The sequence below is a fragment of the Cricetulus griseus genome, chromosome 2, assembly GCF_003668045.3.
Source record: "Cricetulus griseus strain 17A/GY chromosome 2, alternate assembly CriGri-PICRH-1.0, whole genome shotgun sequence".
NCBI classification, from domain to species: domain Eukaryota; kingdom Metazoa; phylum Chordata; class Mammalia; order Rodentia; family Cricetidae; genus Cricetulus; species Cricetulus griseus.
This window is the reverse complement of record NC_048595.1, coordinates 65,145,876-65,290,054: the sequence shown is the minus strand read 5'-3', so window position 1 is coordinate 65,290,054 and position 144,179 is coordinate 65,145,876. Positions and strand designations below refer to the sequence as shown.

The window sequence follows — 144,179 nt, the reverse complement described above, 5'->3', positions numbered from 1 at the left end:
GGGCTCCGCGTCGACCTAGCTTGGGGCCGCCGAGCGTTTCCAGGCCCCCCGCGGCCTCCCGCTCCCACCCTGTGCCCTGTACTTTCCCCCTCAACTTTCTCCGGTCCTCGAGCTCCTGACCACGGTGCCCTCCCCCAGAGGACCTGAAAGAAGCAGTGACTTTTTCCTTCCCCAAGTGGAAGTTGCCCACATCAAGCATTTCACAACGACACATCAAGAAAAGTAGGCAGGTTCAAGTCAACCATGAAATGGTCACTTTTTAACCCCGTCCTGTCCTCATTAGGGAAATGCTCAAACACAGTCCGTTTTCAAAAAGCGCTCTTAATGAGGCGAGCTTGCCAAGTCTACCAGCTGCAGCCCCTGTAAACCAAGAGCCTGGTGAAGAAAGGCGCAGGGGGTGGGGAGGCCAGGAGGCGGGGAGGGCCGCGGGTCTGGGAGGACAGGTAAAGTCGGGGAAACTGTGAGAACACGGGCGAGTTAACCCTTTCGGGCACGCGCCGCGGGGAGCGGCCTCCCTGCCCCCGCTAGGCAAATCCTCTTGTTAGCGTTCTGACAACGTTAATTTCCTTTGTACCGGTCATTTCTTCTTTTTGAAAAGCTGGGATAAAGTTGACAGTCTTTATAGATGAAAGGAGGTGACAGTCGGGGTTAATCCAAATAAATACTCACTCCTCTCTCATAAATTTTAGGCAACCTCATCTTAACTTTTAAAAGAAGGAGGGAGGAAAGGAAGGGAAAAAAAAAAAAAGGAACAATCCCAAAGCATCACTTTGTACTGAGCTGCATCCCTTTTCTCACCCTCACCAGATTCTGCGGGAGGGGGCGGGGACGCTCCACTGATAATACCAGCTTTAACTACTGGAGTTTTCCTTTGAACAAATATTCAATTTAACTGGAGTTAATTTACCATAAAAGACATTCCCCTTGGCACAAATGCACTCATGTCCTTGAACACACCTCTTTGAATGCCTGGACTCTTACAGAAGCCATTATTTCGGGGTCTCTTTAAAAATCCAGTGCCCATCTCTCTGCTTCCCTCCCTTCCTCCCTCCCTCCCTCCTCACTACACCACCCCCAGCGAAATCCTGGCACCCAGAGAGCACTCTTTTCAGCCAGAGCCCAGAACCAGCCGTTGTCCCCTGGCAAAAGAGGCCCAGTGCTGGGCCCTGGGCAAGTGTCTCCAGACATCCCTACCTTTCTTTATTAGTCTTCTTTCCCAACAGAAGCTATTTCCTTTTGCCACTAAAACTACGTTGCATCCAAAAGTTTCTCACAAGCTTAGAAAAGAAAAATGAAAAACTGACACCATTATACAGAAGAATTCACAAAAGCTGCAGAACACCAGGGCAGAGAAGCAGCAGCGTCAGACACAGGTAAGAACCCAAGAGCCCAAGATTCCAGACCTCCCAGACCCACTCCTGAGAGGCTCATCACTTTTCAGGTGTCCCCTGTCTGTGTTTGTACAGTGCTGATGGCCGGGGTACATGCTGATGGCCATAGGGGATGCTTTGTAGTTTGGGGTTTTGATTTGTTTCCAAGAAAAGAAAAACGGAAGAAGCAGTAACAGTGAGGTGAGGAAAACCAGAGTGAAGAATGAACAATAGATATCCGGGAAAGAAAGGGCTCAGGGATCCTGGGTATGGAAGGCTTTGACTTTCAGACCAGAAGTCAGTCAGGAGGGCTGACACCTGGGCCCCAAGCTCTGCTGCCTGCCCAATGCTCAGGTCACTGTAGGCCTTCCCAGGGAGAATCCTAGGATACTGCTCTTGGGAAATCTGGGTTCCTGGGGCCTCTGCTTTCTCTGGTTCCTCTCACCACTTTGAGAAACACCAATCTTTTCAAATTCAAGGAGGAGGATAAAAAGGATGGATTGTAAAGTATATATGTTTTATAAAAGTAGGTCTCAAGTTTTTCTGAAAGTTTCTAATTTTGTCAAAATGGGCCAAACACCCAGACTGGTCCTTGCCTCCTCTAAACTGTTCTCCATTTCTTGCACTGGGGCTATGACAGGCCACCTACACTAAATTCAAAACCTGCCCTCTCAGCTATAGGAGTATCTGTTGCCATATTCCCAATGATCTCCTTTTTGAACTATTCTCTGCTGCCACATTAGGGAAAGGTGTCTTTTCTAACAGAGAAGTTTATTTTTCTAAAAGAAAAGTCAGGACTTGTAGTGGCTGGGTTCTCAAAAACCCAACTGTATATTACAAAATACACATTGCCACCCAGTTTGAGTCTTTCTCTGACCTCCAGAGAGGCGTTTGACATCTCAAGTGTCTCCTGGTGCTGATTTTTTGGTTTTGTTTTCTTTACTCTTTCTTCTCTTAAAGAAGGTGCAGAGACAGATTGCAAAGCCTGGGTGATTTCATGTTAGGTTTCTCTGAGCTTAGCAAAGCTGTCACTTTCAATGCACACCACTACTTATATTTTTGAGCTCTTGCATGTGATTTGAGGGGAGGTTCAACAGTCTCATACACCCTAGCTGCATGGCCAGTATCAGTGTTTAAAAACTAAATACAAAAGAGACATGTGACCTTCTGACCTCAGGAAGCAAGCTTGCAGAACTGCAGGTGTCCACTGTGTCATACCCAGGGACCTTTCTTTCCTCCCAATGTAGCCTGGAAAACATAGATTTATATCCACCAGCAACACCACCAAAACCCTCCCCCCAAAAATGCATATATAAACAGCCAGCAAGTGCTAAGACTGCCTGTGCGTGATGGGAACTGCAGAATCATGCCCAGCTCTCTGAGCCCTTAAACTACTACTGTCAAATTAGGGGAGCAATTTTCCCCCACTGGAGAATTCACAACTGGTTAGTTTCCCCACCTACTGCCAGGCCTCTGCTTTTCAACTGAAATGAATAAATAACCTTGGACTTTTCTTCCCTCCTCTGGGAGCTGTTTGGTCTCCCCTGAGGACAAAACTAAATGAGAAAAAATGACGCTGTTAATAATGCCGTTGCTGAAATGCCTGTACGTAACTATTAAAAAGAAATCCCACTAAGCACTTCTGCCTCAGGAGCATAGTTCCAGGTTGCAACTCTGAATGTGAACAAGGACCAGTCCAAAGGCCTCCAGGAAGGTTCACTAGTTACCATTTCTCTACAGAGATGAATCCAGTTCAACAAGAGATTCCCAACTTTGAGAACATTTGCTCCCAGGCTACAGAGTCAGCAGCTGGCCTGCAACTTTTGTCTGATTTATTTTGAACTTTTCAAATTTCTGTCACAGTGGCCTGGCTTTGTGCACAGCATTACAGAGGTTACATACACAGTGGTGTCTTATCTGCTGATGCTGCAGCCTTGGCCTTTTCAAAATACATTGTCTTTACATTGTTTTATCTGGATGAGTAGATTTGCAGCTCATCTACAAATGCTGTGACTGGTGAGGACCGACATTCAGAAAGGACTGTCTAAGACACCCAAGTAGTCTTTACACACTCCTATGTGTTAGAGGTGGCCACAGGCTGTCTTAAACCTCTGAGGTCCTTTCTCTAGCTCTTCTTTGAAAAGCTGCTACTCAGATTCAAAGTCAAAAATAATGCACAATAAGGGGACTTTTTTTCCCATTTAAGTCTCAAATGAAATGCAAGAAGTAAAAAGAGAACACAAACAAATGGGCCTAAACAAAATATGTATTCAGAAAAATGTATGTCTGAATATATCTGAACCATTTAAAGACCACAACAAGCTAGTAAATTTCAAAGCAGTGAATACTGTTGAATTATGTGATGCCACAGGAGTCCAAAAACAAAGTTACAGATGTGCATGACATCACATCCACTCGAAATTATGTTGCTGTGCCGTCTGACTATATTAAAACTAAATGGATGCCTATGTCGTCTACAGAATAAAAGGAATTTATTCTGGACATCAAACAATGAATCTGTCACCATTTATTGTATGAAACACTCAGCTAATCAATTTCCTGTTAAAATAGCTTTCAACAATACTCGGCTTTAAAATTCATCAGGGCCAGTAAAAACCTTTGCCCAGTGCACAAGAATGCAGTCCTGACCACGGACGATAATTACCATTCTAATACTTTTATTGCCCAAGCGCTTTTCCTGTGCTCCCCATCACTAGGCAGGAATCTGCAGTATATTGTATCAGTGAGTTGGAGTGCTTGACCTTTGACCAGATATGATTTAATAGGGACTTTTCAGCGCTGGAGCTCTCTCCATCCCTCATACCATTAAATAAAAACATTAAACCTCAAATGTAAAAACTGGAAACCACAACGTTTTGCGTTTCACAACCCTTTGCAGTTTTTTACTTAAGCTGCTCAAAGGTCAGCTCCTTAGCCTCCCAACACCCTTCCCAGTACAGTAAATGCACTGGGAAGTCGCTCCTTCTGATTGTGATTAAATCTCCAGCCCCTCCTCACATGCACACATGCACCCTGCTTATTTACACGTGCATTCTTTCTAACCGCAAAAGCATGCGTGTATGACTTTCTGGACTTATTCCACTTTAGGGCTGATTTAAATGTCTGTTCAAATATGGGTTCAAAAGTTAACGCCCCCCCACACACTCCCGTTGGAAGTTATAGTTACAAAGGAGGGTGCTATAAGACCCGTTCAAAGAAAGTCAGTTAATCTTGTGTATTTTGGCGCCTTTTCCCTGCCAGCTACTGTACTTGAGGCAGTAAGGAAAACCTGGAGATCTTGTCTGTCCTGTCTCAAGTTCAATGGCAGTTCTTCCAACCAGGAGGGGAAGATGGCCATGTTCACAGCCCTAATAATAATTCAGATCACGCCACCTCGGCATCTTGTGTCAAAGTCGAAACTGGCTTCCCCGCCCCCTTCAACCTGAAAGCTGCCAAGTCCTCACACACTCTGCATTCAACCACAACTTAATGGATGGGATACTGTGCATTAAAATGTGTCCCAGACTCGCTGTCGAAGAGGACAAGGGAGAAGGCAGACCCACAGACAAGCACACACAGATTTAAGCAGAGGGGGATCTTAGGCTAGGGCAGAAAACAGTGGGGTGGGAAAAAGACGCGCTAAACGGAGCAGGAAGAGATCCATCATAATCCTTTTTTTAAGAGTTGGGGGTTCTGGAGGGAGAAGGGATAACGATTCCTTGCCGAAACAGGGTGTGGACGAGTGAACTAAACTTTAGAATGACACCAATTTTAGAATCTCTTCCACAGCAACGGGAGCTAAGCAAAGCTTTTTGCATTTAAAAACGTACTTTAAGACTATGGAACAAAGTGATATCTTGTGACGAGTGCTTAAAAACAAAGAGAATGGGATAGGTGGGCAACTAAGTACTATTTGTTGTTTTTTATTTGTTTATTTTTGTTTTCCCATATCACAGAGGGAGGCAGAACATAGAGCCAAAATAGGGAGGAAAAAATTCCAGATCCTGCACTGTTTGGATTTAGTGTAATTCACTGAATTCCGCCATACTTATGTTAAAGTTGCCGCGGACACTTACAAAATACTTGCATTAGTTCTAAAAATTCGACACCATCATTCAATCTTTAAAGCATTAGAAAAGGATTAAAACAGTAGCTTTTACACAGGGACAGGAAATAAATTATGTGCATGGGGTTAGGGAGAAGGTTGCAAAGGACGAACACGAAACGCAAACAAGACGGGTCATTTGAAAGCCACATACCATCGCACTGCACTAAACAAAACAGATCTTGAGTCTGTCCAGAACCTTGGGCCGCTGACTTCACGTTTCCCAGAAATTTGTGATTATTTTTGTGTCTCTTTTGTGCTTAGGGTTTTTGGGGGTTTGGGGGGGAGTAGTGTTTTTGTTTGTTTTAAAGCAATCCTGGAGTAGTCTGATATATATATATGTTTTCTTCACTGCCACACTTCCTGGCCCAAGAAGAAAAGCAGGTCGAGGTAAAGTCTGGAAACAGGCTGCCCTCTGCTTAGAAACCCAGCTCCCGCTGCTCGCCCTGGCGGAAGACTCTTGGCCAACTCCCATGCCGTGTGCAGAGTGAGCGTGTGTGTGCGCGCGCGTGTGTAAGTGTATGTGTGTGTGTTTGTGTGTGTGCGCGCGTGCCTGCGTGCCTACGTGCGTGCTCCAGGGCGCACGGTCTCGCGCGGGCCTCGCCGCTCTGGGATTGGCCTGGTCGCGCCGTCCTGGCCTCCCGTCCCGCAGTCCCGCCCCGCCCCGCCCCGCCGGCCCGGGCGCGGGAAGCCGCTGTTCGCTTCCGCCTGGCGGCGGGAAGGCGCGCGGAGAGGAGGAGCCGCGAGTGGGCGGGGCCTTGCCGTGGAGGAGTGGCACCGCTGGGTGGTGGAGCGGCGGGTGCTACCAAGCTCTGCGCTACTGGCTGGGCTTCCTTGCGGGTTCCCCCCACCCCACGTGGCCGGCGCTGCGACCCCGGCCTCCCTGGCTTCGGTGCAGAGGAGGCCAAGAAGCCCCTTTCTCCTTAGCTTTCATGCGCTCGGACTTGGGTGTTTGTAGCTTAGACGGTGCGAGAAATTGGCAGAGATGGGTAGTAGTAGGTGGGAGAGAAAGCAGAGAACTCTTGACTCCTGGACTCCAAAGGGGATTGGATAGTGCATTAACGTTCACAAATAAACCTGTTTTAATGAGTAGCTTTGGAAGTTAAATATATGGGGCAAGGGGAATGCCTGGATTTAAAGTAATCCAATTATTTTCATCTTAAGTATACTTTTGTACTTGCGTGGTCAACACTTAAGGATCAATCAAAGTTGGTATAAAATTGTGCTTGAAAATGTAAGGTTTTAACGATATAAATATAACATTAACCATAAATGCACTTAGTTACTAACCCACATGTGTTTGGAGATTTTGTTACAGGGATCCTAATTATATAATTGCTCAACAGGCAACAATAGCTTCAAATAGCCTCTAAAAACCCTGTTCAATTATATGATTACCAGTGAGACCAAAATCACCCCCAATGAGTTGTTCTTATCTCTACTAAACATGAACATGTCAGTATTTCAATCCCAATTATGTTTACCCTCAAAGTTCTGACGGCCTTAAACAATACCTTTAAGGTTCGCAGTCCCTAGAAATATACACTGTAAATAAAGAAGACATTTGGCCTGATTACAAAAACGCTCCCTTCCCATACACACATAAACATATACGGATGGTGTGTAACTGTCCGTGCATGATATACATACCAATTTTCAGTGCTAAGATTATTAATCCCCCCCCAAAAAAAGACTGGCTATCCAATTAAATTTTAGAAAATGCACCATTTTTTAAAATGGGCTGTTAGCTGCAGATTTAACAGTTCTCAATGCCCCCCCCCAACACCAACAGAATAGCATGTCTATACAGCTTTTAGGAAGGGAGAAGAGGCATTAGCCAAGAGGGTAGAATTCACATGTGTCATCACCACCATATTCAGCTCTAGCTTCTGAGGAAAATTTTTCCTTGCAAGGTCTGTCTTGCTCCATGTTAAGTGATTTTAACAACTTGCCAGTGTGGCTACAATTCATTGAACACAAGCAGCCAATTCAAGTGAGTTACAAACAAATTGCTTTGCATTCTATGATTTACTGGTGGTGGTTTTGTGGTCAAATGTATCTGTGAAGCATTCCAGACCAAACAGACAATGTGAGAAATGCAATGAGCTAAACACAAAAGTATATAAAGCAGAAGAGGGAGTGTTTGCCACAGGCAGTGCTCTCCCAGGTGTGTCACAGGTCACATCTCCTGTGACCTTTTGAAATCCACAGTGACCTCCCACCCTTGTCAACATCTATCCCATGCAAAGAAGAGATGACATTGTAGAAAGAATCTAATTTTGTTTAGGAAATGTCTTAAGCCAAAGAAAAAGGAAAAACTGAGGGGAAAAAATGAAGGGGGAGAAAAGAATGTTCCCTACTCTTATTATGACACAGAAAGCTACAAGCTCGTGTCACCTGTCAGTAGAATTCTTCCTAAGCATATTCTTTAGTGATAAAATGTACCCTTGCATGTCACCTTCAGGCTTTTGTAGATTATCTTTTTCTGTCGGCATGTCATTCCTTTCTTTCAACATGTGACGGTTATAAGACTACTTGTTCCTATGCTGATCACTCTTCTGCCTGTCAAATATGCGCACAGCATCATTAGATGATACTCCGAATTTGCAAAATAAGGAGATAAATTTCCAAGTGTGTCGTACAGAAATCTCTTAAAGATTTGCATTCACCTCAAAGTATTGTCGATCCTTCCATTGGCAAGTGATTATCATCTTTTGATCTATGTTGCCGATTTTCTGAGGTTTCTATTTGGAAATGTAAATAACTATAGAAATGTGAATTAGGAATGTTTTAATGTAGGTGTTTCTAAATGATCTTGGTTGACAACCTTTCCAAGAATATAATTAAGATTTAATATCTTCTTATATTCTCTCTTTTTTTAAAGAAATTCTAATTACTAATTTAAAAAATAATCACTGTCCAATGGCCAATGCTGTTTGATCATTTCAGAACTAGGGACTGTCTCGATAAAATTGCAGACAATTCATTCCATAGTACTTACTCGGAGCTTCTAGCAAGTTCTCACTTTAGATTTTTCTGGTTCTTCCTGAAGTCAATTAATTGGTAATGCAGTTTCTGTATATTTTCTTCAAACTAAGAAGTTTTTAATATGCTAGCAACATCTGTGTGTTTATCCCTGAGAATAATTGCTAATTATTTCCCAAAGCCATGTATTATTACAATGCTTGATGTCATAATTGAAGTAATTCCTCTGCCCCATCTAAACCAGTAATTTTCAGTCATTGCTCCAAAGGTGTTTTTGGTCTTCTCTACTTCCTGAAAATACAGGAAACACATTTTTATTGCTTTATATTAGTAAAGGGAATGCTAATTTATTAGGTTATGTTTAGTCTTTTGTTTCTCCAGAAACTGTTTTGAGTTTAATGCATATAATAAAGTTAGTGGAATATTAAATACTCAATGCTAAATCAAACATACATCATTCTACAAATAACTGGATAGTTATTTGGAACTTATATAAAATCTTAGAAATATACAATGTATTTCTTACTGCCTGCAGGCAAAAGTTTTGTTTCTTTGTTATTTAAAAGTATTTAGAGAGACTTAAATCTGGACATTTACAAAGTGCCAGATTTGAGCATTTTGTTTGAGTTAATATATAGGAGCTGTCTGCCTAGGTCTTATCAAGGAAAAGAGAATGTATACCACATGTATATAATATGTAGTACCCTGTGAGAGCAAAAACCAAGCATTAGTCACAGTTTCTGGTAACTTTTTATTTTTCATTGTTTATAGCAACCTTTAACTATATAACCTGTTATGTCTCTATTATAGACACTGGTTATAAAAACAATTTTTCACACAAGAAGTAGCTGCTCCTCATTCAGAATTGTATCTGCAGAGAACTCCAAGAGACTTCTTGCCATGAAGTTGAAACTGCAAACTGCCCTGAACACACAGAGTCATTTTGTAGCCACAGAGAGTGTGGGTACAAAAATAAATATCCACATGCAGTGTTCTTTCTTCCACTAACTGCACGTTGCACCTGTGCACACAGAGATCTGATGACATCTGCTAACACAATAAATCTCAAGTGGTTTGTGGTGTCATCAAAAACCTGAGATGGTGGTATGGCTCACAGCCTTACTTACCAACCCCAGGCTATGGCCTTGTTAAATTTCACAGGCTAAACAGAGACTAACTAGGACTCATTCCACATACTTCAAGAGCAGGTTAAGGCAGTTAAAAAAAAAAAGCCTATAAATTATGACTCAATATGTGAAAAATCTGCTTTCAGATTCAACAGTGGTAAATCAATGTCCTCTGGCTTCAAAGAAATGTATGGCAATTGTTAAGATTCTCTATTTAAAGTATCAATCATTTCTTAGCCTACTTGTGTTTTTAAGATTTCCTTCAAAAAATGAAGCATGTGCAATTAAATCTTCCTATCTTGCTTACACATTATTGTAACTAGAACTTTAACCATGAAAATGCCTATAAAAATAGGGAATAGATTTGAATTGGTTTCACTGTAATGATGATCAAAATGAGATTGTTTTATGCCATATGTAAGGTTGCTGAAACAACTAAATTACTAAGGTATTTTAGGCTTTTTTTTTTCTTTCTTTTTTTTTTTTTTTTTTTTTTTTTTTTTTTTGCCATTTCCAAAAAGTCAGAGTTGTCTGGCAATCCAAATACTAATAAGACAAGAGGATACAAGGAAACTCTAGACATTCTCTTATCCTTCAGCACCAGCCTGTCAAAGGACCATCCTGTTTTGTTTTGTCTTTTTGTTTTGTTTTTGTTTTTGTGTTTGTACAGTGGGCCACTTGAAGTAAAGTCAGCATCAAATTCCTTGAGTCCAAATACTTCAGTCAGTTATGCCCACTGTCACGGATTCCTAGTGTCATTTCTAGGGCATGTTGGTGTCATTTCAAATTGCCTATTGCTTAATAAGATCAATAGTCATACTTTGTGTCTTTATTATACAGCTCAGAAAGTGTAAGTGCAGACAGGGAGTAAGCAGAGGAAGAATGGAGTCCTTCTGCAGGCATGACCTGCTGTACTAATGTGGCCCAGTTCTTGCTAAGCACTGCTGTAAGTGCAGGGACAGGCTTTGGAGGGCCTCTGCATTTATGATACAAAGGGCTTTGTGTGAATATTCTCTTCCAAATTTGCTTAGCAAAGAGTCAAGTTCACATGGGGTCTTCTGAAAACCTCCACATGGACTCGTGAAAGAATAACCAGGGTTTTCTGCTCATTTACACCAGGCCGCTGGTGTGGGTTTGTAGAACGAAAACATTCTTAATAGAAACCAAAGACAATTTTAATTAAGGACAATAAGTCAGCTGCTCTTCCCTCCCCCAACCCTGCTCCCTGACCACTGAAACAAAACCAAATCCCCTTTCTAATATATTCAGAAGCCAAACCAATGACATTGGGAAATTTTTGATACCACTAGACTACATGTTGGGGAAAAATTATTTGTTTGTTTTGAGGTATTTTTAGGGGGAGTTGCTTGTTTTTTCAGACAACAGGAAGAGAAGGAACAGGGACAGGAACAGTATGAAGTGGGAAACTTCAGTACACAGTCTATCCAAGTGTGTGATTAATGGTGACTGCTTCTTCCAACTATCAGTTCAATGATGATCCAAGAGCCAAGCGATACAGAGTGGGGAAGCAATACAAGCTTCAAAAACACCTTCAATCCTTGTCTTTTTCTCCTTCAGTCTTTCTAGTCCCACCCTGCATTGCCCTTCATATTTCTTTTACTATTGGGTTAAAAATAGTATTATAAAACAAGAATAGAGGCACTTTGCATGAATAATCAACAAATAAAAAAAGGTATCTGATTATAATCATATAACATAAAAACTGTTTCATTTGAGCATGTCTCCAACAGGTGCTTTTATGTATAGCATTTGTCTATTTACAAACCTAATGTGGACAGAATTTTGTAACTTTTCCATTCAGCCTCTGTTTGCATTGTTGAGAATTGTGTATGCTTTGAGAAGAACAACACACAGAAGCTAGAAGGTGATTGTGAGACTTACAGATAAGAGTAAGAAACAAAACTGGCACCCCCTGGGGGTTGTTATTGTTAGAAATTAATTATTAGAGTTTAAAATAAAGCCTGGAGATTTTATATAAAAATATAAACATACTGATACCCTTGAAAGAGTGATAGTGAATATCTGTCTGGGCCAGTACTGCCCAGAACCAAGAGGCTGCAGCAGAGTGTCCACTGACTGTGTGTGATGGGCTTTGGTCTCCTTAGACCCCATCAATCTTGGTTCAGTTACAGTGTTTCACTTTCCTTCCCTAGATGACAATCCAAAAGCTACCTGGCTAGCTTATGATTGCTAAGCTGGTTAATAACAGTACTGGCATCACAGAAGAGAGCTGCTGACCCTGAACAACTGCTCGTATTGTCAGTACATAATTCAGAGAATGCGGGCACGTGGGCCCAAAGTACCAACGTGCACAGCCTCACCAGAACCATTATGGCCACAAGCCCTATCACAGACAAAATGTCTGAGGGTGTCGCCACCTCTCCAGCTCCTGATCATAATTAATGGTAAATGTTCATAGACATATGACCCCATGGCCCATGGGCTTGTACACAGTGGGGCCTTTCCTTTCTCTTATTAAAACTGAAGAGCAGGAGGTAAGTGAGGCTAGTCAATGGGAATGGCACTACATCTCTAAGTGGTACAGGAAACAGCTAATGGAAAAATTAAATACTTTATAACAATCTTGTCACAGAGATGTCTTATAGATAATCCCCATCCCAGAAAATATAAAAAGTCCATCCCTCTAAAGAAGGATTTTCTGAGCTCTAAGCCAGGACACATGGTACAACCACCAACTTTTTTTTTTTTTAATGGACTTAAGATTTGAAGAATTTTACATAGTTTTTTTTTTTAATCAGTTAGCAATAGTTCAGTAAATGGATAAAAATAAGCTTTGGTAACAATCACTGCCACCTTGTAGCTACCATTAAAACATGCCTGAGAGTCCACATTTGCTTGTGGAGTTATACTTCAGAAGGAGACCCACTTTCTGGGTATTAGTCCACAATGTCCTCCAGTGGACCTGAAGATACACAGCCAACATTGGGAGCCAACTATAAATAATTGAGAAGCTCATACATTATGTATGCCCTGGGGCTATGGTTACCTTCTTGGGGGGTGCAGGGCAGTTCCATGTCCCACCAAGCTCCAGGCTTGCTGGCAGAGCAGTCTCAATGGCCTATGCTGTGCAGTCTGGACACTGTACCAGAACCAGATCAGATCCTCTGCACCCTTTCTCTAAGGTCTGAATAGGCAGGCTTATTGGGGAGCATTTTAAAATAACATCTAAAACTGATCTTTTCCTCCAGTGTGGTCCCTTTAGGCCAACAGCAGCACCTTTATTAAGTAAGGCCTCCCTAAAGCAATAGTTTTCCCAAACTTGGTTTGAAAGGAGTGTTGTGCCCAGCGATAGAATGTATCATTTTCTCAGGTGTCACCCCACCTCTGCTCTGTGTTGGGTATGTTACATCGATTATCTCAGCTCTTTCAGAAGTGAGGAGCCTGAGGCTTGGCAAAATTAGCTAGCCCACAGACGGTCACTTCCTATCAGTCAGGTCTGATGAAATGAAAGAACCTCCATGACGGGGCTGCCTACAAGACTGGTACCACTAGAGGCAGGTAGCCCAGATCAGAGGTGCCTTCAGAAGCTATGCACAGGCCTTAGAGAGAATTTATCACTCTTCTTTTGAAATTATCTTTAGGACCCAGGCACATTCTTTAAAATATTATCAGTGGGTTAGATCTTCCTTCTTTGAATGTGGATTTGGGTTTTGGATATAGACATGATTCATTCATTACTTTGTGGTGTTTAAGGAACTTATCCAGATAGGTAAACCAGTTTGGCTCTAAAATAAACATAATACAATATAGAAAGATTATTATTCCATTCTCCAGTATGTTCTGAAGTGAAAGTAAAGGTTTCCCAAGATAGACTCAAAGGCCCTGGTATTTGGGGTTCAGATCCTGTCTTAGTCACCAAAGGTCTGTGACTCTGGGTATGGTATGTCACAGTTTTTAGCCATGTTCTCTGGTCCTCAGACAGAACATAACAAAAGAATGTTTTCCTTAGTGTGGTGGTTTGGGAATCAAGTTTTTTTTTTTTTTTTCATTCGTCAAAATGCTTAAGATCTTTTCAGAAGACAATTTTATATTTTATTATTGCAATAAATATCCCACAGACCCATCTGCCCTCATCCTTCCACAGTGGGAGAGGTGATAAGCAAGAGTTGATAAGATCTGTAACAATGACCAGACTGTAGACTGTAAGATAGGAGACTGGAAGTCCACAGGGTCTAGCAAAGAGCTTCCATCTGCAAGAGTAGTAAGAGAGGGCTCACTAGTGCCTATTGTACACAAGCATGGGTTTGAAGGAGAACTCTGTAGTCAGAAGTCAGACTCTGTTTCACATCACCCCCAAGTCATCTTTGGGAAGGAAAAACAGTTTAACAGCATTTGAGTGGGTGCCCCTTGTAAACCCTCTCAGGTTTTGTGCTCAGGAAAAAAATGTGGCACTGCCAACAAGAACAGTCTCCAAAAGCTTAGGTTAGTAATGACAGAAAATGGCGGGGCCAAAGATAAGAACTGTGCCTATCTCAGAAGTACTGACACAAAACTGGTGATCAATTGAAAAGGAAGTTCCTTAGGGGACAAAGGACTACCATTATGTCTGGGAGACACTCTATGGACAAAAATCCTGATACCCTTGCCTAGAGTGAAGAGGCCTGGAGTGGGGAGGACTGGGATGGGGGAATTGAAGATGTAGTTAAGAGAGATATGAAATATGTGTGCCTTTGTTCTGGGAGTGTTGACTTCCCAGATTGTTTAGTTGTGTCAGGAACATGACCTTAGAGTTCTGGAAACCTGGAAGAAAGGCGTTTAGCAAAAGGGAGATGGGGCAGTAGCAGTTCACAAGACAGAGAGAGTGGATCAAAGGTCATAAGGAGGAAAGGGCGAAGCAGGCTTCCAGGAGAGCTTGAGCAGGGTTTAGAAGGACCCGCCCTTCAGGCTACAGGCTCTCTAAGACTGCTCCTTCTCACTGTGCTACTGCCTAAGCCTTCTGCATTATCCTTGTGGAATCTGCCTCACAGGCCCAGTGCTGTCTCCATTGTGTGTATGAGAAAACTGGGATAAAGAAAGAGTAATTTCCTCATGTTCCCATCTTCCATTCCCTCCTCAGCTAGGGAGCCTGACTTGAGCTGACCTAGGCCCTCTGCATGTGGGCAACAGTTATATAGCCTGGTCTGTTTGTGGGGACCCCTAGCAGTGGGACCAGGTCCTGTCCCTGGCACATGAGCTGGCTCTTTGGAACCCATTCCCTATGGTGTGATGCCATGCTCAGCCTAGATGCAGGGGGAAGGGCTTGGTCCTGCCTCAGCTTGATGTGCCAGGCTTTGTTGACTCCCCATGGGAGGCCTTAAACTTTCTGAGGAGTGGATGGGGGAAGGGAGTAGAAAGGAGATAGGAGGAGGGAGGGAACTGGAGGAGAGGAAGGAGGGGAAACAGTGATTGGTATGTAAATTTTTAATTTTTAATAAGTGAGAAAGAGTAAATTTCTCAAGAGTTGAACCTAGACTATATAGTCCTAGAATCTTGGCTCTTTTTACAATGCAACTTTTCCTCATTGCCACAAATCCTGATCCATCTACCCACCCACCACCCATCAGAGCAGCTTTGTCAGGCTTTAAAATCTCCCCATCCATTAGGACCCACAAATACCTAACTGGGAAGTAGGGTTGTGAGCAGCATTGGTTTAACCTGACCAAATCAATGGCTTACACACACACACACACACACACACACACACACACACACACACACACACGGGGGGGGGGGCGGCGGGGATCTACAGGGAGGGGTCCAAGAACTAGGCCTATAGCAGGCCTCCTATTCCAGCTGTCCAGGAGGCTGAGAACTGCAAACCCAAGGCCTGCCTGTATTGCAGAATGAGCTCAAAGCCAACATGAACAACATAGGTCCTATTTCAAAATAAAGGTTCAAGGTGGTCTGAGGGTATAACTCAGGACTAGATTACTTGCCTAGTCTGTAGCAAGGAAGAGCTGTCATCTGTGTTTGTTAACATGCACACTGTGTGTCATGAGAGTGCCTGGTAACATGCACAGTGTGTGTCCTGAGAGTTAGTGTTAAGGAGCACAGCATGTGTTGTGAGAGGGTTGCTCAGAGGCTTTATCCTGCTATCCTTACCCATGCTAAGAAAGAGAACACTGAGAAAGTGGCACACCTCTGTGACCCCAGCACTGAGGAGGCTGGGCTAGGAGGACTGAGTTAGAAGCCAGCCTGGGCTACATAAGCAGACCCCATTAGGAAGCAAGAGAGGAAGAGGAAGGGAAAAAGAGCAGATTGCTGGTGATCCAGAAACCACTTCCTGCTGTCTGACAATTGCTCCACTCAACATTCTCCCCAAAGATAACTACTCTCCTCATTTCTAATAATACAAACTTATATCGCCTGCTTTCAAGCTTACATATAAGGAGACGCGTGCAATGGCTCCCTTTTATGTCTGAATTATTGCATTCAGCATTTTCTGTGAGACTCCCTCCTGCTGTTGCTGATAACAGCGCCCCCCCCCAACTCTGTATGTGAAATTCTATTGTATGTGTATACACAATTTGTTCTACACTTGACAGCCTCTGGATCATTTCCAATTTGGGGAAATATCAATAACAATGATGTGAACCTTGTCCTGCATGTTTTCTAGTGTACGAGCATGTGTTCTCTTAGGGCACAAACCTATGTACAGAATTTTTGGAGTTGGCCTGTAAGCTTGCCTAGATAATGCTGAAGAGATTTGCAAAACGCCTGGACTCACTTTCACTCCCAGCAGCAGCCTGAGTTCCAGCTGCTTCATGTCTTCACCAAAACGTTTGTTTTAACTGATACACAGTAAGATAGCAGCGTATAGTGAATTTTCATTTTTCAAATGACTAAAAGAGGTTACGTTCATATTTTTTCTGTTTCTTGGCCATTTGGAATTTCTCTTTATTAATATCTACTCAAATATTTTGCCATGTTTAGTTGGCTCTTCTGTCCTTTTCTTATTGACTTGTAGCTGTTCTTTGCATATTGTAGATAAAAAGTCCTTTACTAGTTGAATCTCTCATAGGTTTGTTTCTCTTCCCTCTCCAAGATGTGGAATTTTACTCTTTTAATGTCATCTTTTGTGTTTTCTTAGAAAAAGTATATTGAAATGAGTAAGGGCCACAGAATAAGCTGCATACATTAAAATGGTATAGCTTGACAAGTTTTCACTCATACATACACTGTACCTTTTTGTCATTCCTCCCACTGAGCCTCTGTCCCTGCAATGTCTGTTTGTTTGTTTGTTTTTAATCAAAATAGTTTGATGTTTTTAGATAAATGAATCACACAGCATAATCTTGACTTTTTGCTTGTTTATTGTATCTTTTTCTTGCTATTGTGCCTTTTATTGAACAAAGTAATTTTGATATTCAACGTTATTTCGCACATGCATAATTCTATTCTATGGCTTTGCACTTTATAATACAAAATATTATCTGGTGAATGGTCACCAAATTATGCCCCCTTTCTGAATATCATAAAAGGGCAATCCAGGTCTCCATGTGGGCACATGCACTCAGTTCTCTTGCAAATACCTGGTCATAGGAATGGTCTCTTTTTATCTGAAATGACATGATGTTTTCTAGTAGTCTGTGGCTGTGCTGTTACAATTCCACCAACAGTGGCTTCAAGTTCTAGTTTCTCTACAAGTTCACCAACACTATGTGCAAATCGCCCCATCCCTCCCTGCTCCTTTTTTTTTTTTTTTTTTTTTTTCTTTTTGGATAGCTATTCCAGTAGGTATGCAATGTGACCCATTATCTGCTTGGCATCTGTTTCCCTAAAGGCTAACAGTGTGGACATGGTGTTGTGCATGTATTTGTCTCTTTAGCATCCCAGCTAAGGCATCTGTCTGTGGTTTTTTTGTGTTCTTATTGTTGAATTTTAGAGTTTTCTATATTATGCCTGCAAAGCCTTTGCCACATGACTGATTTGCAATATTTTCTGAGTCTATGATTTTTGTTTTCAGTCTTTTAAGATTGCCTTTTGTAGAGCAGATTTTTAAAATTTTTGATGAAGTCAAAATTATGGATTGTGCTTTTGGTTTCTATCTAAGGCGATTTGCCTAATCTAACACAAGGAATTTTCTCCATAAATTTTCTTTTAGGATTTTTATAATTTGATCTTTTACATTGAAATCTAGATTCCATTTTGAGTCAAAGTTTGTGTTTAGTGCAAGATATGAATTGAAATTTATAATTTTTCATATGGCTACCCAGTTTTTCAGCACCATTCATGGAAAAGATTTTTCTCCACCCACAGTATTTATATATTTGTCAAAATTCAGCTGCCTGTATAAACATGGGCTCAGTTTTTGTATTCTTCTGAACCACTGACCTTTTTGTTCACACTAGTGCAAAACACAAACTTGGCTATTAGAGAGCATTGATAGAAGTGTCAAGAACTAGTTAATATTAGTTCTCCAAACTTACTCTTTTTAAAGCTTTTTTAAAAACCTTCCCACATATATTTCTCCCCCTCCCCCCCTCCCCAAAGAGATGCAAGTGAAGATAACAGATAACTTTGGGGAGTTGGTTCCCCCTGTCCACTTATGTGGGTTCTAGCTTTAGACCTCAGCATGTCAGTCCAATGGTAAGTGCTCTTACCTGCTGAGCCAGCCATCTTGCCCTAAATTTACTCTGTATAATTTGGTCTCCCAGTGAACTCTTCTGATACGTTTTGTTGTTGTTTGTTTTTGACAAACTTTTCTCTGAAAATCTGAAATTCACTTGGCCAGACACTCTAAAACTAGGATCCAGAAAGAACACTTGTGCATTTTAGTTCCCCTGGCCCTGAGGACTGCACAGTCTTTGTTAATCAATGGTTTGAAATACTGATGCCCAAAGGGAATGTGAATGTGAGCAGTATTAGCCAAATAGTCATCAACTATTGTTGTAAACTGACAACTGCTGAGAGTCTGACCTTTTGGGGAAAAAGACTGACTGTACTTGTGGGGGTCAGAGAAACTCAGGTGTGAAGGAAAGGAGCTGCTTAGTCATAGCAGCAATGGAAACCTTGTACTCGGGGTGTGGCAGGTATCATTATTCTTTATTAACTAAGATGCTTCTAATTTTACTTCCAGGGCAAAGACCAACAAATCTGACAGTGAAGGGCCAGTATTTTAGGCAGTGCCACCTTCAGGAGCATGTGCAATATCCTTGGGTAGACCCCTGTTTGAGTCTATGTTGTTTGGATGTAGAAAGTCCTGCTTAGATGGTTCCATGTAGCTTGACTGAGCAGGCATGATTGGCTAGACTGTTAGGTGAATGTGTCAACTCTTCTGCTCTCATTATATGGAAACTCTTAAGAGTTTTTAGCTGCCGGGTGTTAGTGGTACACACCTTTAATCCCATCACTCAGGAGGTAGAGGCAGGCAGATCTCTGTGAGTTCAAGGCCAGACTGGTCTACAGAGAGAGTTCCAGGACAGGCTCCAAAACAATACAGAGAAATCCTGTCTCAAAAGAGTTTTTAGCTTTTGTGGTTTTTGTTTTGTGTGTGTGTGTGTGTGTGTGTGTGTGTGTGTGTGTGTGTGTCTTTGATTGCTTGTTTGCGTTTGTTTTGTGTGAAGTAAGGGGTCCTGAGTTTTCATGTTAAAATACACATAGTGTAGACTTTGCAGGCCATAATTTCTGAGGCAAGTCCACAACTCTGCCAACACTATACAAAGGAAGCCAGGGACAGTGTGGCTATGACTCAATACAGTTTTATTTCTGAACATGGAAAACTGAATTTTATATAATGTTAGTATATCATATAATATTATTAACTTTTTTTTTGTTTTGTTCCCAAACATTTAACACTAAATAAAATTTAAAAAGCTTTTTGACTCTCAAACCCACTAGCCAGTAGGTTCTGTTAAGACTGTAAATGAAAATTATCTTTCTCTACCCCAGGGGTATCAAGTGCAGCAGGTAACATGTGCAAGAAGAAGTTATAGCAGAATTTTTCATAAATGTTCCATAGGAGAAAACCAAAATTCCCTCAATGGTACAATGGATAAATATGGTAGAGTTTACTTACACACAACATATGGTTGGAAGAAGAGAGCCATGAAAGAAATCAGGCAGCATGATTTTATTCATCTACAGTTCAAAATGAGATAGAAACGTTGAAACCACAAACAAAAGAGAAAAGCCAGGAAGTGACCAGAAGAGGATCCCTTTGTGCAGGCCTCCAGGAGAAGGAGGTAACAATGAGAGCCTTCCTGCCCTGGCAATGCTGTTTCTTTAATGACATCGGTGCTTTCTCTGAATTGATTCTTTTGAATTATACATTTTATGTTCATGCTCAGAAATGCTTATCTCTTTTAAATGTCAACTTCCAGTCTCTAAACTTATGTTGGCATATGCAGCTTCGTTGGAGTAGCAATGTCCTAAGACTCCGCTGAAGTGACTGTGGAGACCTTTGCCATCCAGCTGGCCCTGGGCTTTGCATTTCTTAAGGAAGGTCTTAGCTTTTCTACATTCAACTGTTTTTCTTTTCATGTTACTTTTGTTTCAGACACTGGAACTCTCTGCCAAATTCCCTCAAGGTCAAATTCACATTATTTTAGGTTTCATTGTGCTGAAGCCTTTCTTGTTTGGAAAGCCTATTTTTCCTAATTTCAAAATGTAATTATAAATAATTCAATCACATTGGGCTGGGTGAAGGATGTCTATGTTGGCCACTTTCCCTTTGTCCTTTGCTCTCCAGGGTCCTTTCTCTTCTTTACACTTTTACCTTCTGGCTCTCTATGTGTGGTTGTGTGTTGCTGTTTTTTAGGTAGGGGTGAGATGAGAGAAAAGGAAACATAAATTTGTGATTAAAATGGACATGAGTAAAAGAATGAAACAACTGGCAATGGCCTAACCTCTCTGGCTTTTCTGAACCCATTAAGAGATGTGGGAGTAACTGGGAGGAAGAATTACTGAGAATTAGACACACAAGGACAATATGTGGCACATCCAAGCCCAGCACCCATGTAGCTGTGGGAAACACAAGCAAATATGAATTTCCCTTTCCGTTTCCTTCCTTCCTCTCCATCCTCCTCCTCTCTCCCTCCCTCCCTCCTTTCTTCTTTCTTTCCTTCTTTCTGAGTTTCTGCAGCAGTTTTCTCTCTGTCCTCATGATTACATCTAGCCTTTGAGCCATTGCCTCAAGAGAGAACAAGATAGTAAGCCAGTGGGAGAAGGGAAACATGGTTGGTGGAAGGATTCTGTCTTCGAGACGAGGAACTTCTCATTTCCTCATTAGCATGGGTTTGTTTACATCTAGAACCCCAAGATTACAAGTCTACTTCACAAACTACAGTTGTGCAGACTGTTTAGGACTAAGACTCCCTTCAATTTGAATCCTGTCTTGCATGTAAACACGTTTACAGTGTTTACATGGGTTTCTGTTTTGTTTGTTTGTTTGTTTGTTTGTCTGTTTGGGAGTTTGTTAAGTCAGGTTCTTCCATAGCTCCAGAGGCTTGTCTTAGACTCACCATGCAGCCAAGGCTGGCCTTGAGCTCCTGGTCCTCCTGCCTCCATCTCCTGGGCCCTGACATTAAAGGCATGTGCTACCACACCCAGCTTCAAATGTTGGATGCTGCCACTGCTATTGTTCTTGTGGTTATTACTGGTTTTTCAGGACTGTGCCAGCACGTGCAACAGAAGTTCTAAAACTATTAACTGCCTCATTTGCCAAATTCACACCAAGTTACAAATGGTAGAGATGGTTGTTTCTTCTGGCGTTTCCCAGTGTCCCTTGTCATTTCCCCCTCTAAACATTTCACTCTGCTTTTTCCAGAATAAACATCATTATAATTGCTTCTTGTTCACATCTCTGATATCCCCATGGCTCTTGCCACTCTCACTGGTAGATGCAACACCTCTGAATTTACTACCATCTGCAAATATCATTAGCTATTGTTTATTCCCTCTCCCACACTATTAATGAAGATGTTAATTAAGACCAGAACGAACACTGACCCCAGCAGCAATCCACTAGACACTTATCCAACTGGATAAACTTCTGTTAGTCATTACCCACTGCTCGTAGACATTACAACCCCTGCATTCTCTTCATCTGCTCCTTTGCAAGAGACTGAGAGAGAGAATTAAGGGAGCCCAGTATTATTTAAAAATCACCACTCTGATGCTTAGGGCCTGGAAAAGGGGTTCAGTGGAGCATCTGAAGAGTGGCTGTCAGGAATATTCATGAGTAAGTGAGCCAGCCTCCAAAACTATTTGGGAATTGTCTAGCTAAGCTTCAGGGTTCCTGAGACATTAGCAAATCAAGGTAAGGCCAGAGCACAGCAGGGCAGATTACAGAATTCTCACAGCAGTCATTTCTTTTTACATCAGAAAAAAAGAAAAAAATCGGAGGCCCAAGAGGTCAAGTGATTTGTCCGAGGTCACAAGCTGAGTTAGGGATGGTACCAGCTTTCAGACCTATGCCCAGCACAGAGGTTGTGTTCCTACCATGCAGGTTCGAATTCACCTCTAAGTCTCATATGTGAACAACACAGAACCTACCAGCTTCATGATCTATCTCCAGAGAACCATGTTCCATGGTAGGAGTGAATTCATCATGTACTTCATAAAGGAGGGGCCATTGTGCATTATAATATACTGGTTTCCTGGCCTATAAATCTGTGTATCTAACCCTCACAAAGTATGAGAGGCACTCAGGAAGGGGAAAAATACTGATGCCCACACCACATTCCTAGAAATTCTGATTTAATTGCATTGAAGGGAAGCCCTGGCATTGTTATTGTTTTATTTTGCTTCTAAGATTTATTTATTTATTTATTTATTTATTTATTTATTTTTATTTTGTATGCATTAGTGTTTTGCCTGCTTGTATGTATATGCACCATGTGTGAGCAGTGCTCCTGGAGATCAGAGGAGGATGTCAGGGTCCCTGGAACCAGAGTTACAAATAGTGAGTCATCATGGAGGTGCTGGGAACTGAACTCTGGACTTCTACAAGTCTTCTTAACAATGAGCCTTCTCTCCAGCTCCAGGCACTGGTGTTTTGTTTTTGTTTTGTTTTTTAAAAGCTCCCCAGTGATTCTTTTGTAGTCAGGATTGAGAGACACTAGAGGGGGAAAGTTTTCTACAGACTCCTCAATGGAGAAGTTTCTGGCCTACAGGAAAGGTCAGCCAAAAGCCTCTCTAACAGACACGAGAAACAGCCACTGTCCTGGGCAGGAACTGCTCCTGAAACCTGGGGGTAGCCTTTTTTTTTTTTTTTTTTTTTTTTTTTTTTTTTGCAAGCTTGCCTTTAACTCTGTAAGCAGTAGTGCCAGTTTTAAAATAGTGCTTCCTCTCAGGTTATCTAGGAGAGAGTTCCTGGCTGTGTGTCAGTGCTAGACTACTAGAAGCAATGTCAAGCAAGGAGCAGAGGGCTCATCAGTGTTGGGGGCAGGGTCTTACTAATTTAACCTACTGGACCCATTGAAGTAATAAATGCCTTCTTTCCACCATAGGGCAGTAAAACCATATAGTAAATGAAGCCTATTGGTTAACGAGAAAATAAGAAAACATAATCTCAGGCTTCTTCTTAGACAGGAGCACAAAAGAATTCAATTCTAGGTTTTGGAAGGCTTCAAAAGCTTTTAGCATCCCAAAGTCACACCTGTGGTCTTTTCCATTTCAGGCAAGCATCTCTAAAGGACTAAGTGACCATTCACATCTGTCAGAGCTGGGGAGCTAAACGCACATGTTTGGTCATGCAGGTTGTTCACAGCTTAGGGACACTAGGAACATGACAGCTGAAGTCTTCACAGGGAAGTACTTCCAGGAGGAATGGACAACTGTATTTGTAGTTTACGAAAGATGACACATGGGCATCAGAATGCCCAAACAGGGAGAAACACAAGCAAGTTCTCACATCCACACCCTAAGAAATAGAGATTATAAGGACAGAGAAGCAAGAGCATGGGATAATGAGGGATTGTCCACCTCGCCAACATCTCTGTCATCTTGTGCCTCCTCATGGCTGCTGAGGCTGAGATAAAACAGGAAACCCGCACAGGAAGCCAGGAAGTGTGGACATGGAGGATCAGCAGAGCACACAATAAGGCCATGGAAAAAGGAAGTCGGAGGTGGGATCTTGTTCAATGGATCCTTCCCCCAGCCTCCAAGTCAGAGACTCCACTGTGACTCCCAAGCCTGAGGAGCACTCCTTGCCACAGCCAGCCAGAAGGCCTCTGCCAGTGAGTGCTTCCAGATGCACTGATGTGTGGCCCAGAACAGCTCCAGAAACATTGCTGGCTAGAAAGTGACTTCCCGGGAGGGGGAGGAATCAGTCATTTTGACACAAGGTCAAAATACCAAGAAAACAGTATTCCCAATTGGGACTGTTCTGGGCCAGCACAAGAGTTCATTAGAACACACCCCTTTCTGTTGCTCTCTTCTTAGGGTTTCTGGCCAAAGGGCTCTGTTTAGCATGGCTGCCAAGAACAGTCATCTAGATCTATGTAGAAGCCTGCACATATTGGTCAGGTGCTGCACAAGAGTCTCCCCTCTTAACTTTGGAAAAGAACAAACTTAGAGGGGAGACTAGATAATACAGCCTAATGACTCCAGCTGAGAACAAATGACTTCAGGTGGCACTTGGGCACAGAAGGAGTAGACTGCTGTATGGCCTAAAGGGTCCAGACAATGAGTCAGACAGCAGTGAAGTTCCCCTTAGGACATGAAATTTGGTAGACTTCCCCTTTGATTGTACAGCTTGGGGAGGAAGCCAGTAAATGGAGAAAAGAGAAAGGAAGAAATAGAGGGAAAGAGGAAAGGAAGAAAGACTCATTCATGGTGCTGAAGCATATGCAAGGCCTGTGCCTGGCTTCTTCATGTATGAAAAGCTGCTATTCTTTAGAAAATCAGCCCAGGGGAGGGAGGGACAGCAGCCTTCCTACAGTTGCCTAACCAAGAAGTGGCCAGCTCCTTTCAAATTCCTCTCTTCTCTTCTGACAAGTAGCTACCCCCAAATAAACACATATATGTACACAAATGTATATGCATAGACATGTATCCTTTTTAAGCAATGGTTTTAGGTGCCAGGCCTTACGCAGGCTATGTGAATGCTCTGTTACTGAGCTAGAACCCCAGCCCTATGTATGTTCTTGATAACATCAATGTTTCTTCATACTGTCCTCATCGCCAAGCAACCAAACAGCAAGAGCCAATTTGCTGCTTCTGTTTTTAATACTCATCTAGGGCTCAATGACTTTCTCCCTTCAGGATTGCTCCATATATGTTTTTGTCTGTGAATTAATTACTGAAGAGATGAAGAAAAGTGGGGGGTGAGGCCAGGAAAACAATTTGTCCTGGTTTTGTGGCCTGAGCATACAGTGCAGTTGTAGCATGGGGGTAAGATGAACACTTTCCTGGCTGTGTGGCCTCTCAGCTCTGCCTCTAACTGTCACATCCTGGTTCTCCACAAGGAGACTAGTATTCATTAGAACTTGTTCTTTTCTAGTCCTTGGAGAAGTATTCTTTTACAGTCACTATTCTGAACTACTCTCTAAAAGAAACCAAAGACTTTGCTGCCATTGCCAGGGAACCCCCTACCTCCCATGAGGGGTTGAGGGAGACAGGCCTGTGACTAAATCAACAGGAACTCTCCCCATGGGTGTGGGTGCCTGGGCTCACCCCTACTGCCCATTGAAAAGGGGATTGAGGCCTGGGCCAGGCCTTCCTGAGCAGACACAGATGCCTCAGGAGGGATGCTGGCACAAAAGGGGTTATTTGAAAGAAAGGGTGAAAGGGGCCAAGGCTATTGGCTGGGAGCTGGTTCCATGCCACAGCCTCTGCTGACTGCAGTTTCCCCGTGTCCACTCTTTCCTTTCTCCATCTCTCCCTTTCCAAAGCTTTCTATTCACTCTACAAAGAAAAGCAATCCCCAGGCAAAGTTGTTTACAGTATTTTATGAAAGTTTGAAGGGGAGGGGAACAGAAAAAGAAAAGGGTTGGGTTTGGGGGCAAAGGGGAGGGTGCCTGCTGCAGAGGAGAGGGGAAGAGAGAGGGAGTGAGAGAAAGAGAAGGCAGGCATGCATGAGAGTCCCAAGCAGTGCCAAGCAGCGAAGAAAGGCTGCTTGGGGATGGGGAGGGAGTATGCCAGAGCCTTACAGAAAGCAGCAAAGAGCCGAGCAGGAGGAACCCGAGAAATTGAAGTGCAAATGGACTTTGGGTCCTCCTGGCAAAGACTACTGCAAAGAAAACACAAAAGGAATGCCCCGCAGAAGGCACAGGTTCGGAGGAGCTGGCCAGTTAAAAGAGAGCTGCTGAGATGGTCTAAGAAATACACAGATAATAAATAAAGGCCAGGGGTGTTAAAATTCTGCGGGGGGGGGGGGAGAGCACAAAGGTGTCTGAGGCAGAATGAAATAAGGAAAAAAAAAAAAAAAACAGGACACACACACAGAGCTAGACCCCAAGAGAGACACAGAGTCACACAGAGAAAGACAGAAAGGGCTTTGGGAGGGGGGTGAAGGAGTGGGAGGGGGTGAGAGAGAGACTGTCTCTAGCCGAATGGGGAGACTTGGCAGGTGGACAGGAGCAGCCGGCTAGGCCATAACTGCACTTGCTGTGTCTAGTCTATTGTTGTCTCAGTGGGGACAGGGGGAGTTGTTTGTTTATTTTGTTGTTTGGCCTCTTTGTCTCTTTTGTTCCAAGCAGTTAGTTTGCTTCTTTCCCAGACACTGGACTGATAGAAAATCTTTATGGATTTTTCTTAAAGGGGCAGGATCGGCAAGTACACCCGTATTACCCGTTTCTCAGTCCCAACTCATTCCTACCCAGATAACTATCTTAGCTTCCTTTCCTTTCCTTTTTTTTTTTTTAAATTCTATTTTCTAATGGAGAGTCGGTGCTTATGCTGTTTTGTACCCAATTAACAGGAATAAATTGGTCAATTTCTTAGTATCCTCTAAGCTTCCTCCTCTATAATTGCCAAGACTTAAGGGGAAAGGAAGGGAAGACAAAAATAGGAGAGCCCTATATCATAACATGAAAACGATGAGCACCACTTGCTTCCTTTCCCTCTGAATCCAGGCCTGGCGGTTAGAAGCACAAACGTGAAGCCCTCAGTGAGCAGAAGAGGGGCTTTGAAGGGAGAGGTAGATGGGTTCCTCCTCAGCTTAGCCCATTCTTTCCAGGCTCCCAGATGTTAAGCAGACCTCTGAGGGTTCTGAAGTCTGTCCTGAGTCCCTCTACAGCTGCACTAACCGTCAACACACAGGCAGAGGTGCCCCTGTCAAAAGGCAAAGGTGCTAAACTTAATGGAGGGCTACCTTTAATAGAGACATGGAAGAGACAGACATCCTTCCTGTCTGACTTTCTCCTAGGAAGAACTCCAGCCTCCTGTCCTGCCTGGCAATAACTTAAATAGGTTCAGGTGTAAAAGAGACAGCTTCCAAGAGCGATTAAAACCCCCAAAAAGCTTCCCAGTCTGTGCCCCTCCCCATTCCTGTTCCCTCCATTTTTCATTCTACTCTAGTTCTTCCCTGAGGAGCCCAGCCACCTTTTTTCCCTAAGTGCTATCTATCTTAACATCTAAGGCAGATGTTACTTACCTGCCTTAGCATCTCCCCTCCCCTGCCCCCGAGAAATCTAAAGCTCTGGAGACTCCTAAGCTCTAGCAGGCTACACAGGTGGAGATAGGGAAGGGACTGGACTGGTGTTCCTTTGTGAGTGAGGTGTCTTACTTCTGTGACCAGAGTGCAGGTTCTGCCCCAGAAGTGCTGACTTCTGCCATGGTGGGTGGGTTGGTGCAGGCAACCCAGAATGGCTCTGCCGGGGTTAGGTGTTCCCCTCAACCCCATGTCCGAAGAGTTAGGGACTTGAAAGACAATTCTGTGGGAACTTCAAAGTTGAGGGTAGCACAGGCACCTCAGATTTTTTTCCTTCTCTTGCCTTCCCCAGGAAAGGCTCATTTCAAAGTCAGAGCAGGAGTGACCTGTTTTGCTTTGAGGGTTCAGAAACCTACTTTTATTTCAGTAACCCTCAAGGAAGCTTTCTCTATCTGGGTTTTTGCTGCAACTCTGGCCAGCCCTTCAAAACCTGGCTTGGGCTGGCTTGGTGATGGAGGTCTCCTGGGCTTGTGGAGAGGGTGCACGCTTGGTGCTTGGTTCCAGCTTTGAGTAAGTTTTGTGTGAAGTGAATAGTAGGGAACTCAGCGGGAGACCCTGAGCTCCTGGCTCAGTGCTTGACAGAGTAGTAGAAAGAGCCCCTGAAAATGGAGGTGGGAATAAGATTGCCTGCTGCTTCTGCCTGTGAATGTACTTTAGGAGCTCGCTTGCGATGTGGAGAATCCAGGCTAAGTGGGGGTCCGGATGAAGTCCCCTTTCATGCCTGCCTGGCTCTCTGTGGTGGTGGTTAGAAAAGCTCAAAATCAGGATCTCATTCTGTTTCCCACAGGCTTCCAAGAACCCCATGAGATCTAATTTCTCTGGAACTTTCTTATGGGCTTCGTGGCTTGGAAGCTGAAGCCTCGGGCCAGTAAATTTGGACCCCCAAATCTCAAACTCCACTAATCTTAGACAAAAATAACAGATTAAGCCGCAAACCAAGCAAGTTGAGATCCTGTCTATGTTAGAAGTCTCCTATTTAGGTTCAGCCCACTGATTTGGGCAACCCCAAGGAAGTGAACTTGCTCACCTCCAGTGTGTCAAGAGCTCAGGGCAGTAACAGAACAGGGTGTCCTCTAAAGTGCTACCTACTCCCATCTCCTAAATAGCCAACCTATCTGTCTTGTGCACAGCTATGGGGTGTGTGAAAGAGACAGAAGGGCACCCCAGGACAACCAAACTAGATAGACCCTGGGAAGTAGGGAGCCCCTGGGTCTCCACAGAGGGACAACCCACCCTGCTCAAAGGGTCCATCATCTGAGTCCTCACGGGAAAACTGGAAAGCACTGCTACAGACTTGGGCAGGGTGGACCCTTAAACAAAATTAAAGCAAGGCAAAATAAATTTGAAACCCAGACTGCAAGTCCAAGAGTCCCCCCGAAAGCAAGATGGGGGAAGCGAGGGCAGAAGGGCAGAAAGGCAGAGGCCCTCACAGAAGGGGGTGCTGCTAAAAGAACTCCATGGCCAGGCCAGTCGGTGTCCTTGAGGGCTTCTGCTCTGCCATCTCCCTCAAGGTTTGGATTGGGGAAAGGTGAGGGTGGGTGGTGGGCAGACAGGAGAATAGGTGAAGGAGGAATGGGTGACTACTTCTCTCTCTTTGCCAAAGCCAGCTGGGGCGAACTTTAAAGTGTCAAAAACACCAGAAAACCCATCTCTGAAAGTTCTGGTAGCTCAGGCAATGGCAGAGGCTTGGAACTAGCCCGTCTCGCCTTGGTGGGATGGGGAGCAGGGTGGAAGAGAGAGAGACTCTTTCAGACACTGGAGAGGGAGTGACCAGGTCATGATGTTAAAAATTAAGAAGTTGAGGGTCACTCTTGAGAGAGCTAGGGGTCTGTTGACAGTGGGGAGTCTGAGACAGTTCCTTAGGAGAGAGATGTGACAAGCCCAGGGGTTCTGGACTTAGATGACAGCCAAGGCACTACTCTGGGAGGCCCTGAGAAGGAGCTGGGAAAGCTTGTCTGGCTAGGCAGTCTTAGGTCCTCCCGCTCAGGGGCCGAGTCCCCCAGTCTCCCGCCCTGCCCTGCGGAAAATGGTGCGCGGAAAATGGTGCGAGCCAGTCATCTTTGGGCCACTGCTAGCGGTTTCACGACTTTGCCTTGGGTCATTGCGCACCACGTGCACCTATAGCTCCCAGCAAAGGATTTTAGCTAGCACTCTCTTGTGAGGAGAGGACCGTGCTGGCTCCAAATTGTTCAACCCTGCTGGGCAGAAGTGGGCTACCAACTTTTCCCAGCGCTCCAGGAAAGTATTGCTGTGCTCAAGGTCCCACACTCGGCCTGGCGCTTAGCTTTCCTTCACCACACGCCACCAGAAAGCAGAACTGAATTCTTAGGCTCCCAGCGCAGCGCACCCCTCCTTACCCAAGGCTAGGGCATTTTAAAGAGGGATCTTCCCATCTCTCTAAAGCTGAGTAGGTTTCTTTAGGAACTGTTACACGGTGTGTGTGTGTGTGTGTGTGTGTGTGTGTGTGTGTGTGTGTGTGTGTGTGTGTAAATAACCAAATCGCTGGTGGGCTTACAGCTGGAAGCCAGTTATTTAGGATCGCTGAGCCCTTCCTAACGGATCAGCTCTAGCTGTATGAAGTGTAAGTTGAGGAGTAAAGAAAAAAAACCATAATTATCTCAAGTGACTCGTACATCCCAATTTTAATTACACGAATAAAAGTCTGTGTCTTGGTCCCAGTTACGAGCCTGCCCATGCGGCCCAGCCTTTGATATTTAAACTAGGCCGGGCGAAACTACAGGTTGGGGCACACTGCAGCTTAGACGTTCTATCCTCTCCCCCAAACAGTTCTGGGGATAGGTTGGACTGCTGGGGGGTGGGGATGGCCAGAGAAGGGACACTGGGCCTAAGGGCAGCTAGCGGTGGTGGCAGCTGAGCCTGGTGATGCCTGGGGAGATGCACCCGCTCATCGGCCTCGTTCTGGAGAAACTAAAAACAGCCCCAAGCCGCTGCGCGCTGCCGAACGTCGGCACGATTCTCTAAGTTCGGAAACCACGAAGCAGTGTCGTGGATTCGCACGACCAGAGCGTGTCTTACACTCTAAAACAAAGAGCCGGGGCAGCTCGCTAGGCTCCTGCTCCCACTGTGCACTCCAAAACAGCACATTTCTCCCTATGCGGAAATTCACTGAACTTCTCCAAGTATGAGCAGGAGCAGGCGGTGGAAACCATCTATCCCTTCGCAAGAGCTTCTCCGAGCTCCCACTTTGCTGGAAGGATGTCACTGCTCCAGCGCATTCTTAACCCAGCCGCAGAAGAACGCTCAGCTTAACAGACATTGTGAGCCCGTGGGGAGAATTTTTAAAGCTGGGGAACAGGAAGGCTCATGTATCCCACAAACTTGTGGAAAGCGCTTAGAGCAGTCTGGCTATGGCGCTCGTTCCCCAGGCTTCGCGCAGCCAAACGGGTGTGACACTGCTTGAGGCGTGGGGGCACAGGCTCTCCAACCAGTGTCTCTGATGTGGGTTCTTGTTTTTTGGCAGCGAACCCCGCTGGGTTTGAGGAGCACCTATATTTGGAAGAGCCCCATCAGGGATATTCTTGGAAGATCTGAGGAGATGAAGTCACTTGTCCTGTGGCTGGGTGACTGCCGCATTTGATTTACTAAGACCAGCCGTCCCTATCCCTGACAGCCACCTACTATTCGGCTCCAAACGAAATAGGAACAGATATTAGGAAACTGGGGGGAAGGAAGCGGGTAAGCCTCAAGCCGTTGAGGATACTCCTTTTAGCAGTGAAGACGGTGGAGCTACGCAGAACGGAGAGAAATTCTTCGTGAGACTTCATCACACAGGAATGATGGAAGAGGCTGTGACTGGAAACTGAAAGACGTCTCAGATCTCTTTGCGCACCGCAGGTTCTCTCCTGGCAATTTTCGCCTGATCAGCCCGCATATCTCCGGTTCTTCCTAATATTTCCCTACCCTGTTTACCTCCTTTCTGCTCCTGGTCACCCCAAGGTTTGGGCTGCTGAGACTCCTACAAACTTGCCGGTGCACATCAGGGTGGGCTCTCCCCAGGAGAGTCTCTGGGCTGATGGAATACCCTCTCCAGCTGAGAAGTCCCGCATAATTTTCGGCGCTCAGCTCCGGAGTCTCTGCTTTATTTCAGTTTAGTCTCGGGGCAGGGGTGGAGGGGTGAGGGTTGGGGGGTGGAGGACGGATCCAAGGATAATAAACAATGCTGCTTACTAGAGATACAAAGTGGGCTCAGAAAAGAACCACTCAGAAAAGCAAACATCGATACGTTTTAACAAGTGGTCAGACTTTCGCGGATGCCTTTGAAAGTTCGCGTTTCTCTAAAAATACCGAATTACGCGGAGTTGTTTGAATGTGCTGGTGGAGAGGTATTTTATTTGTTGGCTTTTGCCTCTGGAGATCAGACTGAGCTGTGGTGCTACCTGCCCACCCCTTGGTACAAATTGCCTTCCCATCTCAAGAGGCCTAATTTAAAAAGGAGGGTCTTCCAGGTGACGGTATACTGTGCTAGCATTATTCCAGATGCCTCGGGAGTTGCAAGCACTACCCACAGCACGGACTTTAGGGGGAGTTGCAATTTTAACAGGCACTGCCACATAATTTAAAGACTTAACTCCCATCCTCCTTTACAAACACACACACACACACACACACACACACACACACACACACACACACACAGAAAGAGAGAGAGACAGAGAGCGCCTTTGGGTGCTGACTGTGAGGGTGCTGGTGAAACTGATTTAGGCTCTGCAAGATGGCCTTGGGAAAGGGCTTCCCATCTGCTCTGAATGCCCCCTCACAATGTCAGAAAATCTGCCTACAAATATTGGCACAGAGCTGCTGTGACAGGCGGTGCTGCTTTAAATAGGAAGGAGACTGCAGGGAGAAAAGAAAGTCACAACCTTCCTAAGGACCAGACTACCTGCCTCTAGTGCCCCCAGCCCAAAGGCAGACAAAGGGGACCGGCAGGAAATCTCTTCTGAGCAGGGTAGAGAAAGTGTCAGCGGGATGCAGAGACCTCCGTTTGTTTCAAGTTTAGAGACTGTGTACATGCAGATGGGTCCCTGAGGACTAGTTGTTAAAGGTGGAAAGTCGGGTGGGCGGATGACCCCTTACCTCCTAAGCCCCACCTATCCACTCTGTTCTTGTTCAGATAAAGGCAACTGCTGAAGAAATTTAACAGCCGGTTAGCTCAACTCTTGTGGGCAGTATGTTCCTTCTGGTTTTGTTCAAATCTGGGGGGCGGGGAGTGGAGGAGGTGTCTGATTAGGGAAGGTCTGAGACAGAATTCATCCTTGGCCATGAATGTCCCAACCTTCAGTTATGCCCCCTTCTGCCCCACCAAGGGCATTCCTCTTCACTGGAGATGATTGTGGTGACAACTGTACCAGGGAAACAGCTGAAGTCCTTTCCCGCCTCCTCCCAAAGCTGATGACCTTACACAATGCTCACACATCATTTGTTTCCTAACTTTCTGTACTTGCCTTGGAGCTTGCTCAGCTGTCTCTGATTGACCCTCTGAGCACAGCCTACATGGCAGTCTGAGGAAGCTTCCTGTCTGCTAAGCCCAAGCTCAAAAGCCTCCTCCTGCAGAGTGGGACTAAATTGGAGACAGCATCTCAGGCAGTTTTGGGTAATGAGCAGGTTGTCTCGACTTTCCCACAGCTTTCCAAATCAACCAGCCCCTGACTTGTCATTTTGAAGAAACTGAGGTGCAGAGGAATGATTTGACTGAAGGATGCCAAAGGAGCTGAGAGCAGCGTCTGCAGCAGCCTCTGGATGCTTTGAGTTTGGAGTCCATTTGCTCAGTTTGAAGGAGTTACAATAGCTGACAATGAACTACTGTTCAGTGAGCATCAACTGTGTGCCAGAGCAAGTGCCATCCAGACATAAGCCATCTTCCCAGAACCCCCCATCAAAATGTAAAAGATATGAAAGGAAGACAGGCATAAATTAAAAATTCCCCAAATAATATAAAAGAACATAAACTGAAAGTAAAAGCCTCTAACTCCACTCTCTCTCCCAAAATAACATTTATAGTTTTCATTTCAGTGGCTGGCTGTGTAACTGGCAGATGTTATCATCATTTTATGAGTAAGGAAAGGAAGGCTCTCAAGCTAACACAACATGGCTACCTGTCTCCAGACTCAGCCCTTCCCATTGCTCTGCATGAACTAATAAACAGTTGGGGAAGGAAGTCACTGATACTGCTGATAACAAAAAGGTCTCTAAGATGAGAGTGAATACCAACTTTTCTTTTTCCTTTCTTTTCCTTCTGTCCTTTTCAGGAGCCAAAAATTGGTGCATGTTTCAGAAGCTGAGATCATATTAATAATTACTTGTAATGGTTGTATTCTTCCTGGGCCTTGGTGTAACTATACAAACTGTCCTCCTCCAAGCCTCACGATCAAGACCCTAAGACTGCCTCCACCCTATGGTAGGCCAGGACTGGGGCATACCTATTACACTTCGGATTTCCCTGTCTATCACTTAGAGTTGTTGGGATGCTCCAATGAGAGGCAGGAAAAGGATTGTAAATTTCAATTCTCTCTCTATAAATGTAATTGCTGCTTTTCAAAGATGTTTTTAGGATTCTGTGTGTAGTTAGAACAATGGAGAATTGGGGATTTTTTTTTTTTTTCTTCTTGAGATGGAGGGCGATGTCTTCCTCATGGAATTGGCTATGTGGAGCAGCCCGGCCTCAAATTCACAGAGATCTGTCTGCCTCTGCCTCCTGAGTGCTGGGGTTAAAGGTATAATAAGCCAGCACACCCAGGGGATCTGCAGACACTGCGAAAGGCTGTTCTTTTGGTGGCTGATAGTCACAAAGTGAACAGAGATGCTCATTTATATGTGGGGATGGGAGCACGGGATCTCTGATATGGGAAGACTTCAGCATGTGTGAAGTAAGACAAGCTGGTTAGGTCTTAGAGATGCAGGGGCACTGTGCAGAGTGGTTGGTTAAGAGCAGCAGAGGTGTGGCCTAAAAGGTGCTTACGCCTGTCCCTTTGGTAAGTATCCACTACCAAAGGCTATTCATAGACCCGTTGGGACACATACCTGCAAGAGGGTAGCAGCTTTTTAAAAAAAAAAAAAAAATTTATTGTGTGTGTGTGTGTGTGTGTGTGTGTGAGAGAGAGAGAGAGAGAGAGAGAGAGAGAGAGAGAGAGAGAGAGAGACAGACAGACAGAGAGAGGGAGAGAAAGCACGAGAGTGGAAAGGATGGATATATACCAGTTCTCACATGATATACATTTTGTCTTGATTTAAAAAAAAAAAAACTTTTTCAACTTTCTTTAACTTTGGGGCCTAATAAGAAATTATAGAATACTCACTGGTAGGGTCTCCTAAACTTAGCAGAGGAGCTGCCCTGGGAAGGGGCTCTTGGCTCTTCCTGTAATCCTGAAGCATGCACACATCTGAGACTGTGGGGAGAATCTGAGGGCCTCTAGGAAGGACGGGGGAGAGATGAAGGAGCATGAGGAGTTGGCTAGTTCCAAGAAGAAACTATGGAAGTTGGGGGGGGGGGGGGTGATCAACTTTCTTGAAGGCCCAGCCAGGCTTCAGGCTTCAACACTGGTCAGGACAAAGGATACTGCGCCCCCTGGTGTTAGACTCACATCAGATTCCAGAGAGCTATGTAGAGACCAGCAGCCTGGAGCTGCCTAAACCAACCATAAAAATGTTTCTTTTGTTTGCTAAGCTAGTTGGAGTAGAAGTGGCCTTTCTCAATTCCAGGAGTCCAAGTAGAGACTGCTATAGAGAGAGCAGGATGTGTGTGTGCTAGTTTGTTTCATTTGGTTTTCTTTGCATACAGTTTAGGCTAACAGGACAAAGCCTGCTTAAAAGCAATCCCTTTAGGTGGGGAGCACACTGGTCTGAAAACAACAAAAACTGCATTGTGGGTGAAGTTCTGGTCTGGGGGGCAGTCATCTGAAATTTCAGAACCTCTTGTTCCTTGTCTCAAAAGTGAAGAGTTTTGGGTAAGATGTTTTAATAACTCCTTTAAGTTACAGTACTGAATAAGCAGTACACAGAGCCATCTCCTCTCGGAGCCTTGCAAATGTGATTTGGTAATGTCTGTGCAGGTGCCGGCGTGTTTCAGCATCCAAAGTTTCCTGATTCTGAGCAAAGATTTTTAAAAGCGCAAAATGTATGTCTTTTCAGCCCAGAAGCCCCTCACCCTCTAGGCTCGAGTAAAGCTCAGCTAGAAAGCTGCAGAACGAGCACGACTCAGTCGCTGCTATTTCTTTTAAAAATAAAGTACTAAGTGTTGTGCTGGAAATTCTGCTTAGCGTCGAGTGTGGTAGGTGTGAATGCATGCTTTAATTGTTCCAGGCACTAGACCAAAACGTCCCCAGAATCAGCAGAGTTTTCAGCTATAATCTGGCTAACATTTCTCTGCAAATAGGTATGAAGACCAGACTGAATTTCCATTGAAATTTACAGCCATTCTTCATCTAGTCAGGTGATCAGCCCTGAGGAGGAACTGTGGCGCCACTGGGAGTTTTGCACTCCTCAAACCTGTATGTCCTGTCTCCAATATGAACAGTCTGTTATACCTCACGGCAGCCCTTCCTTCTACACCACCTCCAACTGTTATCTCTGTGGAATGGCACAGTTTATTATATCACTATTATTGGGCATCTCATGATTGCCCCTATGAAGATCACTTGAGCAGCAACTTTAGTTCTGTAGCTGTGACTGAAGTATGCAGCTGTTGTCTCATATGAGAGAGTGTCACAGGTCCATTACACTGTCTGGAAGAGCTGGTTGCTCTCTGTGAGAAGTGAGCCAGGAGGAAGAACAGCACCCAGATGAGATGGCCTGTGGTAACACTGCCTCAGAAGGGGAAAACCTGGGTGGGAAGGGTTTACCAGATGGCTAGTTCAGTGATTCTGAGCACCATATCCCCATTCAAAGGAAACAACCATGGTATGAGTTAAACTGCACACTTGAAAAAGTCATGTTACAGCTCAAATTCATGTTACAGATCCCCAGAGCCTCAGAATGTGACTGTGTTTGGAGATAGGTTCATTTATCTATTGATTTATCTACTTATTTATTGTTCATATGCACTTACGGAGGTCAGAGGACAACTTTCATGGGTTGGCTTCCCACATTTTGGGTTTCAGGGATCACATTCAGATCATTAATGTTGGCAGCAAGCATCTTTACCTGTTGAACCCCAGGAGATAGCCTCTTTAGAGACATAATTATGTTTGAGTGAGATAAGCCTTAAGCTAAGGTGACTGATGGGGCCTGATAAGAAGATGTTGACATAGGCATATACAGAGCGAAACCACAGGAAGACACAAGGACAAGGAGACCAGATACAAGCCAAGGAGGGATCCTCAGAAGAAATCAGCCCTGCTCAGTCTTTCTCAGATTCAAGACTCAAACTGAGAGGTGACAGATTTTCTTTGTTTAAGCCACTGGATTTTGTGGCTTTTGATTATGGCAGTTCCATCAGACTAACGCAAGCTACTATTTGGCACCAGCCAATTATGTGCAGTCATTTGGAGATGCAGATCCTGTGTCAACAGATTTTCCAGTGTGAGAATCTTTTATTTTTAAATGTTGGCAGGAGGGCTGGCCTTTATGGGTGTGCGATATGAACAATCACACAAGATCCATTACTTAGAAATGGTCCATGTTTGTCTTGATGTTCTGCTTTCTCCAGCTTCAAATTCTTAATTTCCAACAGGGGTCCTGCCTTTTCATCTTTGACTAGGCTTCCAGGCATAATGGAACTTGTGTAGTTGACAAATAGTATGAATTTTAAGTAATGCATGTGTTAAAGTTATGGGAGCTGTGTGCCCCCCCAAAAAACAAAAACAAAAACAAAAGCAAAACCTGCCAAGCACTAGAGAACCCTGGGACATTACATTGAATTTTTTTTTTGTTGTTGTTAAGTGTATTAAGATTTCCAATCCTTAATCATCACTGGGAAAGGATTCATAGAACCCAGAAGTTTGCTAGAGGAGAAAGGAAAGTCACAAATATCTCCAGGGGCAATTCTCTGAGATGAACTAATGTGGTCCTGACCATTTATTTTTCATAGAGTTAACTCCTAAGGACCTCACAGCACAAGTATCTCTTTTAAAAGATTAAGTTATTTTTTTTATCTCTCTGTGTAGGGCCTGCATAAGCATGCTGTATGCACACACGCACATGTGTACAGACCAGAGGCCAGGCATCTTTCTCAATTTCTCTTCATCTTATTTTTTGAGACAGTGTCTTGTGCCAAACAGAGAGTTCATCAATGGTCTACACTGGCTGCCTAAAGAACTCTGGAGATCTTCCTGTCTCTACCCTTAGCCGAGCCCTGAGATTACAGACATACCAGTACGAAGACCTTTATATGGGTACTAGGGATTTGAAATCAGGTTCTTATGCTTGTGTGGCAGGTATTTTACCAATTGAACTATTTCCTCAGAACCTCAGTGGAGACCATGGGTATTAGGAGTGGAACATTATGGTTTAAAAGTGCATGTTTGTGAGTCAAGTTGACAAAGGGTTAAGTGTGGTAGTTAAAGGTTAAAGATAGTTTTAACTGTCAACTTGACATAACCTGTAATCTCGTGGTGAGAGTCTCAGTAAGGGATGGTCTACACTGGGCTGGACTGAATAAGGGATTTTGTCTTAATTAAGTTTATTGATGTGTGAAGACCCAGCCCACTGTGGGTCCAAACATTGCCTCAGCAGAATTTCTGCACTGTTGTGAGTGGGGAAATCCAGCTGACATAAGCAATCCAGTGAACAAGTATGCATCCATTCCCTCTGCTCTTGACTGTGGATGTGACGTGACCAGCCATCTCAGGTTCCTGCCTTGACTTCCCCTCAATGATTGGCAGTAACTTTGAACTGCAGGCTGCATAAACCTCTTTCCTCATATGTTACTTTTTGTCAGGGTGTTTTTATTATAGCATCAGAAATAAAAACTAAGACAAAAACTCTTCTCTCTCTATGCTAAGCTGTTCCACAGCTCCTTTCTCAGTCCCTGGTGGGGAGGTTTGAGCTGGGGCCACCAGTGCTCGGGAATGTGCAGCCTGAGCTGTGTACTATGGATGAACAGTAAGCTATCTTTCCATTTCCTGGAGCAGGTCCTAGCAGAGGGTTATAATTTGGGAGAAAAAGTTTACATCCCGGTGAAAGAAATACCATCATCAATGAGTCAAGCCATGGGGCTGCTCCTTTTCTGGACATGCACTGATTTACAAAGCACACTGACAATAATGTAGTGGAATGTTTGGTCTGGAGGTCTGCTTTGCTAGTTCTTTTTCTGCCCAGCACTAACCTGGGAGTGTAAATTTTAAAAGGAGTTATTTCTTATGCAAGTTTTATGCATTTTCCCTCCAAGGAGTAAGTGAAAGCCTTTTGAGACACTCTGCATTTCTTGGAAGAAGGCTGCTATAAATTAATATAGAGCCCCCTTTCTCTTTGCAGGCCCACAGGACACACAGGATGATGCCTCCACATCACGCCCAGGGACAGAGTGAAGCTCTCACTGGCCTGTGTCAGAGAAGCTGCTTCTCAGCTTTCCCCCAGACCCTCCTCCCCCCCACCTGCCTCTTCCCTGTAAATTTCCCTAAGTCTCTAACTCTGACTGGTTTTCATTCTTCTCTACAGTCTGTGGACACAGAGCCCTTGGAAAGAAGATTGTGATGGGCTAAAAGTTGTGAACCTTCTGTGGGCAAGGCCCATACTTGGTACAGCCAAAGAAATTCTGTGGCATCTGCTCCTGAGTCTAGGAATCACAAGTTAGCCAGCTCCCACTCCGCCCCAAGAGACAGCCTCTCCTCATCTATTACCAAGAAGCAGTAGAATTTAAGGAAAGGGATGATACCATATTTAAGGGACTTGAAATTGTATACATGACATTCCTGAGTTAAGTGCTAAAATACAGTCCCTTTATTCATAAGAAAAAATAGAAATGCAGTTAAAACTTATCACTTAAAAACCATTGCGCTAAAGAGAAATGGAAAAGTATGTTGACATAAAACATGAACAAAACTATTCATAGTATTGGTGGGGCTAGGATATAGTTCAGCATGGAGGGCTTGTATAGCACTGTGCATGGTCCAAGGTTCAGTCCTCAGCACTGGGAAAGAAAAGTGGGAGGGGATGAAGTATCCACAGCAGCATTTCCAATATAGGCAGAAAGGGGAAAGAATTCAAACGCTACCAATGAATGGATAAGCATAAAGTGGTATATCTATATAATGGAATACTAGTCAGCAGCAGAAATGTATGACATGATAGAGATGACAGCATGGATGACTTTTTAAACATCTCCCTAAATAACAGAAGCCAATCACAAGGGAAGCCAATCACAAGCCAATCACAATCACATCCACTCCATATTTCTGGAATATATAGACGTACTAAATACAAAGAAAGCGGAACAGTGGTTGGCTGGGACTTGGAGAGAGGGACTGGACTTTGGGAGACAGTAGAATGGTGCAGAATTTCTCTGGGTGGTGATGAAAATGTTCTTGAATTAATTGAAATGAAGGTTGCACTTGGTAACTGCATTTAAAAACCACTGAATTTTACTTGTAAATGGAAGAATTGCATGGTACATTGATTATATGTCAATAAAGCCTTTAATATTTTTTAAAAGATACCTTAAGACCTGGACTGTCTTTCTTCCTTTGAATCTAATTGTCTTCTAATTAATGTGTCCAAAATTAAAAGTAGATCCTACAAGCAGAAAGGAGAATGTAAAAATGCACTGGGTTTCCTGGAGAGATTCTGACTCCAGCATCAATGGATACCCACAATGTTCATATCGACATCCTCTTTGAACTTAATAAAAAGATAGGATTTTCATTGATATAAAGCCATTAAAATATATTTAAATGGGGGCTGGAAAGATGGCTTATTGTGGTTAAGGGCATGTACTGCTCTTGCAATAGACCATCTTAGTTGGGGTTTCTATTGCTGTGATGAAACACCATGACCAAAAGCAAGCTGGGGAAGAAAGGGTTTATTTGGCTTCTCTTCCACATCACAGTCCATCACTGAAGGAAGTCAGGATAGATCTCAAGCAGGGCTGGACTCTGGAGGCAGGAGCTGATGCAGAAGCCATGGAGGCGTGCTGCTTACTGGTTTGCTCCTCGTGGCTTGTTCAGCCTGCTTTCTTACAGAATCCAGGATAACCAGCCCAGGGATGAACCCACCAGCAATGTGCTGGACTCATTGGTTGGGCCCATTGATTCCCCACCAATTACTAAGAAAAAGCCCTACAGCCTGATCTTATGAAGACGTTTTCTCAACTGAGATTCCCTCATTTCAGATAACTCTAGTTTGTGCCAAGTTGAAATAAAACTAGCCAGCACAATTGACCTCTTGTCAGCTTGACACACAAACACATCACTGTTGAGATATAACTGTTCCTTTCTTGTTCTTACCCAAGATCACACATTAATCTCAACATTATAATTCAAAATTTAAAGCCCCACAGTCCTTAAAAATTCAATCTCTTTAATATAGGCAGTCTATTTTAAAAATCCAGTCTTTTAAAACTGAAAGTATCTCAATTGTGGACACCTGTAAAATCAAAAGTAAATTAGCATCTCAGTTCAAGAGGAAGAATCAGGGAACAGTCAAAATCTGAACAAAGCAAAACTAAACTCCAATAGTATAAATATCTTAACAACCAATGTCTGGGATGTACTCACAGTCTTCTGGGCTCCTCCAAAGGGCTTAAGTCACTTCTCTGACTCTGCAGTACACACAGTTTGTCTTCTAGGCTCCCACTGGCTACATTCCTCTACTGCTGCTGTTCTTGGTGGTCATCAGATGGTACTGGCAGTCTTCTGTTGCAATTGGTCTGCACTTTCACCACTAGCCTCTCTTGGGTTCTCTTCATGGTGCCAAACATCAATTTTCCTCCATGACCACTTCAATTCTGGCGTTTCAACTGAGGCTACACCTTCACCAATGGCCTGTCTTGGTCTCTCACAGTTCAAAGTCTCAGCTGTTCTCCATGACCCCTTCATGTTTTCAAAACCAGCATCACCTGGGTTACACTTACACTACTAAGTTTGGCTGCTAGTACAAGGTATGATCATGGCCACCTCTGGAACAGCTTTCATATGCAGATTCTGAGGAATCACTTCCCAAAAGATGTCACCTCAATGATGCTGGCCTCTTCTTAATCACCACTAATTCTCAATGCCAGCTGACCAGTTCTTATTGTCCCAGTAAAACAAAGGTTTTATTTCATTGGTTCTGGTCTTTTGTTAATCACAGGAAATTCTTCAGTCCCAGCTAATCAGAAGCACAAATTCTTAACTCAAAAATGCCCAGTATAGTTTTTCCTTCTCCCTGAAACTTCACAATCCAGGCCTCCATCATCTGTTCTGTTTTCAACATTCTTATTTTCCAATTTCCTATGCAACAGCTCACTGAGCTCTCAACACTCAATGGCTTTTCTACCACAAAGTTCCAAAGTCTGTCCACAATCCTCTCCAAAACAACATGGTCAGGCCCGTCACAGAAATACCTCACTGTTCTGGTACCAACTTGTCTTAGTTAGGGTTTCTATTGCAGTGATGAAACACCATGACCAAAAGCAAGCTGGGGAGGAAAGTGTTTAGCTTACACTTCCACATTGTGGTGTATCACTGAAGGAAGTCAGGACAGGAACTCAAGCAGGGCTGGACTCTTAAGGCAGGAACTGATGTAGAGACCATGGAGAAGTGTTGCTCAACTGGCTTACTCCTCATCGCTTGCTCAGGCTGCTTTCTTATAGAACCCAGAACCACACCCACATGGACTTACCTGCCCCCATCAATCACCAAATTAAGAAAATGCCCTACAGCCTTATCTTATGGAGGCATTTTCTCAATTGAGGTTCCCTCCTTTCAGATAACTCTAGCTTGTGCCAAGCTGTCATAAACTAGCCAGCATAGGGCCTAAGTTCAGTTCTTAGCACCCATGCTGAATGTCTCACAACCATCTGTAACTCTAGCTCCAGAGGATCCATGCTCTCTCCTGTCCTTCACAGGCACCTACACTAATATATGTACACATACACATAAACAGACATACACATATACACATAATTATATATAAGATAAATGTTTAAATACATAAGACACACATATATTTAAATGATTCTGAAAGTGATTTGTTAGAGTTCTCTGGTCCCCTTCTTCAGGTACCAACACTCCAACCTTCCCTGAAAGAAGTGATAACCCCATTTTCAGTTTACAAGCTGTGATTATTGCTGACCAACTGCCCACCGTATGCTTGAGGACTCAGGACTTCATCACTTGGCATATCCTGTTGAATGGGATGCTGACTGATGCCAGCTCCCATTGATCCATATGAACCAATTGGTAAAAAGTCAGCGAACTCTTGAGCCATTTGTCACACTCAATTTCCATAGCAATTCAAAGCATAGAAACTTAAAATGAGATAAACTTAGCAGTTGTAAAAGGAGCAATTATCACGCCTTCTTCCTTCTTTATCATTTCACTACATTTTATCACCACCAGGGATCTTGAGGTTACTTGAACTTATTGGCTCTGTAAGTGGAAAACTGTATAGTGAGTGGCATTCTGCTGGTATTTCAATTCCATGGTCAATGTTTCCCCTCAATAGCCTGGAGTTCATTCACTACGGAGGCAGTACTGATGGAATGAGACCAGTGCTATTGAGTAGGACTCCCCTTTCCTGAGGAGGACATTGTTAAATATTTGTCAGCTGTCCTGAGTGGCCCGCTAAAGATAATTCTACATCCCATTTCCCAGAACATGTGACAATAGTCTCACTTGAATAAAGGTCTTTGTAGCTGTAATTACTTTAAGAAATTTGATGACATAACCTGTATTATGAGACAAGGAGACAGCAGGGTGACACATACACATAGAGTAAGTGGGGGGCAGTGTGACCACAGAGAATGAAGTTAGAATAAACCAATAAGATCCCAGAGCCATCATAAATTGGTGAAGACAGGAACAGAAGCTTCCATCTTGTATCTTGAGTCAGCATGGCTGCACAAACTCTGTGATTCTGAACTCCTGCTACCAGAAATATGAAAGAATAAATTTCTGTTTTAAATTGATCAGATTTGGTAATAAAAAACCAAATACACCACAGTGCCAATGTAGTCTTGTCCTGTGTGTGTGGGGATGAGCACATGCCCAATGGGAAGTCAGCTTCCCCTTGGAAGCAAACTCTCCTGTCGGGGTTTGCAAGGAGCTTTCAACTGCCACCATAGTGCCCAAGACAAACCAGTGCAGAAATGGGAAGTTGTAGCTCAGTGGGAAGCCCCTGCCAGTGTTGGTAAGAAAATGTATTAAATGAGTGAGCTAATTTCTTTTTAAATCAATTTCCTAAACAACAATGTATTATATTTTAGATTTTTATTCACACAGAAGACTGGAAATGTATAAGCTGCTATCTTTTTATTGATGTGACAGCAGTATTAATTATTTTTTAATTATGGAGCTCATGATTTCTGGACAGTCCTAGATTCATGTAAGTTAATTGTTTTTTTCCTAAGGAGAAGTTATTTAAAATACATTTAAGTACCTAGAAATTTTTATGAGATAACCTTTAAATGCCTTTACAAATCATATGAAACTATTTGGGTACTAAAGTGCAACTTAGAGGCAGAGTGTGTGTGTGTGTGTGTGTGTGTGTGTGTGTGTGTGTGTGTGTGTGTGATGTAATTTTAAAGCAAATGGCCCTCAAAGGGAGTGGCACTCTTAGGAGGTGTAGCTTCCTTGGAGTAGGTATGGCCTTGTTGGGGATTACTGTGAGGGCAGGCTTTGAGGTTTGCTATGTTCAAGCTATGCCCAGTGTGACAAAAAAATCAGTTCCTGTTGCCTGTGTAACAAGACATAGAACGCTCAGCTCCTTTGCCAGCAGCATGTCAGCGTGCACTCCATCATGTCCCACCATGATGGCAATAGACTGAACTGTAAGCCACCCCAATTAAATGTTTTTCATTATAAGAATTGCTGTGGTCATGATGTCTCTTCACAGCAATAGAAACCCTAACTAGGACAGTATGCTTAGTTTGTGAGAAGTCTGGATTTGATCCCTACAACACACACACACACACACACACACACACAGAGAGACACTAAATGAAAGGAAGAAAGAAAGAAAGAAAGGAAGAAAGAAAGAAAGAAAGAAAGAAAGAAAGAAAGAAAGAGTGGGAAGAGGATATTTAGACTTTTTTTTACTGGATAAATATTATTTACTAAAAATAAAATACAATATTCTGCAGTCTGCAGATGAAGGATTTTTCTAAGGCCATAAAATGTACATTGACACAACAACAGTATTAATTCAAGTCTACCCTCCAGCCACCACGATATTCCAGGAAATTAGGACTATTCATGATGAAGCTAAAGGAAGTTGGTAGAAAATAAAAACTTAGTTTTAGAACTTCCCATCCCACCCCACTCCCTGTGTTTATACAGAGACTCATTATGTAGCCCTGGCTGGCCTGGATCTTGCTGGACCATACTGGCCTTGAGCTTGCAGAGATCCACCTGCCTTTGCTTCCCAAGTGCTGGAATTACAGGCGTGTGGTACTGAGCCCCAAGATTCCTCATTGTATACCACCACTGTAGCCTAGAAAACTGCAAACACATCTGGTCTATCAAAGACAAAGGTAGACAGACTCAAGTAAGGTTTACAGAAAAGACAAGAATACAATTTTCTTTCCACTATCAAAAAAAAAAAACACTTAAGTATTACTCATTCTCAGTAACTCTGGTTAAGGGCAACCCTGCAAATTTGCTTTTATTTCACCCCACTTCCCTAAAGCTAAAAAGAAACTCACCACCAAAGTTGAAATATAAGGAACTGGAAAAAATCAGTGATTTGTTCCTTGATGGTAACTTTACAGCAAAGATACAAGTGTTTCTTTACACTAAATTGTTTTCTTCATGTGGAAACGGCTGATAGAAATCTAGGAATGGATATAATTAAGAACTGTGTGGCTCCTTCTCCAAAATGCCCCCTTTTCTTTTCTTTGAAGTCAAGCAATTCAACATTTGCCTAGGAACTGGAGTTGGGGACCAGAGTTAGGCCCTAGAGACATTTCAAAGCTGCCTAGACAAAGGCTCAGAATGACTGCACTGGGGAACCATCCTGCCTTGGACCCAAATAGAAATTGATGACCTAATATATCTTTCCCAGCACTGACGGCCATAGTTTTATGAGCATCAAGAACTGGGCGTCTGCCATTGTCAACAACAGAGCTTCTCCCTAGCTTTTCCATGCACAGACACTAAGCACCCCAAAGGCATGCTGCAGTCTCTCTTGGCCTAGCATGTGGCTTCTAGTTTTTCTCACATGTGGGATAAATCTCTGTTCTTGAAGGATGACCCTTCAAGGAGGGGAGTTGTTACTATTGCTCTAACATCTTATCTTGGTTGCAGAACTCTGAGCCGAAGCCATGAGGTTTTCCTGAGACACCTGCAGTGAAGATAATGAAGCTTTGGTTAATGGCTCTTCCTTCTCAGGGCCCCTTCTAAAGCCTGGGACCTGATTGTGTGTTTGGGATTTTGAATCCTCTTTATTGAGTTCTCTTAATTGTATAAGCTATGGAGCCCCCCTTATGGTGACCTCTTGGAGAAAAATAGACCAAAATTTATCTTAATGAAAGCATAAAGATTAAACGCAGGGCTGGAGAGATGGTTCAATGGTTAAGAATGTTTGCTGCCCTTCCAGGACTTGAGTGCAGTTCCCAGTATCCATGTTGAGAAGTTCATAGTCGCCTATATCCCCAACTCCAGGGACTCTAACTTCCTTTTCTGGCCTCGCTGACACCCCCCAAGGATATGCTACACATACACAAGAACACACACATACAGATAAACATGATTAAACATAAATATCTCTGTCTTTTATGGGCATCCCTTTACCTCTATCACATCCTCATCAGCCTAAATCTCCTGAGTTTGTCTCTAGGTATCAGTTGTACTTTCTTAACCACAGCATTAAGTCACAAACTAGCCAAAGTTATCCACATCGCCTCCTCGATGAGAGAAGATTTCCTTCTGGAGTAATAGTTGCTACAATGGCTCATAAACTCTGAACAGTGGAAGAACTTCCATGCATGTTCTTCTTCTTCACTCTGCAGTCTTAGTTTTCCAATGTCAGTTCAGTTTGCTTGCCAGTAAAGTCAAAAGGTTTGGACTAGGCTTCCAGACTTTGCAATAAGGGCTCTCCAAGGACCAAGCTGTAGGAATGCTTGTTGTTATTCTGATTACAGAAGTGACGCTGTGTATCTATGCATACATATATACATGCGTACACAAAAGTAACTCGAAACAAAAATATGCAGCATACAAAATGAAAATCTAAAGTCCTACATAGCTAAGGAAAGCAGATTTTTTCCAAGATACACATTAACATTTTACAAAGTAAAAAAGAATTCTACTCCCTTCTCAGCAGTGTATCTTGAATGTTTTCTAATGCCAGTCTGTAGAAAAGATTGTTTTAACCTTTCAGTGGCTCCATTGTACTGTACTATATGGTCAAACCATATTCCCCTTAACCATTTTCCTGTGAGTGTTACAGAGGGACTGGGCTTTTTCCAGTCCCTCTGTAACACATATTCTTGCAAAACATCATATCTCACTTGAACACTTTTGAACAGTTGTCAGTATATTTCGCCATGAAGAATTCCTAGTAGGTGGATTACTATCAGGTCAAGAGTTTGAACATTTCATTTTGATAGCTGTCATTAGATTCCCCACCAATAATTTTATATCTCTTTACACCCCCTTGTGAAAAAGTAAGGTGAAATGCTTTTTTCTTCTACTCCCTGAGTGACACTGAAGTCCTGTAATCTGGGCAGTCTCGTCAGGAGTAAAGTGGTCTAGCCTGTGGAGATTTTGCTATTGCTATTGTTTGTTTTTGTTTGTTTGTTTCAGCCTTTGTTAGGAGCTAAAAGAGACATCAAAAGTGTCCTCTTTCCTTGAACTCTGCTCTGGGGGAGCCAGCAACTAGACAGAAAACTAGTCAATTCAAGATGTAAAAAAAATGTTACCACCTCTTACTTGTCTCTGGATGCAGTTACTAGACAGCTTACCAGAGAGTAAATAGGGAAGGGTATCACAGATAGAACCCTTAGTAATTGAGCTGGTACAGAAATGCAAACTGCTCCTGATTTTTGGCTTTGATTGAAACAGCACATTTGACCTAACAGCATCAGCAGGTTTACATCTGAACAATTCTTCAATTTCATCCTTATGTCTATTTAATCAAAGTAGTTTGAAAAAAATCTACTATTTTCAGGTACATGAAAAGAGAAGCTGACCCTGTCCTTTAGTGAATGACAGGGTTTGTCAACTTGTAGTCTAAGGTTGTCTAGTGGTTACCATGTTTGCACCTCTGGCAGCAGGGACTATCCAGACACCAAAAGAGGATGGAGAGGTCATCCAGTCAGGAAACTAAGGTGCTGCTCTACAGAGCCTTGACTTGAGAGAGAGAAAGAGAGAGAGAGAGAGAGAGAGAGAGAGAGAGAGAGAGAGAGAGAATTGACAAAGGAGTAAGACAGCAAGGGCAAAGGGTCCTGGTCTTGCAGCCCTAATCCCCACAGAGCAGCCTCCCATTGACCTGCTTGTTTATATAGTAGGCTTATCTACACCTTAATCTGGAACAGGCTGGCTTCTTGTTTTCCACAATTTCAAAGTAGACATGTAACAAACAATGCCCGTCTCACAATAGTGTAGGTTACTAAACAATACTAAATGCAAAATGCTTTGCCTAACCTTACAGATGAGGAGTAAATGTTTGGTACTTATTAGAAAAGATTTTACTTTGAAAAGGGACTCTGCTACTTAAAGAAAAGAAAAGACCAAGTTTTGAAACCACCAATTTGTTTCTTGTCATGTCTAAAATAAGGCAATTAATTCCGAATTACATTTTATTTATTTCTTGCTTCCTGCAGCAAGAGTTCCTTTCATTCTCAGACCCTATCTTTATTTTGTGGACAGGGCTAGAGGCTCTGAGTAAACCACCCTCCTTACACACCAACAGGCTTGGCTCTGCCACTAAGGGTGGCCAGAAGATGGCTACGCTAGCTTCATTCCGCTGCTTTGTAAAAACATGATGGTACAAACGCTACTTAGATGCCATTTTCCCCATAACTCTATGAGCACTTGAAAGGACTTGAGAAATAAACTTCTACTCTCTGAGACTGGCTGAGTTTTTTAGTCTTGGCCAGACATCTTTAAAAGGAAGAATTGGTCCTACAGACATATGCTCTTATCAGTCCTTTGCTAAAGAGAGCTTGTCTTTGTGTAGGGGAAGTTTTCAAGTCTTACTAATGAATCACAGACACAAGGCAGGAGGGAGAGAGCATCTAGCATTTTCCTTTCTGACTGGTCTAATATGAGACCAAAAGCAATAGAGTGGAGTAAACCTGCCAGACTGTATCCTTTCTACCCAGAAACTCTTTCAGTGCTAGTCACCGCCGCAGCCTGAGAGCCAGACATGGGTTTAGGGAGGGGCTTCTCTGTGTCAGGGACACTCAGGGTCTGTGGTCGACTTAGGAACAAGTAGACATAAAAACTGTAGAATTAAGGGATGAAAACATCATTTAATGAAACCCCACCCTCCAGACGCTCTTGATCAAAGTCTGTGCTTGCACTAAGACAATCGATCTACAGTTGCATACATAAAATTTTGGCAACACTCTGTCCTCAGTGCTTTCAACAGAGGCTTTAGCCCCTGAGTCTGGGCATCGTCCCAGAACTCAGATCCAGTTGCATTACGCATACCAGAAGACACACCACCGCAGCTGAGGCCCGTGCAACCACTTTCTTTTAGCCTCGCGTCTGTGAGAAATTACTTTCCAAAAACATAAGTGAAACCCGATGTCTTCTCTGGGTGGTTATTTTTGCGCCTAAGAAGTCAATAAAAGTCTCCAGATTTATTAGACAGCTCTGCTGCGGAAGACAAGACCACTTCCCATTCCCTAGCGGAAACGTGGGCCTTTCCTCTCTCTAACTTTCTTACCACACATTTTTAATTTATTCATCTCTTTTATTTCCCCCACCTCAGAAAACTTGTCAGAACTCTCAAAGATAAGTGACTTGGCCTGTACTACATTTCCAGTCTTCTGCATCCCAGAATGATAGAGCAAACACACTGTTGGATCCTTGGGCCTCTCTTCTTTGCCTCACATTTTAGAGAGACTCCTCTTTGTGCTGGAATCAGCAAGGAACTTTGCTGTCTCTCCCTCCATCACACAGCACTCAGTAATAAGTTATCCTCCTGTGAGAGTTCTCTTAGCCATGCCCCAGTGGCCATGACAATGACAGTCATCTTCAATTCTTTTTTGGGCAACAGTTCTTACTGAGCCTGTTTCCTTTGTCACTGCATTGAGAAGGAGGGATGAAAGATGAGGCAAGATCAGTCTCTTAGGGGAGAGACAGATGCTAATGAGTAAAATTCATTTGGTATGACAGGCTCCATCACAGTCTACTAGGGACACAGATTCGGACAGGAAAGGCCACAAAAGGCTTCTCAGATATTCTAATATATGTGTTTAAAGATAAGTAGGCACTCATGGATTAAACTGGGGAAGGTACAATAGGAAGAGGGGGCCATGCATGCTGGCAAAGGCCCGGGGCTGTGAATTTGGGCCTGGCACAATTTGGGGTCTTAGAAGCTGTGAATAGGGAATGATTGCCAAAAGATTATGAGCAACCTACATTCACATGTGAAGGTGGGGATTGTTTTAGACAATGAGGAACTGTCCGTGGGGTTTAGCTTTGGAGTGACTGTGGCATCATAATCAACTAGCAGCCAGCAAGGATGGAAGGGAGAGGAAGATTTGCAGAAAAGGTCATGGAGCACTTATGAGCAAGCAGTGGAGTGGTAAAACATTCCTGTCCCAGAATGGCTTGAAGGATTGCATTTTGAATGGAAATTACCTCCCTAAACCTCTTAATGTTAAGTTGTTGCATCAACATATTTTTTTTTCTCTATATTCTTCCCAAACTGACTTGAATTGGGAAGACATTCCTTGGTTAAATTGTGAGCCACCAGCTCTGGCTGTGCATCAGGGAATGGCAGGGTTGCGACATGGTCATGGGCACGTAGAGAGCTTTGTGTCAGAACTACCCTGACTAGCCCGAGTTTTAATGATTCTCGTGCTTTTGTGTCATCGGATCTCTCTTTATGGGCATCATGTTTGGGTGATGACCTCGCTTCCACTCAGCCTACCTTGAAGCTGTGAAGGCAAAGGGGCCTTGTTTGTATCACTCATCCGATTTTGGCAAAGCAGAGTAATTGAAGTATGCCCTCACATGACCATAAGCTTGCTCCCAGAGAACTTCAGCAAAACATCTATATTGTTTCCTCAACTGTATAATGCAACATCATTGACAGCTCCCTCAGAGGTTTGGTATGAAGAATGAATAAGAATAAAATGAACTGATGAGAATTAAATGAAGCCAAATTACAAAGTGCTTTACATAAGTAAGCTGTAGCAATGTCTCAATATTCTCTAAGTCATGTATTTTGTCTTTACTTAAGCAGTTTCTGATGAATGCATGATCATCACTGCCTTTGTGGTCTGCATATTTTTTGCATGAAAACTGATTCTCATGTCATTCTCCCTTCATGTAGCCCTTTCCTTCCTACTCCTGTCTGACTAAAGAACAATTAAGTGTGCTCATCATATATTTCTAACACTTCTTATTGAAATTGAATATATATATATATGTATATATATATATATAGTTTATAGAGTGTTAAGGTTTACTCATTAATGAAACTCTAATCCCAACACCCATAGATAGTTAAACTTTCTCTCCTTGAGGGAAAAGAGCACATTCATTTTTTAAAAATCAAGTGAACAATGTCAGTGGTAAGAAGCCAAGTCACATAGAAAGATAAATGTTTGGGGATGCTGATCCATAGCACAACGAAGTTAAATACTTAGCTTTAGGCTAAGCTTAACCTAGCTTTAGGCACAGCCCTGCTTAACAAGAAGGGTAAGGAATAACTATGATAAGGATAGATTAGTTTTAGGACCAAAGAAAGCTAAAAATCCAGGAACAGCCAGATCACTCCAACAGTGTTGTTTCCATAGACTTGGAGGGTCTCTTGTAATGCAGTGAGTCACCTTTATGGCAGGACATTTTAAACCCCTTTATCTCTGGGAATTCTATTCCTTTCTTTTTTAGGACATGGCTTCCAACCCTCAGAGGACCACCCTTTTCTTACAGTTGTACAATGACCCAGTTATCTTTTGAACTTCCTTATCTTTTCTTCAATGTCAGCTTTGGATGTAATGTTTCACTCTTCTGTTGTAGGAGAAAAAAAATACCGTAAAGAACTGTTATTACAGTTTAACTGTTCTTGGTTCAGAGATGGTTTCACCTGTGCAGGTCCTGCTGCACAAGCATGAGAGCCCGAGTCTGGATCCCCAGTAGCCATGTAAAAATCTGGTCATGATCACAGGTGTCTCTAGCCTCAGAGATCTGGAAAAGGCCATAGTGATAGACAGATCCCTGCAACTCATTGGCTAGTAGCCATGTCAGATCAATAAGAGCAACTGGGAAAACCAACGTCCACCTTTGACTTACAAACACTGTAAGGATTCAGGCATTGCCCTGGTCTGACCCCTGTCACCTGGCAGAATGCACTTAAGCAGTACCCTAGTCAGCCCAGGGTTCTATGGCTGCTATGTCACTATGTAATCTGCATGCAGGTTCAAAGGACCTTTAAAAGAAAAACTCCACCCACTCTTCTCCCTTCTCTTCTCTCCTCTCTCTCTCTCTGAGGAGGCAGTTCTGTCTGTACCCCTCTGTCTCTGTGTCTCTTGAATTTTCTCTTTTCTTCTCTTATTTCCTTACCTCCCCCTCAATAAAACTTGTCATATAAGCCAAGTCTGCAGGTCTCTGTTTCCCTTCTGCCTGGCATCCCATCAGCTCCTCACCTGCCGAATTCACTTTGTTCCATATTCCTGACATACACACTTTCATAGATTCACTGAGAGACTCTCTCTCAGACAATACTGCAGGAGCCTGGAGGGGTGGCTCGGCTGGCAGTTAAAATCACTTGCTGCTCTTGCAGAGGTGACTCACAACCATGCATAGCTCCAGATCCAGGGGATTCCATGCCTTCATATGACTTGTATCGATACCTACACACATGGAGTACACATATATACATGCAGGTAGAACACTCATACATGTAACATAAAATAAACACACACACACACACACACACACACACACACACACACACACACACACACAAAATAGAAAGAGCAATTGAGGAAAACTGGGTATCAACCTTTGGCCCACACAGATGCATGTCTATATACATGCATACACCTACAGAACAGTAATATAAAACAATTCCTGTCCCTGCTTCTATGATATCTGCATATCCATCTTCAGGGCTTTCCATGGTATGGTGGGCACTTCTTTAAAGAAAGTCAGATTTCAGTGGATGGGGAGTGGAGCTCTAGGTTCTAACTCCGGCTCCAACACTAATCATTTGAATGATCTTTGGGCAAATGACTACAACTTGACTATTACCCTCTGCCTCAGAAATGGAAATGTTCACAAACTTGGAGTGCCTAAGGCATGTTTGTTCCTTCCAACAGCATTTAGATGAGGCAGCAGACAGCTGTATGGGGGAACTTTATGTAAGAAGTCAGAAGAGCTGGCCATGTAAATCCTAAATCCTACGTCCTTGCTCCATTCACAGCAGCAGCCTCCTTTAATAAGGCTTGAGCATTCCTGGGTCCAGTGGGCTTATAACTTCCTAATGCCCTTTTGTCTGCTTTGCTCAGACACAAAGTATCAGTGGCTATTTGTCAATGCACCTGCACTGGGAAAAAGTAAACATATTTAACCAGCAAAATATGGGCAGTGCCTTCTGTGGAAGAGTATGCAAGAAGAGCCCTGGTCTGCCCCAGGTGGTCGTGAGGGACTCTGAAGCTCCTGGAGTAGAGCAGAGGGTGGGCATCACAGGACAGGCTTCCAGTGGCATCTGTACACCATGATGCAAGCAGCATATGGACCACCCGCCATCTGAGAGCCAGTCTGGCCAGGCTGCTCACTCCTCGGAGTCCAGAGTCTCTTGGGCCCCAGGTCTCTTTTTGAAAGTAATAAAATGAAAGAAAACCAGGACAAAATAATCCTTCTTGCCATGGTCGCTTTGTTCATTTACCAACTGGCCTTTGCATTTCTGAGTTTGATTTCCTGGTACTTACTGACCAATATGCAACTCATTTCCAGCCTAAAGATAAAATGCTACTAATTTTAGCCACTTTATAAACAAAGTGAAATTCTTAAATAATGTTAAAGAAAAAGCACCATACAGAATTTATACCAGTTCTAAAACACTAATAGAAATAAAACACATCAATAAATTATCTGTTTTCTTGCTAGGCTTTTCAATTTGGAAAACATTCTGATGTTTTCTTCTTTTTTCATTTTTAATTTAGCCATGGCTATTTTTCAAGTGGAATTAATGACCAAAAGCTAGTCCCATTCTCTAATTACAGTAAGAGACACTAGACAAGAGGATCCAGACACTGACCCATCTTGGCTCAGATGGCTCTGGGCAGTTTTACTGTGTGCTGGCTGAGTACCTGGGGCCAGGAAACATCTGTTGTAACATGCGGTCCAGCGGGTGCTCTGCTTAATTATAAGATGGCATTGCAGTGTCCCTTTGAGCCGGCTCGCTGTGGCTCCTCATGCCTCTCCATCAAGCAAAGTAAAATTTTTGATGTTCTGTGAACTGAACAAAATTTCCAACTCAAGGGTGGAATCACTTTGAGAGTGAAAAAGTTAAAACTTTACCTCCAGGAAAAGGTTGAGGACAGACAAAACAAAGACACACTTCTGACAGCCATTGAGAAGCTGGGGTAGGCTGGGCTTTATCTGAGTGGTGGGGGCCAATTCAAAAATGACTTGTGCTTCTAGAAGTGTGTGCTTGGGGCTCCCTCCTCTTTCAGGGACCCTGTTTGGAAGGACAAGTACAATGAGAAGCACAGGGACCACTAGTTCACCTTGAGTTAGAAGACTAGCTTCTGTAAGGAAGGTCCTGGGCTCAGAATTTATTCCTGGGGCATTACCTGAGCAAACTGCAGGAGCACAAATCTCTCTAGCAGCAGTGAACCCTCACCTTCCCAAATCCTCTGCCCAGATGGGAGCAGCGAGGCCCCTGTTGGCAAAGTCTGCTTAGGAATATTTTGTCCCATAGCCCATAATCACTTCCAGACCATTGGTGTATTTTTGATTTACATCATGTTTCAAAGGATGATGTCCTAAGAATATTTTGCTCTATATTTTCTTCAATTGTTTAGATTTGTTGCCAGTTTTTTGTTTGGTTGGTTGTTTTTGGTTAAGGGGGAAGTTGATGAACTTTTAAACGTATCGTTGCTGGTTCTCAAATGGCAATTCTTTGTTCTTTCCCAGTTTCTCATAGAAAAAAAAAAGGCTGTATGCGTGTAGTGTGTGCGTGTGTGTGTGTGTGTGTGTGTGTGTGTGTGTGATGTGTGTGGTATGGTATGTGTGGTGTGTTTGGTGTATGTGGTATGTTTGTGGTGTGTGTGTGTGTGTGTGTGTGTGTGTGTGTGTGTGTGTTATGTTGTAAAGGAAGGCAAGCAGTAGCATGACATTTATGATCTGTGGCTCTGTTAGGACAGAAGTTGACACACTCAGGGCCTCCCACCTAAGGTTTGGAACAGGCTCGGGAAGGGCAGCCCTGTAGCAGGCTTTTTTGAATTGCCAACCCCCAAATCATGACACAGAGACTTATTATTAATCAGGAAAACTTGGCCTTAGCTTAGGCTTGTTTCTAATATACTCTTATAACTTAAATGAACTCATTTCTATTGGTCTATGAGCTTTCGTGTGACTCAGAGCTTTCAACTCTCCTCCTGCATGTCCTGCTTCCTCTGCGTCTGCCTGGCAACTATGCCTTCTTCCCCCCGACGGCTCTGTCCCCAGAAGTCGCACCTAACTTCTTCCTGCCTAGCTCTTGACCATTCAGCTCTTCACTAAACCAATCACAGTGACACATCTTCACACAGTGTAAAGGAATATTCTGCAACAAACCCCATGTTCATTTTAATCACATCCCATAAAAAGAAGTAGCAGCAGAAGGGTTAAGCTCTAGACAAGGAAATATCTCTAAATCAGAAAACAAAGGAATGCTTGCATATTAGGGAAGATGATATCAGATCAGCCTGTGGATTTCAAGCAATCATGCAACATTATGATTCCCCACTGGATATGTGTTCTATGGATATTGCTCTTTTGGTGTCTCTGTGTCCCAGGGTTGTACACTTGAAGGGCTCTGTTCAACTTTGCATGTCAGGGTTTTGAAGAAATAATTACAATAAAATATTTTTAAAACAGCCCGGCCTTATGTGAGTGAACACAACATTTTCCAAAGCTTTGAAAATCTTTTTGTTAAAAATACGATTTTTATTTTGCCCCTTTTCTTCCTTTCCACAACTCCCACCCCCCATTATTTGAGCTTTCTGTTCCTGTCCTATGCTGAGGAACGAAAGGAGACCTTCCGAAGACTATCTCTAACACAGCAGTGTGCAGCTAGAGTGTGGGAACTCATCATGGATCTCCTTTCAGTGGGACACCCCTTGTGGAACATAAACAAGCGGGAAAGTCCATTTGTGTCTTAACGTCATCTCTAGCAACTGCAGCGACAGTCATAATATCTGAGTGAACGTCCCCGAGGGTCATCTTGTGAGCAAATGATTATTAATTGAGGTTCCTAAGAATTGAAAGATGGCTCATTCAGAAAAAGTGGGAACTTTGCTAAACTATAAGTAATTGAAGACTAGGCGTGTGAATTATCATAAAAGATGAAGGATCTCTTAAAATCAGAATTAATTAAAAGTGAAAAAGACAAACTGGATACAATGAAGGCCACAGATTAGGGGCTGTGATGAATGCCCATCTTATGTCACAATTTTTTTTGTTTTTTTGTTTTTTGTTTTTGTTTTTCGAGACAGGGTTTCTCTGTGGCTTTGGAGGCTGTCCTGGAACTAGCTCTCGTAGACCAGGCTGGTCTCGAACTCACAGAGATCCGCCTGCCTCTGCCTCCCGAGTGCTGGGATTAAAGGCGTGCGCCACCAACGCCCAGCTATGTCACAAATTTTAAGATTTGTTTTTAAGTGTGTGTGTGTGTGTGTGTGTGTGTGTGTGTAAGTGCCAGTGTTCTTGGAGTACAGGAAAGAATGTTGTATCCCTAGAGCTGGAGTTACAGGCCATTGGGAGCCACCTGACATGGGTGCTAGACAATGGACTATGATCCTAACCACTGACCCACCTCTCCAGGGCCTGCCACAATATCTCCTTTCTCTCAAAGCAAGGAAATAACTGAGTTAGAAATTATGTTTAGTTGTCAGTGACAAGTCTTGATTAGTTAAAGTGGCTTAAGGATAGATACTTGGGCAGTTACTTTTTCTATTCTATTCTGTTCTTTTGTTTTTGAGACAATCTTGCTTGGCTGCCCAGGGTGGCTTTCAACTCACTTTGTGCTCCAACCATGATGGCTCTTCCTGCCTCACCTCCCCTGTAGTAGGATTATAGGCACAAGTCACCACTCCTACCCTACAAGGTTGTTTTTTATTCAGAAAAGGGTTCTGTCTTTGCCCCCTCAACTTTGGGGACCCACACCCTTCAACTCTCTGCTTTGCCATACTTATTCCATAACATCCCCCTAGCCATCATGTATTGTCTTGATTTATAAAAGAGAAAAGGGGGTTACAAAATGGTACCTCACACAGACATGTGACAAAGTTTGGCCAATGAACTAAGTGTTTTAACACACTTGTGTAGAAGCTCCTTAAAGTGAGGTCACCAAGCCAGGTGAGGTTCCCTTTTGCAACCCCCTTTTGTCTTATAAATTGAGACAATACACGATGGCTAGAGGGATGTTACGGTATAAGAATGGAAAAGCAGAGAATTCTTCAAGCTGTGGAAGTTTTGTGTGTGTAACTAGAGTGCAGAAATGACCACATGCCTGGACGCTCTGAGTTGCTTAAAAATGACATTTAGAAATTGTTGCATTATTTTGTTGTCTTCATCCTACTAATATTGTTGGAGGATAAACATTTTTGAGAGCCTGCTTTTAAGAAACATGTGAGTTCATACATTGACAAAAGGTAGACATGGTAGAGTAGCTTGGGAGACAGTTTCTGGCAGGAATGAACATCTTGACCTCAGATGTCTCCACTGCTTGAGGTTTTTTTTTGTTTTTGTTTTTGTTTTTTTCTCACTTTTTTTTGTTGTGTTGCTAAAATCCCACCAATTACAGATTCTCTTCTAAAATGTCAATAATTCTTCAGAGATGAAGTATTATCACTAACAACATTGTTAGTTATTCTAATTATTTTCACGACAGTGCTCTTTGCCTGACTTCTATGACATTCCACCAAATCGAAGATGCTTGCTTTGTTTGTTTAGATTTTCTTCTCACTCAAGAAATAAAACATTCTCATAGCAAAACATTTCATTCTGAAAAAAAGAGACATCCCGTGTCTCCCATTCACTCCTGATTCTGAGATTCTTTCCTTCCTTGAAGCACTAGTCAGAAACAGATTTTGTGTGAATAAGCACTCATAAATAACACACATATTAACACACATATACACACTCTGGAGGTATGTAAAAAGCTTATTTAACCCTAATTAACATGTTCTTCATGCACTACTCTCTGTTACATTGCTGCCAGAGCTGATGACCTGAGTTTGACCCAGAGTTCCACAGAGTGGATGGAAGCTGAGAACTAAAGTTGCCCTCTGACCCCCATAATCACACCATAGTGTGCATGTGTGTGTGCAGACACATGTAAATATATAAAGGTAATAAAAGATAAAGTTAAAACTTCATTGGAAAATGTTTTAGCATTATGCATAACTGCTATATTAAAAACAAAATAAGGCCTGCCTATTAAAATTGGAAATTTTGGACAGTGTGAGGCATGTTATATTTTTGGAGTACAGAACATTTTGTCTCAATGTTTTATTGTGAAGGCAATAGTGTTTCTATAAGTGTTTCTTTGGGTCTTTTTTTTTCCTGTTTTGTGCTTTATCTGTTTATTTTTATTTTATCTTATTTTATTATTGTTATTATTACTACTGTTATTGTAAGATGCTTGTTTATTTTCTAAGGAAAGAGAGGGTGTGGATTTGGGTGAGCAGAGTGGTGGGGAGGAGGACCTGGTAGGAGTTTCAGGAGAGGAAATTATAATCAGAATATATTGTATAAAAATCTATTTTTTAAAAAATAAGTATAAGCCGGGCATTGGTGGTGCACGCCTTTAATCCCAGCACTCGGGAGGCAGAGGCAGGCAGATCTCTGTGAGTTCGAGACCAGCCTGGTCTACAAGAGCTAGTTCCAGGACAGCCTCCAAAGCCACAGAGAAACCCTGTCTTGAAAAACCAAAAAAAAAAAAAAGTATAAAAATAAAACAGTAACCTAAACTTGTCTAGGAAAACCTTAAGGAGGATGTAAGGAGGATGCAATGTGTGAGGTGGTTGGGACTGTAATACCCTATGTGGCAGTGCTTCAGCAGAAGATACTGTGGTAGGGTCGCAGTAACTAGTTAACAACAATCAAAATTTCCCCAAAGCAGTCCCTATTGATGCCAGTTGTCCTGGCATCTTTTTTAATAGTTTCCACTTCCATTTTCAAGGTTTCCCAGTTTGGAAGACACATCTGTGATCCTTTGCAATAACAATTGGTAAATCATCATTAGTCTCAGCTGGGATGTATAGTAGGAAATTACCAATACGGAGTCAGGTAGAAATATAAGGGTATTTAATAGGGAAAAGCCTTACTTACAGAGCGAACCAGCCAGCCAGTGGTAGTCTGTACAGCAAGAAGCAAAGAGAACCGAAACCGAAATGCAGTCCCCCTACTCACTCTGACCACGCCCTCACAAGCCTGCTCAGGTACTCCTGTAGCCAGCCCCTAAGAAGGCATGGCTACAGCTTCCCCTACAATTCCCCTTTTAGTCTAAAAGAGGATTAAAACTTAACAGTATAAAGGTAAAATATAAGAAGATACAACAATCTGCTTATGTCACCTCCTAACTATCTATTTTAACTAAACCCTAAAGTCATCTGAAAGAGGTGTCCAAGCCTGAACACCTCCTTCCAAACCGAACCATAAACAATAGGAAGCTATTCCTAACTAGGTATATACACTATCCTGGATGACTCAAAAGCCCATCTCTACCACCTGACAATGGGGCTTGTCTGATTAAGACAGTGGGGCCTAGCCCTTATTCTTTCAAACCACACAATTTGGGGTTAGGTATTTACTATTATCTTCAGTTCCTTTGGCTTTCTGAAAGGGTTAATGATCACTTTGTGGTTGTAGCATAAGCACAGTAATTCACATGAAGGGCTTATTTTAACTACTTATATTGTTTATTATTTATGAACCCTTCCTACAACCTCATTGCTGCATGGCATCAGATGTCATCTTTTGAGGTTCATCAGGTGAATGGACAACATTCTCAATTGTGGTGCAGACACTGAAGAGAAAACCGAGACAACATAAACACTGACTGTTAGCCTGAGGAACCCATAGTATCCTGAGTCTTTCCAAGCTCTACAGAGCAGGAAAATCAGATAGTAGCCCTAACCAAAGTATGACTGTGTACTTCTGGTTTGATTCTGATGTTAAAATTTTTTTAAAATGTGATACTTTAATTGATTCTTTGAGAATTTCATGTAATTATTCTTGGTTTTATAAACCCCATTCTTCCCCCTGTATGTGAAGATATTTGAAAGTTCCACAACATTAGAGGATACAAGCATCCCGTGTGCAGCAGAGAGAACAGGCATCAAGATAAAGGAACACAGAGTGTCCGTAGAGTGAGCATCCGAAAGAGGGGCTAAGAACTCCTGCACTCACCCCTCTCTCAGGCATACAACTTACCAGGAACTGTAACTTTCTATACATTTATTATACCCTCAATCAGCCCCCAAATGCTCCCTCTCTCTGGCAGAAGCCGCCAACCAAACAATGAGGGACAATTGTTTGTTGAGACAACTTGGAAACTCCTGAGGCCTTCCAGGGAAGGATAAAGGAAGTTTGACTCAGAGTGTGAGCCCAAGTAGGAGGGGGACGATGGAGTTATTGAGAGAACAGGAACAGGTATTTTCCCATCATATTCATTTTCTTAAGATTGAATTCAGTTTCTGTGAAAAGCCGTTTTGTACAATAACACCCTCTTTATGGCTTCACCAACCGCGACATGAAAGACGCCTTGTGGCATGCTATGATTGCTGAATGCACACAAAAATCCCCTACTTGCTGGTTATGTTAATGATGCTAAGAATAAGGCTTTGTGAATACCTGACCTCTTTACTTAGTCTTAAGTCCTTCCGTGCCTTGGTATGATGGCATCTCTCTGGTTGGGGAAAAGGGTTACAGGGATCTGGATTTGTTTTCACACTACCAATTTCCTTCCACTTCTTCAGTTGTTAGATTTTTTTAAAAAAAGGATTTACCATTTATTTTTATTTTAAGTGAATGGATGTGAGCCTGGATGTGTGTGTGTGTGTGTGTGTGTGTGTGTGTGTGTGTGTGTGTGTGTGTGTGTGTGTGTGTGTGTGTGTGTGTGTGTGTGTGTATCCATCTGTGCAAGTACCCACAGAGGCCTAAAGCGGACATCAGAGAACCTGTATCTGGAGTTACAGATGGTTGGGATCTGTTTGGTATGGGTGCTGGGAGCTGAATTCAAGTCTTCCATAAGAACAGCAAGTGTTCTTAACTTAGAAGCATCTTTCTAACCCTAAACATTTTTAAAAACACAAAACAAAACAAACAAAAACAGCATCATTTGACCTGTTGGGAATAGGTCAAAATATATCTAATATATATTAATATATCTATATATATTAGATATATAGAGAGAATAGTTATTTTCTGAGTCTATGTAACCTTGGCAGTCCTGGAGCTTGCCATGTAGAGCAGGTTGCCCTTGAGCGCATAGAGATTGGCTTGCCTTTGCCTCCTGAGTGCTGGGATTAAAGACATGCACCACAATACCCAGCAGAAATAAATTTAAAGACAAACAAACCTTCTGTCTATCACCAGTAGTTCTTATCCAAATTATGACAAATTTTCTAAGCATTTCAAATACTAGAGTCAACTCAATAACGAGACCCATTCTGTGCTACAAGATAATGGAAACTAAATGGCACACAGCACACAGAAAGCTCTTTGACCAAGTCTACAGTGCCCTGGGATTCATCATGAGAAAACCACCAAAGCTGAGGAAAGCTAGTTCCAGGACGGTCTTTGAAACAGAGGCCAGGTCAACAAAGGGATGAACCTGAGAGCCCAGAGGCTAAAATGATGTTGTAAAAAGAAACCAGCAACTATTGGCAGCCTAATAAGCTGTAATATAAATAGAAAATGTATCAGGGCAATTAGGTTGAAAGACCAATTGATGCACTCAGTGGATTCTGATTTAGATGTATAGAAAATGAGGAGGCAGGGGTAATCTTCCCCAGTCAGACCACTGAGGCACAAGCAAGGGATAGTCAGCTAGAACAAGTCATTTATGACAACAAACAACATGAAGTGCCTAATAAATGCCCCAAATTGATCTTCTTGTCTTTCCTGAACACCATTGTTCGGTCAGACATTTAGTCATACTGGAGAGTACCAGAGACAGGTCAGGTCTGTTATCTGTAGATTTTCCATCTGTGGATCCAACAAACCCTGAGTCAAAAGAATCCCATCTGTGCTCAACATGTACTCAAGCCCATGCACCTTAGTCTCTAAACAACAGAGTATGACTGCTAGGTATAAAAAACTGACATTATATTGTCATTATAAGAAACCCAGAGATTAAGTAAGGGAGGGGATATGTGTAAGACATATGCAAATTCCATGACATTTTACATAAAACACTTGAGTGTGGCTGTGACAGATAATTTGTCTACCTGAGTGTAGTGAGAGTTATCTAGATGAATAAAGCACAGTTTTAGGTATGTCTACAAGGGAGTCTCCATAGATGATTAACATAGCAGTGACTGGTACAGGGATTCAAGGCAGGCACCTGGAATGTGGATAGCACCTTCCAATTAGCTGTGTAATGGTCTAAAGGTGAAAGGAAAAGGAAGCCAGGGAGTGTAGGCTAGCTCTTCTCACTCTCTGTTTGCTGGCTGTCGTGTGTTGAACTTGGTAGACACTGTAGTCACAGTGATGTTTTGTTCCACCTTGGGGCCCACAGAGTGGAGCCAGCCACTGTAGACTTAAGCCTTTGGAACCATTTTCCCTAGAGAAATCTTCCCTCTTGAAACATTTTTATTTTCTCTTGAGTATTTGTCATAGCAGGGAAAGAAAAAAAAAAAAAGGTATCCATTTTGGGTCTCTATAGAGAGTTCTAGACCCAGTTCCTTCACATGGACCAAGAAATGACTACTCTCTGTGCTGCTTTTTATGCTTTAATCCCCATGACCACACTGCCAAAAGGCATCATCGCCCTCCATGTTTCTTAGAGGAGAGATCTGAGTGACTGCACAAAGCCACTCAGCCAAGACAGGGCAGACGACTATTCAATCAGATTGGCTATGCTTTTGGGACCACTTATAGTGCAACTGGCCTACAAATCCAGTTTATATCATCTTTTTTCCACTCTCCTGACATTTCCACATTAGTTGACTATTTAGTCTTAGTTTGTTCTGGCTACCATAAGAGAACTATAACTCAGCAATAAACACTTACTTCTCATGGTTCTAGCTGGGAAATCCAAAGTCAAGCCAACAACATTGTCTTTTTCTTGGCAAGTGCGTTCCTTCTGGTTTACAGATGTCCACATCCTCATTGAATCTTCCATATAAGGGCACTAACTCTATTTGAAGTCACTCCACCCTCAAGATCTAATTACCCTACTAACACTCTACCTCTAACACCAACACTCAGGAGATTAGTGTTTCAGAATAGGAGCTTGCAGGGGACAGGCACAGACATCTATCTTCCCTTCTCATTTATCCCTGTCACATGTCTTTTCCCTGTTGTCCTGTTTTGTTTTGCTTTTAAATTCATAGACTCATCACATATCCCTCAATTCCAACATGTTTGTGAAACTAAAACCCATTTATACCTCCATAACTGCCATACTCACACTGTCTACTTGATAGAAATTATCTGTAATCTATACCATCTCACACAGTAGCCACTTGGGATGTGATTAGTGTGGCAGAGGAACTGAACTTCAAGTTTGGATTATCTTAATTTTACTTAGTTTTGAAAGATTTAATTTTCGTGTGTGTGTGTGTGTGTGTGTGTGTGTGTGTGTGTGTGTGTGTGTGTGTAAAACTATGCATATGTGAGTGCAGGTGCCTGAAGAGTTCAGAAGAGGGTGTTGAATACACTTGAACTAGTTACTGTGGTTGTGAGATGCCCAACATAGGTTCCAGGAACTGAACTTAGACCCTCTGTAAGAACAGTAGGTACTTACTGAACCATCTTCCAGTTCCTAATGGGATTAGTTTAAAAGTAACAACCCACAACTCACTAGTGGCCATAAGACTGGGCAGTGTAGGATAGACTTCAAGGATGGTCAGAAGATAGTTGTACTACTGGATTTCTCAGGACACCAGCAAAGCTGTAAAAGCTGGGTCATGCCTGGGTTACACCTTCCTGTTGAGAAACCTAAGTAAGGGATAGTTTACTGATAGAGGGGCCACAGAGTATAGATGCACGTTTCAGAATAAAGATTTGGGTAGAGAAACACGAAAGATAAAACATTGGCCAACTAATTTAATAGTTGAGTGATCTTGAGAGTGTTACTTACACTGTGTGAGCCTTGAACTTCACAAGTATAAAATGGATACTACTGTATTAAGGTAATAATAATGTACTTTAATATCTTATTTGATATGAGTGTGAATATGAAATCTGTCAGGCATTCAATCATATGCCTTTATTTAATCCCAGCACTCAGGAAGCAGAAGCAGGTGAATTTCTGAGTGAGTTTGAGGCTAACCTGGTTAACACAGCAAGGTCCAAGAATGAGACACTGTCTCAATAAACAAACAAAACCTCAAACCCCAAATGAATATGAAACATATCTTCTACACTGTACCACTCTTTAAGAATTATTATGATTTTTAGCCTCTGTATATGGGAGATTTCAGGAAGTCACAATATAAATAATGGGAGCACACTTAGGAACAATACATGAGAATACATGATAGAAATGCCACACAGTAGTGGTAGTAAAGGTGTTTCTAAGGCAGTGGGGTGGGCAGACTCTGCCCTATGTGCTGAATGTCAAGGCTTGGAGTTAAAGGCAAGAACAGTGTCTACCAGGACAATGAGACAACCCAGTGGAAATGCAAGTCCTGTAGAATACTGGCTCCAAAAGGGCAATGGACCAGGACAGTGCCTTGTGCAGAGCAGCCACTTACCACATATCTATTAATTGAATAAATTAGGCAAAATATATTGAGTGTTCCCAATTAAATTCACTTACAGAGGACAATGAAATAGTGGCGCCTAGACATTTTGCATAAGACACCAGAGGTTCATGCCTACAAAAGCTGGAGAAAATGACAAAGATTGGAGACCCTGGGGCTGGGGAGATAGCCACACCATGTTCAAGAATGTATTAGGAAACAAGCATCTTCTTTGTAGCTATTGGCAGAGCCATGGAGGCAGGAAGCAATGAGAGAGCCAGAAAGAGGGGAAGAAGGAGGAAAATAGAGCATGAGGGAGTTGAGAAAGAGGACCGAGGGGAGAAGACATTGGTTTCATTTGTTAGGGTGGTTTACTCTTAAGCAAATCTTTACTGATCCAATCTTCCCACTAGAATTTAAGTAGGCTATGACTGGGAGGACTGTGAATGCACCTTGTTGGCTACGGGATCAGCTTATATCCTGGCATATATCCTGGATCAATAGGAATTATTTGGGGCAGCCATTTTGGAAAGTAGTTTTTGCATTATCTATTTGGACAGGCACTCCTCATGAAGCGTAGCATTTCTACTTCTAACTATAAATCCTCAAAAAGTCCTGCATGAGTGAACCAGGTTACATGTGCAAGAGAGCTGATACCACCACTGTAAGAGCCTCCAGATGGAAACAAAAGAGTATCTAGCAACAGGATTATAAAAAAAAAAATGATAGTGACCTGACCACCAAATGGAATAGCAAAAGCCACAAAGATGACAGGAAGCATCCAGGATAGCACTAGAAAAGTGCTGTGAGTAGGACAAATGACATTCTACAGTGCAAGTCCTCAGAAGAAAAGGGGCTGAAGAGACTCAGAGCAGTCACGAGGCTGCATAGGAAGGACAGCCCTGGGGATGGTACATGTCTTGGACTATGAGCTCCTTGGGCTTTGATCTGGAAACCCCCCAGTGATGTCCAAAATATATTTGAGAGAAGTGATTACATCATGCATCTCAGCCTTTAGCCCAGCAGGCAAGGTAGAACTCTGAAGAAGAGAATGGGGGCAGGGGTGGAGTAAGGGGGACAAAATTTGGAAGCGAAAGGTCCTTCTGTCTTCAAAGCTCTTCTCCACAGTGTAATGAAGAGAATGTGTGACATTGATTTAGAAATAATTGCAGCTCATTGCATAAGTTAGGGGCAACTGTTTAGTGAGTCCACGTTCAGTTTTACCCACAGGAGGGATATTCAGCAACTCTAAAGTAATGTTCCTGCAATTGATGCCAAAATAGTATTCATAGCATGCATTCCTAGGAAAGTGCTGGTTAGTTTTTGGTGCTCAGATTGGGTGGTTATGTCTGCCTCCTAAGTTGAGAGGAAGGGGGTGTTTTAGAATTAATAATTCAAATAGGGCTGTTATGCCAGGAGGGGGAGAAAAGAGTGTCAAGGCAGTGTTAAGAATCTGGGAAGACTGCCAGCATGGTTTGCATGATAAGGGTGGGTAAAAACATAAAAAGAAATATGGCCCCGCGCTGGATCTATTTCCGTTTCATTTGTAAGGGTGGTTTACTCTTAAGCAAAATTGTGTGGCTTTCAAGTTCCCGTAAGATCATGGGTGTTAACAGATCTCTTTTGAAACCAGAATTTCTGCCAGCTACTAGGATGACTGGACGAGGATTTGACCATCTTGCTTCTGTGGCAGAGAGTGTTCATTGAAGATTTCCATGGGAGCGCCGCTGGCCACCTCAAGGAGGGCTACCTCTGCTGCCATATCTAAAGGGGAGCCCATTAGAATTTACAAATTAAAAGCCAGTGGGGAAGAGCATACTCTTGGCAACTGCCTCTTGGGAAATCTTACAACTGCAAGAGCGCCATGGAAGAGTGCTTTAAATAGCATCGTGGTTCATCCAATCTCCTCACAATTGTACGGGAGGGCATGTGGCCAAGGCCTTGCAGGGAAGAGGCCAGGGTGCCTGGGCTTGTGATTGGCTGGGAGGGGGCGCGGTGTTAAGCGAGCCACTCAGCCTGCTTCTGCTTCATGAGGAGCACGCCACATGCTTCTTTGCACATTCTTTTAAATCCTTGTGTGGCTGGCATTTGGAAAAATATCGACTGCAACCAGACGCCGCAATCCTGATGACAGCTCCTGAAATCCCATCTTTCTCGCTGCAACATCTACTGTCAGCTCCCCACCCCTGTTACCAGAGAGACATCCCCACCCAAGTTGTGCTCCAAATAGCACGAACTGCAGATGTACATGTTTGGCTGCCTTCTCCAGAGGCCCTGACAAATATTCAGGTAGTAAAATAGCCCGAGAGAGATGCTGCTGATAAAATTAGTTCAGATATTTCCCAGAAAACAAACCTGACACCACCATGACACCTGAGAGCTCAGACTCAGCCCTTGGGAGCCTTGGGAAGCTCCTTGGTCTTTAAAGCCCCAATGTCTTGTTTGCAATTGCCTACTCTCTCTCCTTCCAAAGCTTTCCTTAAAAGCAACAAAACAAAACAAAACAAAACAAACAAAATCAACGACAACAACAACAACAAAAAACCCAACCAAACAAAAACCTAAAGCACAATGAAAGCCTTTATGTTTTAGGGTAGATTGTCCATCCAGAAATTTCATGTTATAAACGACCGTCGTGACGGTTACATCCAAGGTTAAACGTTATTAATAGATAGTCTTTCTTCTGATTGTTATCTCCTAAGCCACCTCTTGGCTTTGCTTTCATCTCCTGGTTGTTTTCTCTCTTCCCCACAAGTAACACTGTAGTAACTCCTGTGTGAGATCTAGTTGATTTCCAAACTGTCCCCCTTAATTTCTTAACTCTGATCACAGGGGGGAATGCTTGAATCCTTCTCTTGAGAAGCATCTCTGAGTACCCCTCCTTGTGCTCAAAGCCAGTTCTCCTCCTTTGCATAAGGAACTTTGCATATCTATATGCTGGTTTCTATGCCCAGGGGTCCAAGGGGTTTTCATGTCTTCATTAACAAAAGCTTTCAAAAGGAACTGCTGCTCTTCTTCACTCACTAAGTGGATGAGGCTGGGGTACAGAAACGTTGCCCAAGGTCGGATAATGGACGTTGGCCAATGTAAGACCTAAACCCAGGTCTACCTAAACCCAGCTGCCCTTCCTTAGTCATGATGTGGACAAGGGCTGGCCAGGTACTGCACACATGAGACTCACAGGCCCGAGAGGAGAATATATTAATCATAATTTACACCCATATCCTCTATAGTTTAATAAAACTGTTTTTGAACATCTAAAAATAAAGTAGTTTAAAATAATTGAAAATGAAGGGTGGTGGAATGTGGGAGGTGAAAGTGGCACAAAGTGTACACATGTGGAATTATAGCAATGAAAATTAAGAAATATATACTAACGTGAGCAGTCAGTACATAGAAAATTCTTAAATATAAGGAAAATAAAAATCTACCAATATTCCCAACAATTTAAATACAGTGAGGGCAGCATTTCCATTTGTATTTATTGCCATTTTTTTCTAAGCACAATTTATGTATCTGTAATATTTTGAATGTATAACTTGAAATCATGTGTCCCCCTCTTTCACACATAAATTTCTATTTCTTTGGTTGTCACAGTTTTGAATTAGACACACAATGGGATCTGTGTTGATTCATGAGGTAAGGTCTAAACTCCAATTCTTAAAGTTCCTGTGAAGATTTCAAGTAGATAACACACACGAGTTTGCTCAAAATGTACATGTATAAAAAGACGTAATTAAAAACTGGCTCTAACTTCTGACTGACAAGATGCCCTTCTCTGAAGTTTGGAGGCCCGGATTCCCAAGCTTCCTAGTGTCTTCCCTTTAGGAATACTTGCTTTGTATCTCAGATTTCTATATTCTGGGTTCAGGTCCAGAGAAAGAAAATGTTGATCCTTAGTAAAAGTCCAAAATCTGAGTTCCTGTCTTCAACCTTAAGATTGTGGATCCTAAACTGAGTGACAGACCCTTCCCAACAGTCATTTCTTATCCTCCAGGATGAAAAACCCAGTTAAAACTCCACCCCACAGTAGCTTCCAGCTTTTCAGCAGATGCCCAGATACAGAAAGGGGAAATACAGCAACTCATGGGACCCATCATACCACTAAGTTAGAGCAGTTATCTCTTCTCTGTCCTGGTTAATTTTTTATTTTTTTATTATTATTATTATTTTTTTTTACGCAACCTAGAGTTGCCTAGGAAGACAGAACCTAGCTGAATAGTTGCCTGAATCAGAATGGCCCTTGGGGTATCTGTTCAGATTATCTTGACTGCTAATTGAGGGCGGGCCCAGTCTCACCAGCTCTAATCAAAAGGCTCATAACAGAACCTTTAATTTTCAAACTGTGAAGTCTGAAATCTTAAGAAAAAAAATAAAGAAAAAAGAAAATGCCACCAGCTACATTTTGGGCATTAAACAAACAAAAATATGTTTTTTTAAATTGAAATTGTATTACATCACTTTCCATCCTCCTTGGACTGTGTGTGGTTCCACAGCGCACACTTGAGGAGATGGTATGGGATTTTGGAATAGGACTTGGAGTTAGGTGATTAAGTGTCCATCATTGAATGCCTTGAGTTACTCAGGCAATCATTTAATTGACATGGGAAAATTATTTTAATACTAACTGTTTCCAGTAACCTAGTAGGCAGGGCTAGATGATGTCTGTGACTTTGTACTCATATCAATAGTCTTTGCAACATAGTTTATACTGCCACAAAGTGACATTTAGTGCCTCAAACTTATTACTATATAATACCAAGCCTCAGGTATCTTCTCTTGGAGTGTGAACTAAAACACAAAAATCTTTTATGAATAATAGTCTATTGTAGGGTTTCTATCACTGTGAAAAAGATCACTAACAAAAACAACTTGGGGAAGAAAGGATTTATTTTAGCTTACAGATTGTAGTCCAGAGAAGTCAAGGCTGGTATTCAAGGCAGGAATGTGGAGGCAGAAACTGCTACAGAAACCATGGAGGAGTGCTGCTTACTCGCTTGCTTCCCATGGCTTGTTCAGCCTGCTTTCTCATATACCCCAGGACTGGCACCACCCACAGAGAGCTGAGTCCTCCTACATCAATCATCAATCAAGAAAACACCCTGCAGACTTGCATATAGGCCAATCTGATGGAGGCATTTTCTTAGTTGAGGTTCTTCTTTCCAGGTAACCTTGATTTGTGACAAATTAAACTAATCAGCACATGGTCAAAAAACAAATGGTAAAAGACAATCTGAATTTTGGGACAAAAGATATTTTTAAGATGGATAACCCCACACAATGATAAATAAAATAAGAATGGATAAAATATTAATACATATAATTCATAAAGTTAATAAAATTTGCAAAAGGAAGGATAAACACAAACAATCCAATAGAAAAATGAGCAAGGACAAGAAACAGAGGACCGACATGTTATAAACAAACCAACAAACACATGAAAAGCCTTCCTGACTTAACTGAAAAATGCAGATTAAAACAAAATATCAGCTCACATCTATCTGTCTGACAAAATGAGCATATGATTGGCACATTTATTTAGAGAACAATTTTTCAATAATTATAAACATGTGCTTGCTCTACAATGTAGGTACACATGCTGGCTAGTTTTATAACGTCAACTTGACACAGCTAGAGTCATTCTGGAAGTCACTGGGGACCTCAGCTGAGAAAATGCTCCCACCAGATTGGCCTGTGTCAGGCCTGTGGTGCATTTTATTGATTGAGTTGGAGGGCTCAACTCACTGTGGGTGGTAGCACCCTGGGCTAGTGGCTGAGCAAGCCATGAGAAGTGAGCTAGTAAGCAGCACCCTCCATAGACTCTGCATCAGTTCCTGCCTCCACATTCCTGACTTGCGCATGGTCAGGCTGATGTAGAGTGAGAGGTGGTCAGGTGGCCGGGTTCGGTTTCCGTTTCCCTTTCAGCTTGCTGTACAGACTGCTGCCCACCCGTTGGCTAGGTCGCTCTGTAAGTAAGGCTTTTTTCCCTATTAAAATCCCTTGTATTTCTACCTGGCTCTGTATTGGTAATTTCCCACATTACTGCAGTATTGTGATCTCACTGTAGTGATAAATCTAATAAATTCACGAGGATTTACCAGTATAAACACATATCAAAATATTATAAATATGAACATTTATGTGTATTGGCCCAAATCAAAATATTAAGGAACTTGAATTTCAGGGATTATTTGCCAAACTGGAGTGCTGAGTGAGAAAAACAAAATACACATCAATACAAGTACCACCATTCTATGTGTATTGGTTCATTTCTGTCATTATAATGAAATGCCCAAAGAAACTTTGGAAGATGAAAACCTAGAGTGAGGTGGCCCTGTTGATTTACCTCTGGTAAAGGATTAATAGTATGTGACTTCAGAATGGCAGGCATCTGTGAAGAAACAAGACATCACACACAAAACAGAAAGTCAGGGTAGACTGGTCCCACAGTGCTGCCTGACAGCTGCCCCAAACTGCTCTGAAGACCTCTTACTGGCTCTGTTTCTTAACACCATCTCCCAGTGTGCTGTCTCAAAGGCCCCAACACATGACAAGCTATGGGAAGAAACTCAAACAATATCCAAACCCAAATAAAACTTTAAATCAAACAAAGCTGTATGTGCCCACATAGAAAAGCTACATAGAGATGTATAGATGAAGAGTATCTGCAACTTCAGAACAGCAATTGTCTCTGGACAAGGAGTAAAAGCAGTGAGATTTGATGGTTAGTGAAGAACTCAGGACACCTCTGACACTATATTCCTAAAAACAAAACCAAATGAAGCAAAAGTAGCAGTAAGTTCACATGTTACATCTAGATAGCAAGTACTTAGATTTTGAATATATTTTCACTATACATTTTCTGTCTTTAAAATGTTTCATAATTTAGAAAACCAAACCAGTAGGTCAATGATTTCAGGTCTGAATGCACATTAGAATTAGACACATACAGAAATAGACATCTGTATCATTAAAAAAACTGCCTCTGTTGGCTGGTGAGATGTCTCAGTGAGTAAGATTGCCTGCCACCAAGCCAGAAGAACTGGGTTCAATTCCTGGGACCCATATGGTGGAAGGTGAGAATGAACTCCTGCAACTCTGACTCCTCGGACCAGCATAGCATGCCATGGCATGCTGGTGTGTGTGCACACTAAATTAATGTAACTCTTAAAAAGTCTAGTGTGCACCTAAGGGTCCAAACAGCTGACTTAGATCATCTGGAAAGTTACTCTCAGTATTTTATGTCTTTAAATATTTTAACTATAATTTCTTCTTCCTGTGGCTTAATGGGAATGAATACAAGAAGCAGACAGGCCCTGTTTAGAGGGGACTGCAAACAGGCTGTCCCCTCTCTCAGAAGCCACCATGTAGTGCTCATGCTCTTTTGTTTTCTGGAACCCTGTTTCTCTTCTCTTATCTAAGCTGTTGATCCCTCCCTCTTTCCTACCTTTCTGAGTCCATCCCAACAAGGAACTTAGCCAAGCACCACAAATTTAAGCTCTGAGTCATTCGCATGCATTGCTTTTGAACATATTAAATAGATCCATATGCTTATCTACACTAAGATATAGATTTCTTTCCATAAGAAAATAGAATACAGAAAAAAAAATCAGTCCAATGTGTATACTTCCAGTATTTTAAACAGGCATCTAAAATGAAACAGAAATTAAAAGTAATTTGGATCAGAATTTTGAACATTAAAACATTACAGTAAATTGGTAAAACATAAACCAAATATATAGATGTCTACTTTATATCCAAAAAAGTTACTCTTTCCCTGCCATGCACACGGAGATGCCACGGCTCCATTTCAGTCAGAGTTGGATCACAAGTAGAATAGTAATGAATGTGGCCTTTCCCAACATTGTTACCCCCAAAGACACTTTATTATCCTTCCCAACTTTGGCAATTCTTATGAAGTCATCATCAACCAATCAGAGTTCCTAACCGTTTAAATAACCAGTGTAGCCAGCCACACTGAGTTGATAGAGAATCAAAGAAACATGATATTCTCCTTAGCCTCGGCAGTTGTGTCAGGGGTAAACATATGATTTCCATTAGGTTTCTCAAAATACAGAAAAATCGCTTTCAGACCCTCCTCACTACCGCCAGGATACTGACTCTAGATCAGAGCCACTAGCAAAACTGCCACTGTCTTGAATAAAGCCTTCCAAAATCTGATCATGGGGACATAAAACAAGGGATCCTGAGATACAATATACGTCAACAGACAGAGACAAGCTCCAGCACTTACACTTAACTGTAACCAGAAAGCTGATGTCACCTCTGGGGACAAGGTAAGAAATCTCCACACTACAGTTATATGAAGAAGCACACTGGAGTTTCTGTCTCATGTCCCTGGTTCCCTAAAGCATGACTGGTGGGCAGATTTATTAACCATCTCCTATGAATAAAACTGAAAAGGCAACTGTTCCTCTCATACTCACCATCCAGATTTTAACTTCTCATATCACCCACCAATAATAGAAAGAAATAGAATTCCTTAGAGATAAGGCTAAGAAAATAAGGAACTTTTCAGAAACCAAAAAAGGTTGGGGTTTGTCAGAGGGACATAAGGGGCAACTGGAAGAGCCCCCAGTGCTCAAAGCTCAGGCTTACAGTAATCATAATGATAGAAATAATAATGCAGGTTCGAGCCACACATGGGACTTCTGTGTGATAGTATTTGGAGGTGGGTGCTTTGGGGTGTGCATAGGTCCCGAGGGTGGAACCCTCGTTTATTTATTTATTTATTTATTTATTTATTTATTTATGTGTTGGTTTTTTGAAACAGGGTTTCTCTATATTGCTTTGGAGGTTATCCAGGAATCCACTCTGTAGACCAGGTTGGCCTAGAACTCACAGAGATCTACCTGCCTCTGTCTCTCGAGTGCTGGGATTAAAGGCATGCGCCACCAATGCCCTCATGAATAGGATTAGTGCCCTCCTGAAGGATCCTGTCTTGCCTCTTTGTCCATGTTAGAAAACAGAAAGATGACAATCTATTAACCAACAGGCACTCTTCAGTAGACACAGACTATGATGGCGTCTGAATTGTGGGCTTTGTAGCCTCTGGGATTTTGAGATATTCGGAGAGTGGCCTGAATAAATTAGAATTTTTCAGTTATAACCAAAATTAGGAAATAAATATTTTTCAATCTATACTGATATGAAGATCTTACTGAGCATTTTTTAAAATAGAAGAGTATGGACCACTTTCATATATAGCAGAATTTTGATTGATGTATATAAACTGCGTCCTCTGAGGGACAGAACAAAACTTCACCTCCTTTTAGTGGGTTGTGCATGAGGATTTCCTTCCAAAGTATGGTGGTTCAGGGACAGTTTTTCAGTCGGGAAACCTGACAAGCATTGCCTCATTTGTGTGTTCAAGGTTAACATGATGAGTGATGAAGCACATTGACATATAATGGGATGGTACTTTATCTCTGAGACCTCCTACACCATGCAACACAGTCACAAGAAAAACCCACCTACAGATCAGTCTGCAAAACACTGACCAGTACTGACTTCTCAGAACTTTCAAGGTCATCAAAAGAAAAGTCAGAGAAACTGCCTCCACCAAGAGAAAACTTAGGAGACATGACATTGACAACTAAAGACAGTATGGTAGGCAGGATAGGTTGCAAAAAGACAGTAAGCAAAGACTAAAGAAACAGATATGAAATACAGACTTAAGAATTGTGGTGGCGCACACCTTTAATTCCAGCACTTGGGAGGCAGAGGCAAGCAGATCTCCATGAGTTTGAGGCCAGCCTGGTCTACAGAGTGAGTTCCAGGACAGCCAAGGCTACACAGAGAAACCCTGTCTCAAAAAACCGAAAACAGAAAAAGAAAAAAATAAGAATTGTACATCGACAACAGTACATACACAATAAAAAAAAGAAGATGTAGCATGTCATGTAAGACATTAATAATAGGGGCATGGATTAGAGGGCAGTCAGGAATCACTACACAACTTCAATAAATCTAAGCAGATTTCAAAACAAAAAAGATTATTAGGTACAATAGTAGCTCACAGAGTAGTTACAAAGCTTAGGTTAAATATGAGGTGCCAAACAGCATGCTGTCACACAGCGTATGACAATGCCTGGTAAGTGTTATTACTGGTTATTATTAAGCTAAGTTAATCTGTGAGCTGCTTAGAGGTTAGTTGGAGGAACACTAAGAAAGATGTGCTGTTTCATACCATGCTGAGTGTTGATCCCCATGATCAATATCGAGTGGTCTTGGGAATCCTATCAAGTTACACTTGCTCTTTAACTTTCTCATACTTCTGCAAAGAACTGGGAAATGTTCCTCTGGTAACTTTCTTCCAACTCTGTCTTTGTCTCCAGCAAATTTAACACAGTCATTTTATGGAAAACGTGCTGCACACACCTCCAGCATGCTACTGGAGCATCTCTAAGATGCTTCAGCCCAGATGTGGTTTAAGGGGATATATTTCACCATCTGGGGTCTGCTCTACAATGTCTCCACATCTGCTTTCTACTTACACTTCTATCACCTCAGCTTTGTTCATCAAGCCTTTTTGACTGTGCTCCCAAAGTCCTTAGCATCACCCTCCTCCGGACACTGGAGACACAGCCTCATCAGAAAGGTATCTGCAGGAATTCTGCATGATTTCTCCTGACTTCTCCCATGGCTAAAGCTAAGTCTTACCCAATAACCTTCTTCACATTTAGTTCATATTTGGTGAAGTGGTGCTAATTTGGAAGCCATTCACAAATGATACTCATGTATTGAAACACACTTAACTACCAGGAGGGCTCTTCTGGCATAACAAAGATTCAGGATGGGTGTTACTGTGTTGTCTGCAGAGGAACTGACAACTAAATAAGTAAACAAACATCTGCAGTGAGCACCTTCCTAACTCCCCATTAGCTTTTATCTAATTATAATTCTCCCTCTTCATTTATCAGAGTTACTTATCATTCTTTTTGTTTCTTAATAATAACAATTACATTATTTTTGGCAGATTAAATGTAGAAATGGTTAAACTCAATATATTCTGTTTCTTGAAGGCCAAGGACTACTTTGAAGTTAAGCTGCTGATATCTAAATTATACAGATAGCTTTTTAAAAAAAAAAAGGCTTTTGCTATCCACCCTTCTGCACATCTGTCCATACATCTTACTGTCCGTCCATCCATCCATGCATCCATGCATCCATGCATCCATGCATCCATGCATCCATGCATCCATCCATCCATCCATTATCCATCCAGTTGTCTACCTATCTATCCTATTGAAATAGACATTACTGATGGCTTCTGCTTGTCAGGTATTGTGCCAGGTGGTAAAAATGCAAGAATGAATATCAAAGCCTTTGTCCACAAGGAGCTCTTTACTCTGGTAGGAGGAAAGATGGGTTAGGACAAACTCAGCACACGAGAAGGGCCCCATGAGTGATATAGTTGACTCTGTAGTTGAAGGAAGAGGTTCAGAAGGAAAATGTTGAGTCAAAGGCAGACAGACGCAGATTATTTCCATGATTTCATCAAGTGGCTTCCAGGGCCTGTAGAAGTCTTGGGAGGATGAGATTGGCACCTTACCTCTGGCTTCTCCCAGCACTGACCCTAGACAGGGCCCCAAGCTGCCTTGAGCATATTCCTCTTCTGCAATAACAGCATCATTACTTGAAAACACCTTTCCTTGGACTTACAGGGAAGACCACATGGCAGGCCCCTGTGAGTTCCTTAGAGCTTTTGATCTCTAAGAATATATTTACATCAGCAATAACTTATTGCAAGACAAGGAAAATGGTGTTTCATTTATAGCCTCTGTTCCATTCAGTTACTACAAGAACTGGCAATTTTAGGTAGATAGATCTGCTCTTTCTATGGAATGCCCAAGTCAATCTTCCCCTAACCCACTCAAAATAAAGCAAGAATGTAAGCCCACCTGGATGGAAGGCTGCATGACCTCTGCCACCACTCTACAGAAGATTCTTTAACCTAGTTTTCCTAAAGATGCTCCCTCATCCTTTCCTTTTGATATATATATTATATATATATATATATATATATATATATATATATAATCACCCAACAGCATCCCAGAATGCCTCATTTGGTGACATCACAAATAGCCATGGGTTGCTTCTGGTGTCCCATCTGTTCCTTCAGCTCTTGCTTCAGCACAGGCAAGATATGAAGCTCGTGTGCAGTTGAGGCTGGGCTGGGCTGGGCTGGGGGAGGGGATCGGGCCTTTGAAGCTGTTTTCTATCAGGGCTCTGCAGCTGTCAGTGTTGGCTGCAGAAGCCAGTGATTGTCCTTGCAGCTCCCCGATGCTGGCCGTGCACTGTGCTTGCGGATATTAATTGGGCTTTCATTCTGTGAATGTACCCAGAGGCTTTTGCAGTCAATTCCTGTATCTATATTGATTCATAAAAATGCCAATAAATAACAACTCTCTCAAAGCATCTTTAATGTTTCTGATAATTAGTTGGTTTATGTTTTCCCCCAATTTTTCTTCCTTTCGTTTTCTTTCTTTCTTTCTTTTTTCTTTTTACACATTGCAGCATAATAGATCACAGAATCTCTGGGACAATGGACAGGCACATTGGCTAAATCACCTTATTACAGTTCTATATAGTTGAAAAGAGGCTTAATGCTAAATTATCAGATTCCAGCTATTGTGGAAACCAAGAAAGAATAATGCTCCAAAATAACTGCCGTGGTGCCTGTGTTCCACTCATTGTCCCAGGAGCCATTCGCACGCCTTCCATTGAGTTCTCCGTAGTGCCTCAGTCCCTGAAATGAACAGTGGGGCCCAAATTCAGGTCTAGATACATCTCTTTGCTTTTGGGTGCTTTTTAAGTTAAAATATATTTTCAGACCCAGGCTTTCAAAAATATAATATTTGTGTGTAACTATGGGCAAAATTATGTTATTAGTTTTGGAATATCCCAAATTAGCCATCACAGACTACCTTAGCCCCTACAATTACTACATATTATGCCACATAAAGTGAGGATGAAAGCAGAAATTGCGTGTCCATTTAACTTGCTGAAATTCAAAGGAAGAAAGGATGTTCATTAAAAGTTAATAGTGACACAGCTGTGCAGGACTCTCACAGAAAATGCCATTGTCACAGGAGTCTGACTGTGACCTGGTGTCATTCTCTGTAGCAGAATCTGAGAGGCCTCTGCTGTGTTGAGCTGTTGATGGACAAAAAGGAAGAGCGATGACCCATGAAGACAGGGGACAAGAAGATTTTGGAAGACAGTTGTTCTGGTTGTCATACTTTAACAGGAAACGGATATAGTTTTAATTCCAGCTAGGTGGGGTAAGAGGTCCTGATGAAACCCTGCCAGTCTTATCTACAAAGATGGGTAGACCTAAATTCTTTATAATAATCTATCTATAGCTACCTCTCTCTTACTTCATATTGAAGTCTCTTTCTCTTTTGAAATAAAGTCCACTGATCTGAGACTGACAGTAGCAGCAACGTAAAACAAACAAAGACTTTGTCACCAAAATGTAACCTTAACAACACTGTAGTTACTGTGCCTAACCGTGATTGGTCCCGCTTTCTTATATATGGTTATTTCTAATACAATCTTGGATAAAGCAAGCACCAAGAGTGGTGTAAGCGAATGTGCAGCACTAACTGTATCCCACCAGCTGATAATTCACTTTGAACTGCTTTGTGGAAACATTCAGCTATTCAGCAGTGGCAATGGGGCTGACTTTGGGTAATAAGCATCAGGAAGTGCGGACTTGGGAGAAAACAATCCAGATTCCTTGCTTCCAAGAAATGTGAAGAGATTCAATGTAGTACTTTTCTTTATGAGTTCAAAAATAGGCAAATAAGTATAAAAAACAGACTTTTAAGAAATCCCCAAATTTTAGAAATTCTTCATAAGCCTTTATCTGATAAAAGAAGAAGAAGGGTCCAGGACCATTTAAAGCAAACCAAATTTGTATTCAAGATCATATGGAGTCAAAATCCTTGGTACCTTTTAACAAGATTCTCCTTCAACTAAATAGAGGAGTAACTGGTTACCGTGTCAGTGACAGTATACAAGACATTCACTGGTAGAGGTAATCTGACATAGGAGGTACACAAACACACTTCTATCAACTAAGGTATGCTGAAAAAAAAAAAAAGAAAATATGATTTCATGCAGAGGGCTGCACGGTAAGGCAGGCCCTACCTGTCAGAACAAACAAGACAGAACAGGAGGGAGGCCAATGTGGAAGAGGCGACACCATCCTGTCAGCCTTATTTCTCTCATGCTGCCTGGATGGTTCCATAGCAGCAAAGACTTTCTAGTAATGACTTCCACTGCCTTAATGCTACTCTGATAGTCCCATACACAACATGCTTACCTAACATGAACATTTCTCATGCCATTAGGAGTTACATGACTGGAAACATCAAAGGCCAGAGGCTACTACTTATTTTTAGTAAGGGATTCAGAATGTAGTCTAACAGGGAGAGGTGAAAAAGACAACTCATTTATCTGAGTTTGTGGATCATTCTCCACTTCTCAGTTTTGATTATCTCTGTAGAGATGTCGGGCCCATAAGAGACGGAAACTTCAGAATACCTATTTTATGTTTTCCCCAGAAACATTTACAGTTCACCCCCTGGCCGGGCTCTTCTTTCACTTACCACTTCCAAACATCCCTACACAGCTCTGCAAGTCCCCCTGGGTGGTTACTCTGGCCTGCAAACAACAGGAAACCTCCTCTAGGGAGGCCCTGTCTTCTAAACTGCAGATCCAGACATACGTCTAAGAAGCTGGAAGCCTATTCAACAGAAAAATCAGACGAACTCTGTGAAAGTTAGTTGCTCCCAGAAAACCTAAGCATGGAATTGACATTCTTTCTGGAATCCCAGGGTTACAGTTCAGGATTACACACCAGACAACCCCAACATCCACAGACAGGCATTCTTCTCACGTCGCTAACAGATCTCTGACAAGACTTGTATGGGCCCTGCCTCTCCAGGTTAGGTAACCTCAAACTGCTCCAGGTCATGTTCTCCATGAACTCCCTTCTAACTCAGCTGCATAGTCACAGCACACAGAGAGTCCGAAAGCTTGAGAGTGACTGGTGAATTTTTACAGTTCAAGGCCAGCATTAGAGACAAAATAGAGAATGAACAAAGGGTTCCCATGCTTTGGAGGAGTTAGCCCCAACAACAGTCATGAGTCTTCTCAAAAGCCATAGGCTCAGCAATGATGTCCCCATAGGTCTCCTGAGTAGGATTTGATCATCTTTGCCCTCACTACCCCCGAAGTATGGCTAGTGAGAGTGGAGACTGGTGACAAGGACAAAATGCAGGAGGTTTGTAGGCATGGATGCTCACAGAAAGAATGGCAATCCATCATGTGCAATTTAAAAATATTGACTGCATGATGAAATGTTTTTAAAATATATTATTGGAATTAATTTCACTTTTTAGAGAGTGACTGATAGAAATTTAGCATAGATGTCTGGCTATTATGGCCAACATTATATTATTTCATTGCAAAGTAGTGGTCTAAAATGCAGGAGAGTAAACCAGAGTATGATTTTACAGGCCAAGATAATAAATCTTTAGAAATGATATTTGCTTTATTCTTAATTTTATAGTTGATACTAACAGAAAAATCCTAAATGTAAGATTATTTCATATATATATATGTATATATATATATATATATATTTGAAGTATAAATTATTTTTGTCAGCACTGAGTCTCTTTAGTAATAAAAAGGTAAAGATTTTAAAGTAATTAAAATAACAACTTTAAATATAAATTTTCAAATAACAATATATATTATAAAGAATTATAAATAATGATTTATTTGCTCTCTCTGCCCCCCAAAGAGTATCAAAATAAATTTAGTTAGATTAGACTTTATATTATTTAAACTCAGAAGTCACATTCAACTACAGAAAAAGTCAACATTATACATTTGATTACTAGAGGGATTACCCTGAAAAGAAATAAAATATTATAATCTTGGTGGGATTTTAAAAGTTACCTATTGTTGCATTGTTACTCTTAATAAATCAAGAAATTCTTGTTAGTTGAACTAATCAACTCAGTAAATAAGCATTTACCATTTAACATAATTGACAAATTGTTGCCTTTTGTGTCCTATCTCTTGGAAATCTTCCTATATACGAATCCTAAGACATTTGACTTCGGTGCACTCTGCAGCTAATCAGCCATTATAAACAGTGCCGTGTCAAAAGCAACACACACACACACACACACACACACACACACACACACACTTTCCTTCACTTACTTATCTCCAAGTTCAAAATTGCAATTGGAAGCAGCATCTTGCAGACAGAATGAACTATAAGATCGCTTTATGTTCTGTTTCATTGAAGTTTTTTTTTCCATTTGTACTGCTGACTAATGACATAATTTGTCCACATAAGATATTTTTCATTCAAGGCTAAAATAGTTGCCTGCTGAATGTACAAAAATACTGTTATTCTTAATCAGAAAACTAAAAAAGAAAAAAAAAAGTGCGTTTAGGAATGACATTTGCTGATGGGTTGTAACCCTTAGTCTGTTCACACTCACAGTGATCTATTCAAAGCCAACAACAGGATGGCTTTGCACAATAAAAGCTAAGTGTGTTCCTCATATTGATTATTTGTTTGTTTTGACCCTGGTTTGGATTTCTGAGGCATCAGATAAGAGTCTGTTAAAAAAAACATCCTATGCATACTCAGTCACAAGCAGCCCACAGCTAGCTGCAACTCAGGTTAAGCTACCAGCTAAGGAGAAGAGCACCAGGAAACAAACCAATCCAAACCTAAAGCAAACAGCCTGCTTATCACAAAATAACTACCGAATAACACAAATATTAGCAAAGCAAACCAAGCCGGGGCCTCCAGCTCAGGAAGAAGAAAAGCCGGCAAACATGACAGTGATGGCAATCCAGTCGGCACTTCCTCAAGCCTGTGCAAAAGTGGGTCAGGACTGACATCTGCTGGTCTGGCTAATGGGATGTTGCCCATTGAAACCAGATCCTGGAAGAACAAACCACTGATGCTGCCTGGCTGGAGCCGGGAGGAGGCAGTGGCTTGGCAAAATCCTCTCTGGGAAGCCATTTGCAAAGTGGCCAATCTTCTACCATAACCTTGGTTTCTTTCTCTTCTCCGATGCTTCACCCTAGTAACCAGGAACGTTTTTCTCTTCACCTCTAAGCGAGGACAGAATGTTGCGTAGGTGGATTCTTCTTGAAGCCCAAACTTCCGAGAGACGGTAGTCAAATGGGTGCTAAAAATTTTGACAGAGCAGTCCAAACCTTTATCGGGAAAACATTACTTTCAAAGGTGAATTTCATATCCCAATACTGACAATCTGTGCCCTTCCCTCAGAACCTTGGTATGCTATCAGCTTTGAGGCTATTATGAACTAATTTGATTTGGCTTCTATCTCTCTCTCTTCCACCTGCCCAATTTCCCAGCTGGAACTCATCTTGCAGCACAGACACTGGATTTGTGACATTTTATATGAGGGTCTTGTTTCCATTCTCTGACATTTTTTTTCCTTTTTGAGACAGGGTCTCGCTATGTAGACCAGGCTGTCCTCAAACTCACAGAGACCAGCCTGCCTCTGCCTCCTGAGTCCTGGTATTAAAGGTGTGTGCCCCTACATCCAACTTCCACTCTCTTGAGTCTTAGTTTTCTACCCTCAGCAAGATCAGTTTCCTAACTGATTTGGAAGCTACACGATTCTTGGGATGGTGTCTATCTTTCTCAAGCCATCTTCTCAGTTCCTAGTCCAGTTTCCATCATATAAGTAGACACTGAACAAATATCTTGGGACTCGCTTTGATTGTTCCATATTCTACATCTCCTGTGTTGCTCTTAGGAATGTGACTTCTCTGTGGAGGATCTGAAAAGAACCTAGAAACAATGATTTGAATCGACAATAAATAATTTCAGGCATCACACAAGTGTTCAGTTGCCATACCATTTTAATCTTCTAGGGGAGATGTCATTCTAAGATGTGTAATAGAAGCATTAGATCATGGGTCACAGAAATTCTTCTCCAGAAAGTCCTTTAATAGTCTTCATCCCATTAAGAAACAGGTGGACCAGAGAACTTTTCCTACCATGTTTGGCTACATGAATTCCTAAGCGCTATCAAAACTGTACATGGAGGCTGGAGACATGGCTCTGTGAGTAAGCACACTTGCTGCACAAGCATGACAGATTAAGTTCAGACACTAGGGCCCACTTACAAAGTCAGGTATGGCTGTTTGTGCCTGGAGCCCAGTGCTGTGGGGGCTGAGATGGAGGACCATTGGGATTTACTGGCCACCAGCCTATCTCCAGGTTCAATGAACAACCCTATATCAAGCAGAGAGCAATAGAGTAGGACACTTGAAGTCTTCCCTTGGCTTTTCACGTAGAAGGTCACATATGCCGTGTGCACATATGAGCACACGTGCAAACACACACATGCAGTGTATATCACTGCTGTTCCTCTAACTTAAGTATGTGTATGTACATGATACGCATGTGCCATTGGACACAGCCTTAACATTTCTTTTATAAGGTACATAGAAGAAATAAAACTTGAAAACTTTGAGGCAGAGAAGCATAAAACCATATACTCTTATTAAAAACATTTGGAACAACTATGGGGTCAGGATGAAGCAGATCAAATTGCTATTTGAAACTCCCTTTAGAGCGGCAAAGGTGAAATAGTGTATATTAGTTAACCCAAGGAGACAATCATTAGTTTCTGTCAGGAAGTATATGGGTCCTACTTTTCCACATCACCATCCCTGAGCTTCTGCCTTTATTGTCAGTTCATGCCAAATACAAGTACAGTAAAAGCCTTTTTCTCCCCCTCTAATTCTGAGGGAATAATTGAGTTATTTTATGCACAAGCTTATAAATCTAGAATCCCCTAAACCTCAGGATTATTTTCAGGTTCAAAAATTGAAGTCATAAAGTAAAATACAGTTCTAATATTACTATGTAGCATCATCTTAATATTTATAAACAAATTTTATCACTCTTGTTAGAAGCTTATTAATTTGAAGCGGGAAATAAAAACAGGACTCAGACCCTTCACAAAGCATTTTTCTCTTTACATACCATAGCAACCTAATAAAGGCATGGTAACTTGGCAGATGGCATGGCACATTAGCCTTGAAACAAAATATTATATGCCAAAATGTGCTAAAAAAATCCTTCCTTGCTTCCCTCCCTCTGTCCTTCTCTTCCTTCCTTCCTTGTTTCTTTTCCCTTCCTTCATCCCTTCCATATCCTTTATGTCATTCTATAATAAAAGTTATCAACTTACAGTTTCTCAGTGCCTGAAGAAAAGGCACTTGCTAAAGCCAGAAAGCATTTGGGCCACTCAGTCTGGATAAGAGCAGTATAAGTAATAATCTCAGGCTTACTTAAAACTGTTGGGAAATTGTATACAGGCTGGCCATTTCTGCATTGTCTGAGCAGAGTTATTTTCTTTGTCTTGTTCTTACACACATATCTGGGGTCCTCTTCTAATGGAGTGTGTACACTCCAGGAGTCTCAGTATCTGTGGTCATGACATAATGCAGACAGGGCACTCTCTTCAGGGGAGATGAGCTCTGTTAAAAAAATACAGTCTTGTTTCTTTAAGAACCAGTAGATTTTTTTTCAGCCAGCCTCTGCAGGCAATGGAAGTTACCCCCTGCCAGGTGGCAATGCTCCCAGCGATGGAAGATGTAGAGCACAACTGTGTGTGTGTGTGTATGTGTGTGTGTGTGTGTGTGTGTGTGTGTGTGTGTGTGTGTGTGTGTGTGTAGGCCCAACATCCCTACTTTGTAAAATATAGACTCATTAAGAGTGCAAAGAATTAATCTAAATGTAAGTTGTACCAGAAAGAGAAAGGCTCTTTCCTCTCCTCTCCCTCTCTCCTGCTCCTCCTACACAGCTCTGCTCTCTTCTGTTCCCTCTCTTTTCCTTTCCCACCCCATTCTCTTTCTAAAGATCTCCGTGGACACAGACTCTTTAACCTCATCTGTATCAGAACAAAAATGTCGGCAGCTTTCTGCATATCACACTTTTCCTTATTAGTATGAAACCAGTGAAAGGGCCTGTCCTCCAGAGACGAGAGGATTAAACATTTTGCCTTGTAATAGCTGTCTGTCTTTTAAAACATTGTCATGTAATATCAGTGCTAACTAAAGTGTCTTATTATAGAGGCAAATCTCTCTGTCAAAAAGATGTCATTATCCAGTCCCAGAAAGAAATTCTACAATGCAATGGAATAAACACAGGTTTCCATGAGACACATTCCCGGCTATGAGCCTAAGAGAAAAGAACAACCTAAAGAGGTACTTTCCAAAGACATAGACCAAGATCACAAATCACTTTGAATAAAAGCATTTGTAATCATCACATTAAAATTTAGAATGTCTTTTATGAAAGATGAAGCTTCAGAAAATTTAAGAAATGAGACGGTATTTCCTATCCATTTTATTTTTCTCTTAGACACAGCTATGCTGTTTCTTTTATTTTCTACTTAAAGTTAGTTTTTTAGTAAGTCGAGGGCCAAAATGAATATATTCCATTTCTGAGTTTAAGCCATGAAGACTTCTCAGCAGCCAGTGTAAAATATTTTCCCCTCCATCTATGAGCTGACTGGTGATGCAGTATAAGCTTGAAGTCACATGATGAGTATGGCATGGCTTTCATCAGTCTAGTTCCCCAAATGACTGCAGGGAGTTGAGCCTCTTCACTAATCAGATTTCAGTGAATAAGAAATAAAAGTTTGTGGTATAATGCTGTTGAGATTTCAGGGTTTATCTTTGTAGCAGCTAAAGTTGCCCTAACTCTAGCTGGAATATTGCCATAACACAAATGTAAAGTGTATAGATAGCATGGTTCAGTGACAAGGGCAGGAACAGCAGTGGAATGGACTTTGGAGGCTGGAAAGATGAAGATAAGTTAGGCAGTGGCAAAACCCTTTGATGATATCACCCCTTGATACAACTCAAAAGACAGGCCAAGCACATGCTGATTCTTTAGCTCTAGGGAAAGGGTTAGAAAACAGAATGTTGGTAGCAATTTGCAAAAGGGTAGATGAACTCAGGCAAGAATTGGCTTGTTTTCAAGTAAAAATAAAACTGAACATCAGAAATGAGAAGTGTTGAAAAACTGGAAAAACTGACTGCTTCCAAAACTCAAATAGTAAGGAATAAGATAGAATTAGACTCAGCTTTGCATCTAAGCTCAAATCAGGAGTGATATCTCACTAAGTTAGATGGCCTTAAGGCAATGAAGAAATGGATCAGGGGTAAGGATGAAAAGAAAAATATAAATCACACCTGAGAGTTTTGATGAGAAAGAAGCTGACTACACGCAAATAGATTAGAAGTCTATTAGCTTTGTGAAGAAAATGTACAGGCAGGGAACCTACGAGCTTGGACTACAGCAAGCTGTTCACCATAGCAATGAGATTTAAGGCAAGGTTATCCGTAAGAGGTGGGCTTTGAAGGTCATGCAATCTCCAGGGAGAGCATGTTCCCCCTCCTTAAATTGGGAGTAGCTAAAATGGTAAGGATGAAGAAACTCTTAAATGGTGGACCTGGGTGCCATTAAGAACAACAGACAAGGGAGTGTCTTCTATGAGTCAGGCTCTCCATCCTCACAAAAGGGTTTTCTCCAAACAGGAAGATGCAATATCTTCACATACCAGTGGCTGTCTGTGTACTTATCATTGGATATGTGTCACTTTCATGTCACAGTAACATTGAAGAATTACTAAGCTAAACCAGCATAAAGAGAGAACTGTCCCCGTTGCCACCCATCCTTCAGCCCCATATGCTTCCAGAATGTTGAGTCTAGATGTGGTCCTAATAATTGTGTGAGAACACCTTGCTGATGCCTGCTGACTCCCTCAATGTGCTCATGCAGTATGGCCTCCCATCTTTCCCCTCCAATTGACCCAACACCAATTGTCCTTGCACAAGAAACATTTCTCTAACCCACTAAGATTTCCAAGTTGACCTGACCAGGTCGACGCTGGCTCTGTGAACTCTCAAATGGCTTTTCAGTTTATTTATTTTCTGTTTCACCAGGAATTGGCTTTTCTCAATTGCAACACAAACTTCTTTCCTCCTTATTAGTTGTAAAAATTAAAATTTTCTCTTAGTAAAATGTCTGACACCTCAGTATATCACAAATACATAACAGCTTTCTTTTTATTTGACCAGAGAGGCAAGTTCAAACCCCCATCTGTGTCAACAATAGAATGCCAGTCACCTCTGTACAAACGACATTGCAGTCTTCTGTTAACTGATTACTGAAGAGAATATGATGCCATCGATGAATTGTGATGAGAGAAGTGTGAACTCAGGACTGAATGAACAACAAAAGCAGTGGGAAGAAAAGCATGTATATTTGCACAGTTGCCCCCAAGAACATTAATCACAAACAATACATAGCCATGTAGATAGAAAGAAGTGTTTAATAGCTTTTAAGATACAAATTATTGTTTAGAAAACTTCATATTTAGAGATGACATTAGAATGTCAAACACTGCAGAAGGTCCATGGTTTCAGCAAGTCTGTACAAGAAAACACTAATGTGTAGAATATGGACCTGAAGATAGATTTACTTGGGAAATTGTTTTGTAAACCACATAGTGTTAGTCTTGGTCAAGGAAGAGTAGATTACATTAAGACTTGTAAGGAGGGCTCATTATAAAGATTCAGTTAGTAAAAGAGATGAGATTTTTCCATAAATCCAAAAAAATCATAAGCCACAATATCAAAATCTCATGAATTTGGAATGAAAAGATCATTTGGAGTCTATGTCTGACTCTGAAGACCTCCAGAATATGAATTCAAATATCTTCCTTTTCTTTCTAAACCACAGCTATTTCAGCCATTTTTACCTTTTTTGATGTTAAACATAACTGATTATTTTTGTATTTCTTTGCTTAAAAAATCCATTATTCATAGACTATGGATTCCTTCTCCATAGTCCTGCATGGGCGGCTACATACCTAGCTGTCATATCCATGTTTCAAGGACCATAATAGATAAGACAGATAGATAAGAGAAGGAGCAAAGAGATTCCAAACCATTATTGGAAGACTGTTTCCTGAATGTTGTTATATAGTGCTTCTCTTCATGTTTCCTTGGTTGGAACTTATTAATAGGATCTTATTATTTTATTAATGAGAGACTGGGAAATTTAACATTCAACAGAAAATAAGTACTTTATTAGTAGGAAGAGCAGAGTAGAGCCTGAGAAAAGAGAATGGAGATAGACTCTAAAGAGAGTGTCAGCAGTCCTCAGTATTTGTTTCTGTAACAAGTGCACAGTACTTGTGAGTTCACAGGCAATGATGCAAAGTGCTTGAAGAGAATTCACGGTTGTCCTATAAGCCTGGACAGTGTGGTTCAAGTGCAAAAACAGAAACACATGTGAGGAATTGTAGCATGCCTTTGACATGCCTTTGCTGGGAAGGAATGAAGGCTTCATCTGCAGGGGCTGCTGACACAGTCAATACTCCCACCTGAGGAAAATAACCTGAAAACCACAGGTGACTGTAAAATATACTCAAACAACTACAAAGTGATCAGTTTCGAGTATTCATTAGCTTGCACTTTTAGCATAGTTTATCAGCTTCCACAATTTACTTTCCAACAGTGGCTATGTCTAACAACTAGCTGGCAAATTTCCTGTTGATACAACAATCCTTTCTTAGAAACTAAAGCAATCCAGTTTCAGCCCAGGACTGGGTACCCCCTGCCTGGAGATGGAAAAAAAGAAAAGAAAAAGAAAAAAAGAAACTGGCAACAGAGGAGTTCCACAAGAAACCAGCCAGGGCTTACTTGCACACTGGGGGTTGCAGTGGCATGAGCATCTGCTTCATTCCCTGTAACTCTGGCCCAGACTGCAACTTCGGCAATACAGGGCTCTTTCTTCTAAGGGATCAGTTCTATGGTTAGAGACAGGAAACACCACACGCTATGGTTTTAAATACTGCTTACCAGCCTTCCTGCTTCAGATAATCTGATCAAGAAAATCCCTCACAGGAGTGCCCAGAAGCTTGTGTTTTAGTTGATTCCAGATCCAATCAAGTTGACAACCAAGATTAGCCATCACAGCGCCTCTACAGTTTGCTATGCTCTAGGGCTCATACTAGAATTTAAATATAACTCTTGTGGGATGGGTTAGCCCAAGGCTGAGCATGTTCTCATATCAACTTCCTTCTGATTCAGAAAATGAATGTCTTTCAGACTGGTTGAGGCCAACAGACAGACACTTGGCCATCTTAGGCATCCAGAAAAAAAAAAAAAAAAAAAAGAAAAAGAAAAAGAAAAAGATTGTGGTGGGAGAGAACCAGCTTTTTTTGGTAAGTTGAAAAGCAGATAGGAATTTTCATGAACTGTAGAAGCGGAGTTCTCTTCCTCTTTGCAGCTTTGCCATCTGCTGGGGGAGAGGTGGACTGAATGTGGTGGCAAACTTTTATGATAGTCTCTAATAAGGCTCTTTCCTGGTATTTACATGTGTGTGTGTGTGTGTGTGTGTGTGTGTGTGTGTGTGTGTGTGTAGGTACCACTTACATTGTGCTAGGATAATATGTGACCAGCAGAATATGGCAGAAGTGATAACAAGTCAATTACGAGGCTAGGTCACAAAAACAGCCTGACATCTGCCAGAATCTCTCTCTTAAATTACATGTTTGGAAGAAGAAGGGGTAGTTGCCTTGCTATGATCCAACCAAAGGAGGGGACCATGTGATAGAGAACAAAGGTCAAAAGTCATGTGAGTGACCTTTCTGGGGGAGGATCCTCTGCCCTACAGATGACTGTAGCCCTAACTGACATCTTGACAGCAAGCTCATGATGGACTGTGAGCCAGAGCTCTGCAACAAGCCCTTGACCCTCAGACTCTGCATGAGATAATCAGGATTTGTTGTTGCCAAGTGTGGAGCAATTTGTTATGCAGCAATAAATAACTTATACACAGTCTTAGGTTGTCTTTCTGTATGTTCTCATATAACTCATTCTAGATTGCAATCACTTATTCACTGGTCTGCCTCCGCCATTGAATCACTTGTATTTTGAGGAAAGAAAACCAAACTGATGATTACATCCTCAGTACCAAGGGAAGGGCTTGGTACATGGGACAAACTCACTCAGTGTCCCTAAATAAATAAATAAGGTGGGACGGAATAAAGGCATGACATCAGGCAGGCTGATGGGAACTTCCAGCTGAGGATGAGCCTGTGCAGTTAAAATTGAGCTAGTCTCTCCTAGGATGACAGGGTCAACATGAAGTTTCTTTCTTCTGCTGCTGTGACACGCCTTTCTGCTGCATTCCCCCATCCCCACCCCGCCCCGCCCCCTGTTTCTCCAACTTGGCTGAAAGTAGAAGGAAGAGCTGCTTCAATTCCCCAGCCACAAGATGCTCAAGCCATGGGGGAATACTCCCTGAGAAGATTGCTGAGATGGGAGATGGAAAATTAGAGTAGACAGACACAGGGACAAAGGAGCACTGGGGCTAAGGATGGGGGGTATTTTTTTATTTTCATTTTTTTAAATTTAAGAACTTAAAAACAGTTTGGTTAGAGGGGGCTAAAAGTTCAGCTGCTGCTCTAAGTGGTGTGGTGTCTGGTTACAAATGTTCTGGGACAGACATCTCCCCATCAGGCCTCAGCGTGCCCTCCTTTCGAGCCATACTGCATGATCTCCAGGCCTGCAGGAGCCATCTCTAACTGGAAGAAGAGAAACCCAGGCTTTCAAAGAACCATGCACATCCTATCTGTAGTCCATCCTGTGCTCTGCACACTCATCATCTTTTGAAAAAGTCTGAATGGGTCTTAGGGAGAACAAAAGGTTTTAAAATAATCTACAGGAAAAGAGTCCAATTGTGGGTATAATCGTGGGGGAACACTTGGACAGGTGACATCTCCCCATGAGTTAAGGAACCCATACAGTGGTGGGCACACTGTCGGGAAATACTTATGACCGCATGTTTTTCTGTAAACCTGGGAGTAAGGACTAGGGAAAGATGTCCTGACTTGTTTTTTTGGTTTTTTTTTTTGTTTGTTTGTTTTTGTTTTTTGTTTTTTGTCTCATCACAAAACTTTTAGTAGGAAATACATACTACTCCTTTAGTGTGGGAAACAGGGCACGTGAAACAGAGGTGTGGGTTCAAATCCTTCATCGGTTGCTTCTAATTATTTAACCATAGACAATTCAGCTTTTGTGAGTCTCAGGTTATTTTTTTAATCTATAAAGTGAGGGGTATTTTACCACCCCTCCCCTGTGCCCCAGCACTCCCTGTAAACACACCAGCTGAATCTGTCTGGGATTCTTGAGGCCAAAGGAAATTTAAAAACTATGTAAGCAGAATTTGGGGATGTTTGATTAAATTCAGGATTGATGAATACAAGGAGTGACTTAGAGGCTTCCAGCTATCTTGGGATGTTTTGTTGCTATTTCTGCAGGTAACTTAGTGTCATTCCAGGACACATGCATAGACCCAACAAAGCCACACAGGGAATTTTCACTGACCATGACAAACTCAACTTTTATTTCTACATTTGCAGAAGAATATTTATTAAAATTCAGCATCTGATAGGAAAAAAAAGACCATTAAAAATAAATTGTTGCAAACAATTTGCCGAAAGTTAATAGGTTTTCAGGCATTCCATTTGTCTCAGAGGTTTGAATTTCAGTAAGTAATTCTTGCCTTTATAAAATTACCAGTGTTCACTTACATCGACTTGGTCCTTACTGTTTCATTAGTGAAAATATATCTAGGGTGCATTTCCATAGACTCTTACAGAAGTCTAGTGAGACTTGAGACCTACCCCTTGCCAAGTTTTCATAGTGCATACTAATAACTCTAAAAAAGGAAGATATATAGAAACAAAGTGGTGGCCAAAGGGCCAAAAGCTTAGGTTTTTGTTTGTTTGGTTGGATTTTTTTGTTGTTTTCCTCAGTAATGAGGATTGAATACAAAGGCTCTGCTGTGCGGAGCTAGATCTCTACCACATCTGTGGTGGTTTGAAAGAAAAGGGCTCTCAAAGGGAGTGGCACTATTAAGAGGTGTGGCCTTGTTGGAGGAAGTATGTCACTGTGGGGGAGGGTTTTGAGATCTCTTTTGCTCAAGCTTCCCTCAGTGTGACTTTTAGTCAACTTCCTGTTGCCTGCAAGATGTAAGACTCTCTGCTCCACTACATCTGCCTGTCTGCTGTCATGCTCCCTGCCATGATGATAATGGACTAAACCTCTGAAACTGTAAGCAAGCCCCCTCAGTTAAATGTTTTCTTTATAAGAGTTGCCATGCTCATGGTGTTTCTTCCCAGCAATAGAAACCCAAACTAAGACACCACCTCACTCTTTTTCTTTTAACATTTCATCTTGAAACAGTTCTAGACTGTTTGGCCTCACTTTGCAGCCCAGGAAGGCAATCAGCTTGTGATTTCTTGCCGCCTACCCTTCTCAAGTAGTAGGGACCATAGGTTTGGACCACAAGACTGGCTCTTTCCCCCATTTTACTTTTTGTCGTTGTTGTTTTCATACTTATACCCCTGGAAAATTCACTTTTTAGTTTGTGGCCTTGAGAAAATGGCCTTCCTTCTTAATGCCTTGCTCGGTTCATCCGTGAAATGGAATTAGTAACTTTGTCCACAGGACGGGATGGCTAGAAAACTAAATGATTACTTTATACATACTAATACACACTTCCAAGTGTGACTGGTATACAGTAAATTAATGATAATTGCTATTATAATAACTCTTAAAGGAAAATAGCTTTTATGTAAATGTAATTTACTTAAAACATGACCCCAAGTATTTAAAAGTATGTACCTCTGAGCCTGATAACCAGAATGAATGCTTCTCCAAAAGCTACAGGCACTACTGTCTTAGTCAATGTTCTATTGCTGGGAAGAGACACCATGGCCACAGCAACTCTTAGAAAGGAAAGTACTTCACTGGTGTTTGCTTACAGTTAGAGGGTTAGTCCATTATCAGCATGGTAGCAAGCATGATGGCACACAGACAGACATAGTGCTAGAGAAGCAGAACACTGGACTGTTGAGGAAATTCGATCTAACAGCCAATCATATTGAAGCGGCTCTGCCTAATGGACGTGATCTTCTCTGGGGGTATGTGACCCAAAGACCCTGAATATAAGGCCAGGCGGGGCGGGGGGGGGGATGCTCTCTCGGAAGGTGGACAAACTGGCAGTGAGCCACTTACCGCTTGGTTGAAGTACCCCACACTTTTGGGAACCAGGAGGCCGCAGCGGCAGGAACAGAGGCAGTGTAACTGCTGGACTGGTGTAGCAGCTTGCTTCTGTCTTGTGAGTGTGGTGCACTGATTTGCCTTTTAATTAATAGTAATTCGACCCATTGGCATCCCCCTTCTTTACTGGACTCAGTTTGGGCTTTTTGAAAAAAGGAAGCGTGCCCCCAGCGACACACTTCCTCCAACAAGGCCACACCCTGATGACCAAGGGTTCAAATCTATGAGCCTAGGGGGGCCATTCTTGTTCAAACCACCACACTCCCCACATATAGAACCAAGTAAGTCAAACCAAATGGCTTAGTTTTCTTTTGGTGTCTGTGGTGGTTTGGGTGAAAAATGTCCCCTGTAGGGTCAGATGTTTGAATACTTAGTTTCCAGTTAATGGCACTGTTTGAGTTTGTTTAGGAGGTATTGCTGAAGGAAATATGTCACCGGCAGGCTGCTTTGAGGTTTAAACCCATGCACTGTTCGCAATTCATTCTCTGTTTTGTGCTTGCAGCTCAAGATGTGAGCCCTCACCTCTCAACCGTTCTGCCTGCTGCCACAATTCCCAGTCAGTATGGTGTTTTATAACAATAGAAAAGTAACTAAGGCAGAAATTGGCACCAAGGAATGAATACCAGGTACACAGCTATGGCTGTGACAGACCTGTGTTTGAGGTGAATATGGAAGACATTGAGATTTTGGACTGGACAAATGATTAAATGATATAGGCAGGGATTAATGATTCACCCTAATAGAAGCTTAGAAGACATTAGTGCTGAAATCCACATGAACTGTGGAAGACCAGATCAATAGGTTTCAGGATGTGGGGGGTTGAGGGGGAGCTAAAAGCAACTGGGTTAGGGGATATTCCTGTGATATTTTGGCACAGAATCTAGCTGCCTTCTGCCCTTGTCCTAAGAACTTGCCTGAGGCTAAAGTAAAAAGTAAATTTTTTGGGGGGGGGGAGAGGAAATTTCAAGGCACCATCATAATGAATCTATGTTGTTGGTATTATTACTATTACATGATTCTACAGTGAAAAAGATGAAGTGAAGGCACAAAGAAATACAGTTTGAAGAGGAAAGATATATCTGGAGTTTTCATGTTTCATTGGAGGTTAGTGCTGAAGCAGACAATGAGATAAAGAGAGACCTGACCCACAGCCAGGTGACATGTGGCAGGGAACCCCTGAAGGACTGTGGCATAAAGCTGTGACAGTGAAGCCTGAGTTGCATTGGAGAACCCAAGATTTTTAAGATTCCATGGGATATCTGCCAGAGAGAGCTGTAGACAGAGAGTGGGACCAGCCCAAGAGAAAACAGTATGTTCCAGATAGTAAAGTTGAAGTGCAAAGCCTTCTGAGCCGTGTGGCATCAGACATGGAGCTACAGGATTTGGCATTTGTCCTGCTGGGTTTCAGTCTTGCTTTAGTTCAGTATTTCCTCACTATGGCCCCATTCTTCCCTTTGGAATGGTACTATACATTCTGTGCCATTGTATGTAGGAAAAATGTTTGTTCTTACAGGGAGTTACAGGTAAGAGATTTTGTCAAGTTTCAGAAGAGAATTTAGACTTATTCAGACTTTTAAATAGTGTTGATTCTGAAAGACCTTGAATAGATGCACTTTGTTTTATGATATAGTCATGAACCTATGAGGGCCACGGAGTGGAATGTGGTGGTTTGAATGAGACTGTCTCCCATAGGCTCAGATGTTTGAATACTTGGTCCCCAGTTGGTGGCAATGTTTAGGTAAGTTTAGGAGGTGTGACCTTACTGGAGAAAGTATGTCACTGGGGCAGGCTTTGAGGTTTTAAAAATCACGTACTATTTCAGTTGGTTCCCTCTGCTTCATGCTTGTGGTTTGAGATATGAACTCTGAGCTTCCAGCTTCCAGCCTCAGCCTCCATGCCTGCCACCTGCTGCCTTGCCATCCCTTCCACTATGGACCTCAACTATCTTGAAACATAAGCTCAAATAAATTCTTTCTTCTACACATTGCCTTGATCATGGTGCTTTATCACAGCAATAGAAAAATGAACAATACGGTAGGTAGTAATTTGTAACTTAAAACAATAGCACACATTAATTATCTTGCATTTTCCCTTGGGTTGGGAATACAAATAGCTTCAGTGTATCCTTTAGATCCACCAAAGTGACAATGAAGAGCTCTAATGGTTAGGCCTGTTGAAAAGAATCTGCTTCAGAATTTATAGGGATGTTAAGAGGTTTCACTTGAAGTTGGACAGGGGCCCCCTGCTGGCTATTGACAAGAAAGGGTCTTTAGCTCCTGGAACCCGCTATGGTCCTTTGCAGTGTGGAGTCTCCCAACACAGTTATTTCCTTTATCAGACCATCGGGGAGAATCTGTATGGTAGCTTTTCCTAGCAAATCAGTTTTATATAAAAGACTAGCATATGCCATATGACTTACATGTTAGAACCAGGCGAATGACATTCTTTCATCTTGATTATATTTTGCTGATTATAGTCAAGTCGCAAGTCCCACCTACACTCAAAAGGCGGTGATCACAAGAGTGTGAAGGATGGGGGAGGGGCACCTCAAACACTATCCATTGATGTCATCAAGAGGAAAGGGACTGCTCACTTTCAATTCTAATTGCACAACTTAGCCTCTGTTTAGCCCCAAAGGCAGGGCAGGTTTTATAGTCTGTTAACTAGAGGTACAAATCACAGGCAAAATGGAATGAACCAGGCTGAAAGAAGGTGAAAGGGAGAAAGGCGTGTTCTATTTGAACCGTGGCAAGGGTGATACCAGTGTCCAAAAGTAGCTCTTTAAATTCCCAGGGGCCTACCAGTATGCTCTGGGGAAAGTGCTCTGAGGAGACAAGACCCATAGCAGGCCTAATTCAGCCATTCTTCGACCTACTAGTTTGGAAAGTGGCCCCTGCCATGAGTAAAGTTGCCTACCCCATAGACCAGTAGGGAAGTCACTCCAACCTCTCTTCAAATGATACAGGTTCATTAGGAGCACACCAATCAAGGGTTCTCCTCTCTAAAAGGCACACAGAGGGAACAAGCTTACATTTCAGAAAGAAAGGATTTTTGTGGACCTCAGTATAGTAACCCAGAGCCATTACAGACCTTGAAATGAACCCAACACACTTGCCCCTGAGTTGTTTTTGAGCAGGGTACAAAACTACCTAGCGATTGGTCTAAACTTGGAAAAGCATCTTGCAAGTCCAACACATGGATCCCCCTTAAAAAGAACTATTTGCTGGTCATGTTGACATATGCTTGCAACCCCAGAGCTTTGGAGGCTGAGGCAAAATGATCATGAATTTGAGAACAGCCTGGGTTAGATACAGAGACCCTATCTCAAAAAAACAAAAACAAATGCAATGACCTCCACTTTTATTAAATACACTGAACTTTGTTGCTATTGATAACCAGACTGATTGAAGTAGTTATCAAACTGATTCCTGGGTCTTCCTGTCAGTAGAATACCTAGGAATTGAAGTATTTTAAATTGGGGTTCAGGTGTAGATGGTAGTTTGTTGTTGTTGTTTTTAAACAAGCACCCCCAGGAAGTATTTATGGCCCCGCTCTAATCTCTAAATATTGGCAAGCAACCACACTACATGTCCATGGACACATATACTGCCTATGGCCGTGCTGGCTCCCCAGGGAAATTATGTAATAGGCTGCTGGCACATGCTGCTGTTCCTAGCACTACAAATGAACCCCGACTCCCATTTCTCTAGGACTCCCGTGTTTTGAGTAAAACCACAACAGACTGTGTGCTGCCTACACCCTGGGGTTACAGAGTCATGGTGGAAGAAGTGTGTGGCTGCTGCAATGCAGCTCAGGTCAGGCCATGCTAGCCACTGCAGGCTTCGTCTGCAGACTGCATTTGAATTTTTGCAGGACCCTATTAGGGTTCCCAGGAGAGCCCAAGAAATCTGAAGAAACTATGGCGCTTACATGATGGACTAATTTCATTTCAATAAAATTCCCGTATTACATTCAATGCGCCTGGCTTTATTAAGTTTTGTCATAAACGCTGGGAACGCTTCCAAATTTAGGCTTGCACAATTATTTTTATTGGTGCGTTAACTAAAAATGGTATATGCATAAGTCAGAGTGTATGTTCGACTTCATCTGGGAAGCCAAAATGAGCTTTGGGTTGATTTCTAGTCATTTTACCCCTGTAAATGAGATACAGGAAATGGGAGCTAGAGTTTCTGATCACAGCGTTGCTAAACCCTCCAACGGTTCCATCCACAGCTCTGCTGTGTATCTAATGAATTTAAATTCCAAATGTCTATCGGAAACCCACAAAATCACTGAACAAAGAGGCTGGCTTACTTTCAGACCCAGAGCCATCCAAACAGTGCAAAAAGCCCAGAGGTTTGTTGTACAAAAGTGGGGCTGGGGAGTTCTTGGCGCTTTGAAAGATTTTAATTGCTATGGAAAAATCCTTTCAAAGATTTCCCCCCTCAACGTGGGCCCCTTGGAAACTTTTCTTAGGGGAACTGTAAAATATTTATACAGCTAGCAACATTGTTTAAAAAAAAAAAAAAGCAAGAAGGGAACTGTACCGAATGAAAAGCAGACTCACTTGGAGAAAGCCCTGCAGATTCAGGGAGCCCCGAGTGTAGGACACTGCTGTTCAGCCCTGAAAGATGTATCAGAACTGCACGAAGCACAGAGTTAGTTCATGGATGTGTTTGGTTCAATGCTCTGTCATCACCATTTTAAAACTCTTTATTTTGAATAAGGACCGCATGTTTTTGCAGGAAGCCGGTGAGGTTTGTGGAGTCAAGTAACTGGTCCTGCTTACAGAATTTCCTCCAGGAAGTTGTTCTGGAACCTAGATATACGATCCCCATCCGGAAACTTGGCACTTTGCTTTTCAAGGCCAATCCGGGCGGCAGTTCTAGAAGCCCTGCTTCCCACCAGGCCTATTGGTCCACACACCTTCTACTCACAAAACTTGGGAGCAGGAGGCTCACAGTCCGCATTCAAATCTGTAGAAAACATGGCCCTGAATTTGTGAATAGGCCCAAAGAGTGGAATTTTGGAATTTAAAAGGACTGTGGTGATCTCATTTTGTAGTGTAAATGCATTCTCAGAGAAGGAGGAAATTTCCCAAGGCAGCTTAATTAGTACTGGTTAAGGTCAGGCCCTAAGGTCCACGTGCCTCTCCCATTCTGCAGCATCTGTTAAGAGGGGCTCACCTGGATAATTACAGTTCCCAGACAGGGCTGGACTCATGCGAACCTCTGCTTCAGTGTGTTCTCAATACTTCAATCAACAATGGCATCATTAAAGAAAGGGCTGAGGAGATAATCGCTGTCTCTACATCAACTTCCCCAATATTTTCATTTCCTCCCACTGCCTTATCTTGCTCTGATGAAGCTACGTGCTAATAAAATTCACAGATGTCAATCGCATGGCCTCTTGGGATTCAACCTACACACTGATGCCGTCAACCCTGTAACCCTGTAGAAAGGAAGAAAGAATCCAAGGCCCAACAACCCACAAAGTGGATAATTAACACCAGAGAAATCCAAATTTGGCTGCATCCTGGTAGCTGAATTACTAAGGGACAAGATGAGACAGAGCCCCAAACTTTCCTACAGGGGAGAATGGCTACCGCACCACCACAATCTTCTCAATCAGAAGGGACCCTCTTGTCTCAAGGCAGATTTAATTGCCATAATTCAATTAACATGCTTTCACTAATTATATAAGCTTGGAGATGACAGTTCAACAGCAGCACCACTGAGAGTAAGCCAATTTCTTTTCATTTTTTTAAAACTTAGTCTTAATTATAAGTGAATTGCATTGATTTCTTTTTCACATCTTGCCTTCAGCTGTTTTGTTGTAGAGTACTATCATATAATTTAAAGACTCTGGTTCTTTGGCACAAAAATTTATTTTGTGAACTAACTGCAGCATTCCTAAATATAAACTCATGGATATATAAATTCCTTTTTTTCCCCTAGGTGACAATTCTTATCATATGTTGTAAGATAAGAATATTCACATCAAGTGAAATGATCATTTATTTCCCAAATTCTGAGGTATAGGTAGAAGATTCAATAAAGATCTGTAGACTAATTATCAATATTGTTATTAGATGAGATGACTTTAGGCATATAAAGAAATGCTAGAGAGAGCTAGCAGCTTCGGTACCTAAATACAAAGAATATACATTTTTTTTTCACAAGAGAAATTGTACAGCCATTCATGTAAGAAGCCATTCAAAGGCTACCTGAGATTTAAGACACCAAACGCATAGTGTATGCCATGAAAATGATAATTGGATTAGTTCTTCCATTGAGGAAGATAAGAAGGATGGGCTCTCAATATGAGTTACCATAATCATACACAAATGAGAGTTGACAAATGCGAATTACCTGCTAGAAACCAGCGGACAGTGGCCTCACTACACTTGGAAACATTTCAACAAAGCAAAGGCTATCCCAGAAGAGTTGGCCCGGTGCTAATTTGCATAATAGAATAGCTCCATTTTGATAAACAACTACGTTCATTCATCAAAAGTATATGTTCTCTACACTACATTATTACCAAAGTTTTAGTAATTCCATGAGTTATGATTTAGCAGAAATTTATACCTAAGTCTGAATTTTTTTATATATTTAAGATTCCAAAGATATCAGAGTAGAATTATAACTGATCTTTTTCCCCTTAAGAGTTCTTTGTCCAGGGCTGGAGAGATGGCTCAGCTGTTAAAGGCTAGGCTCACAACCTAAAATATACGAGTTCTTTGTCCCATTTTCCTGCCTAGCATTTTATTTTATTTAGATTGAATTTTGTCTTATGCATTTGCTATTTCATAAGCCCTGGTAAGAAGAATAAAAAGTACCAAAATGACATCATATCCCACTGATAGTATCAAATGAACAGACTGATATCAGCTTAAGCAACAGGGAAAACACACATCTTCAAAGTCAGATAGCCACCAGCTATGCAAAGCCAACCTTCACCTGTGAGCATGAGGTGAATTCCCACCCATCCTCATTGTTTAACTATGGCCTTGCTTCCTTTACCCCAGATACTAGGCTTCTTGTCTTAGGTTACTTTATCTTTCAGAACAGTGAACATTTAAAATTCACTAGTTATTCCCTATCATTGATGTTTATATATTCCAATAGGCCATAATCTGCCCAAACATCAACATGTTCCAGGTCTGGCACTCACATGCTTTTTGTAAACATCCTTATGCAGTTAGAGAAAGAAACTGAGGTTCCCACCTCATCTTCCAAGGTCTTTGACTTATTGGAAGCTTTTCACTTGCATGACATAAGCCTATGTCTCAAACTCCTGAGATTTAGGAAGACTTCTTAAGGTCTTGGAAGAGACAATATCCTCTCGTTTTCTACCCAAGACATCTGGAGAAAGGATTTTGGTTGGTTCAGACTTGGTCATTTGGCCATTCTCAAAATACAGTACTAAACTGACCCGGACTGAATCAGATGACTATCTCTGAGGCCAAAGGGATATAGAGCATTGTTCTCCTTGATTCACAACTCTATAATCTTGTGTTGTGGAGCAGTAGTAAGCAGGAAGAAGGGTAGGTAGGGTGTTAGGCACAGACAATAATGGTGCCCAAATGCTCAGCCTAGTCTGGAAGAAGTCAGGCTTTTCCAAAGTTCTGGATATTCAGAAGCAATCACCTTAGTATGGATGACTTTTGCTTCATATTGTAAGAGATGTCTGAATTAATGCCAGTTCAAGTTACCCATCTTGACTGAATCTTCTGTTAGGGAAAGGTATGCCCACATGCCAAGTAGCAGTATTTTACAGTTATATTAAGAGTGCTACCAACTGGTTAGCAGGGATACTTGACTTGGAAAATAATAGATGGGAAAGATCTAAGGAGCAGGAATGGCAAGGATTAGAGACAAAGAGTGTTCCCCTTCATTTTAAAGAATGTTTTATCGTGCCTGGACACAAAAGCCCAGAATGTCCAGGGCTCCTTCTGGGGCCCTGCAGCTCCCCACTGCTTTCCTGTGGCTGTGGGATGCTTTCTCATGCCCACACTACACAAGTAAATCAATCCCCATTCCACAGAGATATGTGCAACGGGATGACTTTTTTTATTTTGTGAGTTGTGAGTTATAGTTTTCAACCTGCATGTGGCTGAATGAGATCCCCCCCCCCACGCCCATCCACACACACTTTTTACTCTGTGTCAGGTCAGCCTTCCCTATTTACACAAGGACAGAAGAAAAGTTTGAGGAAGGTAAAAGGGTCACTGGGCCCATTATCCTGGCTGTCTATGGCTCTCTCCTGTCATTTCCTCTCATCCATCATTGTCCTCCCTAGAAACTCATCCATGTCCCTTGAGTTTCAATTATTTTTTTTCCTTAGGTAATGTTCCTTTTTACAGAACCTATTTTAAGATCATTATGTTCTCTGCAAAGTTGTTTAGCCAGAACATTCCTGTTGATCCAGGCTTTCTGTCTACCCAGATTGGTTTCCTTGTTCCCACATGCAGGGAATATTAGCATTCTTTCTTATTGTGGGGAACTGGGCAGTAATCTTACACCATATGTATTTTTATATCGAAAGTCATGAGATCCTTATTTTGCATTCCTTAACTATGAGCCGTCTTCCATTTCCCATCCTTCATAAGGGTAACCCGGGTCGGCATCACCATTAGAGAATTCCCAGAGAAGCTAGGGAGTCTGGTCCTTTGATTTCTTCCATTTGGCAAGGGTGGGGGAGGGCTCTCCGCCTGTTTGTTTGCTTTGAGATAAAGTCTTTTAAGTTCTAGTCATTAACTGCCTAACTCCCAGGTACTTCAAGCTTGCCACCCTGATGTCATGGTAGCTGTAGCTGGAAAGCAAGCCCAGGCTGGGGGAAGTGAAAAAAGGCGGGAAACAGATTGGAAGTAGACACTCTTGTGAAGCTTGCCTGTGCTTACTTAATGAGGAAGGAATGTCGCAATGGATACATTCAGGATTTAAGGACAACAGATCTTCAAGGTCTTCCACTCATGAATTCTGCAGCTCACAGCTTCCAGGGGTTATAAACAAGTGTCCTATGAGCAAATAAGTCTGGGAAACACCGTATCAAAATTCATAGAACACATTAGCATATTAAAGGCTCTGATGGCTTCACATTAAATAAACTGAGTTAACTTTGTTTAACTCAGCATTCCCAAAACCTATTTGAGCTTGAAAAGCTTGCCACAGTTTACCCAGAGGCAACCTGCAGAGCCGCATTCCTCGAACTACTCAATTAGAGGACAAAGAAATACAATTCTATTATCTTAAAAGTGGTATTTCTTTGTAGATATTAAATATAGAATGTAATTTCCTTCTCTAATCATTGTTCGCTGCTGTATCTTATGGACCAGGGCCATGGGGTTCACTGGCCCAGCGGCTGGGAATAGATGAATTCTTGGCTTTTTCAGCAGGACAGGCTTCATAGAGAGGGAAGAGGGTTTTTCTCATTTTGTTTTTAATTCTCTTTTATTGCTGATTGATACATCTGGGCATACATTTTTGGTGGCATGGAGAATTTTACATAAGAGATATATAGGTAAGAAGGGGAACTAGGAGGAAAATGACATTTTTAGTACTGGCAACATTTGTGGATTGATTGTGGAGAGAATGTGGAAAGTGGGAAAGTGAATTGATCAAACTGGATCCAATTACCCCTTCCAAGCTGTTGCCTACAAAAGTGGGATGAATACTAATAAAACATAGAGGAGCCAGAGTAGCTGGTTCCTCCTTAGGAGACCTCTGGTATGGACAGGTAGTGTGGATGTTTGGAATTCAATTTCACAGCTCTTCCCTAGCTTTGAATATGGCTTGGAGGACACTCAACTAGTTCCAATACCTTGAGAGGTCCAAGAAGGGTGGAATCAGCCTTGATGGGCCAATAGACCCCAACAAAGGAGAACAAAGCCAGAGCACAATGTCTGCCACCCATGGCTGTGAGACAGAGTACAAACAGGGTGTTGTATGTGCTCTGTGTCCCACTCACTGTGCCAGTGAGAATCTGTGAATCCTGCTGCCCCTTCCCTGTCCCAACTCAGCACTTCATGTGAATTTGGGGAAAGATAAAAAACAATAGAGACTGAACTACATTTGGAAAGACCAAGCATTAGCCATGTGGCATATTTATATTTGTGGTTTGGACTAAAATTTACCTGGACATTTAATTACTTATTTGCCTATACACCTGAAGAGGGTGGCTCATGAGAATGGAAGAAGAAACAAGAGAAAGGAAGTGTATTTTCTTGTGTATGTGTGTGAGTTTTAGCTTGGAATTTCAGACATTGCTATATTCTGATTGTGGTATTCAGAAGACATGATAAGAGCCCAATTGCAGGACTGCCAACCTGTGACAAAAGCTTGATTTCCCTGTTGTAGTTTCCAGTTTATCAGCAAGGAGTCACTTCACTGCAGAAACCTAGTTTCAATCATTATTTTCCCAAACACAGACAATAGTACCTAGTTTAAAACACTCAATATACATTCAATAATCATTATTTAGATGGATGGATGGATGGATGGATGGATGGATGGATGGATGGATGGATGAAATGTGCTTTGGCCCTGAATCTCAGGACACGCTCTACAGGGAATTCACCTCTGTCTTAATTAAAGGAGAAAATGAAAAGAAGTGAGGTATGCTTAAAGGGTTCATGGCAATCATTCTTCCTTGGTAGTGTCCTCTTTCTTTTCTCTCTTGTTTCCATCGCTACTTAGCCACTTGCTTCCCTCTCTGCCTTTCTCCTGGATAAATACTTTGGAGATAAAGTTGGCCAGCAAAACAAAGGTGTGGTGACTGTTGTGGTATGTGCCTCCACCATGTCACAGGCACTCAAAAGTATCCTGGGTGTGCAGACAGCTCCTGAAGATGCAAGTTCCTCAAGTTGCACAATGATGATGAGTTTCCTTTAGGTCACACTGAGTTGGAGCCAAGTTGAGACTGCAAGAATGGAACAAGTCTCCCTCCTTTCTGTCCCCTTCAAGCAAGAGCCAGAACACCTGATACTTGCTAGTTATCTCTGTAAAGACCACTCTTTTTTGGAATCTTGGTGATCAAAGGAAGATTTCTCTAGGTTCCCAGCTAGGGGTTAAATGGTTGTGCATATGTTTAGCATTCTTGTGGCTTTTCTTTTTATAATCTTTTACTGGATTTTAAGTGCCAGAAGAATTGTTGTTTTTTTTTTCTATTAAGGTAAAGATATTGCCTATTTTGTTCCATCTTTTATCCTATTTGCTTGCCATTGTGCCGAGCATATTATAATGGTAATAATTATAATAATTCTGGGCCATAGAGAAAGCTCAAAGGTAAAGGTGCTTGCTGGGGAAATCTGATTTGATCTCTGGAGCGCACATAAAGGTGGAAAGAGAGAAGTGACTCCAAAGAGTTGTCCTCCAATCTCCATACCCATGTCGTGGTGCATGTGCCAAAACGTACACACTGTTCACACACACAGTAATTAAAAAATGGAAAATACAAATTTTGATAATGACGATAATAGTATTTTCATTCATTCTGTCTTCTATAGAGTTGTTTCACTAGCTCAGGCTGCCCACATACAACCTCTGTAGGATGTATTTATCAGTCCCATTGTATAGGTGTACAAAGGGAGGCAAGAAAAGACCAAGTAACTTGCCTAAGGTCACCCGTAAACTAGCTTGTTGTAGCATGAGTTCTAATAGGTCTTAATAATAAAAGATATAGGGGTAAACGCTGAAAGATTAGAGAGACAAAGGAGCAAGCCACAGCCACACCTTGCCTCGACAACTTCCCAGCCTAAAAGTAAACAAACTCCTATCTCTTCCCACCTCATAGCCCTCTCTCTACCCAGGCATATCACTTCCTGTCTGTCTCTACAGACCTCTAGACTAGTGACTAGCTCTGCCCTCTGATCTTAAGAAAAGCTTTATTTGTTAGAGTACGAACAAGATATCACCACAGCTTGTAGTTTAAATATAGACATCTGACTCCAAGACTTGAATGCTTAGCACCTAGACTGCACTGTGCTATTCTAGATAGCCTGGTAACTGGATTCATTCTGAGAAGCAGACCCAGCAGACTGCACTCCCAGGCCAGGAAGGCACTGGTGTGCGAACCAGGTATGACAGAAAGTCAAGGCTGTAGAGCTGGATGGAAAAGCTCAAGGAGCGCATGGGGCGCGTGTAGTCACTAGTAGAAGTGTGGGATTCCAAAGAGACAGAAGCATAATGTCTCAAAATGTGGAGGTAAAGTTCCTGGAGAAACACTCTAATATAGCTCAAGACCTCTTCTGAAACCCTTCTAGTGCAAAACTGCATTATCCTTCAGCTCAGCCTTGTCTCTTAGTAAGATGTGGAGGTCCAGAATTGACTTTGGTGGGATCGGCAGGACTTCTTACAGCCTCGGCTTGTCTTTAGAACTCTCCAAGAAGAAGAAAGTGGAAACGACCAGGCCCAAGACTGAAGCCAGTTGCAGCTAGGATTTCTGGTCAAAATCCCTCCTGTTTTGGATTTGGGGATACGTGCATTCACGAAATGACAAAGAAGAAAAGAGGACGCAAGCGCTGCGATGATATGGAAATGGTAACAGGAGAAAGCAAGAGGGGCTTCGGAGTCTCTGATTTGTGTGGTGTGATCCATGACATGGCTCCAGCTCGGCAGGATTTATGTGGCTTCATTAATCACACTTGCTTTTGAAATTGAATTTTCTGCCTTGGAGCCTTTGAACATTGACATCCAAACACAATATATTCCTTTAAAATCACCTCTGGATAAAGACAACCTGTAGAGGGAATTCCCCAGCTCGTAGGTGAGGTCTGTTTGGTTTTCAGATCTCGAAGTAGTGTGTGAAAATGGCCCCTCCCTCCCAGAACAAAAAGGAGTTCCTCCTCTATGATTAACGACAAGCAGTGCCATCTAGTGGCAATTTGTGTTTTGTTTATCCTGGATAGTGAGAAAGGGGCCGCCCAGCCCAGCTTTCTCAGGACTGGGAAAAACCATTATCTTTCCGGATGCAGTTAAATGGCAGAGACATTGTCACAGAACTGCTGCCAATCAAAGTGGCTGAGTCTGAGGCAGGCCTTTTGTTGATGGGTTGTCGGCTGCTGAGTGCTGTGAAGTCCACACAAACCACACAGAACAGTTTCCAGGGAGGGAGAGGAAAGCAAGGGAGCAGTCTTGTCAACTGCGAATCATCTTATCTAACTATAAAATTATCTCTGGTTTGCTGATAAACAAACCATAAACAGGTCAAGTTCAAAGCCAAGCCGTGGAAGTGGCATAGGTGGGGTTAATCCAGGTCTCTTTACACTTTCTTTCTGATTCTGCTTTTGTCGAATTGCCTTTCCTGGCGGCCAATTTTTTGTTTTGTTTTGTTTTGTTTTGTTTTTTGTTTTTCGAGACAGGGTTTCTCTGTGTAGCTTTGGAGCCTATCCTGGCACTCTCTCTGGAGACCAGGCTGGCCTCGAACTCACAGAGATCCGCCTGCCTCTGCCTCACGAGTGCTGGGATTAAGGGCGTGTGCCACCAACGCCCGGCTTGACGGCCAACGTTTCTAAGTCCTTCCATACTGTCAGCCATTGAGTAATATCCCCGAAGAGGTGGGGCTCTGTTAGAATTTTCTAGATCACAGTTCCTGTGGCAGAGGTGCAGAAGGACAAATGGCCTACACTTTATATTATCTTATCGCACCTTTTCCTTGAGTTTGAAGCACAACAATTGGATACATGCTAGATTTTTGCAAAGCCACCACCAGCTGCCTCTCCTGCAGCAACTTTGCCCTGGGCCTCAGGGCAACCTCAGGACACCTGTGCTACAACCTCCTTGCCTCAGTACTGCACCTTAAAAGTGAATTCTAGCTTGTCAGATCCTGTTTGAATAAATCATTTTTTATGGATTGCTGAGTTTTAATTGAGCAAAAATAAGTTAAAATATATTCTTCATAACTGGAGAATAGAGAATGACTTTAAAGTAAGAAACTACTTGGGATTGCTCAACATGCGACTTGGTTAGAAAAATAAATGTTGATTTCCTTTGTTTCTGAAAGTTATCTGAAATAGAAGCATATACATATATATATATATATATATACATATATGATATAAACCTTATTCAACTCATTAACCATCAGGATCAATGAAATAGCTCAGCTCCACTGACTACAGAAAGCAAGAGAGAGCATTCGGCTGCAGCTGGTAGTGATGAAGTAAGTGTATGTAGTCCTGATCTTTAATCAGGGACTCAACTACAGTTACCTAGGTAAATTATTGTGTTGTTTGAACAGACTCTAATAGGCCACCCAGACAGACCAATATGAGGGACATAAAGTTTTAGGTTACATAGCAAATTAAGATATACTTTTAATTTGACCACAACTACAGCCCAAAGGCACCGAAATTAAAGACTGCAGAATGCTCAGCCCTTGAGTTAACATATATCCCACAGCCCCTCCTCCCAAGGATCAGGGATTATTGAGGAAGAGGGGGCGGAAAGAGTGTAAGAGTCCAAGTGAGTGATGACTTCAAGGAAAAGTGTCTTCTAGACACATTAGGACAGTGGCACACATGAATTCACTGAGGCTGTGACAGCACACACAACACCTCAGACACACCAAATCCCATCATGGGGAGGGGAGCTGGTATGAAGTCCCACCCAACCATAGAGCGATTGACAAGCGAAAGCTACTAGGAAAGGGAGAGGCAGCTTTCTCTAAGAGTCGACCACACTGTTCCAGTAGAAGGCCACATATACAAGAATAACTTGATTGGTTTACACACATACACACACACACACACACACACATAGTTGTGTAGATGAAGGAAGAAGGTAGAAAGGTAGGTCTGGGAAGAGTTGATGGTGGTAAATATGATGAAAGAAATAACAAAAAGTTTTTTTAAAAGTCAGATTAATATCAATCAAACAAATATCCTCTGGCTACTGTAGTTGACTTCCTGGAAAATAATAAAAGAATGTCAATACTTAATTAAAAACTATAGCCTTTTTTCCTTCCTTTCCATTTTTATTAATTTAAAATGTATTATTATTGCCATTGTTGTTGTTTTTGTTGTTCTTGTTGTCATTTTGTTTCTTTGAAGACAGGGTTTCTCTGTGTAGCTCTGGCTGTCCTGGAACTCACTTTGTAGACCAGACTGTCCTCAAACCAACAGAGATCTGTTTGCCTCTGCCTCTGCTTCCCACCACTGCCTGGAAAAACTATAGCATTCAAAGCTGCTGCTGCTACTGCTGCTGCCTAACCACAAACAGGATCAAGTAAAAATTCATTTTCCCCGAAATCACCTGTAGCCGACATTTTAGAACTGTAGTTTTTGAAACATTACATCACAGTTACCTGTTTCACTAGCAAACACTGGCTTTTTAAAATAAAACACAGACTGTTGCCGAAAAGTAAAATACAGAGTATGAAAATACAGAGATAATAATGGTGTCTTTTTTTATAATTTGTAAAATGCTTTTATAAAAATTAAAGCAGGTAGTGTCTCCATGTTAATGTCATTAAAAACGAGAATTCATTTCCTCTCAGAATTTGGGTTTTGGCATTTCTGAAAACAAATTAGACATTCCTTTTTTCTTTTTTTCTTTTTTTTTTTTTTTTTAAGAGTGAACACTTGACACCTTTTCACAACAGCAAGAAGGAACTCTAATGTTAACAAGCTGTTGATGAAAGCAACCATTGATTTTCATGGTGTTCAGTCATGGAAACCACATGAAGAGGCAAAAGTTGAGTACGCAGGCAGTCACCCTGGGGATCCCGACTTGGGCTTTCCTTGGTTTGTAGTCTACTGTATCTATTTTTTAAATTTCTGAAATCTGTGATGCAAAGCCTTTTTCTTAGCAGAAGCTCACTCTAGGGGTTCTACCACAAGGTGGCCATACAGTACAAGAGGGCACGAAATTATCATGGAAGGACAGGGTGGATGTTACTGTTGTAGACCTACTAGTCCCAGCATTGCCTTTCCATATGTGCTAAGTGGTTTTTATTTGTGGTTATATTATTCTTTTAATTCTCACAGTCATCTACCACTCTTTTCATGTGAGGGTGTAGACAACTTGGCTCACTTAGGCAGATTGCACTGGCAGAGAGCCAATCATCAGTGCAAGAAGGCCCCCTTCTGGTGAAGGCAGAGAAGAGGGATTTTGAAATGCTGTCTCTTTAGGCATATGCTCCAACTGTGTGTTTAGGCTCAAAGTCAGACCCGGGCTAATTATATTCTTACTATTCCCCCACTGTTTTCATTCACCACAAGACAATTGTGGTAGTTTGAATGAGATATCCCCCATATTCTCCAGCATTTAAAGACCCAGTACCCAGTTGGTGGCCTGTTTGGTTAGGTTCAGGAAGAATAATGCCACTGGGGATGAGCTTTGAGGTTTCAAAAATCAGGTGTCATTCCCAGTTGGCTTTCCTTGTTTCCTTCTTTTGGTTCAAATGGTTCCTCCTAGTTATTTTTGCCACCATTGCTGCCATGCTTCCCTGCCATGACTGTGATGGACTCTAATCCTCTGGAACCATAGGCCCCAAAATTTCTTTGTTCAGTAAGTTGCCTTGATCATGGTTTTTATCACAGCAGTATAAAAGGAACCAATACAGCAGAAAAGACGCTAGTGGTGTGGGAGGCATGTTGATGGAAGTTTCTGTTCTGCCCGGTCCTGTAGCCGTTCAGTCTCAAATAAACACACAGAGCCTTATATTAATTATAAACTGTTGGCCTATTGCTCAGGCTTCATATTGGCTAGCTCTCTTAATTATTAACCCATTTCTATTAATCTGTATATTTCCTTGTGGTCTTGACTTTCCGGTGATGCCAAAATCTCTTGCTTCCTTGGCAGCTACATGGTGTCTCTCTGACTCTGCCTACTATCTTTCTCTATCCCTGTTTGGATTTCCTGCTTGGCTAAATTCTGCCTGTCCATTGGTTGAAACAGCTTTTTTCATCAACTGGTAAAAGAAACATGTATTCACAGCATACAGAAGGACATCCCCAATCAGAGACAAACTCACAGGCTTGTGGAAATAGCCATTAATGCTCTCCACAGAGCAGGTAGAGAAGGTAGCAGCTCCAAGACTGTCAGTTCTCTCTCCTTCTGAGACTGGCCTCTTGACATGATAAAAGCTCTCTTTTGTGTTATATGACTGTTCACATGACATAGCTGGTAGAATCTAAGGATAAGCTTATGTCATTCGTCCCAGGATTTTGGAAAAGAAACTGAGGAGATCCCCATTGTAGGCAATGCTTAAGATATAAAAGGCAAGGCCCACCACATTGCCAGCTACATAGAGGTGACTTTCAGAGAAACACAGTAACACTCAGGAAGAAATATGAGATGGAGACAGCAGGCTCTGGTTCTCTTCTGCATCCTGGCCCCTGTTAGTGCCTGAGGCTTCCTAAAGCCAAGCCTCTGCCATGCCTCTCTTGCGAACAGATTGAGTTTCTGTCACTTGTAACTACTGAATTCTGATGAACACAAGACCCTTCCTCCAATGGGCAGTTCATCACACTTTCAGTCACTTACCGAAATACACAGAACTCTGGATGGGCTGCTCCTGTTTTTACTGAAGAACTGCAGTTTGCTATCATCTCGAAGTTGAATTAATCCTGGCAGGCACAGAAGACTGCACACCTGAGGCAAAGATTAGGCCAGGGCCTTTGGAGAAGTGGGCAAAAGTGTGGGAATAGAAGGAATAGAGCCAGCAGGAAGAAGATGTGAGAAATGGTCTTGAAAAGAGTCTTGTAGGGGACAATAAACACATTTTCCTGTTTTCATAACATAGTGCTCCAAGCTCAGTGTTTTTAGGTTCATAATCAAACAGTGACTGCCAGCTTTGAAAAGAGAGAAATGGTATTTATTATAGTTCTTCTGGAATACTATTTTCGAGAACTCACTGGCTCTGAAAGAACTTGATCAACCCTGTATATTTTTATTTGAAATTTGTCTTTTAGTATTCTACAAACTGTATACTCTATTGCTAAGTCATGGAAGAGACAGGCAACAGGGCATTAGTATAGAGTCTTCTAGTGGTCCCTTATTTAAAGCATGATTGTTACAATTGGAAAGCAGTAAAACCTCATTATAACACACTTATGGTTGACATTTTCAGGCTGGATTGTTCGTGTTTTTAAGTCCCAGAGAAAAGCCCATTAAAACCGTGTCACCCACATTAATTCAACATTTAGCCACTTACAATACAAACCCCAGTCTTTTGGAAAATGTCATTAAAAAAGTTTTGCCATATATGGACATTATTTATGGCTTGTGCCCTATTGTCTACATATAATATGCCCTTTATCAGACCCAAATGCCCACTTCAGAGATTTTCATTCTGAACAACAACTGGCTCCTTACATTGTCCAATGATGCAGGAAAGTTAAATTACAGCCAGTTCATATCATAGAAACAAAATGTTTCCTGCAATTACTGATAAGGGACAGTTCATTTTCTCTCTGTCATCCTGAAAAAAAAAAAAAAAAAAAAAACCCTCCGAACAACAATTCATGCCTGGTTAAACAGGATTTCCACATCTCCTGCTGACATCTTTCCAAATAATTCAGGGCTGTTATTACTGTATAGCCCTGGCAAGGCTCAAAAGCAAGCAGACTTGACGAGTCTGCTCAAAGCACAGCTTAAGTAGTTGTAATTAATAATAATTACATGCCCACTACACTCCAGTTTTATCATATTATCCGTCAATGCAAATAAAAAAAAATCCCCATACAACACACTTGCAGCAAGATTGGGTACATTAATAAAGTGACTCCATGGATTTCATCTTCATAAAGTTTAAAGTATTTGTGCTGGTTCCTGTTTTTATTGACTCTCATTATTCTCTTCTGCTTGCAAAATGTGGCCTGGGTGCCATACATCATGTGGCCACATTTTTTTTTTTCCTCTTCCAAAAGCCTCCTCATTCCTGCCGTGACTCGGATTCGAACCGAGGTTGCTGCGGCCACAACACAGAGTACTAACCACTATACGATCACGGCGAGCTACTGACAGGCTGAACACTAAGCTTCCCTTAAAAGCCACTGCAATATTAAAATTTGTGCAAACACTGCCATCTATTGCCTAAGTGTGTACATTTCTTGATTGTGCCGAAGATGAGCTGTGTTTCTGTTCCTGTATTGAGAGGCCAAGCACCAAAGCCAGCATGGAAGCAGCTCCACCTTCTGCACTGACTGGGAGAGTTGTCCTAGGAGAGGGGAGACTGGATTCCCTGTCTAAGGAATGGTAATCAAGGTAACAAAGCAGATAGAAATGGGCAGGCTGATACATGGTTTCTGCTGCTTATCCCACAAATGCTACACGGCCCTCTGCACCAAGCACCTACTATGTTGCACTGAATGACACAAAGTTGAGTCTCTTTGGTTTTTTTTCTGCTGTTTGTCTTACTTCCACATGCTTAGGTAGCACTACCATAAAAAATATAGGAGACAGAATGCCCTGAAATTCAGAGGATCTGAGAGGCTAGTTTTTCCTAGCAGAGAAAGAGAATCCATTCCAAATGAGGAAAGGTTCCCTCCAAACCTACTTATCGGAAAGCTACTCTTCCCCCAATTCACAGGTTGAATTGGGTACATTTGGGTACATTTCCAGGGTAGATTTATTATACATTCTCTTGTAAAAAAAAAAAATCTCACAAGGTATTTGAAGGGCTGAGAACCTTACAACAAAGCCTACAAAAGAGTCTGTTGCTATAGAATGGGTCATTATTGGGCCATCTCTTTTAAGCTTTGGAAACCTAGGCACAGCTGGCTGGAGCTGGCTAGCATGGTGGGTGGAGTGCCAATTCAATGTGCCGATTGGTTGCTAGGGGCTCCCCTGGTTTCTGGAGGGAGAGTGTCTCAGGAAGTAAAATTTAGACACAAAAGTTCACTCCCTGATCTCTGTTCTATAGCTTCTATCTTCTTCGTACTTTTATGGATATGTTTTCTTCCTGTGGTGTTGTAGAATATCTGTGCCTGGTTTCCTGAGCCCCAATGGTCTGTGTAAGAAGCAAGGCAAAAGGTAGAAAAGTTTAGCAGGTCTCCAGGCCAGGAAAGGACAAAACAAATCTCTCTGTGAAGAGGAAATAACCGTTTCCCAAGCCCAATCTTTAGTGGATCAGCTTTGTGGCTTGTTTGTTTGCTTGTTTTTATTATGGCCAGTTTCAACCTGTAAATGCTATTTTAAGAAAAAGGCTCCTATATTACAAATTATAACAAATAAAATTCTGTTGGGATTCTGGCTTGTCATCAATAAACTGGAGAGAGAGGCCACTTTTTAAACCTCTGTGCTTTTTCTACTTAGGGATCATAATGGCTTCTACCCAACAGGACTGTCCTGAGGACAGATAGGCAGTATTTACATGTCAATATTTAAAACAGGCCTGTCACATGGTAAGCACTGTAGAAATGTCAGTTATCACAGTTTAAATAAACACATTCCATTAGCTGCTGTAAACCATTTCATATGTCTGTCAGTCAGGGATACACTTCACGACAATGCCCAGGATAAGGTTTCCCTTGTTTGTGCCATCACAGGACCCTGCTGTGTCTCCTCACTCAGGGCCCCAGGCTTCGGGAACAACTGCTCTCAGGAGCTGATTGCTTATGGAGCAATGTTCATTGCTTGACAAATGAAAAGAGAGCTCTGGAGATCCTGAAATGAGCAAGTAAAAGCTCTTTGGAGCAGCTGAACCATGTATCCTTGCCCTGGGGGTCAAACTCTTGGAGAGAGAAATATGGGTTTTGAACTGTATGCAATAGTCACTAAGCAGCCATTGGGAGTTGTTGGGGACCATATTGTCCAAGCTTTGCTGACTGTTTTGCAATGGGAAGGAAGTTCCTCTCCATTCTGCTAGCCTCTTAGACACCTGGGCGATACATGACGTCATCTAGTCTATTTGCTCCCAACAGCTAAAGTTAACCATCATAGTCTTAGCTTCCATTTCACGTTACCTCTTTACAACTTCCTGAAATGGAGTTCTATCGGAAAGAATGTGAACTAAAGAGCAAAGGCCAGAGAGGAGATGACCACAATGTGCTGGACTCATCTTTTGTTGGATTTCCGTGGCACAATCAACCTGAAATAATGTTTTCAATTCCCTCCCATTGCATCTGCAGCTAAAGAGGGTGCATTGACATTCGGCTTTTGCTATTTTAATACAAATACCCACTTAAATACACCTCAGTAGCAATCTGCTCAGTTGATCAAGGCAGAGGAGACATGAGGAGGGAACAGGAGGGAGGTAGTGCTTGCTTTTCCTGAATTCTAGTTTCCTCTCCACTTGTTCTGTTTGACCTTGGGCTGCTCACGGATCGATCCCTCCCTGTAAATGTAAGGGTGACTGAGTTGGATGGCTTCGAAGGGTTTTTGCATCTCTGACATGCCACAAAGTTAACTTAAAGAAATACATTTATAGACGGTAATACAACATAAAGATTTTGCAGGAAAACAAAAGGACCATCCAAAGAGGAGTGGGCATCGCCATTACAGTCCCTGTTTCTCCTGGAGGTCACAGAAGCTGTCATTTTGCTGGCTTCTCCATGTTTGTAGCCTTCATGTCCTGCTGGTGGGAACATATCTTAAGCATGTAGGGATTGGTTTTTTGGAGGAGTGGCTGAGCATGGGGAAGAATTTGTCTTTCTTCAGTAAGTGTTTAATACAGTTTTATTTTGTAAGAAAGAACACCAACATAAGAGCACATGCATTCGCACATTGTGGATCAAATTGTTTGCAGGCCTGAATGGCAAAGGGTTCCAAGATGACCAGCATCTCTCACTTGTGAGGGGCACTAAATGATGGATTTCACTTCCAAAGACACTAACTGTTGACTCCCTTCTCAGGGTCTTTAAGGAAGATTGATGCTTACCAGGGTCTCATTGTTAGAGTAACAGCCTTGCTGCCCGGCTGGGGTGGTGTCCCTCTGATGGAGTTGTTACCTCCTGGTCCTTCATAATGGATTCTAGCAGAGGAAAGGGGGGCTGACAAGGGGCCAGGGACTGTACGGGTCCCCACCTCCCAGCTGAGCCCTGTCTCCTCTGTCACCCCTCCTCCCTCTTTTCCCAGACTCAGCTCTGTTTTCTCCTCCTCGTCCCTTTTTTTTCAGTTTGCCTCCTGCCTCACTGGGGGTGGGGAAATGACAGTCAGATCCCTCACTGGGCTGGAGGCCAAGCACGCCAATCCATTGGGCCGAGGCTGGCTGCCTGCCCAGTTTTCAGACAAAGACAGGTTGGGAACCCCCCTACAAAGAAGGCTCCACGGTCCCTTCCTCCCAGGGTCCTGTCTCTTCTTGGGCACTTTCTAGAACACTACCCCCATCCTAGGAAGCTCTGTGTGTGTGTGTGTGTGTGTGTGTGTGTGTGTGTGTGTGTGTGTGTACATGAGAAGAGAGGAAAAAAGAAAGAGGCAGAGAGAGGCACAGGGTTGGGGGGAGAGAGACTAAAATTACACAATCTGGTACCTAAATGGAAACCAAGGATTTTATGTCCACAGCACACACCTCTAAGAATAAGCTGTATTTTCAGAAGGAAACATCAGGCAAATGAAAGCAGGGGAATCCCAAACACATGCTGGCGTTGGCTTTCAAACTTCCAAACAAGTCTCCATTAGAAACAGTGTGGAAAGGTGGCCTGACAGACTCGAACATCTCCCTAAGATTTCCTGCCTGCACCAGAAGATGATCTCCGACTCTGACAAATCACAAAACACTGGAGAAAATGCATGATTTTCAGAATGCTCGTAACCACAAAATGTTTTAACAGCTTACATTTTCAAGAGTAAACTGCCTGGAGTGATTTTCCCTCTGCTTATTAATGAATTCTATTTAACCTAGTCAGAAATCTTGCTGTGGGGAAAGCTGGAACTGTGAGTGTGTGTGTGTGTGTGTGTGTGTGTGTGTGTGTGTGTGTGTGTGTTGGAGGGGTGATGTTGGTTGGTGGTTTCATTTTAATTTTTTTTGCCTAAAGGCACCATTATAAAACTCCAGATGCAAAGCCCTCTAATAGAATTCCTCCTCCACATAGCACTCTGGAACATGCAGCCTAACCTTTATGACTGGCAGCAGAGGCCTCTGGAAGCCTTCCTCAAGGGCTGATCCATGAATGATAAAGTGAGACAAGGAGCCCCCCAAACAGCTGAAGGCCTCAGGCAGCAGAGAGTTGGGCTCTGAATACAAGGAAGGCGCCCATGGGGTGGGAAAGGGACATGTCAGGATGGACAGCAAGTTTCCCTCCACCACATTAAGACTCCAGGCTTTCATAAAGAGAAGCAATGGAAGGAAGGGGACCAGTTAGCAACCTGTATTTATCTCTGACAGATTCACCAGGAATTACTTTTCCTTTATTATTTATTATGATTATGGTTTCTAGACTGCTTGGGACTGAACCCAGGACCACGAACACCTTATTCAGACTTCTCACCATGGAACATAATCTAAACTGAGGCTAAATCCTTGCATGGATGATTTGACCTTTCTGAGTTTCTTTCATACACAGGGGAAAATAATATCTACTTTATGGGGTTGCTGTGAGGATTAACTAAATGTGCCAAATGCTGAAAATTGTGTTGGCTACTTAGTAGGCCTTAACCCAGAGGCAGTGTGCCTCAGTTGACCAGATGTGGAAGCCAGCTGTTCTGAGGCTTGCAAGAGAAGAGGCCAGAAGAGCAGGCACATGGCAAAGCCCACAGTGGCCTGAAGTTTACTGACTGGCCTCTGTTCAAGACACTAAGTGGTTGTAATGAGAAGCTGGGTTTTCATTACATGGGGATGGGGTACTTCAGGGTCTGGAAAGGTGGCTCCAGCTCCAGGAACAGTAAGAGTAAGTGAAGAGATGGAAGTAGAACTGAAGAAACCAGGAGGCGCCCACAGCAAGGGCAACTTGTATCAGGTTCAAGTTGACATATTGCCCTTCTTCCCTAAATAAGCCACTATCTGAACCAGTTCTGCCTGGAAGTAAGTGTCTGAAACAGGAAGTAAAAGGTGCTTTAGGGTAAAGTGAGAGTTGGAGAGAAGAGGTAGCTAGGTAGGTGAGAGCCAGAGGGTGTGCTCGATCCCTCTGTGATACTGATCAGACTGGGAGGCTCACCAGTTGGGTCTGTTCTTTGTCTAGATATTTTTTTCTTAAAATGTTTGCTCTTACAATGACTGAGCTGTCCCATGTAAGAAGTGCCTGGCTTCAGGTGGGTGGGGTTGAGAACTGTCAATGATCCATGGCTTCTGCAAGGACTCGACAGTGCGTTTGTCTCCTGCCCCCTACACTCTTCCATACAGTGCTGGAGCATCCCAGCCACCAGTCTCAACAAGCTTTAGAATTAAAACACGTCTGGATGTGATTCAGAATCTGAAGTGTGGCTTTACCTTCGAGCTTAAGAGCAAGGTGATAGATAAGCAAGGGCTTTGGGCTGGATGTGGCAGCATTTAGGGCAGTGAGGCAGGGGGATCATGAGATCAAGGCCAGCCTGGTCTACATAGCAAATTTGAGGCCAGCTTAGGTTATGTGACAAGACCCTGTGTCAAACTGTGCAAAAAGTTTCCCTTATTTGATGGTAAATGTTTGCTACTGACGGTGTTAATTTTGTCCATTTCTGAAGAATGCTCCATAGGTACATGTGGTCAATTTTGATTTTTCTCTATGAAGATCAAAATCTTTTTTGTTTGTTTGTTTTCCAGGATAGGTTTTTCACTGCGTAGCCCTAGATGTTTTGGAGTGCTTTGTAGACCAAGCTGGCTTTGAACTCAGAGCTACACCTGCCTCTGCCTCTCAAGTGCTGGGATTAAAGATGTGCACCACCAGGCCAGAAAATATCAAATTCGTTAGGGCAAAAATCTCTCCTAATTAAAGTGGAGTTAGAATCCCAAAAAGAGCCAGAAAGATGGCTCAATAGGTTGGAACACTCACTGTCAAGCCTGATGACTGGAACCCACATTGTAGAATGAAAAAACTGATTCTCACCAGTTGTCCTCTGTCCTCTACATGTGTTCTATGGCACACACACACACACACACACAGAGAGAGAGAGAGAGAGAGAGAGAGAGAGAGAGAGAGAGAGAGAGAGAATAAAAGGAATTGGAACAAGCTAATTGATCAAACTTTGATAACTTAGCCATCAGAAGTGCTGGGAAGTACTATAGTTTGCTCTGATAACATTTCTTTGGCCACATGCACCAGAGTATCCAGGAACTGAACAATGAGATGCAATGGTTGCAAAGTGAACACCTCTCATCCTGCTTGATCATATTGAGTTCTTCTTTCTTCATGATGAAGTTCATGATCTGGGAAATCTGTTTAATCTTTGTTTTATTGGCTTTAAAAAGACCAAAATCAGAAAAAAAAACACCCAAAATAATAAAACAACAACAAAAAACCCTCATCCTTATCTACTATATGAGGGTGTTAAGAGAAAAATGTGAAATGGTTAATAGAAGGTTTTGAATGGTGTTGCCTAGAGCATACAACTGCAATTGTTTTCACCATTATCATCATAGTTGTTATTGAAGGTAGATATTAATGGTATAAGAGGAAGGCAGATAGATTTCTATCCTAGGAAAAATCATAAGGATGTATCTTGGATGAAAAATATGGATCTTGACACCTTTCTCTTGATTATCATCAATTCTTTGAGTGATTGAATAAAAAGAGAGAAAGAAAGGAAAAACAAAACAGAGGGGAAACTAGTCTAATTGAAAGTAGGATAAACTATTCATTAGCAAGCTAAATAGCTAAGCATTTAATAACCTATAGTGCCTCATGGAAAGCCAAGGCACTGCCAAAAGTAATTGAAGTTTGCGATTCTCCAAACTGTTATTTAAAGCAGGGTTTGGCAAGGCTCATCGAGCCTGCACCAACTTTAATTGTGTTTTTAAAACTCAGGATGGAGACTGCATTTCTTTACCCATTATTTGCATAGTGAAACCTCTTTATGGTGAACTTGATTATAGTAAAATCTTATGCAGAGATTTTAAAGTTCAGCGCATGTGGGATCCATCTATACTTAAACCCACACTTTAAGTTCTGACCTTTTAACTGATTAATTCTCAGTTGCACATTCCTTCCAATTTGGTCTCTTTTCTGCGCCCCCCCCCCCATCTAACAATGTGGTGAACCCAATTACTACCAAAGAAAGCTTCTTGGAAGACTCAACCTAAGGAGAGAACCTCCAGGAGTAACTCGATGGGCCCTGGAGGAGATTTACCAAGTATCATAAGCCATGGTTACCATACCCTACACTCCTAGACTCTGTTAAACCTATAGATACAATACATTTTTGCAGAATTCACCCCCATCCCACTCTGCTACAGTACTATTGACAAGATGTGCCCATGTGTGTCTTTTCCTAGCCTTGACCCACTGACTTTTTGTGCCTTCCCACACCAGCACCTGAATCTCTCTAATGCTTCTAGTCTCCTACCCAGTAAAAGCCGTTGTGGAGAACACCTCCTACTGGAGGTCACAGTGAGGATCAAATGACAGCCAAGCAAAGGAGATTGCATCTGAAGAATGGCAGGCAATATACTGCCAAACAGTGTTTGACTAGTGTTGCCATAACAGCACCATAAAAACAGCAGATTAAATGTATAGTTCTGGAAGCAAGAAAGAGCCCCAGGGTGCTCCTCCTTGTGCTGTGTGCAGAGGGTCTGGAATACCTGCTGCTTATTCTAACCTACACCAACCCTATGAGCTCTGTTGGGAATCCCTTTGAGCTCCGCCTCCCAACTACTGTGGCTCTGCATTCTCATCTATTAACTCTTCTCTCTAGTTCTACCCTTGAACTCATCTTCCACATTTGCTAAGGTATTCTACAATGTAAGTTTAGTGGCAGAATTGTCATGAGAGAATTGAGATTTCAGGTAGATAGTCAGATATATAGAACTGTAATTAACATGAGAGACTTAGGGTAGAACTTAGATGTTGGCAAGATACAAGGTATCAATAACAGCAAAACAAATATCATAAATGACTCATGGAATAGACTAAAGGAGAGTATTTTATAAGCTCAATATACAGCATCCAATGAGGTCTAAAGTTTCAGTTAACAGTAGGTCTTTCCAATGTCAGTGTCTAGAAGGAACTATTCAATGGGCACAGGTGACAAGAGCAAGGACAGTAGAGATTTGGAAGCCATAAGCATAATGATAACCAGTGAAGCTCTGAAAATAGATGAACACTCTAAAGTAGGTATTCTCAGCCTCGTGCTACAGAGAGGTCTGTATGCACTATCAGATAGCGGGCACTAAGAAATGTAGACTGTGTGGGCCAGGCTTCCCTAATAAGCCACCCATTTTCTTAGGCAAGCATTTATCATTTTCCAAAGGCTGTCTTCACAACCATTTACTCTTTGACCTTTTAAGAACTATGGAATACACCCAAAGAATATGGAAGCATATACGCATTTCTAATCATTTTGAAGTGAGCATAGGCTCAATCAAGTTAAAAAGAGAACATGCCCTTACTGTCCAGTCTCTGTCTTCTCCCAGAAGCAACCAACACTCTTTCTTTGTGCCAACCATTCCCTAGTTCTTCATTGCCATTACCACCCATGTATATATTCCTCATCCTTAAATGAATTAACTGTGCTTGTTATAGATCTTTAAATATTTGGAACAACAAAATGCCTATTACTTTGCAGCTTGCCTCTTATTCTCATAATTATGTTTATGAGTTTTGTGTGTGTTGACAAGAATAGCTATGATTTGTTTGGTTTTGGTGCTTTATGGTGCTTTCTTGTCCCAACAATTTGGTTGTGCTGGTTGGTTTTGTCAAACCTGGACATAGCCGGAAAGAGGAAATCTGAATTGAGGAGATGCTGCCACATATTGGCCTGTAGGCAAGTCTGGGGGGCATTTTTTTGATTGATGTGAGAGAGTCCAACTCACTGTGGGTGATGCCACCCCTGGGCTGGTGGTCCTGGGTGGTATTAGAAAGCAGGCTGAGCAAGCCTCAGGGAGCAAACCAGAAAGCAGTGTCTCGCTATGATCTCTGTTTCAGTTCCAACCTCAGGTTCCTGCCCTGAATTCCCTTCATGCTAGACCATTATTGGAATTTGTAAGCCAAATAAACCCTTTCCTCAGCAAGTTGTTTCATTACAGCAATAGAAAGCTAACTAAGACACTGGTATATTGAGTTGTATTGTTTTTCTGGGGGAGGAGGGTTGTTTTGTTTTTGTTTAAAAAAAAAAAAAAAAAAAAACAGAGTCTCTATATAGCCCTGGCTGTCCTGGAACTCACTATGTAGACCAGACTGGTCTGGAACTCACAGTCTGCCTCTGCCTCCTCAGTGCTGGGATTAAAGGCGTGCACCACCATGTCCAGCTTTGTAGTTAGTTTTCTATATTAGTTTTGATCTGACAGTGTTGCCAAATCCTCTCAATAATTCTATTAATAAACTAGTCCGTATTTTGGGTTTTTTTCTGCTTCTATGCTCTGTATCATCTACAAATAATGGTATTTAAAATGACAATTTTGGCCATTGTTTTCCAGGTTTCTTTCCTTATTTGTTGTACTAGCTAATATCACCGAAACAATCTAGAATTAAATGGAGATAGCAGACATTCTTGTCTTTTGATTATTTTAAAAGGAGCGTTCTGGCTGGAGAAGCCACTGGTTGGTAAATGCTCTTACCACACAGAACCTGGTGAACTAAGTGACTCCCCAGAGTCTATGTAAAGGTGGAAAGTGTTCTCTGACCACTGAGCACATGCCATGGCACAAACACATCATGCATGTGAGCACACACACAATGATGACGATAATAACAATAACAAACAATTTTAAAGGGACATTCGACATTTTTATCTACCAAATACACCACTAACTGTAAGTTTTTTATAGAAAGCTTGGCAAATTAAGGAAGTTTCTATTGTTAACTGGCATAGGAAAATTTGACCTTTTTAGACTTTAAATGATGAAATAGGTATTGTATCTTAGTAAGTACTCTTTTTGGAATTCTTGGAATAGTCACACGGTAATTTTCCCTTTTACCTATTAATTCGAACACTAGTTTTCAAGGGTTAAATCAACTGTGTGTTTCTGAAATAAACTCAACTTGGTTATTATGTTGTTCTTTAAGGTTGTTGCTCATTTAGTTTTCTGAAAACGTGTATGAGTTTTACTATGTTTTTGAATAAGGTTATCCTGATCTGTGTGTAGTTTAGCAGCCAGTACATATTTCTTCTCTACCTCATCTCAGAAGTTTGGTGTGGTTTCGGTAGCATTTTCTTGATGTCTGAAGATGGTTTTTCAAAACAGCCTTTATAGGCTTTGCTTGCAACAAACTAACAAATTTCACATGTTGGAAAATGTGGGGATCCTATCTTCCTTTCCCAGGTACATTTTCCAGAAGTCTAGATACTCAGGCTGCCAACTACTTCCCTTCAGCATTCTGGAACTGTCTGGCTCTCACCCATCATCATTGCTAAGAAAGTTGCTCTCAGGCTGGAGAGATTGTTCAGCATTCAGAACATTTTCTGCTTTTGCAGAGGCCTGGAGTTTGGTTCCTAGCACCCATGCCAGGCAGCTCACAATAGCCGGTAGCTTCAACTTTAGGGGATCTTACTCCCTCTTCTGGCCCTCAAAGGCAACTTGATCATGAGCATATAACTACACATAGACACACATATAAACATAATGAAAAAGAAATCATGCCAGGTGATGGTGGTACTGACCTTTAATCCCAGCACTTGGGAGGCAGAGGCAGGTGGATCTCTGTGAGTTCGAGGCAGTCTGGTCTACACAGAGAGTGTTCCAGCATAGCCGGGGCAACACAGAGAAACCCTGTCTTGAAAAACCAAATAAACAAACAAACAAACAAACAAAATCAAAGAAAACTGCCCTCAAATAGTTTCTCTGTGGAGGAGTGGGGCTTGGCTGACCAGATCTTTATAAGGATGTTTCTACATTTTGGTTTTGATTGTTTGGTTTATGTACCATATTTTCATTCCATTTTTAGTTTCACTGTATTGCATCCAACCATGGTTTTCATCTTAATTAGACTATTTGGGGTTGGTAAGGTTTCTTACTTATTTAATGTTTAATTTTTGTTTATTATTGTTATTATTATTAGTGTGTGTGTGTGTGTGTGTGTGTGTGTGTGTGTGTGTGAGAGAGAGAGAGAGAGAGAGAGAGAGAGAGAGAGAGGGAAGGAGGGAGGGAGAGAGTCTATTTATGAGTGCAGCCACACTCACATCGCAGGGCATGTGTGAAGGTCAGAGGACAATGTGCAGGAGATGGTTCTCTCCTTCCTTCCCCTATGGGTTTCAGGGACTAGACACATGTGGTCATCATTTCACTGGCTCACTAAAATTCCTTGACTTTTATTGGTATGGCTCTTCAGTTCTGGAAGTTTTCCATCATTAACCCTTCAAATTCTGTCTCTGCTTAATTGTCCTTCTCCTATCCTTCTGGGACTGCAGTGAAAAATGTTCTGCAGACTAATAAAGCTACCATGTCTCTGTTTTCATTAGTGATCACTATTGTTTTGTTTTTCTATGTGATTTCCTGGATAATTTTTATAGATCTCTTCTATCAGCCTACCCATTTAATTTCTTCATATATAACATCTAGTTATAGTTTGTGTTAGCCTGTGAAAATGTGTATGTATATCACATATACAGTAAAATGATATAAAAATACTTAACATAATTATGTATTTTAAAATTATATTTTAAAAGTTTGCTTTAATAAACAGTACAGTATCTTTGGCAAAGCTAGTTAGGTAAACATACTCTGCTTCTAAATAAACTTGTGACTACATAAAATTATGCATAAGCAATAATATATAGAATAGTATTGAAAAACCCTCATATGTCAATTATCTAATATTATTAATTATCATTTCATTTTTTAAACTATTGCTTTTAACAAAATTTTCTTAGAAGAATTTAAAGCAATCTTTGAAAACATGTAATTCCAAATGAAATGGAACTTCATCTGAAAGTATTTTAGTACTCATGTCTAATCAACTAGAATGTCTATTTATCAACATGCTATTATTACAGCTAAGTAAAGCAGATTTTTTTTTTGTGTGTGTGTGTGTGTGTCTTTAGGAACATTATATAGCATTCAAAGGAATTCAATTTAGTTCTCTAAAAATTTGCAGGCCCTTTCATAGTTCATTATTTCTTCCACATGTTTTCAAATCTATAATATATCTCTTTAAACATATTATGCATACTTTAAAACGTATTCTGTCCGAAACTGCCATGATCTGAAGTCCTTATGTCTGTGTTTTCTTAGTTTAAGTTATTGCTCATGGTGACTTATTTCCTTGCACATTTACTTGATTTTTATTGTTGGATGCTCAGTATTCTTGGAATCTTACTCATGAGAATTACTTAGGGTCTGGCACAGAGATACGTTTTTTATAAAGGATATACATTTGTTTGTATCAAGCATCTGGTGGCACAACTATTCTGGAGGTCACTCTCAATTAAATTCTTGGCTTGGGTTTTTCAAGCCACTCAGGGAATGTGAATTAAGGCAGTAAATCTGAGATAACCAGAGTTGCAAGTTCTCAGTGGTAATTTATTGTTCTCTACCTTCACTATGCATCAAGGTTAAACATAGTAAATTATCTTTACAGTCCTTGGTTGAGGATTGGAATAAAGAGAAATGACATGATTATTTCTAGTTCAAATTAACCCACTTGTACAACTATTGGATATACAGGTTTGTGGTCTCTTCACTTTGGGGACATTTGAAATTTTTCTAATAATTCACTATACCATGGGACTGTAAAAGGGGAATTCACATTTATCTGATAAAGCAGGTACCTCATTTTGTGGGCTGATATTCTCTCCTTTAATGAGAGATCATCCGTGGTTTAAGATGAAACTTTTCATATACTGTTTTAGATTTGAGTTCTAATTGTGACCAGAAGGAAGGCTGATCCAGGTACTTGTTTTGGAAGGGCAAGTAATCCATTCTGTAACTCACATTGTTCTGGCCTTCTGAATAGTAAAACTTGATAAAAATCTAATCAAGAAACACACACACACACACACACACACACACACACACACACACACACACACACCACATGTGTAAACATAAATGGGAATAAGCTAAAGTGAAAAAAGTCTGATCCTTTGCAAACATCACACTCTTTGAGATATGAATCATAGCAAATTCAGTGTCTGTCTGTGAACTGAAATAAATGCTTGGAGACTAAGTTTATTGGACACACAGTTCCTTTTCTGTACTATAACACAGTTGTGTGGCCTTAACTATGCTGATTCTTCCTGAAATATGTTTCATCCATGTAATTTATATTTCCCTGCCATGGAGGGATAAAGGGTTAATACCAACTGAAACAAGGAACTGAAAATACTTTAATTAATATGTGACTTGATTTAGCTGTTCAGAAAAATAGATCAGGAAGAAATATCACTGCTTCTATGGATGTCAGTAATCCTTTCTCCACTACTTTCTTTTTATCTTAAAGTACCTAGTCCAGATGGAAAGGGGCTTTCTGGAAGAAATGATTTAACCTCAAAAGTTTATAGGCATCTTTGCAAGAATATCTGAAAGCCAAGAGTGGGAATTCAGATGGAAATGGATGGCATGCTCTGCAGAAGTCATATAAGGAGCTTCATTCTCCTTAGAGAGAAGAACAAGGAAGCAGCCAAGCGGAAGCATGGAAGTAGGGAGGTATGGTTAGCTATATAACAGGTGAGGTGGCCAATGGACTTCCCACACCATCAAGATCTGCTACTTAATATTATACTTCAAGATTTCGTGTTTGTGCAGCATTGCCAACCTCTGGGAATGTTGACTACATTCACAGAAGTCTTGTCTGGATAGCGAAGAGACTTAAGAAGGTTTGGGTTGGTGCTAAAGCTGAATGAAGGCAAGCCAGTAAGGAAGAAGAAATTGGTTGAACAGTTAAAAGGCAGCTACTGTGAATCTTCCAACTCCCTGAGAAGTTTGATGGACTTCAATCCAGAGTTTCAAGGGCAGATGCTTGCATATAACACTTAGATCATTGCTAATATTGACAACAATTTTACCTGCTTTAGAAAGTCCCTCTAGAAGTTACTGTCAGTATCTACCCAAAGGCTTATTCTTCCTTAGCCATGGACTTATTTCTCTAGCTCTGCTTCAGGCAGTGTTTTAAAATTATATGCACACTGAAATTTCCAGGATAGCCGAGACTTACTTGCCCCACTCTAGGTACTTGGCTTTATTTGATCTAAAATGAGGGTGTCAAGACTAAAATCTTCCAGGTGAGTCTAATGTGCAGGCAAAGTTGAATCTTGATGTCATAAAGTTGTGATAGCATTATCTAGTTGCTGTAGAATGGCCATGAGGAGGCTAAAAAGCACGAAGAACATGTGAGAGAAACACCATCATAAGGCACTTTGACTTTGATGAAACACATTCTTACAAAATCCTAGTTCAAACTGGAGCTGGAAAATGGAAGTTTAAAACATTGTAAAGCCCACTATATGAGCTTTACAAACCCTGTCTAGTCACTCAGATTATCTGTGTTCTGTTTACATGACCATGGCTGAACTTGAATTTTCTAAGCAACTCCTGCCCAGGAAACTAAAATTGTGAAATAGACTATTGGTTATTTCAGGAACTCCTTCATTTTGTCCAATCCCAGTTGCTACATCTCTAGTACAACTCCTGCACTTAAGGCTCTGGGAAGAGTGGACAGAAAGACTGTAAGAGGACCAGAGATCTGCTGTGATAGTGTGCCTCCTGGACATGACAGACAGGGAATCTTCATCTAAGGTACCTCAACAGTATGACTGCCTAAACAGGACCTGAACAACACCAACAGACACATTAACATGGATGGGGAAAATCTCACAGGGCCCATTCTTAGTCAAAGAACTACAGGCAACTAAGGAATGCTGAGATCTGGAGAAATAGTCCTTCCCAGGGATGAGCTCCTGTTGTGGAATATTACTTTAACTATGTAAACATCCTTTAAGAGATTCTGCCATAGAGTGAGCATTTGAGTAGCCAGAACATTAAGTAGAAGAGACAAAAAAAAAAAAAAAAAAAAAAAAAAAAAAAAAAAAAAAAAACCTAAGTAAAAAGATTGACCACAGACAGTGTGGCCACCAACTTTCTAGAGCTGGGGCAGTTGAATGTAATTCCCAGTTGAACAGAGCTCTTGGCCAGGCTCATGAGGCATAAAACTCTGCTCTCCTAGATCCAAGCAGGGAGGATCCAGCCACCAGAACAAAGAGGCTTAGCAGTTTAAGGCTTTGCTCATGTGGTCAGAAAAAGCTAAAGACACACAGTAAAGACAGGTCCGGATGTACAAAAAAAATAAATAAATAAAAAAAAATAAAAAACAACCTCTTAACAGGTTACAATGTGTTTTAAAATGTGCATAGGCCTAAGAAATAAAAGAAAATGGGTATAGACAGTTATAGAAAAATAGTTTATGAATAATAAAGTCTTTAAAGAGAGAGTAAAGTAATATAAAAAGGAAAAAGTCACATAAAGATGGGAAATACACAGGGAGTCTTGATCTTATATGGTGTCGTGTTGACTTTGAACTTTTTGAATGCTGATGAGCGAATGACAGCTGCTGATAGACACTGTATTATAAAAGGGACTGCTGAATTAAACCAGCCTAGACACTTTAGGGATAGTTTAACTTTAAAATGGAAGTCAGAAAATGTATTGCATTAGGGAAGAGGTTTGTTTCCTGTGGAATGTTAATAGAGATAATGTTAATAGAGATCATTAATAGAGATCAATGTTAATAGAGATCTTGTTTAAACAGGGAAAAACTCCTGAAAATCTTTACCACAGACATAAAGAAATAAACCACAAGACAGGTGACATATATATTGATCCCTATGCATGAGAAGAGTTCTAAGACTGGACAACAAATGTTACAACTGGTTTTCCCAGAACTTGACCATTGTCTCAATTTTCTCAGGGCTCCCTAAAAATACCATCACCCTCAGACAACAGGAAGCAGTCTAGAGAATACAATGTCCACATTCCCAAGAGGTGGGGTGAGTGGTTTTGGGTCATTCAGTGGGTTATGGATGTTTATCATTGTTTTGGAGGGGATACAGAACTATAGGATAAAAAGAAAACTACTAACCTCAAATATTTTACATTGGTATGGATTGTAGTATAGTGATACAAATTTAAAGTTATTTTTGTTATTATATATATATTTTTTCTATTCTTCTTTAAGGTATTGTGTTTATATAGCTCATTTAAAATGTAATATATAATTAAGAAATAGAGATTAGTAGTTAGTCATCTGTAATAATCAAACTTGTAGTCATGTTAGGTATACTTTCAAGGTTAAACAGATGTATTTTGATAGATAGATAGATAGATAGATAGATAGATAGATAGATAGATAGATAGATACATGCTCTTTGAATACTTCAGAGACATACGAACCATGGCATTAGGATGTTTAAAAACCTAAAGCCTTTCATGGCAGTGAGACATGTCTGCTCCTGGCAGCACCAATCTACCTCATAAAAGGTTGTTGGACATTGAAGAACCTCCATATGCAGTTTGATTTCATTGTAGCAAAACTAGTCATTTTGGCAAGAAACTGCTCTTGTCTTGACTAATAACAGTATGCTGTACAAATTGGACAAGCAAAACACAAAAGAAAAAGACTGTCAAACTTTGCCAAGACAAGGTGGGACAATCTTTCAAAATCCCTGCTTCATAGAAAAGTCTGCCAGATATACTAGGCCAAAGATGATGCCCCAGCATTATAGAGAAACCTCACATGCTGACTGTCTAGGCAACCAGATGTCTCTGTCATTTCTATAGTTTTAGAAATTGTTTGCTCTGCACTTCCTGTTTACTCAAGTAATATTATATCCTTCTGGGTTCTTTGACGGAGTTGAAGACTAGATAGTTATAGTTACAGTTTTCACTAGTTATGATAGAAGGTAAATTAGGTACAAAACTTTGAACTCATCAAGATAGGATAGACAATAGAGTAATTTCTCGGAATTTGCCAAATACAAATGGACTAGATATTGTAAATGTAATGCTTACTTGGTAACTGTTCTTATAGTTTACTATGTTAAAGATAAAACCCTCTATTTAAATAAAAGGAGAAAATGTTGTGGAATATTACTTTAACTATGTAAAAATGTGTTATATTTGTTTATGATGGCTGCATTTGTTTGAAGATGTAAAGATGTGTTGCTTTGTCCAGCTAAGGCACTTGATTAGTCTAATAAAACGTCCAATAGCTACACAGTAGAGGGATATGTGGGGCTGATGGGCAGAGAGAATAAGTAGAAGAAAGAATCTAAACTTGAGAAGGGACTAGAGGAGAGAACAGGGAGAAAGAAAGAAATATGTCCAGGGCCATCCAGTCAGGTGGCTGCCAGACTGAGAGCTATAAAGTAGGACATACAGAATGAAAGAAAGGTAAAAAGCCCCAAGAAAAATATGTAAATGAAGAGAAACAGGTTAAATTAAGTTATAAGAGCTAAGGATTCACAACTAAAAGAAGTCTCCATGTTATGATTTGGGAGCTGGTTGGTGACCTAAAGAAAGCTTGCTACAAGCTCCCCAATTGGTTATCCAATACCAAGCGGTCAACCCTGAAATCACATACATACAAGTAACACTAAATAGACTGAGATGTTTATATTTGTATGTTTAGACATTTATATTTATATAGCAATAGCAATTAAAGAAAAAGAGACTATGGTTTTGAGAGAGAGAGCAAGAGGGGTACTCAGAAGAAACTGGAGAAAGGAAAGGGGAGGGAGAAATTATGTAATTATATTTTAATAAAAAACCTTTCCCTCAAATCCATTCATTGTTTTCCCATTCAATATCCCTTCTTAGGATGATTGATGGGTGTAGAGATGAATTATTCCTTATTTTGAAATGCTGCCTATCTGTTTCTACTACACCTTTATAATACTGCAAACTTTCCCCAATTCCAACCCAAAGACCCACCTGGAGTCAGACCTCCTCTCTCCAGTCTTACACCTGTCCTGTGCTTGTCCTCCCCAATCCTCAATGCCCGTGGAACACTATGCAGGAGATGATTCTCTTTCCTTAAGCAAACAGCAAACTGGGCTTTGTTTCAGCATCTGGCCACCAGCTCTTTGCTTATTGCTTACTCAGAGCTACATATTAAAACCTCAAATGAGACAGCTTTGATTATCTGGGTGATGGCTCTGTAATTTACAGACATTGTTTTTAATCCTTCAATTGCATTTTCAAGGTTGGTATCACTAACCGTATTTTTTATAGATGAGGTCATGGGACTTGAAGAAGTTTGGCACCCTACTGAGGGTCTCACAACTGTGTTTAAGGCAGGGATTTTAGCCCAGGTGTTTTTGATTCTCAAGCCTGAGTTAGCTCCATGGCAACACAGTGAAGCCTGAAGCCAGGTTCACTTTGGCCAGCTGGAGTGAGCATGTGAGGTGTTACTCATTTTAATGAGTTGACACCAGCAGCTACTCTCCCAGTGGGACCCCACAAATGCAGCTGGATAATTGGGGCCAAAAAAAGTACAAAGCTTTTTTTTTTTCCTTTTTAGGTACCTTGATATGTTTTAAATCTTTAACTGGTTAGTGGATAGGTAATTGTTTATTAAAATATTCTTTATTACATCTTTGTACACATGACATATTTTATAATAATTTTCCTTCTTTTAAATTTTATTGTAAAGCATGTTTAATCATATACAAAAATAGCAAGAGTATTGGCCCTTTATGTGTCCTTGCCCAGCTTCAGTACTAACTCAGCCAAGTTCGTATATACCTTTAGAAGACAACGATTTTAAAAGTATGTATATGGAAAAGGTAAGGAGATTTTCTTAAAGCATCAACACAATACCATATCAGACTAAAATAAATTAACTTGTAATTTGTTATTTTAATCAAATATTTAGTCAGTCTCCAAATACCTGCCACAACAGAATCACAACATCTTAGGATGAGTCTGTATAACTGGGGTAGCTTCAACTGACTCAAGGTTGTTTTAAACATTCATTTAAGTTATAGTACAAAGCATCATCCCAGACCAGGCTGACGTCATACTTGCAGTGATGCTCCTGCCTCTGTCCTCCTTGGAGCTAAGATTACAGGTGTGTGCCACCATTCCTGGATCCCCATGGTTCTTACAAAATACTCTTTCTTCTTCTTCTTCTTCCTCTTCATTCATGGTTATCAATGCTTCTAAAGAGCAATAAAGTAGCTGTCAACAACGATGGGAACCGGAAGAAAAGATTGTACAGATTGAGTTCTGTGCTACTAAAGATCTCCACTTTAATTAAAGCCCATCTTTCAGGGTCATTATCTCCATAATGTTTTCATCTACAAATAGAAAATGGGTAGAAATAAGAAAAGAAGGTGAAGAGGCTGAGGGGAAGAAACCATGGAGGAAGAAATAGAAAAGAGGTGGGATCCAGAAAGGAAGGGAGGAAAAGGAGGAAGCTAACAGGTGTCTTTGAAATCATATGATAAATTAATCTTGTCTCCTTTCTTCATGAGTCATACAGTCAGAGCCCGTCAGGTCACCTGTCAGGAACTCTCAGTCCTGCAACTTTATATTCTTCCCCATTTCCTGGTAGACGTGCCTAGTCCTGATGAAGCATTGGGATGTGCCAGTGGCCCTGTTAGCTAAGCAGTAATCTGCCAGAACATTAGGCAGATGGTTATCAAATGATTTTCACATTCCCCGTATGAAGATCCCTGTGCCCTGCTGATGACAGGATTACATAGAGACTGGAGCAAATTAGCTGGAAGAGAAGAAGGGGGTGAATCCCATCAGTTAGGACCACACATGCAGCTAAAGAAAAGCAGGAAAACAAATCATAGCACTGGTTTTTATTCACACCAGTCCATGCTTTCTCAAAGGAGTTGGAAATATGTGTGATGTGGTTTGTCCAGTTTTATTCACATGGGTTGCTTTGCAGCACAGGGCTGATTATGAGACCCTGAGGTCACACAAGCCTACTGCTCAGTGATGTACAGGGTGTGAGTTCTATGGAGGTGGGCTCCTGCTCTCGTCTCAGAAGTGTCTTCAGACTCATTTTTCAAACAGGTAGAAGGCATTTGCTCCTCTCAGACTTTGCTTGACAGGATCTATAAAATGAATGCTAGTGAAAGATAAAATTTGAGTCTGCATAGTGTGTGGGTCGTGTAACAAACCCTGAGTAGGTTTCTTGTTCTCTGCTTAATTTGAACAAGAAGTTAGTCTGTAACTCATTTGAGGATCAAATAAGATTATTTTTTGTCAGCCCACTATGAGATAGAGAAGATTTATCTGCAGCCACACTCGGATGTTCTCCTAATACCTTTCAAAAATACAAGTGCTTCCATCCTAATAGGTTTTTAGCTTGAGATCTAATCATCCACTCTTGAATTAAGATGCTTGAATGAAGCCAACTCATTTGGAACTAAGCACTTTAATGTCAACAGAGACATATGGTAGGGAGACGGAATTACAAAGGCTGTCTTCTGAAGCATCCGTTAAGAAGGCAGGACTAAGACCCTAGTGCCATTATTAGTTTATTCATTTATTTCTCAGTAAATAATTGAGAGTAATATCATCTTAGGGACCTGGAATTTATCTAATAATTACATGTTTGGGATAAAGATGCATTCCCACCTGAAGTGATTAAACCATTCCCTGGTTGTATAATTACTTCTTTTGAAAACAGTGTTTTTAGATCAAAGAGAATACAACATATAATATACATATTGTGCAAATATATAACATGTATAGCAAGACTTCTATGAGATGTCTGTACTCAGATTGTTCATATCAAAGCACACTTGGCCATTTGTACAAAGGTGTCACTCTAAACCATGGAAATTGACATCATAATCATGTGTAGCTGACATTGTCTCTGACTTGTCACATGGGAAATCATGCTAACAAGAATTTGTGGGATACTGAAACTTTGAGATTATTTTGCTCATTTTAGTTGTAGATAGCCTGACAAATATATATATTTTAATTCTGTTTTCCCTGTACCGTGAGACCAGTACGCCACAGACAGGGCTGATCCTCTCACAAGGAAGGTAATAGGTCCTGAAGGTGAAGTTGTGGAGCACAGACAGAATTATTGAGGACAGATGTGTGATACAAGCAATTCTTACAAATGGGGCTGCTAGTTTTTATAGTTTACGTAGCTTTGTTGGATATGAATGTCTGATGATTCTCAGCACCTGGTACATACAGGCCTGCAAGACATTCTTGGTAACAGACTTAATGAGTAGATAAATAGAGGTGTCTGACACAGACACACAAGATTTTAAGGAGTATGCAAGTCCAAAGCAATACAAACCTATGTGCATCATGATGTCAACCACAAAGATCTGGGGGCTAATATAATGTAATTAAATGTTTAATTATCTACTTTTGGAGCCTAAGTCACTCAGGTTAAATATGTGTGGAGTAATAAAAGTCATGAATAATTCAGTGTTTACTATGGAGGATGAAGCTGTGATTTCATGGAAGGGAGAGGGACATGGAATGTCACAACAGGCTGTTGAGATTCCCTTGAGGATCTGGGTGGTAGACACCTGACTCCTCAAGGCTTTATCAGTAAAGCCTTTAGTTTGCAGAGGTGGATTTCTGGGGGGAAAAAGATGAAAGCAAAGACAATGCGCAGAATAAGGACATTTGGGGATAAGAACTAATGGGGGAGATATATGAGACTCATCAGTCAAATGGCAGCACCCACTCAGTACAAAAAGATTCCAGATCCAAGAAGCTACAAGCAGTGATGAAACCAGCTTAGAAAATATGCCTTTATAAAAGTGTAAGTGTGGAGGGAGAGGCGCGGAGGTGGGGCCCAGTGATGGAGTTCCGGTCTAGCATTAGCAAGACATTGATTCCTAGCATAGAACAAGCCATGAAAGGCAAGCATAAGGATAGATGGAGGCCGGAAAGAAGAACAGCTAGAATGGGCAAGCAGAACAGTGGGAGAGCTTGGAAAATCAGAAGCCTTTACAAGGGTAGGATCAAGGGGTCATCACGGTCAGCAGGAAGAGAAGAGTCATTCAGCCAGGTCAGCACCTGCAAAATATTAGAGATTCATTTAAGGAATGTGTGAGCTTGAGTGTATGCACGTGTACACACGTGTGTAGTAGCCTTTGACAGTCAGAAGAGGGCATCAGATCCTTTAGAACTGGAATCACAGGTTGTTGTGAATTGCCCTGTTGGTGTTGGGAGCTGAATCCAGGTCATCTGCAGGAGCAGCAAATGATATTAACCACCTGAGTCATCATTAAACTGGACTTGACTTCACAACTTGCTGCAGAATAAACACCAAATATTATCTGTAAGTGGACAAGATCTAAATATGTGATTTCTACAGATTGAAAACTATCAAATATTGATGGAATGTAGCTGAAGTCATGGAGGCAACTGTTTTGGTTGTTTTTTTTCCTATAATCTTGAATTAGAAAAGACTTTTAAAACTAACAGAATTCAAAGGCCTAAATTCAACCACTTAAAAAATAAACCTTTTCACAAAAAGTTATAATTACCATAAAAAGTTTTAAAAATACAAAAAATAAAAATCAAATATGTAAGTATACATGTTTATAAACATACTGCATACTAATATTTATAGATACATAAAAACAAAACAAAGTTTGAAACAGATAAAGAGAGACAGCTCACAATCCTGAAAGCCTAATCCCTGGACCTACAATGTATAAAGAGAGGATCAATAAAATCTCAATAAATTGCCCTCTGACCTCTTCATGGCTGCCATGCTGCCCTTGCTCATGCACACATGCACAAAATTAAATATATATACATATATTTAATACATATATATATACATCAAAAGTCAAATACAAAGATAAATCACACACTCATACATATCACAGACATGATTAATATTTTTAATTTCTCAAGAACTTCTGTAAATTTCCTTAAAAGACCAACTAGGTCTTTTATTAATGACCTATTGGGAAGGTAAAAATGGAATAAGAACAGAGTCCAAAGAACAAGACAGTTCACATGATCATATTCACAAGGAGGGATGCTTAGTCTTGCTTGGATTACACAGATGCAAACTATAACTAAAGCACAATATCCACCCCCTAACTAGGCTGTAGAAATCCCAGTGTCTGAGAACATATTGCATTGACAATCTCACACATTTCTGGTGGGAGTGTAAACTGACACAAGCTCAATAAAGGGCAATTTGGCCATATCAATCAAAATCACTGAAAAGCACCTCTGCTCCAGCCATCCCATTCTGGAGGATTCATCCCGCAGACGCACCTGCTCATGTGAGAAGTGACGGTGACATCATTATTAATTGCAGAACTGTTTGACAAATCAAAAGTCCTATTATTGGAAAGGGGCTATGTGAATTATGAGGCTGGTCCATAACTGAATGCTGTGTAGCCACAGCAGTGAATGAAAAACTTGTAAAGACTGACATAGAAAGATGTCCATGCCAAAGTCACATGCAAAGAGAACAGGTGGGAAAAAATGTGCATCGGTTCTCAAAAGGCCAATAAAGAGTACTTGAGTGCACAAATTTGTAAGTATAAAATTTCTCCTGAAGAACATCCAAGAACCAGGAAGAATGGTGGTTGCAGGAAGAGGAACTGGTTGTCTAGAGAAACAGACAGAAGCCTTACCTTTCACAGTATCTTCCTGAATTTTGAACCATTTTAATATGTTCCTTATTCACAAATTAAAATGTTAGTTCATCTAAAACTAATTGGTGTCAACACCCTTTGAAAGAGGATTACATCTACTGCAGAGACCTATACATCTGTCTTAAAAACAGAGGGGCACAGACATAAAATTTCAACCCTGACAGAAAACTAACTAAAATATTTTCTGTAGTTATCATGTTATTATATGTAATTATAATAATTACATTTTAAATAAATGAGCATGTAAGGTAATTCATTTGCCGCACTACAATTAGATGGAGCTTTCTAGAACACAAATTGGATAATGTCATCTTTCTACTGTAGATCTTTTCACTGCTCTCCGTTACCTCAGAATAATCACCTTTAATTTTCTTAATATAAGCTACAAGACCTGTCATTGACCTGGCCTCACCTTGCTACTCCAGCTTCATTTCTCACTCCCTTTCCTGTTTTATTCCATTATCCTGAATTTTATATTGTCTTCAAGAACTAATCTCCACAATAGAACTTTACTTCAGCCTGAGCATATTCCCCTGTTCCTTTGGCTTCAGGATCTCACCTCCTCTCTCTTTCTCTCTCTACATCCTCAGTAAATCAAAAGCATGTCTCCTTGACCCCCAAATCTGGATAAACACACCACATCACTCTCTCTCTGGCTGTTCCTCATTTCCTTCTTGGTAATAGATACTACCACACTCATTGGAGGCACTTAACTGGGGCATGTAGCCCTGTCTCTCCCACCGAATCCCTAGAGACCTGGGTACAGCCCAAACCATCCTGCATCTGCTGCCATCAGAGTCTTGGCCCCACAGCCACTGGGAGAGGCCCTGCCTGCACCCACTGGAAGAATAGATGGGAAGACAACAGTATATAACACATTCAACAACATAAAGAGTAATATTGACACCACCAGAGTCTAAGGGTTCTACCAGCAAGACCTGAACATCCCAACATGGATGAAGCAGAAGAGAATGACCTTAAAAACAACTTTATGAAGATGATAGAGGCCCTCAAAGAGGAAATGAGAAAATCCCTTAAATAGAGGAAAAGACAAACAAAAAATGCAAGAAATAAACAAATCTCTTGAAGAAAGCAAGGAAAGACAAGAAAAAACAATTAAACAGGTGAAGGAAACTTCAAACAGTTCAAGACTTGAAAACTGAAATAGAGGCAATAAGGAAAACACAAACTGAGGGAATGCTGGAAACAGAAAAACTTGGTAGTTGGTACTTCATTTCCCCACCTTTCAATAGACTGTGATTTCCTTTAGGAAATTGGAAGCAGCAAAGAGACCATAAATATATGAATCTGTTGAAGAACTCCATCAATGAAGTCACATGGGAAGAGAGACAAGGATGAAGAAAAGAAAGAATCCAAAAGAAACAAATATGATTTAACAACTGGATAGGCCATTGCCAATAGATGCACTTCCCAAACATAGACCTATATTGATATTCTTGGTCACACACAGCCTCACAGATCAGTCTTCAGCATCAGCAGGCCAGAGTCCTTGCAGGTCATCAGCTCTGCTTTCTCATGGAAGTACTTCTGACTCTTGTTTTGCTTCATCCCCACCCCATTTCATGTCCAGAGCATGGTTGTGGTCCCAAGCAGCCCACAGGACAAAGTCTGTGGCAATCACAGTCAAAACATAAGTGGGTGCTGGAGGATCACTAGAGTAGAAAGTACAAAGTCAGGATCCAAACTATTAGGATATCATCCAGAATAGCCCACTGCTCTCCTGTGGGTAGCAATAGCAAGGGGAGGCCCAAGTGAGTCACATGACTATATCATCTGGATGATTTCTTCCAGGGCTTTGCAGATGTCTCCAAAAGAACACCAAGGACAATGGAACCTGACTGGGACTCCCTAAGACACCTGGGTGAATGGTTATCATAATATAAATGTTTTCACTTATTTGCAAATTAAACTGGTAAAAATTCATGTATGCCTTACACAGCATTCCACACAACAAACCACTGAATTTCTCCTGAATGGAGTAACTGCAACAGAATGAGACATTCTTGACTGGGAGCCCCCAGTGGAAGACAAAACAATATTTCCAGGTACCAGAGCTCTCTGGTGATTCCAGAGCAAGGCTATAGCAGTTGATATGTTGTTTAATTATGATTTTAGTTACAATCATGTTCAAAAAGAAGTCTGGCAGCAGTTCCCAGAGGCACAGAGAACGTCACATTCATTTGTTGCCAAGTCTGACCACAATTGTTCAGGAAATGTTAATATTCAAATAATGATACAGTTTCTACAAACCAATAGATATGAAAACTGTGATAATAATTTAAATTAAAAATAGCTTAAAAAACCCTGCAGCTACTCAGGACTAAATCTAACAAGATCCACTAAGTTGTTTATGGGTATAGTCGTTAAAGGATTTTAAAAAATAATAATTAAAAAAATAAGATCTAAGATGGAAAGATGGCTACTGAGTAATGCTCAGAGAGAGAGAGATCTGATGTCACTAGCTTTGAACATGACAAAGGCAAGGGAAGGGCTGTTGACTCTGGAAAAACAAAAGGTATGGGCTCTTCTCTAAAGCCTTTGGAAGAAATGCAGTCTGGCTGACACATTGGCTTCAGCCTGCAAGACTCACCCAGGGGTGCTAACTTACATCATTATCTGTGGGGTTCGCCTTAACCCCATCATCATTTCTGGTTCTAATGGGACCAAGGAGAATTCCCATAAGATACAGACATCTCCTTACTCCAAGTCAATTGATGAATGAAGTCGGTACACCTGATGAGGTGGGCTGACTTGCTGAGCACAAGTACAGCCCTACAATCTTAGCCAGACCCAGGCTGGCAGGTCCTTAGTTCAGTGAAAATAACTTTTCTCCCAAGTTTAAGGAGAGGGATGGACATGTTGAGAGAAAGATCTGGAAGACCTTGGGAGATTGAAACTAGAAGATCCAAAGGTCCCCCAGGATGTACAGGGCAGGTTGGCCGGGGATTTGGGGGAGATGTTGCCAAATTACACTGCAGATTCCATCATAGCAGGTGTGAAAAGGACACCAGTGAAAAAATCACACACCCTGCTTCTGGGAAGTACAACATGGAAGGGTTTTTTAGGAAAAATGTAAGAAGGAAAGCTTGGAGGATAGGCAATCCTAGGAGAAGGTTGACCCACAAGAGTATATTGGTGATGCACTGAAAAAAGAATTTGGAAGATTTTAACTCCTCCAGGAATCTAGTTCACAAATGAGATAAATAAATGAAGAGTTACACAGAGTCTTCATCTAGAGTTATATAGTGGAATGCTGATGAGCCCAGGACACTAAACTTGGATAGAGAAGGAAGCTGTAACCTCTTGATGAGGCAGGTTTACCCTCAAAGATGAGATGGTGTTGGACTAGGGGAGAGGGTGGATTCAGTGATCAATTATGCCAGCAGAGATACAGCGTAGCTAGTGTCCTGGGGATGATTGCACCGACCACAGCTTTTCTCCATGTCTGCCAAAGGTTCAACATTAAAGGACTGGTCCAGTGCAGAGGCCACTGGAAAGGACTCTTTCACTTTCAAATTGCTTGTGCTTAGGAAGTCTGCAATGGAGTAAAGCACGTAACTACCATGAAACAGATCCCCAAGCCTTCAGTCTTCTGTCTTGCCATGTTCTTAATGTATTCTCTTGAAACATGTCCAAAACAAAGTTAAATGACTGATACTCACTTCAAAACTGCAGTCTCAGTAACAGTAAGTTCTCAGGGGTCAGCAGTTTCTGCCTTCCACCTAGTCCTCTTTGTAAGTTTTCCCAGGGATGCTCTGGCCCCACCAGAATCTTTTTGAAGAAGTGCCCCTACCACCACTGGATGCATACTTCAAAGCCTCACCCATTTTAAAAAAAAATATTTGCCTTATATTATACTTCTATGTCATTATTAAAGCTGACTTGAAAGACAGAAAATGTATATTCATGATCTTAAGTCATCAGTCTTTTTTAATGTATTCTTAATTTTGAGAATTTCATAGAATGTATTGTGATCATATTCACTCTCAGTAAGTCCTCAAAGCTCCACCCAACTTCCTTGCCATTCACTAATTTTGTGTCCTCATTTCTTTCCAATAATACATGGAGTCCAAGTCGTGATGCCCATAACATTTCCAGGTTTGGGGTGATGAACTGGAGCATGGTCACTCTACCTGGAGCTAGACCCTTAAAGGAAACTGATTCACCATCCCTCAGAAATATCAACTCTCTGTAGCTCCTCAGTTAGGGATGGGGGTCACTAGAGGAAGTCCTTTGAAGATGATGGCTCTATGCTGCTTCTGGTTCCACTCTCCCCGGCCTATCACCAAGCTAGAAGACTGGCTGCCATAAGCAGAGCTGCTCCTGCCACAGCAGGCTCCTCGATCCATAGGCTCCCACCACAAGTTCCCTCCACCATAGACAGAGCTTCTCCTAGCACCATGCTTTCCCTTTGAAATCATGAGAGAATTAAATCTCTTCTCCCTTAATTGCTTCTGCCAGGCATTGTGTCACAGCTATGAAAAAGCTAACTAATACACTCTCACCAACCTTGTGTTACTTATGTCTCTAGTCCCTCCTCTGTAGAGTAACCTGATATGGTTGTTATGAGGAATGACAAGTTAATAAATACAACAGCCTGCATGTCATATGGAACTCACTCATTAGGTATGGGCATGATTATTACTATGAGCACGGGACCTACATGATGCTAGGCTACTAGGTAAATGTAGGGGAACCTGTAGCCACGCCTGCTTAGGGCCTGGCTACAGGTCTGCCTGCAGGTAAACAATAAAGATCAACCATATTTTAACCCATTACAAGCATTTCCTGGTTGGACAGTCAAGTCACATGCAGAGCCTTTGATGACGTTTGTACTATTTTCTCTGGTTCCGGGGTCATAGAATCAGAAATGCAACTGTAAGTTGCCTCCCACCCCATGTCCTCTCCCTTTGAGGAATACCAGTGGAAGGATCATCTATGATCCTTCTATCCAGCTCTCTATCCTGGACTGTTCTTAATTCTCTTCCCAAAAGGGAGACAAGAGAACCTGATGGGAGCTCTTGAGTTTCCATTTAGGACAAACAAACAGACAGAAAGGAATCACACAGATTCACACTCAAGCACCACTCTAAATGGGAAGGATGTGTTTCTGATTGATCAGAAGGAAATCTACTATTAATGCAAAGACTCCTGAACTGATATTAACAACACAGAGAGAAGAAAATGGCTCATTAATGATTCATCAAAATTACTGTCACCATTAACTGAAGCACATTTTGTGATGGATAAAATGACTTATTTGAAACACACACACACACACACACACACACACACACACACACACACACACACACACACACACCTCTTGCAGCTAGGGGCATTTCCTGGCTGTCATAGTGCTTGTCACCACTCGAGGGAGCCCAAGTGTCTTTGGTCTTGGCCTCACTACAGTCACTTGGGGGCTTGGGAGAGTGGCACATCCTTTTGTTACTCTGTTGCAGGATGGACATCCAGGCGAGCTGGCTCTTTGTTGTCAAGGTCTGTCCTGTGTGCTGTGTGATGCTTAACAGCATCTCTGGCTTCTGCCCACTAGTTGCCAATAGCAACAATGCTCCCATTTCCAAATTGTGCTGATCAAAATGTCACTAGACAGTGCCAAATGTCCCCCCTCCACTCTCAGGAGGGGATGCCTCCTTAGTGAAGCTTCCAGAGCTTATGGGCCCCCAAAACTCTGATCCCTAATAGAGAAGTGTGACAGAATTGAGAAACTCTCAGCTGTAGCTGTGTCCCGCTTATGTGAACAGCCTGGTGACAAGCAGAATCTAGGAAGACTGATATGTCTCCTGCGGGTCTGGCAGGAGGCATCAGAGAGCTCGAGTCTTGGCCAGCCTTTAGAGAGACAGGAGTACTGTCAAGGTCCCTCTGGGTGGTGGTGAGCAGAGGCAATGCTGTTGTCTTTAGGCTTTTGGTAGCAGCTCAAATGATTAGTTAATTATTCATTACTATTTGTCATAAAATCCTGAAGGGCTGCCAAGTGGCATCATGCAGGCGATGCTGAAGCAGAGGACATGTCTTTTCTTACGTTCCAGTGGGTAGCAAACATGGGCTGCTTTGAAGATACACCAAGGACTGCAGGCACCAGCTCGAGAGTGTGCAGATGGGAGGTCTAAGACAGCAGGTCTTGATGCTATGCCCTCTGGGCCTGTGCTTGCACCTGCCCTGTTCTGGCTATGAAGAGCTAAAGACTGGTGGGGGGGGGGAGAGGATGGAGGGAGATGCTTCCAATGGGAAATGGAATCCAAGGTCTGACCAGGACTCAGGCCTCCTATTTGCTTACAAGTCTTCACCTCCTGCCCATAGTGGTAGCCAACCAGCCTACCTATAAGAAGACCTCTAGGTCCCTTCACTCCTCCTTCTGTTCTCAAACCCGAAGCCCTCTTTTCATGTCTCTTCCCCACTTCTTCACTTTGATGGCCACCTTCAGTATTCACTTTAGCTGCGTAAAAATACATGGGTGGTGGTTTGTGTTGGGGCTGAAGTCAGCAGGAGGCACAGTGTGATTTGCACTGATTCTGAAAATACCCGAGGGGAGGCCTGGCTTCTAGCCCGGTTCAAAGAAACCAGGCAAGGAAACATCAAGCTAGAAAAAGTCTCTCTCAAACAGAAGGGGAGATGAGTCTGGCATCTGGATTAAAAAGATTTTAGAGGCACTGGTAGCTCCTCCCTCCTGCATCTTCTTCCCCTTCTCTCCATTGTACTTCTCTCATAGTACTGCCATAGTACTCGCCATCTCTGCCATACTCAGAGATGCAGGTATCAGAAGAGGGTTCGGGATATGGGAACACAAAGCACCCATGAATGCAATGCCTGAAGACTGTGCCTGCACCCACAGGTCCCTCTTCCCCTTCAAGAACATTCTTTTGATAGTCACCATTTTTCTGAAGTCGGTAGGCACACAATTCACTGGGACATGTTTGCTGTGCACATGAAACCTCTCAGAGCTTTTAAGTCTTTTCAGACCCACTTTCTCATTTGGCAAAGGGGTAATGTGTGACACACTCGTCACACAGACATTGATCATCAGTGCAGTGCTTCAGAACTTCCTGATGTCCAGAATGCTGTGGTCAACATGCTGCTGTGTGCTGGTTCCCAGGACTGTTTTCCTGCCATGCTCCAGCCAGTGGACTCCAAAGCCTCCCCAGTGCTACAGTGGGTGCCTCTGCCATTCTCACGTTCTGACATCGTAGGGCTGTGCCTCTTCCCTCATTGTGAGGACTACTCACCAGTGTGTGTGTGACACTAACTGGTTAGGAGCTGGGCATGTGGCCTACTTTGTATTTAGCTGCTATTTTGCTCTCCTTCCCATCTATGTTTTATACTCCCTTTGGGAGTTTAATTTTCAGTCTGGTCCCTATCTCTGTTAATGACTGTCCTCTGTGGTTCATCCTGGGAAAGTTTTCAACTAAACTAACTCAGGTAAAGGATTGTGAAGGAATATTAGAGCTGAACTGTAGAAATGATTTCATTGTTTCCAAGGGAACTTTCTCCCCTCATTAGTTAGGATGGGGGAGTACACACTCATAAATGTGTGCATCCCTGTAAAACAAGAGGACAACCTTGGGTGTCATTCCTCCTTGGGCACTGGCTACCTGGTTGGGTTTTGTGGTTGGGGTGCATTCATGTGTGCATGAGTGCAATAGGTATGGTGTGTGTGTGTGTGTGTGTGTGTGTGTGTGTGTGTGTGTGTGTGTTGTATTTTGAGACAGGGGTTTTCTCTGGTCTGGACCTGTCCAACTACACTGGATGGGCTTGTTCGAGAGCCCCAGTGATCTGCCTGTTTTGCCTCTGCAGTGCTAGGACTGAAGGCTCACACCTCCATGCCTAGGGGTTTTGTTTGTTTTATAGGTGCTGAAGATGGACTTGGGTCTTTCTTCCTGTGTGATAAACATTTTACCTACTAAGCTAATTCCCCAGGCTAAAATATTCATTTGTGTTGCCATTAAATGACTATGCTTTTGTATAAGTAGAAGGCACTAACAGATCGTACCACTGGAGCTCCTAAACAAATACATTTTCAGTAGGTTAAAAAAAGAAGACAGTGTCAGGGACCAGCAGGTACAATGTGGATAGACAGCAGGCACTGTGGCAGAAGCCCTCATACCTATTTAGTGGCATGAAAGTAAAGATAGCACTAACATGAACCTCATGGGTTGTGATGAGGGTCGGAATGGGTTCACAGCAGGAAGGTGTTAAGGACGGTGCTTGGCACAGAGTTGGCAGCAGCTACTGTGACTGCAGAGGGAGATAGTGGGGTCTGCATCTGCTCCATTGTCTTTTTGCTGGCTGCTGCATGCACCTGGCTCTCTGTTCTCACAACTTGAAAGTGCATATGGTTGTGGTTTGCTGTCTCTGTGTTCTTTTAGCTGATGCCTGCCCTGACTCCATAATCACACTTGGAAATGGTGACTTCCCTTCATTCCTTGGTTTGTCACCTTCCTGTGGGTGAATTTCATAGGGCCCTCATGTTTGTCAGCAAGCTAGTTGACAGTGAGAGTAGAGGAGTCACAGTACAAAGTCTAGCTGCTCAAAATAGGGGTTGTGGGGAACAGGGGTCCAGGGAAAGAGGGGTTGAGGCTAGGGTATGAGCAGACTGGCAAGGTGATCTTCATCTTGTGCTATAATCCACGACTGCACCTCCGTAGCAGTTACATTCAGGGTTTAGAAGTATTCTATTGATTTTCACAGAGTGATCTTAAAAGAAAGAAGACTTATTTAGG

The 144,179-nt window shown here is 41.8% G+C and overlaps 1 non-coding gene across 1 annotated transcript; it reads right to left on the bottom strand.

The window, feature by feature from the left end:
• Positions 1–111,743: 111,743 nt before the first annotated feature.
• On the bottom strand, positions 111,744–111,815 carry Trnah-gug. The gene has a single exon. It is a non-coding gene; the product is annotated as a tRNA-His (tRNA).
• Between the last annotated feature and the right edge of the window lie 32,364 nt (positions 111,816–144,179).